This window comes from Cyprinus carpio, chromosome B12 (genome assembly GCF_018340385.1).
Source record: "Cyprinus carpio isolate SPL01 chromosome B12, ASM1834038v1, whole genome shotgun sequence".
NCBI classification, from domain to species: domain Eukaryota; kingdom Metazoa; phylum Chordata; class Actinopteri; order Cypriniformes; family Cyprinidae; genus Cyprinus; species Cyprinus carpio.
The window spans coordinates 10,703,332-10,845,717 of record NC_056608.1 but is presented as its reverse complement, the minus strand read 5'-3'; the positions used below and the strand labels follow the sequence as shown (position 1 = coordinate 10,845,717).

At 38.4% G+C, this 142,386-nt stretch overlaps 2 protein-coding genes across 5 annotated transcripts; one reads left to right on the top strand and one right to left on the bottom strand.

Annotated features, from left to right (window-relative positions):
• Positions 1–29,804: 29,804 nt before the first annotated feature.
• LOC109061734 (transformation/transcription domain-associated protein) lies at positions 29,805–111,077 on the bottom strand. The gene is made up of 72 exons (XM_042735307.1): positions 110,821–111,077; positions 110,148–110,328; positions 110,006–110,055; positions 109,813–109,923; positions 109,610–109,714; positions 109,018–109,101; positions 108,858–108,914; positions 108,632–108,757; positions 107,104–107,181; positions 105,469–105,557; positions 105,243–105,339; positions 104,998–105,136; positions 104,551–104,629; positions 101,607–101,841; positions 101,146–101,476; positions 100,868–100,965; positions 100,468–100,662; positions 100,172–100,363; positions 99,095–99,260; positions 98,551–98,807; positions 98,267–98,467; positions 95,037–95,188; positions 93,517–93,716; positions 92,152–92,369; positions 91,848–92,045; positions 91,502–91,762; positions 90,698–90,859; positions 90,496–90,592; positions 89,593–89,727; positions 89,040–89,173; positions 88,285–88,353; positions 86,782–86,802; positions 86,324–86,443; positions 85,648–85,767; positions 85,355–85,519; positions 85,068–85,249; positions 84,320–84,518; positions 79,989–80,117; positions 79,340–79,606; positions 77,355–77,561; positions 77,025–77,183; positions 76,762–76,896; positions 76,519–76,629; positions 76,229–76,375; positions 69,539–69,752; positions 69,047–69,172; positions 68,159–68,305; positions 65,971–66,173; positions 65,208–65,329; positions 64,604–64,817; positions 63,486–63,665; positions 62,816–62,962; positions 61,635–61,754; positions 60,639–60,926; positions 60,228–60,365; positions 59,746–59,849; positions 59,264–59,399; positions 56,393–56,584; positions 53,505–53,700; positions 53,151–53,416; positions 52,158–52,258; positions 49,498–49,699; positions 47,649–47,810; positions 44,749–44,839; positions 44,471–44,670; positions 43,372–43,633; positions 36,178–36,403; positions 35,264–35,481; positions 34,013–34,197; positions 33,554–33,757; positions 31,155–31,349; positions 29,805–31,056 (listed from the first exon to the last, which is right to left on the bottom strand). Exons 2-72 carry the CDS (start codon positions 110,245–110,247, stop codon positions 30,772–30,774), a joined length of 11,502 nt encoding a protein of 3,833 aa, XP_042591241.1. The 5' UTR covers positions 110,248–110,328; positions 110,821–111,077; the 3' UTR covers positions 29,805–30,771.
• Positions 111,078–117,046: 5,969 nt separating this feature from the next.
• Positions 117,047–122,365, top strand: LOC109086853 (neuronal pentraxin-2-like). Of its 4 annotated transcripts, none has more exons than XM_042735304.1 (5): positions 117,047–117,665; positions 118,485–118,698; positions 119,018–119,262; positions 119,992–120,171; positions 120,384–122,365. In XM_042735304.1, the coding sequence occupies exons 1-5, from the start codon at positions 117,249–117,251 to the stop codon at positions 120,633–120,635; spliced, it is 1,308 nt and encodes a 435-aa protein (XP_042591238.1). In that variant the 5' UTR covers positions 117,047–117,248; the 3' UTR covers positions 120,636–122,365. The 4 variants fall into 4 exon arrangements, with proteins under 4 accessions (XP_042591238.1, XP_042591240.1, XP_042591237.1 ...); XM_042735306.1 differs by having other exon boundaries at positions 117,052–117,665; positions 120,408–122,365; XM_042735303.1 differs by having other exon boundaries at positions 117,053–117,665; positions 118,479–118,698.
• The last annotated feature ends 20,021 nt before the right edge of the window (positions 122,366–142,386 follow it).

The following is a 142,386-nucleotide window of genomic DNA, read 5'->3' as shown; positions in this document are numbered from 1 at the left end:
ACTACAATCAAAATATGAAATAAGCCATCTATAGGTTACTCCACTTCCCTGCATCACCACACACCTGCAGGTTTGAAGTTTATTATTTGTACTGCACTAAAAGGTCAGTCTTGGCTATTAGTCATACATCTTCACATCATGCAAATTCACAGGTCAGAGTTCAGGTAACTTGAACTTTCAAGTGCAGAAAAATGCAAATTTCAGTGCATGCATAGACTCCTGTATTTGTATACATATGAATGGCAGTCAATGAAGCAAAAATTCTGTGACTGGTTTTATACTGGAAGTAAATAAATATCAGACTGCTGACAGCCATTAATGACCAATCAGAAGCAAGTAATTCCAGACAGTATATAATACAGTAGGTAATATAATAATATATTATAAATTATATAATGTAGTTTAGATATAGTCTAGCAATCCCTTTGAAGGCTGAACTGTAACTAGTAGAGTATCTTTAATATGATACTTATTTGATTTTGTTTGATTGAAGTGTGAGGATCACATTAAGACTTTAATAATAATAATTTAATAATTTGATAAGCATTTGTATGTCTGTCGAGTCAATGTGGAAATCACTTCACTATTACAGTTGAACGCAGAAGGCACTGTTTGTGCTGTTTTATTTTAACTCATGAAACATAGATATGACCCAGGGGTAATTACAAATACTGATATTATGTAAATGATATGGAAAAAAAATAAAATTAGTTCTGGGAATTATTTCCCTATTTACAAGACAATTGCTCACCAGACAAACTCGTGCCTCCATTATTGCAGGTCCAAAGAAGAGGGCCAGCAGCCTTTAATAACAAGAGCTTATTATTGTCCCTTATGATCTTGACACTCGAGAGCGCAACGTCTCTATAAAATGAGGGAATCTCTACAGTCAATATATCCTACAGAGTAAGGACAGTAGCTCATAAAAGCCGAGATCACACATGAAAGAACACCTCAGTCCTTTGTTGAAGACTGAAAGAATAATGCAGTCAGTGGATTTGTTTCATATGTAAAGAAGATGATCAGTCAGCCACTTTTTTTCCCCGGGTGTTTGATGTTTCCTCTTGAGGCTGATGGGAGTTCAAGGGCGAAATGTGGTGAGGAAGCGTAGGCCTTTGTGTCCGGTCTTCAGAGTTTACCTGTATCTGCTAGGGCTCTGCAGAGAAATGACTGTTTGATTCTATTACACTTTCATTACAGCTGTAGTTAATGGTTGTGTCACAGTCTATTAGCCGCATTCATCTTTCCTGTGATACACAGTGAGACACAAGCGCACAGAACAAAGACAAATGACTCTGACTCATGGGAACAGCATTACAATTCAAACATTATTTTCTATACAGCTAGCAACAGCCGACCGAGCCACGGTGTGCGCTAGCCGTCCAGGCAGTCATGTCGGTAATGGCGTGGAGAAATGCTTTTTCTAATCTAAACAACTCAATTATCTGTAGCCCCACCATCCTTGATCAAAAACATTACCATAACCATATTCAATTTAAAAACACAATATTGCAACCGAAGGGGACAGAAATAAATCCTGACTGCTCCAGTGCTGCTCTGCCTGTAATCTCTCAATGTGACTCTGGGGTTTGCAGTAAGCGCTCACTCATTTTAAAGTTCTTCCCCGCTTTAGCACTTTCCCACTTGCCAACAGTAATCGATTTAAAAATGCTTTTAACAACTTCATCATTGCGATATTCTTTCACAATTTATGAACACCTAATCAATAAACAATGGAGCATCCACATAGCGAATGGTAATCAGAAAACCGCTGGGAACTGACATCAAAAAAAGAATGCTGAGCCGTTCCTATGAAACGGATACCGCTTGTGAAACAGATGAAATAGATAGCACTCATGTGACTGCTGGAGCTCATTTCGAAATATAAAATTCATAAGAGCTATGAAAGCTGATATTTGGCGCTAGACTCTGGGCCATTAGCCCGTAGTAACACCATTTTTCGTACACAAACAGATTAGCCGGCGCTCGGAGAATGACATGCGGCCCCTTTCTGAACCTCAGAATACCCTAAAATGGGTAGTTGCTAGAAGTTTAATGAAGGCAAGTGCTAGAATGCTTTTTGATGTGATTTGATTAATATTTATTTCCTGTCAGCCCTCATTACAAACTATATTCAATTGTATCCGTTAATGAAGTGCTGCTGACATGGGACAGGAGCCTCTCACTGTAAACATATGGCAAACTACACGTGTTCAAGCAGTATTAACTAGTACAGTATATTTAGATTTAATACACAAGATTATAATTTTGTCTGCTAATTATGTTTCAGAAGTATCATGTGTACACATGACCATACGTCTCATCACTCTTTAACTGCGTTTTAATTTCCTCTTTGAGATGATGTCTTATTAGATTCACATATTGTAGCCCCTCTCCAACACAAGTATCGCAAAATACAAAGATTTTCAAGTAGGAAATGAGATGTGAACATGGCCGCATGAAACAAATTAAAAGCACAAAATGAATAACACTCCCGACAAAAGGCGTCAGTGTTTGTTATTTCAGACAATTAGACTGTCTCGGTTCCTTAGTTGATCGTGAAAGTCACTTTCATGTCATTGTTTCTCTACAGCCTGAAGCCAAACTGCAACTGAATCATTTTGTAAATATAAACCATATATCACGCCCAGTAGCCTGTTTAGTATTTTTGACAGCTCACTTCAACATAATTGAACATTTCCTAAGCTAACATGTTTTATTAAACCTCTCTGCATAAGCTTTCATCTCTTTGTAACTTGCTTTTTGAATTATTGCTAATAGCTCAATGTTTTAATTAGCGCCCCAGGCCTTGGGATCGGTGCAGTGAAGTGTTGTTATAAAATCAAGCTCATTACAATATTAGGCACTTTTACAGGGCACTGAGGCAAAGCTAATTCATTTGAAAATATCTAAAAAATCTATCAACATGCGTGCTGAAGTATTAATAACCATGGTCAGCGTGTCAAAGCACTGTACTTTTTTTTACATGGCTAAAACTTTTCAATGCCCTCACCATGCCTATATTTTTAATAACTTTTTTTACGACAACAACTAGACAGTAACTAATAAATTATTGATTATTAATTGCATTATCAATGATTATCAAATTATCCATTTGAAATAAAGCATTATTGTTAACACTATAAGAAACCACAACTGAAAAGCTGGTCGTTAGAACACCATTAGCATTAGCGCTAGCTCAACAGAATTACCTTTCAAGTAACCAAATTATATTTTTTGATGAGCTTGTTTGATCATTTTCTCTTTAACTGGCATCTTCTCCATCCTTAGACTTTTAGAAATTTGTTATTATGGTGTTATTATGCATTCCTGGCTCTACTTCAGTCATCAGAGAATACCATTGGCATTGACTGGCTTCAATTTGAAAGAATATTGTTATAGTCAACATAAATTTATTTAAAATAGTAGTTTAGACAAAAAAACTTAATAAAATAGAATAAAACTTAATTTAATTTAATACAATATAATATAATATAATATAATATAATATAATATAATATAATATAATAATTTGGTGAGTCTTACGCATAATGGCATCCTGTAAAAAAGTTAAAGACGATAACCTGATTTTCCATAATTATATAATTTAAGTTGTAAGGGTATATATATATATATATATATATTATATATATATATATATATATATATATATATATATATATATATATGTATATATATATATATATATATATATATATATATATATATATATATATATATATATATATATATATATATATATATATTATGGAATGAATGAATGAATGAATTAATTAATTAATTAATTAATGAACCCTAGTTTAAAAAGTAATGTATTTAAAATAGTATTAAAATGTATTAAAATTAATTAGTTTAAATCTATTAACATATTTACTGACTTTATTTACTACTTGTTCATAATAAACATCCATAGGCGGAAATCCCCCCATCTTCAGGTTGTCCCCCCAAAAAATATGATTAAAAATTTGTACTTTAAATAATTGTGTAAGTAGTAAAACAGCACAAATGGGTCACAAATGCATTTTAAGTTTAGAAACATTTTGAGTCTCGCCTCCCTTGCCTCTCAGTGCTTTAGTCACAAGTTCGGTGAGAGAGAACAAAGCCAATAGACAATGCTAAACCTGTATTAAGGACTGTAAAAAGATGGACTAATGAAGCAGAGCGGGATTTACAAGCCTGTTTCGACCTCACTGATTGGAGTGGTTTTGAAGCTGCTGCCACCAATCTGGACAAGCTCACAGAGACTGTAACTTCTTATATCAGTTTCTGTGAAGAAATGTGCATTTATCATTAATCATTTAACCTACAACAATGACAAACCATGGTTCACTGCAAAACTCAGACAGCTCAGTCAGGCCAAAGAAGATGCTTGCAGGAATGCTCGCAGACACCAGCCTGTCTGAAAACCTGCACTGAACTGCTAGCACCCATCTTCACACAGATCTTCAACAGATCACTGGAGCTGTGCAAAGTCCCCTTATGCTTCAAATGCTCCACCATCAGCCCCATCCCAAAGAAACCCAAAATTACTGGACTTAATGACTACAGACCTGTGGCTCTAACGTCTGTGGCCATGAAAAGTTTTGAAAGACTGGTTTTGGCTTATCTGAAGGAAACCTCCTCCTGCTCATATTAGCTCAGCTCTCTGTGCCCACCTCCGTCTGTCAGTGGATCACCAGCTTCCTGACAAACAGGCAGCAGCTAGTGAGGCTGGGAAAATTCTCATCCAGCACCCGTATGATCAGCACTGGCACCCCCCAGGGTTGTGTCCTCTCCCTACTGCTCTTCTCTCTCTATACCAGTGACTGCTACACCAAAGACCCCTTTGTCAAGCTCCTGAAGTTTGCAGACGACACCACACTTATCGGCCTCATTCAGGACGGTGAAGAGTCTGCTTACAGACAGGAGGTTAAAGAGCTCGCTGTCTAGTGCAGTCTTAACCTGGAGCTTAACACGCTCAAAACTGTGGAGCTGATCGTGGACTTCAGAAGAAACCCCCCTGCAATCTCCCAACTCACCATAAGGGTCAGCACTATAACGACAGTGGAGACATTCAGATTCCTGGGCACCACTATCTCTCAGGACCTGAAGTGGGACACTCACATTGAGTCCATTGTTAAAAAGGCCCAGCAGAGGCTGTACTTCCAGCCCAATCTCATGGCAATTCGTACATATTATACGAGGTGGCTAATTTGTATGAATTTGTACGACCACACTCGTACAAATTCATGAGATTTTTGCCAAATTGTACGTATTTTACGAGTTGCACAATTTGTATGAATTTGTACGAATGACATACACCTAATCCCGCCCCTAAATCTCCCCGACACTGGGGTTTAGACAAATCGTATAAAATCGTACGAGTGAAGTCGTATAAATTTGTACAAATTAGCCATCTCGTAAAATACATACAAATTGGTCGTGAGATAGCATTGGTACTTCCTTCGCCAGCTGAGGAAGTTCGACCTGCCATAGGAGCTGCTGAAACAGTTCTACTCTGTCATCACTGAATCTGTCCTCTGCACATCAGTAACTGTCTGGTTCAGCTCAGTTACCAAATCTGACCTCAGAAGACTACATCGGATAGTCCGGACTGCTGAGTGAATCACTGGTACAACCCTCCCCACTCTCCAAGAACTGTACTCATCCAGAGTGAGCAAAAGGGCTAGCAAAATCACTCTGGACCCCTCACATCGGGCACACTCCCTCTTTAAACTGTTGTCATCTGGTCAATGCTCTACAGCACTGAGCACCAGAACGGCCAGGCACAGGAACAGTTTCTTCCCTCAAGCAGTCCATCTCATGAACACTTAACAATAAATGTGGAACACACAATACTATTATACTCGTTTTCTCGATGCATCGATTACAAACTCTGATGATGCAATGCATTGATCTTGAAACATGGATTTTTGCATCGCAAATAGCCAATTTTGGAGAGTAATCGATTTAAAACGCTAAGAATCGAATGAATCCCGATTTCTATAGCGATTCGATGCTTTCAAAATATATACACATTAAATTAATACAAGCACGAATTAAGGATTAATGCTCGTGCTCCGTTCGTTTCACTGACACTTTTTTTGAGCAGCTGATGCGTGATCTCTCCTTAGGAGCCTACTCATGGCCAGTAAAGTGAAATAGTTTTGCTTTTCTGTAGTTTTTCAATGGCTCTCAGTCATAACGACGACATTACCTGCGCAAACGAAATAATGGCTGGAGCAAAAATTTAAGTGTCTAAAGCATACGCACCGTTCCATTGAATGATACATGTGTTTTAACAATGTCATTCAACCAAATGTACGAAGGAAACTTTTAAAATAACCACAGCATTAAAAACAACAAAAAAAAAAAAAAGAAGTTTCCACACTAAAGTTAAATACTATTATTAAATAGTATTTTATTTTATAAAAATTAGAAGTTTCCGCACTGAAAGAGAAGGGATCTCACACTTATAGAATTTAAGACATGTCAGGCTATATCTGCAGCTAAGCTGAATAAAAAACAGAATGAACTGAAACGTTAAAACAAGAAACACAATAAATAAAATATATGAATGATGCAGTGCTAATTGACATATCATTTATTACAGTACAGAAACTATAAAGAATATTTTCTACCTTATTCTGTGCAGAAAATTGAAATAATTGTTTGTAGTACAGTATATAAAACAATAATAAAATTGCCATTAGGAAATGAAAAAAAAAAAAAAGTGAAAGTGAAAGTGACATTCAGACAAGTATGGTGACCCATACTCAGAATTCATGCTCTGCATTTAACCCATCCGAAGTGCACGCACACAGAGCAGTGAACACACACACACACACTGTGAACACACACCCGGAGCAGTGGGCAGCCATTTTATGCTGCGGCGCCCGGGGAGCAGCTGGGGGTTCGATGCCTTGCTCAAGGGAACCTAAGTCATGGTATTGAAGGTGGAGAGAGAACTGTACATGCACTCCCCCCACCCACAATTCCTGCCGGCCCGAGACTTGAACTCACAACCTTTCGATTGGGAGTCCGACTCTCTAACCATTAGGCCACGACTTACCCAAAAAGTTGTTATATTCAACCAAGGAAATATAACTCAGAGAAAAGACTCTGAATGAGTTCAACGATTCAAGGCACATAATGATTACATTAAAACATAATCATCACAACCTGATGACTTTTACTCTTGGCTTATCTGTCTGTTATAACTAAATTAAAACAAACAAACAAAAAAAGAATGCCTTGAAAAATGATAGATTATAAATGATTGATTATTGTTCACTATCCAGCAGTGTATTTGATTTCTTATATCAAATTCAAAGTAATAGATAAGAAAATAATTCCTTGCTAAATAATAATAATAATAATAATAATAATAATAATAATAATAATAATAATAATAATAATAATAATAATGCATACATACCTACATACATAAAATTATTGTATTTGACATTTCTGTCACTTCTGAAATGATGGCTACGCCCCTGGTGTGACAAAATGTTAGCCTATACATAACTACTTTTAAAGCTCTATTTTTAAATATTGGCTTACATAAATTTCTACATATGCCACATCATGCCAAATCATCAAACTATCATCTAACAATGGACAAAAGTGTTTTTTTCTTTAACCTATGGTTCTCTTACCATAAAGGCTGCTGTGTAATTTGCCCCCTGACTAAGCATATAACGAATTTAGGGGAAGCATTTAAATAATCCTGTGAATGCTTTTAAAGAATGCAGAATCGAATCATTAATCGAATCGAATCTAATTTAATTGTGAATCGAATCGAATCTAATCGTTCTGAATTTGCAAAAATCGTTCTTGAATTGAAAAACTATTGACTCGTGAATTGAATCGAATTGCTGTCTACCCAAAGATTCACAACCCTAATAATTGTCTATATTATATATTGCTTCTATATGCTATTTTGTACATTGTCTATTTTGTATATTTGTATATTATTCTTTTTATTAACTGCGTCCTGTCTTGTCACTGTCATTCTGTTGCACTGTGGAGCTTCTGTCACTAAAACAAATTCCTTGTATGTGTAAACATACCTGGCAATAAAGCTAATTGTGATTCCGATAAAGTAGCCCAATTCCACGGAAAAACCGCAGACTTGGCAGCACTGTGATGGATTCAACGGACACAAGCGCTGTCTCGGCGCGATAACAACAGCTTGAAGTTGTCTAATTCGGCTCGGTTTCCCTGCTGCACTAATAGTAGTAAGGCTTTCCTCTTTGTATACATATCCTTACAAATACAATTTTAGTTGTATTATTTGTGTCCCCTTAAAAAATCGCTCTTGAGAAATTTTATGTTAATTGTCCCCCCCAACTGTTATACGAAATTTATGCCTCTGTGCAGTGTGCACATCTTCTAATATTAAGTCTTAAATGTTTTATTTTAATATTAATGAGAACTGTATGAGCTTTGAATAATATCAGTCTTTAAATTCAAGATATTTAAAGTGTACCTGAAGTGTACTTGCAATAGTTCCACTTTAGCAAAATCAAATATAATTTGGTATATCTTTAGTTGGACTTCAGCACTACTTTTGCACAAATAAAGTGCATTAAGTATTTTTATTAAGTTCATAAATATCTACATTAATACTAAATGTATTTGTAGAATATTTAGCATGAAATAAATGTATTTCTAATATTATTTATTACTAGGGAATAGATGAATGACCAGTAAACAAACACTGAAATAAATAAAATCTAAAAGGTTTGCATTGTTTCATATTAATTTGCCCAGAGTGGTTGTAATTTATGCAAATTTATGCAAAAATAAATAAAACCTCTTCTTGAGTTTCTTCCCCTTAATAATGTATGCACACTGAATACTATTAACACATTAAAATTATTTCTTCACATCAATTATTACAGTACACACCCATTACTGTGAGCTAGGTGTAGTATAGGGCTCATCCGTCAGGCATCCCGTTTCCCTGATGGTGTGCTCCTTTTCTCGCTTACACTGATGTAGACTGGGAGCCCATGACACTTTCTTGGCGTGATAGAGATGCTGTCTCTCAGCAAAACCTCATCACTCTTCCTGTTTAACACTAACCTGATACATCTGTATGTCTGGGACCAAGACAGCATGAGCAAACAGAGCGCCTCTGCTCAGCACCTTTCCAGCTGAGGTTTCTGACTGTAATGAAGCTGTGTGATAAAATAGGATAAAGATAATGAGCAAGCCATGTAATAAAGAGATAACGAGCAGACAATATAAAACACTGTAAAGAAGTAATTTCCACGCACAGCAGACAATCGCGTATATTTTTTCTTGCCAACGATGTTATGAAAGCAACTCTCATTTTTAATCCATGAAACATGACTCTTGTGAACAATTGAAGTGGGAGTCCAGTGTCCCAATCCCAATGATTGATTCTACCATTTAATGGCGCAACACACCTCTGAAGCTCTAATTCCAATTATCTGGTATCCTTCCAGATCCAATGAGACAAGGCGTATTCGCAAATAGCTGATTGAAAACAATCTGGGATTTAATCTACAGGGCTATCACTGCCGTGATCAGTAATTACTACTGGCTGTCAATTTACCACCCACTCGTGGAGGACCTGGGCAGAACAGTACTGAAACTCTCTCTGTCTGTACTCGTGCATTTCACAAACACACTTGCATACTTTCGACATTCGTGCCGTTCATTTGTCTCAATTGCCTGGGTGTGTCAAGTATGTTCATTTAAATGAGACACTGCAACAGCAGAAGCAGATGGAAAATTTATGGCTTACCTCGACAATTTCAGCCAAAAATGATGGTAACATCTTTTTTTTTTCTTTTTTTGCCAAATTTGCAGGGAGGAGAGTTTGGGATATTATCTCTGTTTTTGCTCTAAATGAAATTATACAGCAAACAGAGCAGCCTCTATGAATGCTAAACTTTTGCGGTATAGTAAAAAAAAAAAAAAGTATGAGAGAGTTTTTAGCCACAAACATCAAGGCTAAACTAAGGTCAGCCAAAACATGTGCTTACATGACCAAAAAAAACAGGATATTAAGCAATCAGTAAGATTTTTCCAGCTATTTCAGCTCAGGTTATGTTAAGGGCAGATCTACTATGAGGACTGCATGAAAAGATATGTTTACTACTGAAAGTCAGGGACAAAGCCATTCCTCTTGTTTCCCACAGAGAGGGAGAATTGATTTACTGACATTGACAACTGTATTACTGCTTTTAATTATAGCTACAGTAGAGAGTCCAGGAACGATCTACCAATCACAGACATGGCGAATAAGGCTATTTGTTCTTCCATAACCTGACACCCTGATTAATTTGACAATTGTTCCTAGTGTCTAGGAACTACAGTTCTAGGTAGATAAGAATGTTATTGTGGATGATTCTATGGCGCTGACCCTTTGAGGCAAGAGCATACTGTACATATTAAGAGCTTAAATCCCTCTTCTTCTCTTAATCTTCACTCCTCATCGCAATAAGACAGACGGAGTCCGACCTTTGTGAAGTACATGAAGAGCACATCCTTTAGGATATATGGGCAGGTATGATCACAGTGTGATGTAAAACATCTAGAACATTAGACAAATGTGCTTTGTTATCTATCTTGATGAATGTGTTTTGCCAAATATTTTGTATCTAAATATTTTGCCTAATGGATTTACACAGTTATTAAGGCATGTTCAAGGCAAGAAAACTTACACTCTTAAAAATAAAGGTGCTTAAAAGGTTATTCACAGCAATGCCATACAAGATCCATTTTTGGTTCCACAAAGAACCATTCAGTCAAAGATTCTTTAAAAACCATCTCTTTCTTACCTTTTTATAATCTGAAGAACCTTCTTTCACCACAAAGAATCTTTTGTGAAACAGAAAAGTTCTTCAGATGATAAAGGTTCTTTATGGAATCATTTAGACAAAAAGGTTCTTCTATAGCATCGTGAAGCACATTTATTTTTAAGAGTGTACTATATGATGATAACTGTAACAATAACTATGTTAGCATCTATACCTGTGCACAATAATATTCTGTTTATTATGAGTGGACGCTTTAATTACATCATCTGCCGCTTTAAATCCTCAAACTTTTTTAGGTCAGATGGATTCTATTAAATTTTTAGCATTCATCAGGTGAAAAAAAATATTTCATCATTTACAGTTTTTATCCTTTGTGTAAATAGCCCTTTAAAGACGCTAATTATGAAAATTTTCTCTGTTGGTCATTTAGAAAGTAGTGTCAGTATTGCAAATAAATAACTTTAAATCTGTTTCTTTCCACCAGCCTGAATCAGTGAAGTCATGTTTACTGTAGTGGTCACCATGGAAATCTACAAATAGTTAAACTATGGTCACTTTAGGAAAACCATGGTTCATTGTCATAAGTTATGTCATAAGGCTGTTGTATGCATAAAATGCAACCTCTTTATTTGGAGAGAGTGTATGATTTATATTAACAATACAGAATAGAAATGAGCAATATGAAGTTTTAACATTCAAATTTAAATAAATGTACTGCACAAACTAGGGTATAATTTCAATATGTTTATTGTGAAATAACTCAAACATACGTTTTTTATCTGAATTGAATCAATCTGCACTGCAATTAATTAAAACTGCAATGCTTTCTTATTATAGGCTACTCTTGGGAAACACAACTGTATTTAAATGCACTGTCAGAAGTGAGTGAACGCTCTCTGTAATTGATTGATTCTGCCTTGCAACATTTGCGTGTGTTCAGGTGAGCAGGAAAATCCCTCCCACACATTTATTTGCTAACATAGGTTATTTATCCAATTTAATGCATGTTGTACGCATAATTTTTTTGTTAAATAAATAAAATCACTGGTAAATGAAAACGCCTTAATGTTTTATTTGAGTATCAATATTTTCGACACTCGCATCAGTATCAATATATCGATACTTCAGGATCGATTCACCCATCCCTAATAGAAAGATTTGTTTGCGATCCGGACATCACTAGACGAGACAAAATCAAAACCCATTACAAACGAGGCATTTTTTGCATCCAGTGGGGACATAATTACTGATTATAATGACTTATACTGTCTTTTTACACATTGCGTTGCGTATCACACTGCGTAAACATAAAACTATGTCTGCATTTGTGATCTGAGAAACAACAAGCCTACTCTACTGCTCAAAACTCGCATTTGAATCATCATTGGCAAATTATTTGAATATAAAAAACGTACTTACAGGCTGTGAGTCAGAAACGCCAGACTGTCCTTGCAAAGTTTGAACTGTCCCACTTGATAGAAACAGCCATTGTGCCACAGACGCATTACATGCTACTGGTTCAGGAAACAGTCCTCATCCTCCATAAAATGCGCAGCACACATCTGAATATTTGGGTTGGACTGTTCTGGAACAGTGTTGAAATACAACTTAATCATTGATTTCTAGCCGTGTCCTCTTTTGGAAGGCCAAATAAAGTAGTTTCGCTTTCACAACGAAACACACAGCGACTCCATAACATGGCAGTGGTGGCAACAGAGAGAATAAAAGTTATGCCTTCTTTCTTTGTATGAACATTTGGGCGGCGTTATGCAAAATCTTTCCACATAGTGATGTAGACATGTGGAGGAGTGTTGGAATGAGCCGTTTTAGGGGGGCGTGGCTGACTCTTAACTTTTATAAAGAATATTTCTTTGGATTTGAGACTTTAGTCTTTGCAACTTTACAGATCTTCTTTATGCACCAAGAGCTTGTAACACTCCAAAGAGAAAGGAAAAACTGAAATCGCATCATATGACCCCTTTAAGACTCTTTGCATTTATCTTCATCTTCTTCATGCATTTATCTCACCTTAGCGTGACAGCAAAAAAAAAAAAAAAAAAAAAATGTGTGAAAAGATTACTTATAGTTTTAAATAAAAGCAGTTAATAAAACAGTAGGGATGTTTTACTGTCCCATTTTGTTTATATCTTTTGGAGATTTTCTTTTTAACAAGTACAGCTTACTATATTACTATATATTTTAGTATACTACATAATGCTTATACATTTTAATATATCACAATTGGCAAAAAATTGTAGTGTAGATGTACTAAGATACCTTTTCCATATATACTATAGTGTAACTAGGTTAGCTTTCAGTTTAACTTATAGAATAGTTTGTGGTTTCTATTACACCTCTTATTTTATTATATGTACAAATTGTGATGTTTGCTGAGAAAGCGCATATCTGGAACATAATGAATATGAATGGATTATGCTCAAATAGGCATCAGATCCTTCACATGCACTTTTGTTTAAATGTACAATTGGGATCCAGCATTATTCATCACTTTGCCTCTGATTTTCCTGTGCTTTACAGTCCGGCCCCGTGTGCTTTCCAATCAATGTGTAAATTATAGGATGTTGTCTCCACAGGGAACAGGACTGGTGAGGGTACAGTAGCCACAGTGAAAGATACAATAAGGGCCATTTAGTCCATTAATCATGATGCTGCAGACATTTACATGCTGTTGACCGTCTATGATAAATCCACACTGAAGGAAGCATTGACAAGTATCCTTAGATGAGAATTACTTTCTGTGCCTGGTAACAATTGGTGAGTTTTTCTTTTCATTCCTATGACAAAATAATACAGAACAGACTTGAATTACTTGCATGTTGATGAAAACTGAATGGCAAATTTCAGGCATAATCGTTTGTCTGCTCAGACTAAGACAAATCAGTCAGAACACAACTCAGATTGTGGTAATCACAGCTGATGAACTGAAAAGCGATTATACCAGCTAATTAGCATTAGAAGAGCACACTTAAAGGAAAAAAGTTTCAGAACAACCCATGTGAAAGAACACAGCAGACTTGATGGGGCTTCTTTATCTTTGAAGCATTTAGTTCTACCATTCTTCAAAGTGTCTGCCTCAACATAGAAGAGCAGTGTGGGACTGAGTTTGGTTCCATTCCTGATGTTAAAGGTATCGTTCAGCCAAAAATGAAATGCCTGTCATCATTTGTTCACCCTAAGGTCATTCCGAACCTGTATGATTTCATTTCCTCCATGGAAATGATGGGATAAGAAGGGGAGAATGATATAAAATAAAAGGATATTTTCCACCATTGTATTCTTTTATTTGGCTCCATACTACTCTACTATAATAATACTATATATATATATATATATATATGGTAACACTTAAGTTTAGGGACCAATTCTCACCATTAAGTAGTTGCATATTACTAACTAGTAACTAACTAGTAACTAATTAATTAGTAGCATATTGGCTGTTTATTGGTACTCATAAACCACATATTAATGCCTTATTCTGCATGACCACAGTATTTTATCCCATACCTGAACTTAACAACTATCTTCCTAACTATTAATAACCAGCAAATTATGAAAAAGTGAAAGTGACGTGACATACAGCCAAGTATGGTGACCCATACTCAGAATTCGTGCTCTGCATTTAACCCATCCAAAGTGCACACACACAGCAGTGAACACACACACACACCTTGAACACACACCCGGAGCAGTGGGCAGCCATTTATGCTGTGGTGCCCGGGGAGCAGTTGGGGGTTCAGTGTCTTGCTCAAGGGCACCTCAGTCGTGGTATTGCCAGCCCGAGACTCGAACCCACAACCTTAGGTTTAGGAGTCAAACTCTCTAACCACTAGGCCACTACTTCCCCGCCTATGAATTATGAGTTTATTGAGGCAAACGTAGTTGTTAATATTTCCCAAACTAAAGTCTTTTATTTTTTCCTGCTTCTTCTCATTGGAATCATAGTAAGTCTCAAAAATCTCATTGCTGTATGAGCTGTATGGCTGAAGGTGTTGGAACATGTGCCGTAATCACTTGGCCAAAGAGATAATTCAGGATTATGATCAGTCAGAATCCTATTACATTTGGAATTTGTCACTGGGATGCATCCGTCTTCTTGTTAATAGATGTCATGCTGCTGTAATGGACAACAAAGTTGAATTGTGTTGTTTGACTTTTCTCCAGGCGATTGGGTGGACAGACAGAAGAGAGAAATAGTGTGAATGAAAGGCCTCCTTTTCTCATAGCAGTGTGAAGGCTGAGCCCTGTTTGAAATGAGGGCCGCAGTTTGATGGCTATCAGTGAGATGGAAAAGCACCGCTGAGCTAGCTTCCCTCTGAGAGTATTAAGAAATAAATTGTGTCTGTCATGTCAATGGGGATAATATTAGTCATGACATTACATTAGCCTGCTGATGAAAATAGAAGCAGACGTACTTTCCCATTCAAACGGAGCACAGGAACGAGATTCGCCAATTTTTTTATGCATTCATGAATACTCTATTGTCCCCTCTGCACTATTGAACATAATAATCATATGTGCTAATCAATCACAAGGCAAATGGTTACAAAAATAATACAGAATTTGATATGACATTGTGTTCTGTAACAACAGAGGACTTTTTATTATCAATTTCACAGTTTAAGAATGTATAAACATTATTTCAAGATGCCTAAATTATTACCCCTTTTAAACCTTACATGAAATAATAGTCAAATTTTAATGGAACAGTATATATATATATAAAATAATATATATATATAAAATTTTAATGGAACAGTTTATTGAACACTTGTGTAAAATATATTACAAGAAACTAAATCTGTTTTATGGCATTTATTATATTTGATACATCATGCTTATAATATGATAAAGTGAGAATCTGGAGCTCAAATTTGTGCTTTATTCAGAGGCCCAAACTGATCTAAATATGCCGTTTGGTGCAAATGTTGTTATTTGTATTGACTAAGATTAAATTCTGGTAGATTGTAACGTAAATCAATTAATTTTTTATTACAGTATAGCAGACTACTTACATAAAATGCATATAAATATGTAGAAAACTTGTTTACTTCAGAATAAAAGAAAGAAAAGCGGCAACAGGAGTACGTGACAAGGCTTAAAATTGAAAACAAAATTCTCAGCACACTTTCAGAAAACAAAATAATTATTCTGTAACAAAGGTTACAACATCCTTCCACCCAATGAACTAGGTTCATGAATACTTATTTTAAGGATGTTTAATTTACACAATTCTAAGGAATATATAAGTTGCACAGGTCTTCTTGACACACTGCCTGATGTAGTATTGCATGAGCGCACCAGGCTATCTTGTCCTGAATTCAGTTTTTTAATTGTTCTCATTTTTCAAGTTTGACGAGGTACCTTGTCTTCTCCAATTAGGACAACATCACCTTCCTTCAGCATAGTAGCTATTATGAAAACACCTTTATGCGCTGACTTTAAGTCCAGGAAATAGTCCTTACACCATTGGTTCCAAAAGGTAGTCAGGAGTCTTTGTCTGTACTTCCATCGGTGAACAGTATGATCTTTGGTTAGATTTGAGGAAGCAGACTCTGAGACCACAGTTTTGGGTGGCAGAGAGGTTAGTCTTTTTCCTATCAAGAAATGTGAAGGTGTTAAAGGTTGGGGCTCATCTGCATCACTGTGTATGTATGAAAGTGATCTAGAATTCAAAACTGCTTCCACTTCTGTCAATATAGTAGACATCTCTTCAAAGTTTAGTGAGGCTTTTCCTTTTTCAGACAATTCTTTACTGATCTAACAAGTCTCTCCAAAAAGCCCCCCCACCAAGCAGCACGCTCCACAATAAATTTCCAAGTAATAAACCTTAAAGAAAAGAAATCTGTAAGCTCAGAGATTTTAAAGGACATCCAAAGTTCTTTCAAATCTTGATCTGCCCTTTTGAATGTTTTGTTGCGTTGTATATTATCGAGTATATTACTTTGCACAGACCTCTTCTTGCTATAAATCTTTTCAGAGCGAGGAGGAATTTCTCTGTGGATCTGATCTGACACTAATTCTAAATGCACCGCCCGAGTAACAGCTTGTGTAAAAAGTGCAATGTATGCCTTTTTTGATGTTTCGTTTGATTTTACATATAAAGGGCCAGCAAAATCCACGCCAGTAATTTCAAAGGGTGGCGCTTCAGTAACTCTGTCCCTTGGCAGAGGCGCAATAGTTTGTTGAGCTGGTTTTGGGGTTAATCTTTTACAAACATGACAGTGTCCTACAATTTGTTTCACAAGCTGTCGACCACGTAAAATCCAATATTTCTCTCTCACCTGAACCAGTATGTATCTTACCCCTGAAAGCATCACTGTTTCATTTAACTAGCAATTCAGAGTATCTTTGCTCTGTGGGGACTGTTGCAGTCGTCCTCCTACCATAATGAGTCCATCCTCATCTAAGAACAGTTTCAAATCCTTAATTTTAGAGTCCTTGTCGACCATTTGACCTAGTCTGAGCAAATTTATTTCCTTGCTGAAACTCTGCTCCTGAGTTATCCTTATCCAATATTTTTCAGCTGCAAGTAGCTCTTCTGTTGTGAGTTCACCTTGGATTTTGCATCTGGATTAAGCATTGATTATGAACCTCTTTATTCATGCTGTTATTCGCTGCACTGTTTTCAGTCTACTACAAACCCGATTCCCAAAAATTTGGGACACTGTACAAATTGTGAATAAAAACAGAATTCAATGATGTGGAAGTTTCAAATTTTAATATTTTATTCAGAATACAACATAGATGACATATCAAATGTTTAAACTGAGAAAATTTATAATTTTAAGGGAAAAATAAGTTGATTTTAAATTTCATGGCATCAACACATCTCAAAAAAGTTGGGACAAGGCCATGTTTACCACTGTGTGGCATCCCCTCTTATTTTTATAACAGTCTGCAAACGTCTGGGGACTGAGGAGACAAGTTTCTCAAGTTTAGGAATAGGAATGTTGTCCCATTCTTGTCTAATACAGGCTTCTAGTTGCTCAACTGTCTTAGGTCTTCTTTGTCGTCTTCTTTGGTCTTCCTCTTTATGATGCACCAAATGTTTTCTATGGGTGAAAGATCTGGACTGCAGGCTGGCCATTTCAGTACCCGGATCCTTCTTCTACGCAGCCATGTTGTTGTAATTGATGCAGTATCTGGTCTGGCATTGTCATGTTGGAAAATGCAAGGTCTTCCCTGAAAGGGACGATGTCTGGATGGGAGCATATGTTGTTCTAGAATTGGATATACTTTTCAGCATTGATGGTGCCTTTCCAGATGTGTAAGCTGCCCATGCCACACGCACTTATGCAACCCCATACCATCAGAGATGCAGGCTTCTGAACTGAGCGCTGATAACAACTTGGGTTGTCCTTGTCCTCTTTAGTCCGGATGACATGGCATCCCAGTTTTCCAAAAAGAACTTCAAATTTTGATTCGTCTGACCACAGAACAGTTTTCCACTTTGTCACAGTCCATTTTAAATGAGCCTTGTCCCAGAGAAAACGCCTGCGCTTCTGGATCATGTTTAGATATGGCTTCTTTTTTGACCTATAGAGTTTTAGCCAACAACGGCGAATGGCACGGTGGATTGTGTTCACCGACAATGTTTTCTGGAAGTATTCCTGAGCCCATGTTGTGATTTCCATTATAGTTGCATTCCTGTATGTGATGCAATGCCGTCTAAGGGCCCGAAGATCACGGGCATCCAGTATGGTTTTCTGGCCTTGACCCTTACGCACAGAGATTGTTCCAAATTCTCTGAATCTTTGGATGATATTATGCACTGTATGATGATAACTTTAAACTCTTTGCAATTTTTCTCTGAGAAACTGCTTTCTGATATTGCTCCACTATTTTTCGCCGCAGCATTGGGGGAATTGGTGATCCTCTGCCCATCTTGACTTCTGAGAGATACTGCCACTCTGAGAGGCTCTTTTTATACCCAATCATGTTGCCAATTGACCTAATAAGTTGCAAATTGGTCCTCCAGCTGTCCCTTATATGTACATTTAACTTTTCCGGCCTCTTATTGCTATCTGTCCCAACTTTTTTGAATGTGTAGCTCTCATGAAATCCAAAATGAGCCAATATTTGGCATGACATTTCAAAATGTCTCACTTTCAACATTTGATATGTTATCTATATTCTATTGTGAATAAAATATAAGTTTATGAGATAATGTAAATTATTCCATTCCTTTTTTACTCACAATTTGTACAGTGTCAGAACTTTTTTGGAATCGGGTTTGTATATTTCATTAAATTCAAAAGAAGTTCTGTTGGTGCAATGCTGCTAAACGGCACGGTGACCTGAAGTTTGGATCTTAACTCAATGTTCATTTCAGCAACGCAACTTTCTTCAGGCTCTTCCGAATGACCAGCAACTAACGATGATGGGCCATACCACCAGAGTTTACTGTGTATGAGTTTCTCTGCACTCTTTTCGCAGGTAGCTAAAGCTGCTGGATAGTTTTTTTCCACAATTCTGGATTTGTGAGATTCTGAATCTCAGCTACTCTATTAGCTACAAATGGTTTCCATTTTTGTGCAGAGCTCTGAATCCAATGTAAGACAATTACTGAATCTGTCCACATTTGAATTTGATGCTTTTCCATCTTCAAGGGACAAAGCAACTTATGTCCTATTCTAGCTCCGATTAAAGCTCCAATTAGCTCTAAAACGCAGTGAAGTGAGCTTCTTCAAAGGAGCAATCCTTGCTTTTGATACTACAAAACTGGTTACAGTTTCTTCACTTTCATTTTTTCCATGCATGTATGCAACTGCACTGTACGTCTTTTACTAGCATCACAAAACACATGCAGTTTGTGTGTTTAAATGTTAGGTTGGATCTCAATTTCATACCACCTAGGTATAGCTATCAAGTGAAGCTGGGGCACTTCGGAACACCACTGTTTCCACACACTTGTTAAATCTGGAGGTAACTGGTGATCCCAACTAAGTCCCCTTTCCCACATTTTCTGAAGAAGATATTTCACTCTAATAGTGAAGGGAGTCAAGAACCCAATAGGATCAAAAATGCGGGATGATGTTTGCAACACATTTCTCTTTGTGTTGCCCTTCCCCTTCAAAACACTCAAAAGTTGCTTGAAATCAAACTCAAAGTCATCACTTTCTGGTCTCCATACTGAACCTAATACTTTTAGCACATTTCCACTGCTATCCGATACCAGGTTTTGCTCCATTTCACTTCCTGCCCATCTTGCTCTCAGTTCTCAGGTCCATAGAGCAAGCAGTCGTTTAGTGATGGCCAACCCTCCTCGTGTGAGGATGCATCAAATTAGGGCTGTCACGATATTAAATTTTTCATATTACGGTTATTGTGGCCATAAGAATTCATGATGTCGATATATCATGATATCTATAAAAACCTTGGTGGGAAAAAGATATCAGTCAAAGTTTTTCTTTTTCACCCAACGAACATAAGGATACTGATAAACGTAGGGCACAAGACTCTGGCTTTCTCTGTCTTCTTTGAAGTTCCTATTAAATAACAAGAGAGAAAATACTGTCATTATTACACAATTTATAAATTTAAAAATAGAGTCGTTCATTGTTCATGTTAGTTCATAGTGCATTAATGTTTACAAACACAACTTGTGATTTTAATAATGCATTAGTAAATGCTGAAATTAACGAACTAAGATTAAAAAATGCTGTGGAAATATTGTTCATTATTAATGTTATTTATATATGTTAACTAATGTAATTAACTAATGTTAACTAATGAACCTTATTGAAGAATGGCCGCAGATGAGGCATTAAGTGCATGGCGGCACTGCGACCAACTTAACATTTTACAGAGTTTAATGTAGCAATGTGGTCGCTCAGTTTTTCAAGATCAGTTTTAATCATGTAACTGTTAATAGATTTGAACAATGAAATAAAGTATTACTACGCACAGGCTGTATTGATTGCAAATACAAAAATAAGACGAGTAAAGAAAACGTGGTACTTATTAAAATAATCACCCTTTACTTCAATATATGAACACAGAAAACCGCTGTTAACAGGTTAATATAACGTTTTCCATTCTATGACTAGTAAAATAATGGCAACTTACTCTAACAAACACGGCTCTCCTCGGAGTAGCTGCGAGCATTACGTCTTCTTCTTGTGACAGGTGTCAGCGTTAAGGCACAATACTGCCACCTGAGAGCTCAACCAGGTACTGGCGCTGGAGTATTTACATGTGGTGTTATAAGAGAACTGTTCATTTCAAATATTGCAGTTATCGCTAATACCGGTATATCGTCACACACTAAATTAACTCAATATCGATAATTGTTTCTTTGAATATCACGGTTATCATCAATACCGGTATATCGCGACACCCCTACATCAAATACCACCCTTAGTTCAGTTTTTGTTTTGTCATCTCTAAGCACAGCATGGTGTGGCAAATAGTATCTGTTTTTTTCTGCTTTCAAGTCAGTTACTGGAACATCTTCACAAATGCCTTGCTGTAAATAGTCTTGTATTACATCTCTGTATTCTGTAAAACGTTACGTCTGCTTTTAGTCTTTTCTGCAACTTTTCAAACCTTTTCTTAGCCACCCTGAAGTTGTTTGGTAGTTCTGGTTTATCTGGTTTCCAGGGTAACTCAACCTGATAACGTCTATCCTTAAAGGGACTGTTTGGATTAAAGTATTGTACAAATAATCTACTTCCCAAAAGGCATGCTATTGTTTTGAAATCTGTACATCTTCTAAACAAATTTGCATGGATGTTGTGTCTGTTACACTACACTACAATTGTTCCTTGTACAGCCCATCCAAAAATACTTTCCAGGGCTACAAGAGATTCAGTTAATCTCTCGACTTTTCCTCACACTACTTGCCAGGAATAATCTCGATCCACACACTGTTTAAGACGCGCCGCGCTGGAGCTCGCCGCCAGCTTACATTGAAAGTGAATGACTTCCGGCCACTTTGACTCTTACAGTGTGAACGCACAGTTACGGGGCGTTTCCATTGTAGCGAGCGGAGCGGAGAGAGCGTTTTCAATTGATTCCTATGGAAGTTGAGCGTAAATGCTCGCACGGTACATTATTGGATTGAAAGCGGAGCCAAGAAAGCGTTGAGAGTGGCCAAGAGCATCAAAAATGTTGGGCATCCCTCGACTTTATGCAAATATTACGTGAAAACGCCAGGCGACAACCAATCACCATTAAAAGAAGAAGAAACGCAAACAGGGTGTAAACATGGTTTTCAGAGGCATGCTCTGCCCTAGGGAAACACTTAACACTCAAATTTAGGGCAGAGCATGCCTCTAAATAACACCCTGTTTACATTTCATCTTTTTCTTTCACAAGACATTTGTATAAAGTCGAGGAATGTTCAATCTTTTTGATGCTCTCAACTGCTGTCAATGCTTTCTCCGCGCCGCTTTCAATCCCATAATACACAGAGCGAGTTTAATCTCAACTTCCATAGGAATAAATTGAAAACGCTCGCTCTGCTGCGCTTGATACGTGCCAGTGGAAACACACTGTTAGAGTGAGCCCTGAGACTGCATTTGCTGCTACATGAGCTAGGTACGTTTTCAAATAAGCAAATTTCTCCTTATACACAGTGCTGCGTTAGAAGGAACGGCGGCTTCATAGTGACCAAAACTCCTGCCATTTGCTTATTTATCCGGCAAAATTCTCAATAACTCATCTGGGTAACTTGACAGACTGGGTTTCTGGCAATCTTTCATGGTTTGCATTGACATTTCTTACACGTTTGTGGTGTCTCTCTATCAGTCTTGTTTCCACATAATAATGCAGTCCTGGTAATCCAGCGTGCTAGCTATCTCCCTCTCCAAATCATCTGTGGGAGTTTTGGTTTCGATGCCTCGGTCAAGATCCACTAAACTGTCCTCCTTCATCGATAATATTGAAAGCAATTCACGCAATTTATCACAGTTGGGTGATTCTTTACCAGTCTCCTATTCTAACTGCATCAGCAGCTTCATTGCTGAGCTGTGGATCGTTCTCCTCTTCTTTTTCCGCCATCTTCATTCAATTCACTTTCACTTCTAAGTTCCATCTAACTTCCAGATTTGCGACTATTCCGTGCCGCTGTCCCAGGTTTCGGCACCAAAAAATGTTAGTGGAAGTTCGAGGAATTGAGACGCTTAGAAGGAGGTTATGTAGAAAACTTGTTTACTTTAGAATAAAAGAAAGAAATGCAGCGACAAGAATTAAAATTTAAACCGTTCTCAGCACACTTAGTACTTCTATTCAGAAAACAAAATCATTATTCTGTAACAAAGGTCACAACAGTTGTCACTCTGCTGTATGTCTTAATAAGAAGATATTTAAATGCTGTAAATGAGTTTTATGGTCAAAGCACTGTAGTTTTTATTGTGGGCAGTGCTAGGTAGAATACAAATTTTAGTCCATTACTGATTCCAAAATACATGACAAAAATTGTAATCAGTAATGTAATCCATTACATTACACATTTAAGGAAATATAATCAGAGTAGTTTTGATTACTTTTATATTATTTTTCATCTAACTTGTTTATCACATTAATTTAAATAGGATAATATTGTACCAAAGTGAAATAGAAATACAAAAACAAAGAAAATATATTCCGTTCATTGTTATTAACAACATGAAGTGCATTAAACAAGTGCATCTCAAACTGGGGTTTCATGAAAGTACAGGGGGTTAGTTAATTAAATCATTAAAATGTAAAACTAAAATCAATCACTTTAAAATAACAACAATCAAAATAAAGAACTTACTAAAAAGGATTAAATATTTTGTTAACCTGCATATCATGTCACCATTAATTAACGTCAGAGAAATCTGATTATGCAAATGTCTTACTTAATATTAATTTATTACCTCAAAATCACAGGGAGACTTCAAGTAAAAATAATACATAGGTGAAAAAGGAAAACTTAAAAGATGAAAAAGAAGAATTAGGAAGAATCAATAAATTATTAACAATCAGTAAACAAGTAACTGTATTCTGATTACAAGTATTTTTAAATGTAATATAATCTAATTACATGTAATTTAAGGAATCTGATGATCTAATCCAGATTACATGTAATCAATTACTACCCAGCACTGATTGTACACGGTATAATACAAAACATACACAGTATAATACAACGATGATTGAGTTTTGATCATGGTGGTAATTTAGGGGCCTTAGAAATCCATGTATCAAATATAGTACAGTAAGCTTTAGGTTAAACTATATAACTCTATTATTTTTAGATGTTACAGTGTCTAAGACACATCTGAGACTGCTGAACTCATGATCCCATTACATACAAATGTTGGTAGTCAAGAGATGTGTCTTCTAGTTTGTAAAGAGCAGCCGGTGAAGAGGAGGATTTGCTTTGTAAACTAGATTTAGTTGATTTTCCTGTTGTTTGTTTTTCTCTCTAGGGAGAGATGCTTTGCTCATTAGCTTGAACACTTTGCTTGTAATGGAAGCTAATGGTTTATGCATATGGAGAAATCAGCAAGTTCTGCTATGATATAGTGTGATGTTTGTTTTATGGAAATCAAATAGTAGGATAAATCGAAGTCTTCATGCATAGACACCAACATTCAAGAGCACACAATACAGCTGTGCATTGTTCTATAATTTGAATCATTTCTCTGCATGACAAAATTGTTTATCCAGATAAAACTAGGCAAGCCTTTGAAATATTTTACTTAATTATATACAAAGAAAAATATATACCCAATCTGAACACTGAAGGTAACCATCCACACTGACCCAATGCATCTCTGGAATACTATAAATAACCTCACCAGAGCATATGCATAAACACCCAAAGAAAAACAAATCTACATGAATGGTCCTCAGTGAATTGAAGTATGAAATCTGTAATTAAATATTTAATCAGGAATTCCCAATGCGGAAATATCAGGTATTTTGATGAAGCTTGGCTAAAGCATTGGCTACATCATTAGCTTTTATTGTGCTTTCCTGATAGTGCCACAGCCCTGTTTAATAATCATTATAGGCCATAAAGAGAAATGGTGCAGGGAATGTTTCATTAAGACTGTAATCCCAGGATACAGAAGCGTCAGTCGGTCGGGTGAAGACATGCTGCTGTGCTGCTGATACAGCAGGATGTCAGAAAAGAGCCATTTGGCCCCATCCAGAGCTGCTCCAGTGTTTAGCATAAAACATTAAGAGAGAATAGACCAGGATTTCATCATAGCTTAACCAAATTAAATCACTTGTTTGGAAACAACATACAAAAGATCAGCCATTCTGAACAATATAAGAATTGAAGATGAACATCAAACTAAATTCATATAGCAAAAATTTAAAGCAGGCCAAGATGGCCTTTTTTTCACCACGGTTTGGGGGGTGTTGTTAAAATGTGTTTAATGAAGCTGAGAATACTACACTACTCAGTAGCTAAAATCAAATTTGACAAAAATAATCATTAATGTTTACTCTACAATATAAATTGACATTTTGACATTGAGGTTTTTAATAACGTGCATTCCGATTATAGAAATTAATACAGATTGGTAAAAATAAAAATATCTATCTTATGATTTTATTATGAATAAAATATTTAGAAATATAATGGAAAAGACTGAATATTCAACAACCATCAGCTGCATTCTCTGAAAACCATTTAAAAAAAATAAAGCAAATCTCCAAACTAAGTCCCCAAAAGGATCATGTCTATCTGCAGAGCACTGCGATTGGCTGAGATCAGCTATCCCCGAGGGCTACACCTCATTCACACACCTTAAGGAGCCGTCTCCCTTCACTGGAGGTGGAAATGAGCCGGACTTAAGATGCTCCTGGTGTCGGTCTCTCAGGACAACTAGGCTGAGAGTCTGGGAATAATGTCTGCAGTACTGCTGCACAAAAGAACATGATAGTGCACGGTTTAATGTACTTTAACTAATTAAGCCACCAGCTGGATATTATAATTTTATTCAGTCATTTCACGGTTTCATTTGCATGGCATAAATATGACAATAGTATAACGAAAAATTTGTGAACTAATTCTTGTTACCATTTGAGTTCACTGTGTTGCTTTGTCCTTGTGTTATATATGCTTTATATGCTAGTGTACTCCAAAACATTGTCTTTCTCCTCCATGAAAACACACCATGAATATTGATGACTCATCCTGCACTACACAGATTTTCATCCAATCAAATGCTCTCTTGAATGAGAATGTCATTTCCCTAATACCATGGATAGCAAGTAGAAAATCATGATTCATAGCTGTGATGTAACTTGAGCCTGTTAGCCATTTAAAAAATCAAAAAAGACAAGCCCCTCGATATGTCCAAACTTCCTTTTTGAATAGGATATATAAACACAAAAAATAAACTGTGTATCATTTGGGCTTTTAGTGACACCAAACAGCTTTTAAAAGAGAATGATTATTTTCAATAAGTAGCTGAATACTCTCATTTGCTATTGGTCAATCTAGCTGATAGCCCCGCCCCATAATCACACCATTGGTTGTGTCAGTGTTGCTGGGCTGGTCAGGATGCTCAAATAAACAGCGCCACTATTTACACTTTCTGGGGAAATAAAACTTCCAACGAATCATTTTTTTTTATTATTATTATTATGTTTATTACATTTTAAGTTGGGACAGGAGAAAGTATTTAAATGAAAAATACACACATTAACTTTAAATACTCCTCATTATGAAAATTCCCACAAGAATCCATTAACGTCAGTCAAAGTTACATGATCTATGATGAAGCTTAAAGGACCTGACGGGCTGGAATCAACTCAAGTAATGCTCACTGACATTTGGACAGAGTTGATTATCTTCTTGAGCTGTACAGTCAGCATTCCTCCATCTAAACATATTTATGGAGGAGAAAGTGAGAGAAGTAAAACACAGTAGATTACTTCACCAATGGACAGATGGACAGGAATATGGTATGTATTGGACAATTTAGGGAAAGTTCACTGGTCAACCACCAAAATGAGCTAGAGATTTACAAAGTGTCTTTATATTCCTCCCTACATAGGTTTACTGCTTCATGATGTTGTCTCATGAATCCTTACAATGGAGGCAGAATGATTGGTGTGTGGTCCTTTCAGATATCTCTGCAGGCAATCCCCAGTCCACTCAGCCAGCTGTCAAGGTGAGACAGTTTTACATGTTGAAGCTCCAATGCCCTTGTCCAATTTCACTTTGCAGTGAATCTTGGCTGAACATGCCAATCCTCATATTACCAAACAAATTAAATCACCGAACTGGGAGGAGAAGCGGGGGGAGATCCTGTCAGACGCACAACAGCCTCTCCTTCCAGTCTGCCAGGAGATCAGGGCACTCGGAGAAGAGCTTGGTTAATTGGTTTAGGACGTGAAGTGTTTCTGACAAGCACCCGAAGACAGAGGAACTGCAGAGAATGATCTCAGGAGGAGCGCTGGGAAAGTTCAGGTAATGAAGCTAATACTTCAGCAGAGGTTCAATTCAGAGCTTTGCAGTGCTTATGTACCTCTCCTAGCAGCTGGTCAGCGAAACCAAACTGTGGTTCTTGGTTCAAGAAGAATGAATGCTACTGCCATGAACTTGAATCTCAAATACTAACATCTTAACTCTACATAAGCTCTAAGGACAAAATTACAGACCATACTAATGGGGCAAAATGTCCAGGGCCTCCGATATCTGGAAACAAGCTAATTGAGATGTAAGATATATAATATATAAGAAACTACCTGAGGAGCTCTTGTCTACAGCATATCAAGGTTATCCCAGTCCTGCTCCTGGAAGGCTGCCTTCCTGAAGAGTTTAGTTCGAACACTAATTAAACATCTAAAACCAGCTAATCTAGGTCTTTATGGTTACAGGGTTAAAGCTGAACTCTGCAGGAAAGTGGCCCTTCAGGAGCAGGTTTGGACAACCTTACTACAGACAGAGCCGAGTTTCTTACGAATCTCCTTGTATTTACAACTTTTTGTCTTGATTTTTGGGTATCTTTCAAGAGGGGTCCTCCAAATGGGTTGGTGCCCAAAGGCATCACAGGACTGTGTCCCATTCTCGATCAGCTCAACTGTTCCTGGTACTAGCACGTGGCGCTCCTTCAAATGACTTTTACCTGGTAATGCGCCACAGAGCATCACCTTGAAAACTTTTGCCATTAATTTGCAACAGCAGAATATAGCGGTTGCTCAACTGTATGAGAATTCTGCTATTCAGCAAAAACAATCCCAATTCAAATCCTGTGTAGAGGCGTTAAATGACATTTTCTTCGGTTCAAGGCACACTCGTTTAGATCGAGGATAAGACTCTCACAGGATGCTGTAATTTGTCTAGGGTGTGAAAAAAAAGAGGTAATGTTTGTGGTTTATAGGTGACACATCCTCCGGACACATTTGCTCATGTCAGCTTAGTGTTTAGTACCCATATATTTTATCGTAAGCTTGCAGCTGTCAGCTCATAATAGGAAGCAAGGTCACAATCTCTAAGACCCTTCAAAATTCATTTATTTGGATATTGTGATTTCACACCAATGACTGAAAGGGATCTGTAACTGTCTGGTTGAATTAAAAAATAATTGGACTTGTCAAGTAACCTTGGGTAAAATCAACTCCAACTGGATTTTGCTGGAATTATATCTGACACCCTATAGCTTGAATGATTAAATTGTCACAAAAAAAAAAAAAAAAAAAAAAAAAAAAAATCACAGACATACTTCCATTCTAAAATTTGGCCAAATTAGTCCAAATATATTATTAAATGATTTTCATACACAACAGCAAATTTTACATAATTTAAATAATATTTTCTTACTAAAATTACAATAACTCAATTTTCCAGTAAAACAACAAACTTCTCTCTGGTGATTTATGCTGAACTTCTCCAATTACTTAGTCTGTTTAAACCACATCCTTACTCTATCTAATTAACAACCGATGGATTGAAGTCTCTGCCCTGCATTTTTTTTCGATAACCAGATTCTGTCGAATGTACGTCACAATACAGAAGAAAAGATTTGTTGCTAATTCATATCTTCAAGATGATACATTTTTTAACTTTTAAATGCCGGCAATGACGGGCCACTAAAACTGTGTAGTTTGAAAACACCACAGTTTACATTAAAATAGTCTTCAGAAAGAGTTACTTATAGTAACTGCAAATTTAACTAAAACAAAAAACAAAAAAAAAAACATACCATCTAAACACTTCAGCTTTAAGGTTTACTTACCTGAAAACTTAAATTAAATAATATTACTCAATATAAATTTTTTACTCATGAACATCAATCAAAATTTTAGCAGATAGATGAGTTCATCAAGGAAGATTTTCTTCACACCATCAATGTTCTGGCAGAAGAAACGGTGGTTTGTTTGTCCTCCACGTGTCTGCCAATCACAGCTCTCCCTGAGGGGTTCCGTGAATCAGTTTGCCCACATCCTCCTACTATCAGTCTAGACATCAACGGGCAATGAGGCAGCGGGCGGAGGCTTCCGAGCCACAGCAAGAACCTGACACATCTCTCACATTCAGAGTTAAATATCGCAGCCCTTTCATGTTCAGACAGTGCAGTTGTACATCAGCCCCCAGGACTGCTTGGTGGCAAAGGACCTTAAAAGGAGGACAAAGATGGGAGCGTACGGTCCCTGACTGATGTTAGAAAGGGGCTGGAGAGAGATCAGAGAAAGGAGGATAAGCACCTGTGCTGTGCAAGCGTACAGGGTGAAGCGATGCTTTATGGGATTGAATCCAGCGCTGACAGCATGTGTAACTCAGAGAAGACAGCTCTCGGTGAGATATACTGACGGGGTGTAATAAAGAAGGAAAAGCAGACTGAGATCTGACCTGCCCAAATGGCTCCACGGCATGCTCTCACTCAGGTCCTCTCTTGTACTTCAGACAATAAGCAAGAGACAATGTTAATCTTTCTGAAAGAGATCTACAATCAACCACCCACAAGGAGACGCATCACATTTAACCATGCAGGGCAACCATTCTTATGAAAACAACACCATTTTTTTCTTGAAAAAGAGCATTTTATTAAAACAAAATGCATATTTACATTGCAGAGGTAACTATCCATAGGTTGGCATAATATTATGTACCTTTACAAAAGAGGGGAATTTATACAAAAATGCTTTTAGGTGTATCAGTGAGATACAAATGCTTTGGGACACTCCTAAAAAGTTGAAAAATTGAGCTTAACAACTGTATGTGCTATGATTAACTAAAACTGAGCTAAATATAGAGCTACCCATGTCTTAAGGCTCACAGGTCTTTGCCTGTCCAGAGTATTTTGCGAAAAAAAATTATAAAAAAAAAATCTATAGTTGACAGTAACGCATTTAAATTGCACAAACCTGTAGTACACAGCAATTAAGAGATGCAATGCCATTTTTACATGATGTACAAGGGTTAAAAAAAAAAATATGCCCACATATAACTTTAAATAATGGCATACTGACACGTAACAACATGCTGAACATTGCCGAGTGTTGATTCATGTAAATTAGATTACTAAATTTAAAAGGCTGCCGTCAGTCAGAGAGAATGGCGGAGGTGTAAAAGGAGAGCTTGATGGGAGTTGCATAAAATCTGCTGGGACAGCTGCTGCGCCCTCTTCCAGTGTGGAGCCAAAAAAGGCTGTGGAAACAGTATTTTCTTAAAGGCTGTCTTGTACCGTCACACTTTAGCAAACACGACAGTCTCAACAAAAGCACTTTACTAAGCTCATCAGTTTAACAATAGCTCCTCTCCAACCAAACAAAGCTGCTTTTAATTGCTGCATGTATCTCTTACCAGTGAATAACAGTGAATACTAAAGATCTTAAGTATTATTCTGTTGTTTTTTAAATTACAGTTTGTGCATTATTATATAACCCCTTCCAACTGTTAACTCAACATGTGATGTTTTTAAACTCATGGGACAAATTCATCAACTCTGACATTCACTTTCACAGTATTGCATTTCTCAGTGATCTGTCAGAGTTTGTTTCTATACATGCCTGTCTACAACCAAGGGTGCCAGGCGGGGTCCATGCGGCACAGGTTGTCCAAGCTGTTGGCAGCTGCCACTAGTGTGTTTACTTTACTCTCACCACCCTCAAACTGGGCCAAGTTGTGGAGGCGGGTCATGATGGCGGTCACAGCTTTCTGGACCAGAGACACCAGCTGTTGGCTGTCCATGTTCTCAGGTTGTCCAGCTGGGGATAGAGGCATGGACGTGTCCTCCTGCGTCTTCTTATGCCATGCGATGATCTCATCCCTAAGAACAGCTTTCAAGATGCCATCGACCTGATTGAGAGGGGACACAGATTGAGAGTGGGTCAAGAGCCCTGGAGACTGATAGTGCAGTCTCATTAGTCATTATTCTCATTCCTCATAAAGCATACCTTGAAGTTAGGCTGAGCAAAGCAGCGTGCTACCGCTATCATAGAAGCCGTGAGGGGTCCGGATACGCCGATTGTGGTCAGGAACTCTGAGATGTTGGGCGTCAGCCTGAACGGGACAGGCCGGTTGGCATCCAAATCACCAGTGGCATCATTAATATCAAAGCGGAAGTATGATACATTGAGCTTTCCAGTGTCCTGTTGGGGGAACAGCACATCAGGATGTTGTTAACTAAATCAACTTTGAAAATCTGACCTTGTCATCCAGAAACTACAGTATGCAGACGTATCAAACTTTGAGAGAGGGAGTATCATGTGGCGCCAAGTTGTTAGTTTCCATTCAGAGAAACAAAGCAAAACCAAATTTGGGAAAGGAGCCTGTTTGCTCATGTGGGACTCAAGTGGGACCAACATCAGACAACAGCTAATCTATAGCACTCTGGGAAAACTGGATAGCGTTGTAGACATCCGGCCACAAAAATGTGAGGATGTATTGATCCTACACCCACTGTGGTCTGTGTCAGCATTTCAGCATATGAACAAATATAATCTTCCAATTGCCTTCTGATGCCCTTGATGTAGGGCGTCGTTTTTTTTTACCAATGAAGTATTTCAAATAACAATAATGTTTTCAAGATTACCATTTCCAGTAGGGGTGTATGGTACACAAACATGACGGTTCGGGACATACCTTCTTTTTGACTTCACGGTTCAGTAAGGTTTTTACTGAACAAATTGTTCTTTCTTGAAATAAAATCAATTGTAATTCAAATTTTCTTAGGGATAAAAAAAAAAAAAATATTCCTAAACTATAGGGAGCCCTATTACATTACTATAGGTTACAATTAACAACAGAGCCTGAACTTAAATTTAATTACTATTAATTTTTAAACACAATAATCAACACTGAACATTAAAAAAATATTGTATGCAAACATGTTAATTTAACATAATGCAGTTTTAAATTAACTTCTAAATTTTAAAATTTCTATTTGTTGTTGAAATACATTCATTTATACAGTGGCTGTCATACTTGTTTCATAATGTTTTTTTTAAACATATATTAATAAAGATGTCACTAACAGGTTAAGTAAAATATGAGTATATAGTCTAATATTTCACCAAATGTTTTTCTCTAGACTTCATTTCTCTAGCGAAGTAACAAACTGTGGACACTGATGGCCTGAGGTAAATGAAATGCTATGTGACATTTTGTTTTGACATCTTTCCGTGGTTGAAACACAGACTGAGCAATTACATGAGGCATGAGATGTTCATTTATGTTTATTTCGCATTAAAACTAGTAGTAAAGAAGAATTGATTGCTCTGAGGTGTCATTTGAGGCGTTTAAACAGCGATCTGTCACACCACATCAAAGAGCATCAAAACTGCAGTTTTTGGCTTTGTCCACATTAATATGTTTTCGTTTAAAAATGCATATTTTTCTCTCCGTTTTGGCCTTCCGTCCACATGGAGACAGTGTTTTTAGGTAATGAAAACATATCTTTTTGAAAACGCTCTCCAAAGTGGATAAATTTGAAAACAGCGTTTTTGCGTCACAGTGTGGACTGTGAAAACGGAGGCTTTCAAAAACGATGATGCATTTTTAGTCATGTGACCAATTCAGCTAAAATGGTGGACGACATTGTACAGCAGTTGTTTTGGATGCTCTCCGTTACTGTTCTTTGAAGCAGTCCAATATTTCACCGTATTTGTTTTGGCACATACCAAATTTTTGGTACGAATATGTGTACTGTTACACCCTCTAGTGTTTTGGGTGAGATCAGGGATTCTGTAGTTGTCTACAAGATTTTTATTAGTTTAATAATGATGAAATGTCACTCAAATATTGTTAAGCTCCTCCAAGCACAATAACAGTGTTAAAACAGGATTCAAGCTCAATATTTAGAGCCTGCACAGGACCAAACTCGAAATCTGAAGTCAAACGGACTAAAAGTGATACACCAGGGAAATGCATGATGGTTTGTGAGTGCGTTATTGAGAGAGAGAGACAAAGACAGCACATATCTGCTTGTCCGCTCTGCCTGCCGTGGTAATCTCCTAGTGCCTAATGAGATCTGTAGAGTGGAACCGGCAGCAAGGGGGCTTACTATACCCACTTAGCCGCCCATTCCTCTGCCTGTCAGAAAACTGCTGATTAGAATAACTGGACGAGTAACTCGTTTGACAATCACTTCTAATAAAAGACTCTATGGACCTGCACATACCCGATACTGTACTAGAGGACAAAGAATAATAAAGACAGCTGAAGAGTGGCCATCAAAAACTGAAACATGTGATAACCCAACAAACTGCTTTGGACTTGGATACATGTTTATTTGATAAAAGAGGGCTAGTATCAGGTATGACAGTAATTCCATGATGTCAAGTCATTCAGGTACCTGTGCGATCTGCAGCATCTCCGGGTTGAGACGGTTCAGGTGCAGCATGAACTCAGCCAGGCCAATTAGAGCAAGCTGGATGGTGAACATTTTGCGGAAGGTCCAGTAGTCTGTGGCGTTGGGGAAGGTGTGCAGCGCCCACTCCTTCAACATGCTACGAGGAACCATGTTGCCCTGAACTTCCTTCAGAATGTCTCGCAGGACTTAAAGCATGGACAAAAATATATTATAGTTCAAATGAAAGAAAAACTATTTTATTGGTTAATATACTCTACTGCATATTAGGGTAAATGCCGAGTTAATTTTCCCCCAAAATTAAAAGCAAAAATAAGATAAAAAATATGGAGAAAACAAATAACAAAAGTATAAAAAAAAAATTCACCTGGGCCATTTCATGAGATCCCATTTTTGTAAAATACATTTTTCTTGATATGCTTTCTCATTTTATTTCCAGCATACCTGATGGCTGGCTTGGGTTCCTCTAGCCTGAACAGTCGCAAGTCGGTCATAATAGCGGGAAATAGGGTTATCATGCTCAATGCCCTTCTTAGCACAACGCTGCTTGTAGATTTCCACCAGAGACAGAGACGACGGATTGTCCTCCACTAACCGCATTTGAGGAGACACCGCCACCACCCTTGGGACTGAGAAGAGAACATATTTAGAGAGTTTGTAGTCTACTGGCATATAAAGCAATTCAAATCCCACTGGCTGTTTCAGCTGATATTCTAACAATTCTCTTTGAAAAGTATTTTATAGATTCTGTTTGACTTTGATAAAGGGCTGTTAACCTGAAATACCACCTCATCATCACCTAAAATACTATCCCTGTTTATACAATCATATTATTTACATAGTCATTTTTAAACAAGGCACATTAACATCTGACAGAGGCCCCAAAACACCTGTGAGGGAGTAAAAAGAAAAGCATGTCACACGACCACTGGGAGCCTCTCATACACATCTAATAAATAACTTCAGTGAAAGGCATTAATGAATGATAAAAATAGAATACGCACACAAACATCCCTAATGTTACTTAATGATTATTAATTGCACTGCAGCATAAAATCAGCCTCTTTTTTTTGCAGTAAAAAAGAAATCAAAAAAGGGAACAGACAAAATGTTTCAGCGAAAGCTAAAATGTGGCACCCTTGACCTCTGAACTGATAGGGTTTCATCTTTAATGCGTCTATCACAAGAAAGACAATTTAGATCTTCCTCCCTCAGTCTCCACAGGGAGAAGAGCAACCTCATTTTTATTCATTCTGCTCCAGTCCCCTCTCTTTCTTCTTCTGTTACCACTACACAGCTTTTCTGGTACTTTTCACCTCAATCTTCCCTCTTTTTCTTCTCCTCTATTCTCCATCTCCCCCAATCTGTCTGAGAGCAACTAGGCCATTGAATCCAGCACTCAGAGCAAATGGACAGCATTCAAATGGGGCAGCTCGGAACACATGCATGCCACAATTAAAAATAGACTAAACTAGAGAATGGAAAGACTTTTTTAAATTATGTATTGATATTTTATTCTTTATAATGTTTTACAAATATTATACAAAATTTTACTTTTTTTTTTAGAAATGACTTGAAAATTTATTGGTCATGAAAATGGAAGGTCTTGTCCAAAAGACTGACATAAATAGATGTAGTCAGTGCTATTTCAGGGGGACGTGAACATTTCTGTGTGATCTGGGGTTGCTGCAGTACCTGTGAAAAAGAGGTGTCTCTTGGTGGTCTCTTTCCTCTTCTCCAGGCAGGGGTTGAGTAGCCGTAAGAGTTGCAACACACGCTCCTCTCTGCGGGACTCTGTTAGACATGCGTCATTCATCACCAAGTACGGATAGATCTTGCCGTTGTGCCCGCGGATGTAGAGGCGTCGAGCAGCTGTGTTGTGCTTTTGAACAATCTCCACCCTAGGCATGAACTTAGGAGGTAGAGTAAGAGGGGGTGAGGGAGAGAATCATGGGTAAGTGATGAAGTAATCACTGTGAATTAAGGTCTCAGCTGGAGTCTAGCTTAGAACTCCAAGGGGAGAATAAAAAAAAAAAAAAAAAGTTCAATCATAAATGACCTACAGTATGTGTTCAAGTGTATGTGTTAGGGACATCAAGCTACATATTTAAGATTGAGCTGTGGGCACAGTTTTAAGGAAATCCTCATCAATAATAAAATTAGTTTTGGTTTTGAACCAAAAAAAAAAAAAAAAAAGAATTAATAAAAATACACATAGAAATCAAATATAATCCAGTAACTTGTCAGACAACTAGATTAGTGGGGCTGACTAGTTTTTTTTTTTTTTAGATTTAGAGTTTGTTATATTTTGGCAAAATGTGTCAGATCAAACTGATAAAACTAAACTAATTATTCATGATGACTTCTTTAAGATGGAGCAACTAGTCAGTTGTTGAATGACTAGATGATTATTAAGGATGACTAATTTGACTGATTTAATTTTTTTACTTTAAGTTTTAGTTTTGATATTTTAGCAGCAAAATGTGTCAAGTATAACCAAAACTTAATTATTCATGCCTTCAGTGAGACAGATTGACTAGTCAGTTACTAGATCACTAGACGATCAGTCGACCAGAGCAACTCCATCCCTAGTGTGTATTGATTGTTACCTGGCAATCTTGATGTAATAGTGTGTGGGCTTAGGCATGAGGAATTCTCCCGGGATCTCAACTTCAGCAGTCTGGGCCGAGAAGTTGCTAAGGAAACGGCATTTCTCCTCAATCAGGAAGAACTTTGGCATTTGCTTCGTCTTGGCTTCCAGAATCTTGATCCACTTCTTCAGCTTTGAAATGAGATTGTGCAGCTTCATGGAGCCGGGAACGCTGAAGTCAAAATCTGCGAACGGAAAGAGTGACAGGGCAAGGTAAACCAGAGAAACAGATAGGTAGCTGAGAAAAAAAAAAGAAAGAAAAAAACAACACTGCAAAAAAACAGGTGGAAAAGACTCCGGATGTGTGAAAGAGGTAGACGTGGTGTAAAACTGACAGAGATAGTGTGAAAGAGACTGAGAGAGGAGATGTTATCTTTGGATCAGGGAAACAGAAGCGGTGCACTTCCTCCCAGGTCTCCCTTGCGATGTGAAGGTGCTGATAACATCAAGGTTCATAAGGAGGGAAAAAAGGATTAACTGCTCAATGCAACTTCTAAATGACATTGTGCATTAAGTTAGAGTGCAGACACAAAAGGTATGGTCGGAATGCAAGCCACGTTCCCAATTTTAGAGACAACCTCCGGGCCAGAACGTCTTTATCAAATAGGGTAAAAGCTGCTCCACTTTCATTCTTCTGTTGTGCTACATTAATAATAACACATGCCGCAGATACAGAAATGGCTTGGCATTTAATTTGATACATTTAAGAGGAAAACCACCCTTGAGAAAAAAATCTCTTCGTATAATTAAGGCTTTTGCAGAAGAGGCTTTAATTCAAAAGCAACTTGCAATGAGCTGCCACTCATGTCAAAGCCAGTGAGATGTGGCCGCCACACATAATGAAAGGCCATTTAAGGAACTCTCGCTGCTTGCATGACACTCACAATATCGTCAATGTCCCGTATGACATTTTGATTAGAAGTGAACTGCCCTGAGCAATGGATCTCCCACCCATTTCCACGCCCCGAATTAGACGATGTCTTCTAAAATCAGACACGCTCTGTAATCTCAGCCAATCCGACTCTCTCTGAAAGACTTTAAGACTGTTTAGGTGTTTAATGATCAGTGAGCATTAAAAAAAGAGATCTGACTTGAAAAGCATGGCTACGCACAGTGGTCGACTTGGTGTAATCAATTTAGAAAAAAATGAACAGACAATCCCCTGTAGCGGCGGTGCCCTGAAGCGAGGGGTTTTTCAGATAACGGTGCCTCCCGGGCAACACGGTTGCTGTATCTCTGATAAATGTAACACCTTTGTCGGTTCGAATATGGATGGGTAGTACGGTGTGCTCAGTTTCAGCTGTCTCACTGACCCAGGATCAGCTCAACTCTAGAGGGATTTGAGCTCCCCGCTGCTGTGGAAAACAAAGTCTCTTCTCTCTGACCTGTGAATGAGATACACCGACGGCAGAAGTTTTCTGCACCTAATAATGCTTGGGCAGTGGAGGTGGCCAAGCGCTAAAAATACACCCCCCCATCGGCCGTCTGCCCGCGCCGCTCACTGTGCAGCAGTCTCCGGTGAATTCTCTACTTTAAATTCCATCACTGAAATGCCTGAGTGAACACATTGTACAGCACAACAGGAGCCCTGAAACAGCCTCGGCCCCGCAGACACGCTCCCGCTTTAGATCAATGCAGACAGCAATGCTTGAGAACAGCATAACCCTGCAACGCTAAAACACACGTTTCAAAAATATTAACACCACTAGTACTATCTCACAGTACTATTACTAGTATTATTTCCCAGTACTATATTCCACACAAACAAAAAATTTAGACAATTTAAGCAAATTTATTTGTGACTTTTTTTTTTTAAATAAAATAAAAAACACATAAAAAAAAACAAAAAACATAAAAATAAGAAAAGAAATGGCATCTGTGTTTTGAATCAAAAATTGCTAAGACTCATATGGAGCTATGAAAAAAAAAGTTTGTGCTTGTTTTACTTATAGTCTCAGCTTTCACAGTTGCATAACATTGTGCTGCAACAGCTGAATGCTTACATTCATTTGTACTGTTGTTGGAAGTAGTGCAAAGGTGTGGAGCACATCGGAAATAGAATAAGAGATAGGGTCAATGTTGGTGTCCCATGTCGGCACTGACAGCCCTGTGGGTAGCGCGCTGACATGTAGCGCTGTCATGCTGTGGCCATCCCGAGTTCGAATCCCAACTCATGGATGGGACTACTTGCACAGTGTGTACTTGATTTATCCCAAAAGTTCCCAAGGATTTGTAAAGAGAAATTCCAATTTTAAATAATGGCTCGTCCCTGGTCATTGTTGCCAATCAATGACATAATATCTGCACTATCCTCAGTTGCCAGTAGAAACTATGGCAACACATGAACACAAATGCTGCTGTACAGTTAAACTAAATCCATTATGGCTGTCATGAATAAAATGAAATATGTTGACTGCAGCATTAAACGTAGATCTGTTCAATGTTGCTCCATGATTTTTTTTATGCGTTTTTACAGTGTTGCGCATTATAACCAATCCCACATGAGTCTGTTGAGCTTATGAATGGAATGGCCAATCAGAGGCATTCAGATGAGTTTTTTTGTTTACTGTACGAACTTGCTGACTGAATTCAACTCTCACCTGAATTCTCTCATCATAAACAACAAAGTGCAGATGTACATATGATGTAAGAGATTCATCAAACTGTGTATAGACAGCTTTACTGATTATAAGGAGAGTTTTTTGAGAGTGCTTAAACTCGTCCTAGACTGAAGTCAGTCAATGTTCTTTGATGATGTAAATGTCTTTTCTTGCTTTCTCTGTATAATTTATCCACTGTTTGAATAACTGTGAAAGGTACAGGTAATAAAAAATAATTCATTACCTCATCCGTGAACATTCTCCTTCATAGTGTCATCAAGCTTTGCCTTTGCTACGGTTTTGAAAAACCTCTAGCAGTGAAAACTTACATATTGTGCCTTTAAATTAATCTTAATGTGGTCAAATAACCTTTAGAGAGTGTAAAACCATGTATTTGGGCAGGTCACATTTGATAAAAAGGGTCATATAATACTGCTAAAAAGAACATTATTTTGTGTAATTGGTGTAATGCAATGTGTTTATACAGTTTAAGGTTCAAAAAACACATTATTTTCCATATAATGTACATTATAGTTTCTCCTTTATGCCCCGCCTTCTGAAACGCGTCAATTTTTACAAAGCTCATCGGTCTGAAAAGCGAGGTGTGCTCTGATTGGCCAGCTATTCAGTGCATTGTGATTGGCCGAATACCTCAAGCATGTGACGGAAATGTTACGCCCCTTAACATACGCTTTCTCCAACCACCCCACTCAATCAAATCCCATCATCAACTTAATAATCATACACATCCCATCATCGCTTTCTTTTAGCAGTTCAGTCAATGTACTGTAACGAATAAATAAACAAAAACATAAAACTATGTCTGCATTTGTATATACATAAACATAAAACTATGTCTGCATTTGTAATTTGTGGAGTAGTGCGTACTGGAGATGCAAACCGTTTCAAACGATTCAGATAGATTTGGTGAACTGGTTCGACTGGTTCACTAAGAAGATCCAGTTAAAAAAGATTTGTTTGCGATCCGGACATCACTAGACGAGACTAAACAAATAAAACCCATACCCATTACAATCGAGGAATTTGTTGCATCCAGTGGGGACATAATTACTGATTATAATGACTTATACTGTCTTTTTACGCGTTGCGTACAAATTATTTAAATATAAAAAACTATGTCTGCATTTGTAATCTGAGAAACAACAAGCATACTCTACTGCTCGAAACTCGCGTTTGAATCATCATTGGCAAATTATTTAAATATAAAAAATGTACCTACAAGCTGTGAGTCAGAAGCACCAGACTGTCCTTGCAAAGTTTGAACTGCCCAACTTTATAGAAAAAGCCATAGTGCCACAGACGCATTGCAGGCTACTGGTTCAGGAAACAGTCCTCATCCTCCATAAAATGCGCAGCACACATCTGAATATTTGGCTTGAACTGTTCTGGAAGAGTATTGAAATACAACTTAACCACTGATTTCTAGTCATGTCCTCTTTTGGAAGGCCAAACAAAGTTTAACTTCAACGAAACACACAGCGATTTCACAACATGGCAGCTGCGGCAACAGAAAGAAGAAAAGTTACGCCTTCTTTCTTTGTGTGAACATTTGGGTGGCATTTTGCAAATCTTCCCACATAGTGATGTAGAGATGTGAGGGCATGTTAGAACGAGCCGTTTTAGGGGGGCTTGGTTGACCCTTAACTTTTATAAAGAATATCTCTTTGGATTTGAGACTTTAGTCTTTGCAACTTTACAGATCTTCTTTATGCAGCAAGAGCTTGTAACACTCCAAAGAGTACGGAAAAATTGAAATCGCATCATATGACCCCTTTGAAAAACAATAATATTTGCTAGGGCTGCACAATTAATCTAAATTAAATCGCAAAGGCAATAAATCATGATTAGGCAGAAGCTGCGATTGTCATGTGTATCGGTGATGCACAGTTCTGTGATCAGTAGTAAATCTTCATCCAAAGTCCAGAGGGTGCTCTCGCGCTGAAAATCCAAATATGCCACAATGAACTGCTTTCATTGATTCAACGTGACTAATAAACATACGACTACAGCAATATATGGTTTATATGAGTTCATAAAAAAGTAAATCTATAATGAAATGCTAATCGACATAGCCATTATCACTGCTTAGAATACAATGAAATATTGTGTGCCTTAATTATTGTTTAAGAAGCCACATCAACTCACAGAAGGATTTATGTTTAAACACTCGACTGGCGTTATGAAGTGAGTTTGGATTAAAAACATGTTATTAAATGTGGTATTTTCACGTGCTCTCAGATGGAGCAGCATTTACTAATGTTACACAGAGCCGTAGTTCACCGAGAAGATATGCAAACAGCTGTCATTATCGCAAACGATTTAGTCGATTTCATAATCCTATGATTATATCGTCTGCGATTATAAACGCGATTTTGCATAGTTTGCCAGAGAACTACGACTCTGTGTAGTAAATGCTGCTCCACCTGAAAGCAGGTGATGGAGATTTACTACAAATCACAGAACCGGCTTTACTAACAAAATGTGCATGACAATCGTGATTAATCGTTCATCCCTAATATTTGCTCATGGCTTGATTGTGATTGGATTAAAAGATTCTTGACAAATGGTGCCGGAGTATTTGTCTGTTTGGACATGTGCGTTGGAATGGAGAGCTTGGGAGGAGAAACCCCAAAGGAAGGGGAAAGAAGGATACAGGGACGAAGTGGGCTTTGTGCTTTGCTGGTTCCCCTCCCTCTGGTTCCCCGATGGCTACGCCTCACTGCCCAGAGACAGCTGGCACCACAACATCTGTTTTACACCCTTACAACCTTAACAGTTCTCTAAGGCCATGAACACACACACACAGGCCTCTGGATAGAGCTTCATATGAAGCAAACGAGAGCACTAGCTCCTGGATTCAAAGTTTACTGAGGTGTAGAGACTGTAGGCGGACAGGGAAGGGAAGTATAAACATATTCTGCTCTCCTGAGCAGAGGACAGCTTAGGGGGAGTTTGTTTTAACATACGCCTCGACTCACACATGCTCTGCTTTCTGAGAGCCAGGTCTACACCGGGGGTACTGGAAGGTTATTGTCGGGCAATGTGTACAAAACTGGCCTCAGGAAAGAGCCGTGCCAAGTTCTCCCGGACTCAGAGGGATTTAAACAAACATCTAGGGGGTGAAGGACATTTGGGATTTAAAGGGTAAAGTCACAGAAAAAAAAAAATACAGCATGCAGTTCCCTTCTTTAAAAAAAACAAATGACTATGATTTAAAGGTACATACATAAAAATGTGCCAAACAACTGTGAAACACTGGAAAAATAGTTTGGAATGCAGGAAGACAGGTGGAGCATATGGGCACAAATGTTTTCAATTTCGCCTGGTACCAGAAGTAAACGAAATTACACACTTCCCCTTTTTACTTGATTAAACTAATAATAATAATAATAATAATAATAATAATAATAATAATAATAATAAATCAAATACAAAATTTTGCCTAATTTTTTTTTTAAACCAATCTACACAATAGGCATGTGTAGTGTTTTTTGGTAAACATGTTTACCTAAAGCTGTGTCATTTCTTTACAGTCAACAGCACCTTGATATACGCACACATGGTTCTGCCCATAGTCATCTTCCCATTAAATCTAATCACATGGTTCAGAGAGCCAATTATTCTCTGAGTTGGTCTGGTGGAGAGGCCTGTGGTTAACTCTAAGCAGAAGTAGTTATGCAGAACAGAGACGAGAGTAAGAGCATGTGTAATTGTGCACAGGGGATATGATCCTTCAAGTGCACTGGCTGCAAGTTAGACTTCTGTTGACACTTCTGAGCAGTCCACGTGTGACAGTTCATTCTCAGTTCACTTGAATTATTTTATCTGTGCTTTTTTGTTAAATAAAATTGAACTACATTTGAAGACAACAGTAAAGGGCATTCACAATTAACTAAACTTTTATAATGTGACATTTCAGAGTTAAAAAAGAAATGTAGGGTTTGATTTTGAGATTTGATTGGATCATCAAAATCCAGCTATGATGAGGATTCCCATAATTTAACCAATTATTTCCATGCTTTTTCATAGGAGGATTTTTTTTTGTAATAATTTCATAGAGATCAGAATGACGAGACAAATTTATATTGACTAATGTTATTAAACTAAAAAAAAAAAAAAAAAAATTCTGATATATTCTGCTAAAAAAAAATTATGAAAAACTTGTTGCCACGACAAAGAACTGAAATAAGTTCAAGTTAATTTGCTAAAATAAATAAATAAACAAAGCTATATAGAAATATTTACATTTAAATTAAAGCACAAGCTAAAATAAAATGAAAAAGCATAAACACTAATTAAATTAAAAAAAAATAATTGACTACAGAAATGTACACTTTTTATAAAAAAAATATCTGATAATTCTAGGTTTTGTGTAACTATTGGAAAACACAGTAAGAGAATTTCAGCTTATTATGTTAGCTTCAGATGTGGAGAAAGCAGCATTTCAATAAACTACAGGTGCAAAAATATCATTTAACCAAAAGACATTTTCCACGTAGAACAATGTGCACAGGAATTGTGAATGCTCTGACCTGTGGTGAACTGGCCCTTCATCTTCTGGAACACAGGATCTTGAGCGGTGGCTTGAGCTCGCCGGGCCAGGGACTCTGAGGCAGCACTTGAGAACATAGTGGACACATTAGAGACATTCTCCAGGCCCACGCCGAACGTGCTGACCAGCTTTTTTACGAAGTTGAGTGTATGTGGAGTGATTTTAGCATCAGATACAGCTCCGCTCTTTTCGAATGCCACCGAGTAGCATTTTGCCAGCCCTTGCTGTAGCTGCCGCAGAACCTGTGAAAGGAAATGAGGGAAAAATGAGAAACCATGAGATGAGGATGAATGGTTAACGAGTCTTTATCAATTTACCATGAAGGATAACACCATTCCCACATATTCAATCCAATTTGCCATTTTGATTATTCCAAAAATCCTTCAGAGGCGAAGATGTTCACCAGAGAGATCTGTAAAAGCCCGCCTCTACCTCTACTGCTGCAGAGATTAAGCTTAGACTTCAAGAGAAGAAGATCGCCATTATCAGACTAATTTAGACTGGGACTACACTTCATCAATGTCTGGAAAATTAAACCCACGTTTTACTTCACTGAGCTCTCTCAATGCCAATTTCTTTCATCCTCCAGTTCTCCTTGCTAAACTTTCTTTCCTCGCCCTTTCCTGTCCTCCTCTTCTGCTGTTTCTCACCGAGTGTCCCACAGGAATGGGGCTCTTGCTTCCCTGTCCAGTCTCGACGCATCACTGCATCAGCCCTGTCACGGCAATCCAATCTCCCCACGTTCGGTCTACATTCCCCTCACCCATCAATCACGGCGAGCCCCTCGCCAAAGCCCGATTAGCACTGGAGCGCCAATGTCCACCTGCGCTGCAAAACCACTTTTCAGCCTCACTGAACCCCAATCGTTCCCCTCTGTCAGCTTTCATCTGCTCAGCCGGCCCTCTGAAAACCGCTACGTGTACGAGAGGATGCAACGTTAGACTAAAGAACGCAAGCAAACCAGACAGAAAACGCATTCATGTCATGTTTAACTTGCACTAAGGGCTGATGTGGTTTAAGAGGTAGCCGCTCGCTTCTGGAATACAAAAACACTCGCTTTAACACATAAAACCGCTCACCTCCTCGTGCCAGTTCTCTCTGAACCAGACCATCTGGTCCACGATGCCCTCCAGAGAAGAGAGCAGGGTGGGGTGGAGCTCACGCTGCATGTGCATGATCCGGCTGCAGCGCCACATGGGAGCAGTGGCACGGATGGGACCCGGGTCGGACGCTGAGTGGGTCTGGGCAGCTGCCGAACTGGGCTGCTGCTGGCCAGAATCTGGGGGAAACAAAAATGACCGCACATGAAAGAAAAGTTGATTTTTGTAGGACTTTGTGTGAAAAACTCCAGTCATACCGCTCTTGTAGCGCTCCCTCTGCTCGATTTTCAGCGTCAGGTACAGGGTTCGGATCGGAAAGTACACCGCTTGAGGGTAGACACGTCCCACCTAAGAGAAACAGTCGCAGATTACATTTCAGATCATCCCTGTGGGTTTGGGTCAGAGCGAGAGAGAGAAACGTAGTGCTGACATGTTTTGAAACTTCTCTGTGATAGTGCAGGCTTTTGAAAATGAAACCGTAGTGGGAAAGCAATGAGATGGACAAACATCAAGGGCAGATTAAAACCATGGCTCAATATGACACCCGCTAAAAGCTTGTCAAGCCCTAGTGTACACTTTCTCCCTTTCAGAGATCTGTTGTGTCCTTGAACAGCATCACAAAGAGAAGGTTCAGGCTGTTTAATGATTTAGCCCATAAACTCGTGTATTTATCAAAACGGCACTGATGCGTTGGCACTATGGACAAATGTCTTTTTTTAATTAACAGTAGTGTAAGGTTGTATGATAACAGTAACAGCACAGTAACAGTATATTGATATGAGACACACTTTTGCCAGAATACAAAACCCAAAATGTTTTGTGTTACATAACCATGCAGCACATGGCTATTTTTGATAATGCAGTAACTTAATTACTTAAAATAATTAATTTTATTTGTATGCCAATTGGAATCAAGTGAGGGAACCTAATAAATTGGCTATATGACGGTAAGAAACGATAGCTCTCCAGGGCAAAAAGTGTAGTTTTTAAAGTTTTTAAAGGTCTTTAAAGTTGTGTTTTGGGCCATTATGCATTGGCACAGTATCTGTCAAATGAAATAAAACCGAAAGCACAATATGACTTAATCCCTTAAAGTCTTTTTTTGCTGTGCGTTTCAAAGTGAAGCACGCACTTCATTCAGACGATCAGCTCGTGATCCAGAGTTTTCCGTGCCTCAGAATGGCTCTGTGAATTCGTTTATTGTATGTGCTGAGAGTTTAGCACACGTTTGGGAATGCAATGGCCACTGGTTATGCTTTATTTTCACGGCAGATGATTACAGCATTTCACTAAATTTGTAAACAATAATTTGTAAACAACCATGGTTAGATCAAATAATCGCAATTAGACGGTTATTTAATTATCGCGAAAGGCCTAATAGACAGTCAACACAACTACCACTTTGATGCATCAAAATGTTCATAAAGAGATCATAAAACTAACCCATAGCAGTTTACTCCAACTTTTCTGAAGACATTTGATTGCTTTATATGACCAGGTGAGTGTGTGACATGAGGGTGAGTAAATGATGACAGAAGTTTCATTTTTGGGTGAACTATTCCTTTAACCAATGGCATGATTTTGGGCAGTACTATGTGTTTGAACTAGCTGATAAACTGTTCAAAAACAGCACTTATTTTTGCGATTCAATTTAATGCTGCAGATATTGCACACCGCTTATTTAAGCTGCAGTCAAAGAACCGAGTTGTGAGGCCTATTTCACATCTTTTGAAGAAAAATGCCCCCAGTCTTTATAGTTTAAATCTAACAGACAGCAAAGTCTGACTCATAACCCAATCTTTGGATCCTCTTATTGTTATGTAATAGTCCCAAAAACATGCATATCAAAACCTGTTCCTCTCCTCTTTCTCCCCTGGCACTGCGATATCCGTGAGGGGTGTGAATGTTGTCCGCATCAGTGTGTGGGGGGGATGAAGACAAATATGGAGGCGGCAGACAGCGCTCCTTCTCAAACCGCCCGCAGCCCCTCTCAGGTCTCACAGCACCCAGCTCAAGCAGTCCATTAGAAAGGAAACACGATCTTCGTCAAACAGACGGCAGAAAGCATGCTGGCCTTTAGGTGTAAAGAGACACCTCGGAGTCCAGATGGGCTTTTACATGAAAAGCAGCCATGGCCAAGACCTTCTGTTAAGAGCTTGTTAAGTATCGCATTAAAAATGAATGAGGCAACGGGGGACAGATCATCCCTAAAATTGGAGAGAAGTCTCATCATATTTTAGAGTGTGTGCGTGCATGTGATGGGTGTCTGTGTGCATAAAGGTGTTGAGTTTTTCTCGCCTCTGTTTCATCTCAAGGCACCCCACAGCTCACCTTCATCAATATTTCACCAAACGTTTTTAAAACATCCCGCCAACTGGAGCACAGCTAAATAATTCAGAGCCTGAGATAAAGGTGCTCCACCCGCTGGAGATTTCACTTGAAAATCATGAGTTTTACAAAACGTCTACCTTTCACTCGTCATCGCTGCCTTAGAACAGACCCAAAAGATCCTTCAACAAGGAGACTTGTCATCCTTAAAACAGCCTTGACAACTCCATTAATTGAGATTATGATGTGCAAACATATCTATTTCATTGGGTGCTTATCAGGGACTCAAGTGTACTTAATCTCAAAGTGAAGCATTTCCACTGCACGGGTGCGTCAGTGCTGAAATGGAGAGATTAGAAGTCGCTGGTCTGGCAAGTGTACGTGAGAAAAGAGGTGGTCGAGCTGCATGCAAAACCCGTTTGGACCAAGTCAGTGAATAAGAGGGGGATTTTGCCGTCTTTTTACGTGGGTTAAGTACACAGAACTCTCTCTGTCTCTCCTTTGTTCTCCCTCTCTCTTTGGGCCCCTGGAGCAGCTGTTTTCTCTTTGAAGTTCAGGAGCTTTTTAAATGGCTTGGAAATAATACTCCATCAAGGAGGGCAAATTAGTCTCTTGTTTAATTGGTGGTTCTGTTCCCACAGTTGGAGAGTGTTTGATATTAGCCCAATAACAATGCTTTGCATAAATAAATAAAAAGGGAACCGGTAAAACTATGAATTTGACAAAGAGGGTCTTGACTGCAGACTGTCTCTTGCAAATGAAATTAATCTCGATTAGATGGAAGCATGAATGTACTGCTATAAAAAGGTAATGTTATGAGCAATCCAACCTGGCTGATGAGGTTGAGGAGAGGTTTCCCCTCTGAGCCAACTAGACACGTGAGAAGCTGAGGGATCCAGGCCAGCCATTGGATGGGCGGCACTCCAATGCAGTATTTGTCCACAGCGTCGGCCAATGTGTTCTTATCATCAAAACTCAACAGCCACAGCACCTGAAGAAGAACAGAGACAGCCTTTTTTGGCAACAGTTCTGATTTTATAAACCCTGCTGCAGGACAAAATTTCATCTACAAATTTTCTTTGAAATAGCCAGAACTTGTGTACAATAAAGACATATGACATTGACGTTTTTTATTTAAAGCAAAAATCATTTTATATTTAATGCAATGGACATTAAAAAAAAAAAAATGTTGACATTTTAAAATATTTATTATACACATTAGCCATGTCTGCAAAGGCATAATTTATATATTTAAAAAACAGCCTACTTCCTGCAAATGTTGAATTTATCTTCCTTCTTCTTTGTGTTATAGTGCATGATATCTCTTCATGCACATGTGCAGTTGTTTACAAACCTCTTAATTTGGAAAGTCAAGTTTTCATCAAGTCAGCATTCATAAATAGTCAGCTTGGATAAAATGTGAATGTCAACCTATGTGAATGACCAGGTAACGTTTTCATTTGAAACTAAATCTATATGTCAGCGACTGAAGATGAGGCCCCAGCTCCATGAAATAGCTACTCCAGGGCTTAATGGCTTGAAAAAAATCATCTCGGCCACCTTACTCCCACCAGTCAGCTGCTGTCATCTTTTGCAATTGTTGGTGGGGCTCTGCTATGGTGGCTGGTGGGATGGTAAAAGATGAACCTTCATCTCTGCTGAGGCCTGATGGAGACATTAAGCACTAGACAGCCTGGGCTACACGGCTTACGGATAATTACTGATAATCAGCGAGCAGCTATTCTCATTAATCACATGTAAACTACGCCACCGTCTATAAAGCTTCAGTGGCCAGCAGCAGTCCAGACACACTCTAAAGTGCTCGTCGCAGTCAATCCCACGCTGGGAAAAAAGAAAAAAGCCAAATGGAGCTGTTTGATCTAGCGTACAGTACTCGACAGAGAGCAGACTGCCATGTATATAGTATCCATACAAAACCCATCATCAGGTCTAATAATATAATTACATCCATCATTGGAGGTTCATCAGTCTGAATGCAGTGAGTCCCCCCTGCCGCAGCTGCATTAATTCAGAAATGGCACACGGTGACAGATATGCCCCCATTTAACAAAGCCATCAGAGCAGAATGGGTTTACTGGACCACAAATGAGCACTGAGTTTGCCTGTGTGTTATGGTAAATGGGTTTAATGGTAAAACTAATTACAGGCCTGTCAAAAAAGATGCTATCCCATTATGACATGCTCTGTGCATCTCTGCCAACAATTTTTGCCTGTTATTGACAGAGAAAAACACTAAGAAGGCCTACATGTTGCCCTCTAGATTACACAGTACAATCAGTAGTTCTTGCTTCCATACTTTCATTAGTCACAACCCGATGGCAGTCTCAGTGTTACAAAGGTCAGCCTATAAGTGTTATCATCATTAACAAACTAAAAAACATATTTTTTATTATCTAAAAATAAACTATTAACTTGATGTCATAAGAAAATTATGTAAATAACAGAAAATAAGTGTAGAAAATGAATAATATTGTACATTATATTAATTTGGAGGCTAATTTTTTTATACCATAAATGCATAAAACATTCAATAAAAAATGCCACAAGACAGAAATAACACAAGACTTTTTTACGTTTTACGCACATTTCTAAATTATACCATTTGGCTCATTCACTCAGTAAGGTCAGCAGGAGAGAAAAGAGAGAAGAGGTCGTACCTTGGCAAGGTATTTCCGTGACTTGCTCTCGTTCTGATGGCGGCAGGCGTGTAAGTAACAGGTAATGGCTGAGACACCAAGGTGGGGCTGGCGGTCTTTGACAAAGATGTTCTCCAAGTAGTCGCCCCACATAGCCCAGGCTTTCACCAGAACATCATGCATCTGCACTGCAGCAGAGAATGCCTTATTTGCCTCCTCTGACCTGGAAGAAGAGACAATTCAAATGAGAAGGGAATTTGTCACTTCTGACAATTACAATCTTGAAATCTCAAAAAATGCAAAATAATATGAGCAATTTGGTGGATTAAGCTTGAGTCAGTAAAATGTCTGCCAGTGGTGCACTGGTAAACAAGATCATAATTATATATCCGCTTCTTATTGGCATTTCACTATAAATCTGAGAAGCATCTGACAGAAAAAAATAATAAAAAAAAAAACCTGATGGGAAACACTATTCTAAAAGCTATCCAGTATTTCAGCACCTAACTGAAATTAGCTGGCTGGGTCCAATATTTGAGTCATCAGCCATTTTAGAGCTTTGAGAATTTGTCCCCTGAGTGTATCTTTTCTAGGGCCCTTTATAGCAGTTTAAGAATAGAAGTTGAGAAAAGCTCATAAAGGGCTTTATAAGGGACTGAAAACACTGGATGGGATACAATCTGTGCTTGAAGCCTCTGCCCTTACCATCACCATCTCTAAATGCTACTCTATGACACACCTACTAAACCAATCACATTCACATATAATGGAAACTTTTAATGAGTATGTGGCAAGCAACAAAATTACACTTGATTGCAATGGGAGTCTGGGGAGCCCAAATCCACTGAAGCGTCAAGTCATTCGTGGACATGTATAATATGTTTTTGCTCATGGCCTTTGCCGAGAGTCGGGCAAAGTCCCCACGCCCAGTCGAGTGTCAAACATCTTCCTCCGACAGCACTACTGCTTTATCAAATCCCTACATTAATATTCATAGAGAGTGAAAATGTAATGATTACATTAGGCTCTGCTGAGGCTGGGGGAAACTTCTGCTGATCACAGAGATTTCACAAATTGCCATTGAGTTAATTATTCAGCATGTGTATTTAATAAGCTATTGCAATCTAGCACCGGGCTCAGGGTTCGCCATCAATTCAACCATGATGAGGAAAAGAGGAAGGCCTATATACAGCTATGGTGTTGCAAAAGTGGGTAGTTATCTGTTTATTTTTGAATGACACGATTCTCTGTTTTGTTCTGGATATGTTAATATATTAACAGGGTCATCGGATGCCCATTTGATATAAGCTGATATGATTCTTTAGGGTCTTAATGAAAAGTCAATAACATACTTTGGTTAAAATTTCTTAATGGTAGTGTGAAAAACACCTTTTTTACTCTGTCGAAATGAGCTCTGTTTTTAGCAAGCCATTCTAGTCCATATTGCTAATGAGCTCTGCTGACCCCGCCCCCTCTCTTTTGTGGGGTGACTTTAGCAGCGCAACTTGCTTACTAGCACATATTAGGAAAGGCGATTTTCAAAGATTCATAAAAAACCCTTATACTCACTTCTTCCCTTCAAAATGAAAGAAACATTAAAGAATTTGCCACTGATGATTCAAATGCCAGTTTTGAGCAGTGTAGAGTAGCGCTTATTGTTTGTCGTTTCTCCGATCACAAATGCAGACATGGTTTTACGTTTACGCAGCATGATACGCAACGCAACGCAACGCGTAAAAAGACAGCATATGTCATTAGAATCAGTAATTATGTACCTACTGGATGCAACAAATGCCTTGTTTGTAATGGGTTTTATTGGTTTTGTCTCGTTGCGCCGGGAGACAGCATCACAGTATGTTAAGAGGCGTAACATTTCCATCACACACTTGAGGTATTTGGCCAATCACAATGCACTGGATAGCTGGCCAATCAGAGCACACCTCGCTTTTCAGAAAGATGAGCTTTGTAAAAATCAACTCGTTTCAGAAAGGCGAGGCATAGAGGAGCAACAATAATGTACAGTATGTGGAAAATAATTTTTTTTTTTTTTTACCTTAAACTGCATAAACACATCGCATTACACCAAATACACAATATAATGTTCTTTTTAGCAATGTCATATGACCCCTTTAAATATCTCGTAGATGGTTAAAACACCTGACCTGATTGCACTACAAATTAATCTAAAGGATTCTGAGATGTATACCAATTACATGACAGATTCTCACCAGGAAATGCTGATTGACTCGTTAAATGCCAGTCAATAGAAGTATGACAGGAGATAATCACTCATCATGAGTTCAGTGTCATTATCCTCTGCTGAAGTCATGCTATATAAGGTTAATTACTCATCATACTCTCATATTGACTGTTAACGACTGTTCTGACCTCATTATTGGCCTAAAGTTTTAGAAGTGATTATTAGAGGCACAAACACACAGATGTTTATCTTTCCTTTCCATAATGAGTCTTTGTTGAAATTGTTCATTTTAAAAAGTGAGCTCTTAATGATCTTGGTTTCCGATTCTTCATGTCAGTGCGAAGACTTGCGCACAAAATGAAAGATAATGAAGGTAGCATCAATTAAAGACAGAGAGAGCGAATGAGGGTGATAAGGAGAAGACTCAAAGTGACAGGTATAAAAGGAGAGAAGATGAACAAAGCCGGGGATCAACTCTTACTTATTGATCTGGGCTAAGAACATGCCCTTGAGAGCGTAGAACTCAGCGGTCATCTCCTTGGTGAAGTACTTCAGGTTAGTGGACTCAATCACCTCCAGACCCTGACAACACAATAACAATGATTGCATTTGAAATTCCTCAATGTATATTTCATATTTATGAGTTTTTCATTTTCTCATGAAGAATGATTCTACATCCCTCAAAATGGATGGGCCAGACTCAGCCTATGTGTAGTTTTCTGACCTAGAATTCCTATACATCAAAAGTCAACACCACTGACAACAGAGTATATCTGCTGTAGACATCTCTGTAGCTCAATCTAAGACTCCCAGGTGAGAGCCAGTGGCTTAGAGTGTGCCAGAGAAATGATAAAGGGAACAGAACAGGTCCAAGTGATAGGTGAGAGCAAGAGAGAGAGAGAGACTTATTAAATCCAATGGTACTTTAATGACTTGAGCTCAGTTGAGGCAGCTCCATTAATCAGGCTTAAGCGAATGCTGCAGCTAGCAGCCCATTCCTTACACTGTTTGGAATGCATTCCTTACTGTGACAGCACTGCAGTCATTCTCACCGTAATGAGAGCAGCGTTATTTGGATTAAGAGAGTCCGGCTAACAGCAAAATCAGCAGGTGTGTCGGCAAAGCAAACTAGATTTGGTATTGAACTTCCCTCCCCCTCACAGCATCATCTCATCTCTGATGACATGTGCACAGACTGCACACGTGTAGTAATAAGCAAGCAAAAATGATCCATTTAAAAATCTAGCCCTGTCCTACATTTTTTCCTCATACGACAATGAATTTCACCCATGAAAGACCTCTGTCTAGCTGCATTAGAATACAGAATGCTCTAAGAGATGCATCAGATCTGGGTCTGACCCCAGCCACAGTAATTACACAGGTTATCCTTAAGATAGATTTGATGACTAGTCATTTAAGAAACCTAATGACTAATTGATTTTAAAATGATGCAGTCATGCTATAGTTCACTCACCTGCATGCATTCATTCTTGCCCATTACTCCAGCCAACTGCAAGTAGCATTTAACCTGCTGACGGATCTTCTGAAAGCAGTCTACTATAGGCACAGTAGGGATGGTGTGGATGCGACTCAGGATGTCCAAAGCTACGTTGACCAGACCTTGCTTCCGTGCGATCTTCCCATACTGAATAATGGCTGATGCGGAGGCGTGCACTCCAAGCATGGCATTGTTAGTGTTTGGATCATGTTGCGTGTTGTTTTCATAAGAGGTCACAATGGCTGCAAGAAAAAAATAATTAAATTGTATCAAAAGTGCTAAAATAATAATTATTTTGTCACTGGAATTTATCTCCATATCTTGGCATACCCTGATAGTGGTGCTGCCGCCACATAAAGATGCTGCTCCAATGGGAGAGGTCATCTGAGACAATCGGAAGCCTGTTTCTCCAGGTCTTCACCACGGTCTTCATGTCATGGAGGCTGGTGTTGCGGCCCAGGTTGGCGGGCTGGAGGCCTGCATTAATCTGAGCAGCTTCTTGTAGCTCAATAATCTGTTGTGCTGCCTGAATAAGAATAATCCAGGAATAAACAGATGAGAATCTCAATGTAGTTAGTAAACATCCACAAGCTCTCTTTAAAGCGCCTGCTCAGTTTAATTCTGAGGGCTACAGTCATCCAAGAATCCACATATCACACACAGAGAGCTCTCCAAAATCCATTACTGAGACAGTATTACAGGCTTATGATTCCTATTGAGAAAAAAAAAGAAATAGAGAAACGAAGTCTCGAGGTGGCTGAACGAATGGATGGATGGATCAAAGTCTCTTAAAAGCCATTCACTCAGAGAACGGGCAGAGAGAGGGAAGCGCACAACTGAAGCATCTATTCCCTTAATGCCTAATCACGCTCTCAGATGACACTTAGACCACACCAGCAAAGGACCTCGGCCACGGTGACCCAAAAAAACGCTACCCATTCCTCACAAACTACCGATGCATGACCTTAACATATCAGCCAGTAAACACACACCGCACTCTTACCGAAATGCCACATGGATCTTTAATCTCCTGTGCGAATTGGAAAAGAAAGACGTGAGGGAGGGAGTCTGGCACTTACAAGGTGATTAACAACATGAGGGTTTACCATGAGTAGCTTGAGCCGTGATAATGAATTATGCCATACACACATCCAAAAACAATCCGATCAATAGTAATGCCTGCTTTACAAGATAAATGCCTCAAATCAGTCTATGGACTTGCCAAATCAAATCCCCCCAAAACAAAATAAATTAAGCAATACAATATTTTTCACAATTATCTGGTAATATCAGCTGATGGCACATTATAACCTTCATTCTGAGTGCCCATTCATCATGTAAATTTAATTTTCTTGCAGGTATTTAATCAAACACTATCTGATGGGGAAAAGTAATTACTAGCCATTTTAAACTTGGTGGCGTTCTCACTCTCTGTCTCACGGCTCCTGTCTGCCTCTCACGTCCCTTCCAATCACTCTTATTGGACTTCTTTTTTCGGTATTGTTGCATTAAGGAGTGCAGGTGTAAACAGATTCAATTATCAGCAAATTCAATTATGAAGTCAGTGGCTCTGGGGCAAAGACTGAATTTCTGAAGGCACGGCTAAAGCAGCCAACAAAGTGTGGCCAAAAATGCATTTTAAGAGGAGCTAGTTCTTTAACTACATTATTTATGTACTTCTCTGACTGCTTAAACGAACTGACTTAATTCACTTTGTGGTTATATATAACTTAATAAACTCTACAATTTTGAATGACCAAAACATAACTGTCAGTGATGACATTACATTTGGATACTGAATTGTGATTAGCATTCTATTGTACTTTCTCCATATTGAATCATATTTACCATATCACAAGCGGAGAAAAAAATATAGGGAAAAAAAAAAAAAAACAAGCATGAGGCATATCTTCCTACATCTTTTGTATGTTTTTGCATTGAAATGTAGAGAATTAATTAATTTACAAAAAAATTTTTTAAATTTGAATATAAAATTGCTGGATATAACGCAAGATCATCTTTCAGCATAATTGTCGATTATTCCCTTGAAATTGTAATTGCGATTATTAATTACGATTATCACAATTTACATTGAATGATGTTTATACCATTGTTTGATACAACTGCATGCCGTATTTTTTTATGAAAATAAACAAGCTCAAAACAGTAACTCAAAAACTTTTAGTACTTTTCTATAGTATTAAGCCTCAAATGTCAACTATACATCAGATTGGTTTCTTGTGTAAATTAAAAAAAAGTAAAAATATGAATGGTTTCATAATGTTGTACTAAAACTAAAATGAAAACAATGGAAAAACCCTTAAAATAACATGTAGAAAGAAAAAACAGCTTAAGCACACAGAATAACTTAAGTAGACTCTGAACGATTAATTGCTGCTTTGAACGATTAGGTAATTGTGGAATCCGTAATTGTAATCGCGATTAGAAATTTGATTAATTGTGCAGCCCTAGTTTGTGGCCACAGAACCATCAGTCATTCCCCATAACATAGTGTGTGGTGTAATCACAATCTCCAACAACAACGTCTCATTTCCTCAGTTTGGCTGTCATATTTGCCATCACACCACAGCCGAGCTCAAGAGAGTCTCTAACAGTCCCCAGAGGATGTGGTGTGTGGACAGCTCTCACACATTACCCTAATCTACAGGCACACATCACCTCCGCTCCGTCCCATTGTGTGCTCTGCCTGATTATGCGTGTGGCAGTCAGAAGGCTGTTCTTTCCGCTGAATATTAATACAAGCTGCCTATTGAGCACCACAATGGTGCAGTCAACACTATCTCAGCCATTTTAGAAAGGGCTAAAGGGCCAAAAAGAGGGAGGGGGGAAGAAAGGACCAGGTCTGATAAAGAAAGAAGAGATATTGTGCAAAAATGCAGAGCGAAAAAAGCAATTATAAGCAAAGTGTCAGCTTTAACCACTCTCTCTGCAAGAAGGGTTTGTATGAAGTCACATACTCGCAAATGAAATGAGATTGCCCGAGTCTCATGCTCGTAAGCCTAGGTATCTAAACAGATGTTCTGCTTTTGAGATATCATTACTTAAAATTGACAATCAATTTAGATTAGATCGCTAGTGGTGCTCTGATTGAGTTGCCCTGCTTGAAAAAGTGAAAAACACCATCAAGAATATAAAATTACAGCTGGAGAACGTCCAGTTAAAGGGTGTTTGTCAGCTCACACGCTGACAGTCCTCACCTGCAGCAGAGGTGTGTGCACGTGAGAGACAATGTGTGGCAGTCTCCTCCATTCTCTGATGGCCAGACTGCTGGCCATCTCCACTAGCCGCTCAATGAAGTTGAGCTGCTGCTCCTCGGGGTGACAGATGGCCAGGTAACCGCGATGCATATTCACCTTCCAGGCCATCTCCTTTGGACAGCTCAGCTCCACCTGATGCACACAGAAACGCAGCTGTATCAGCATACACTACACTCACTTGATTACTTTCATGTTTGTAAAAATAAGTATTTTATGCTCACTAAGGTTGCATTTATTTGATCAAAAACAGAAATACTGAAAATAATTGTATAATTTAAAACAACTGTTTGCTATTTTACTATATTATAAAAATCTAATTTATTTTTCGTGATGGCAAAGCAGAACTTTCAACAACCATTACTTTAGTCTTCAGCATCACATGATCATTACGAAATTCATTCTAATAAGCTGATATAGCACTCAAGAAACATTTCTTATTATTATTAATGCTGACAATAGTTGGACTGCTTAATATTTTTGTGGAAACTAGGGGTGCGCAATATACCGATAGAAATTTGTCAACCAGTAGAGATTTTGGACTATTGTCTCTATTGTGGTTACTGTTTCTAAGCGCTGTCAGAGAGGCACGTAAACTTGATGGCGGTGCTCAGAGCGTGGGACTACTGATCTGAGTTATTATTGCCACTATATAGGCCTTGAAGAGTTAAACACACACACACTTGTATTTGTCAAAAAGTATCCTCATAAACACAGTAATTTAGGTATTAAGTGCAAGCAAACAGCTGAGAAGGAAAACACATGTAGCAGTATATTGGATCTAGGCAGCTCTTAAAGTGATAGCAGTCTAAAATTCCTGCTTTCTGTCATTCATGTTAATCAAACAACAAGTGAGAAAACATCTCACTGCTCTTGACTAAATCACTTTTGTAACTTTAATAAGCAGAAATATACATTTAATTTACTCAGTAAAGAATATGGACTGTTTTTATTCATTTGATTTGTCTATATAATGTATATAGCATTTCTTATTTATTTGTTCTACAGTAGTTTTTTTTACCTATCGCTTGTATTTAGTTTTTTTAATCGCTGATGGTTTACTTGACTTCAGTGAGCTTGAGTATTTTATTTTTTAGGCTAGTATTAGTTTTTTGTGATGTTGACACTGGTGACAAGTTTTATGAAATTTCTATGGCATCAAAAATGTTGATATCGTCACCATGAAATAAAATGACGCATATCATGATATAAGATTGTGGTCATATCACCCATCCCTAGTGGAAACCTTAACAATTTTTCAGAATCCTTTGATTAATAGAAGTTCAAAAGAACAGAATTTATTTGAAATAAATACTGTATATACACACACTGACCCCAACTTTTGAACTGTATTGGACACTAATCTTAGCTCAAGTTTGATTGCTATAAATAATTATTTTAAACTAAAATCCCTATGATTTGAACAGCACATGTGCCTCAGTTTTTTGCTCATGGTCATCTGGTCATCTTATTCCATAGTGGGTGCTGCACACTGCAATTCGAGCTAAATAGGTGGTCGTAGGGAGAATAATAAGTCGGTACAGGTTGCTGGCATTGTACAGTATGATGATGTGAAGGGATTTACTCTCTTTGGTCAGTGCACGCTTATCACGACTGACATTTGATAAATAACCCTGCGTCAGGGCTGGCCTTATCCACCCGCCTTTAATTGAAAGAGGGGACATTTAAACTTCCTGAGAGCAACTGCTGCTGCCAAGCAGCCTGCCCTGGAACGGAGAAAACAAATCACTTCCCAGCAGATGTTTGAGCAATTATTCAAGCACGTATCCGTAAATATTAGATGCATAGCGAACGGAGAGGGAAGAGGGGGAAGAGGAGGAGGAGGAGGAGTGGGAGGGCTGCTGGGCTGGACAATTTAATTAGGTGTCACCTTAGGACAGAAACCTGAATGGATTCGTTCCAAGTCTCCTTGAACAAGAGCCAAGAGTATTTATAATGTGTCCAGCCCCTATCACACACATTTTCTACTTTGTTTTAGAAGTGAAGCCCATAAATTACCCAGCGACGACAAGGCTACAATTCTGAACAGTCATAAACAATTTGGCAAGCACAGTTAGAGTGTGACTTTATGCATAATAAAAGTGGTGCGCTTTCATGTTCTACAATACGGTGAAACTCCAATAATGATTTGATGTGCTACAGTGAAGTCATAACTATAGTTTTAGGTTATCTGACTGGGCTGGAAGTATATGTTCAAATTTTACTCAAATAAAATCCAGTATCTTCCCAAAAAACATACTTTGGGTACCTTTTTTTTAATTTTTATGAATATATACGTATGAATATATTACATTACAAAAATCCGTTTTAAATAAATGCTGTTCTTTTGAACTTTCTATTTAAAGAATTCTGAGAAAGAAAATATGAGTTTCCACAAAACTATTTTTGAACAATTTCACATTTTCTTTAAACTTGATAATAATAAGAAAATCAGCATATTGGAACAATTTTTGAATGATCATGTGACACTAAAGAGTAATGGCTGCTGAAAATTCAGCTTTGCATCACAGAAATAAAATTGCATTTCAAAATACAGTTTTTTAAAATTGTAATGTAAACTAACTTTTTCTGTATTTCTGATCAATTAATTGCCTTGGTGAGCATTGGAGATTACTTTAAACACATTATCTTACTGCCTCCAAACTTTTTAATGGTAGTGCATATATCTATAGACTGATTGAGAACTTCACAAGTATTTAGAACAAGTACACAGTTCCTCAAATAAAACATGTACAATTACTCATGAGCTTTAAATCCCTGTCTTTGCTGAATGGAGTGTGGTACTGAGTTTACCTGCACTAGAGCCTCTTTCATTGCAGCCCAGTTGGACACCCTCCAGGCACACTCCAGCACCAGGTATGGGTTATTATGGCCTTTAGATTGCCCATACTCTGTCAGAGGCTCCCACTGGTTCAGCTCTTTAGAACAACTGGAAGTCAACGTAACATTTTATTAAATGTATGTGGGATGGGGGTGGGGACAGCCGACCTCTTCCATGTGTGACACAATTAATTAACTTACACTACAGTTTTTGTCCTAAGCAATGCAAAACAAAACTTTGAGAGTGTAATTTTGGTCAGCCTCTATTAGTCAATTTGGTTCTATTTGCACAAAGTCTTGGTTGATCCACACAGCTGTATCTTAAAAATAATGGTGTATTATTGGCAGTGATTTTGTTGCCCTGGTGCAATATATTCTTAGAAGTACTGCTTGGCAAACTCACTTATCAGTGTACGTCTCAAGTGTTGAATCAGAACTGTGGACATTCAACGTACCGTATCCAGTGATCCTCCCACAGCTGGTACTCTGGAAAGATGGCTGGTGAGACATTGTGCTCTTTGCGAGCTTTCTCCATTGCCTTCTCGTAGGTTTCTTGAGCCTAATGATGATGGACTCAGCATTATTATTATACACAGGGCCCTGAGAAATGTTTGAGGTCTTCCCAGATTCTGTGCTTTCCAAATAAATTCAGCATTTTCTATATTAATTTTACATTGTTCTAATGGTTTGATTACATTTTACTAATGTATAATGTCTAAAGAAGAATTTAATAATGTAATTAAAATATAAATATATTTAAAACATGACAATTATAAAGTGTAATCACATAATATTTTAACAGCCTTTTTGCAGATTAATATTTACAGACACTAGTCCATATCATTATTTTATTAAGTGTGCAGCCCTTCTTTTTGATTTATTCATTCAAATTTTGCCAAATACATGCATGGACGATACAATCTGTTCAGTCTCTCACCTGTTCAAAGAAGCCATGCTGCTCGTATGCAATGGCTGTGCTCGTCTCGGGGAACTTGCATCTCTTCTGCCAAAGCCCCGCCCACATGTCCTCTTCCTGCAGTAGGGAATAGAGCTCCGCCAGTGAGTCGAGGATCTCCTGAGGGAATACAGGAACACATCTTCAAAGAATATAGGGGACAAACACATCCATATTCAGAGGTGTCCCAATGAGACGACTGCTTAGCATAAGCAGCTTGAATGCTGGGATACTTCAAACTGAACTCACTGACAGGTCAAAACAAAGCCAATTGGAAATTCAGCACACAAGCTCATTTTGAGTGACACCGGGGAACCTTCAGAACACACACCTTCCTCTGCCAAGAATATCAATGGCAACAAAGACAAAAGAAGGGCTCATGCATCACTGTACCTGCTGTGGAGGAGTGATGCTTTCCTGCTCATAGAACTCTGTGCTCTGTTTGGGTTTGATGTGCAAGCTAAGGCCTTTCTCAAAAGCTTGCTGCTCCAGCATCAGGGTGGAGCGTAACCATAGATTGTGGGTCTTTCCTAAATACTTCAGCACGCAGGGCCTGATGGGTATGGGTGGCACGCACTGAGACATGGCCTCCACAAAGCAGTTTAGAGCACTGGGCTGGCAATCTCTCTGAGCTTGATGACTACCGCTACACAGGAAAGGACCCATCTCGCCTGAAAGCGCCTGCAAAAAGGGATACATAAGACCAAAATTAGAGATGCATAATATATTTAAAAAATAATATTCATTCAATTATATTTAGATTTAGTTTTCCATTATTTTTAGATTTAGTTTATCTTTGCCAACACCTAATCACATAAAAAAGCAATAATGCCATTACATGTAATCTTCACCAAATCTCAAAATGAATATTCATACCATAAATTTGTAAAAGTAAAAATAATTTGCAAATAATTTGTAATAATAATAATAAAACAGGGTGATTTCTATTTTAAATGTGTGTTGTAATAATCTTAAATAATCTCAGTCACTCCAAATTAAAGCCCTTTAATAAGAATTCTAATACTTAAGACATCTGGTCCATTAAACTCCGATATTTGCATAAAAGGTTTAATTTCTGCTCATTAGCAAATGCTGCCTGTTTAAGTTCATCGGCAGGGGCAGAAAGACAGCCCGCCAGACCCCCCCACCAATGCAAAGGTCTCCAAGATGAGAGGATAGGCACAACCTCCGACACCATTAACACACATTTTGCATGCTGATTCTGCAGTGATATGCATTATTAGTAGTAAAACAGGCCGTCTACACTTTAAACCACAACAAAGGTCAAGTTAAAATGAGCAGCAGTCATACTCTGCATCTACACAGAAATTTTTTTATAGGAAAATGGTCAACGGTTAGCTCAGCTCTTTGGAGAACTGAAGTACTTACATGCTGCTGGCGGTCTGACAGAATCTTCCACAGGCGGGGGAAGAGCTGGACCCAGGTCTTCTCAGCCAATGGGGTGGAGATGTGGCACAACTGAACCAGTGCATTCAGCAGTGCTCCCGTCTGATTACACACACAAGAGACTCATTTAAAGATAGGCAATATATCGTCCATTAATCAACAGACATTTAGCCACTTGAGATTATCGCATTGGCTGATAACAGTGCCAAGCTCAGGCGATTAACAGAAGTGCGCCTTGTCTCAGTTCCAAAGTCTACCAGGAAACATTTGTTAATGAACGTCTATAAGTTTTTATTCTTAACTATGTATATATACACTTTGTTTTAGTTTGTTATTTTAGGACATAAAGCTAACCTATATGAAAATGAGATATAAAATAAATTATGTTTTGTATATACAGTATAATCTATACAATTGAACATTTCTTTCAAGTAACAAAATATTATGGTTTTGGTTTATCTATAAAACACGCTTAACACACTCTATTCTTTATACTTGCTTCCTAAACGTATCATGTCATGTTTGCAGCAAAAAAAAGATTTAATCTTCACTCACGACACTAGACGTTCAAGGACAAAAGTGTCTATTCCTTTTCATAAAGGATCACTGTACGTTTATATGCATGACTGGTCATCACCTCTTGACACTGAATAATTCTTAGGGCATAACTGCACGTAAAGGTTTGGACTTCTGACCACAAGAGGAATGGAGAAGTTAGCATAAGCCAGAACTCAAATGTTCCTGACAGCAGCTCCGGTGGGCAATGCAGCCAGGTCAGGGCTTTGAACTCCTCACTTCATCATTTATCTAAAGCCAGCTTGAGAGGTGCATATAAAGCAGCACCGTGTCTAGGATTAAATAGAAATCAATGACGCTGTGACCTCAAAGTGCTCGGAGACAGAATCCCATGTTGCCCTGATCAAACTCTCTTTAACAGAGACGCTTATGAGAGAGCAGCCAAATGAGGAAGAGCAGGTTAGAGATGAAAGAAGCCACAACCAAAAGCGCATATTAAACTACACAGTTCAAAAGCCTGTATGACTTCTGCATGTGACTCATTCCTACATATGTCCTTTATGTAACTTGTGTCTTTTTTTCCTTTTTTTTTTCTAATGCCTGAGGTTGCACTCGTGAGGGCGGCATATGTTGAGGTGATGGCTCACCTTAACCTCTCTCAGGGAGTCCAGGAACTTGTCATGGCGGTTGGTGAGCATGTGCAGCTGGTTGCCTGCGTCTCGCTCTGCCTGCTCCTTGGTCTTAGGGAGGCTGGTCTGGTCTCCAGGTGCCAGTTCAATGTCTATTTCCACATCCTACAGATGAAAAAGGTCACAAAAACACAAAATATGGGAAAAAAAATTAACTTGCTACACTTACAACAGGCCCCTATAAACACATTCGAAAACACATTTTAATTCTAGAATTTGAATCGAGGGCAGATACAGGATACAGGAAATATGAATTTAAGGAAGTACAGTTTAAATAGAAATTCAGTGTTTTTAATAATACATTTCAAGTAAGACAATGACATGTTGACATGGTTATAAACTAGTATTTTTAGAAACATAAGTTGATATTAATATCCATTTTTATGTATTTGGCATTTCAGATGATTATTAGAGTATGTATTTAATATATAGTATATATTTAATTTTCATGTTACTATTTTACTTTTACATTTTCAGCACCAGTTTTTTTTTTTTTTTTACAATTTTTGTGATAACAGAACTTTCTCTATATATCAGAATGTGATACTAGAGTCAGCTAAATTAGGCAATAAAGGCACAAACAAGCTTTTTGTACAGATGTTTGTATACACTGAATGGCACAGCTGACCTCCTCCTTGGTCTCGCTGTTTTCTCTCTCACGGGGTTCCTGTTTGATATGCGTTGCCATGGCGAAGGCAGCACGGTCATGGCTGTCAGCCAGGTTGATGACGTTGGTGATGGAGGGGAGCATGGAGCCCTGGCAGCTGGTGCCAATGGTGGTGTTCCTCTCACAGACTGCCAGCAGCAGCTGTGAAGCAGAGACGACAGAATCAAACTCTGAACTGCCACGATTCCTAAAACACGCAAGCAAGCAGCTGCTCCTTCGGTGAAGATCACAACATTTGGAAGAAAGTAGCTAACATTCACACATAAATGACACCTGCATGAGCCAGCATTGTTTAACAGCTGCCATTTTTAACCACTTGCAAATATATATCTAAATGCTTGACACTGGCTGCAGAGCTCCAACAATGAATATTCTTCTAGTCTATCACGGCAAACTGATTCGCGCACACAGCCGCGCAATGTGTAGGACAGCGTTAATAATTCAAGAGCCAGAGTAGCATTGATTGTGGCCGAGATGGATGGATTGTGACCTGACTTGAGCGGGAGCAGCCAAATACCAGAGCTGTTACATCATGGTGAATGTATTAACAACAAAAGAATAATTCGCTAAAATCCAGCTGAAATTTTGATAAAATCATCAAGAGGAAAACTGTGACGTTAAAATTATACAGTATGCATGCAACTGCTATGCAAGGTGCAATTAGCTTCTATGTAATTTAAGCATGTGCATAATTATGAAATATTATCCACTCTGCACAGAGCTTACAACATGATTGAAGATGTACAATACATCGGCATTTATTTTTTTAATTAAAATCTGTAGACATATCCTGCGGTGTGATATGCAATGTTATATCATAGAAATTATAAATGAAACCATTGCTTTAAATTCCATTACATTACAATTTAAATATAATACACTCATTTGCTTACTTAAATCAATCAACATTTTCGGTTTTATTTATTTTATTTAATATTATATTTTCTTATTTATTTACTTTTTTGATATTAACATACATTGCTTTACTTGAAAAATGCCTCTATTGGTGCATCTCTAACTATGACTTTACTGAATTCACGTTCATCTTTCATGTGTTTTTCAATAAAATATGTCTGTACCTCAATGCATTGTTTGATCCAGAAGTGGCTGCCCATGGCCTCCCAGTTCTGCGAGCAGCAAATATACAGAAGCCTCTCATAGACTCGTCGCTTCATTGATGCATCAAACACCTCGAAAAATTTTGCTCTGATCAGCGGCTGGGTGCAGCGTAGCCCTGACAAGAATGCTGGCTCTAGCTTGGATGTGATGTCACTTCCTGAGAGGTTCTCATCTCTGAAAAAAAACAAGTACCAAAGTGCTTAAGACAAACGCTGCGAGACTGTTCTTGTGTTTACCTTCTGATACAGCATGAAATGCAGCGTGACAATAAACAACATGGTGGGTCTTTAGCTAACAACAGCTATTAAGGACTGCATGTATTCCAGCGTAGATACAACTAGAGCCTATGGGCTCTCACCAGGATGAATTGCTCCTGACGCTGGAGAAATTCTCTCTTGCCCAGGGTGACGGTAACCCCTAATGCCTCCTGCCCCTCAGCTGCCAAACACCACCAGCCCCAACTTCAGCAATCAAAATGGGGCCTACCACCCACCAGCCACAGTCTTGTTGCTAATGGCAATAGATGGAAGGCCAGCGGACCCTGTGATTAATCGGTGTAATTACCTGTAGACGTAATTAACGAGGTCCAGGAACTGGGCATTCAATTCAAGGTCATCAGGAAAGCGCTTCTCAATGTAGGTCATCATTTTCACCAGCAGAATGGACTTCTCTCTTGGATTAGGCACCTAGGAAAGAGAAACGGAGACAAAGAGAGCCTAAGACGGTAGAAAAGAAGGAGAGCTGAGGAGGAGAAGGGGGTAACGGATTGATACAGTCCATTTATCTTTCATCTATCAGGAGAGCTGTGCAGCACCTTTGCTCGGCTCCTTTTTCTCCCTGTCTGCACTCTCGCCTTGGGCTAAAAGAACAGACACCTGGGTTCAGCTGTCCGGGCCACGGCGCACTGAATACACAATGCCTCATTTACAGCAGGATAGGCTTTGAGCTCAAATGTTTAACACTGCTGTATTCAGAGTATTCAACCAGAGGGTCAGGCACAAGAAGGAGGAGAAGCAAAATTCTGGGGTAGCCCAACAACTCTTAGTTATTTAAATTTTGTTATCTTAATAATCTTAATTAAAATTCTAAAAAGAAAAAAAAACACTAAAAATAAAGATGTACAACATTAAACTGAACTTGCATTGGAGTTAGTTTGTTTTTATTACAATTTATTGTTTTCTAATCACCCATGAATCATTGACATGTAAATGTCATCTTTGCTTACTTTTTGGAACACTTAAGTATGTTAAGACCAAAGAAAATTCCTAAAATGTCACCAGGTGTTAAAAGAATTTTTATTGTGAGGCAGCAGGCGGTGAGATTTTACCTGGTTGGTAGCCATGGTGTTGCCAGAGTTCTTGACCCATTCCTCCACAATCTTCACCACAGCTCGAAGAATCTTAGGGTCAGGAGATTTTTCGATGAGGGAGGTTAGGATGACTTGGATGAAGTTCTTCCTCATTTCCATGTTCATGACTGACAGCCTCTCCTTTACAAGATCCAAACTAAGCATGACCAACTCGCTCGTCACTACAGTCAAACATAGAAGAACACGATTACATGACAGCAATACTATTTCCATTTCGTTGAGGTTCACAGGCCTTCTATGATTTTCCAAACTTACCAAAGAGGAAAACCTACACAGGCTCACACACACACAGCAAAATGTTACATAAATCTCAAAGGCTACCATCGAACATACATCACAAATTGTAAAAGACACCTGAGGATATGAACCATAAAATACGAAATTCTACCTGCTGAAAACGGGGGAAACGTGATTGAGTTTTAGCATGGAGAGCTGTAGCAGAAAGGAGACGGGTTATGAGTTTAGTCTGGCCTCTGAATGTATTTTCTGCTTGATTTGCTCAAGGTAAAATGTGATTGTTCTGATGAGTCAAACCCTTGGGGGAGAATATGTTAGAGGCTGATTTCCAGTTCGCCACTGACTCACGCTGTGAGGGGGTCTTGGGCGACGCTGTCAGGGTGACATTGCAGCGTGAGGCCTTCAGACAGCACAGGACAGGCAGGGCCGAAACTGTGCAAATGTGTGTGCGTGTCTGTTCAGTCCCATCTCCATGTACCATTTAAAAACCATAATAGCATCTAGAAGGCACTGAGCAGATGGGATTGTCTGGATTTTATATTCCGATGGACACAGTGGGAACTGTTTGACTTCAATCACAGAAGATGTTTCTCAGTATGGATGGATTTGTGGGCCGGTCTCCGAACATTTGATTGGCCCTCCTGCAGCACCCAGTGGTCAAATATGGACAGCACATGCTGGAGTCGAATGGTTCTCTCTCACACTCTGCTCCAAGTTGACAACGTGTCTTTTTGTCTTTCTGCCCACTTTTTAAACTCCTCCAGATGACTGCAGACAACAGCATTAAAGCTGTCCCAGTAAGAGCGTATATTTTTCCATCATACTGTCAACAGCCTTTAAGACAATCTGTCAGTTCTGGGCCAAGAGGAAGAGGACCATTAGACTAACTACAAAAATGAGTGAAGATATTTTGAGAAAATTTTAAGGAAAATGGTTGAAAACCCATGAATACTATCACTTGTAATGTGATATTTGCTTATTACTTTTGATCAATAGTTGATGGCACTGAAACCAAATTTGGTCTCACCACAAATCTGGTGTGGTCAGTATTGGGTGACAACGCCACAGACAAAGTTTGGAATCAATGCATCAAAGCTTTGCAGAGATACAGCCTCAGATGCAGTCTGGCTTCATGCCATAAAATTCGCTGATGTGGAAAATGAAAATGGTTTTGTCTATTGACAAGAAGTCCATAAGATTTTACTGGCATGGTCTGAAGAAGAGGAGTTAAGTTAGGTGAAAATCAGTCTAGGAGGGGTTTACAAAGTAGGTAAAATAAAATAAAAATGATGGGCCAGGATGTTTGGCTGATTACGGCCAAACGTTTCAGAATTTATAAGCAAAAAAAAAAAGTGTTATATCTCCTGACCACTAGGTGGTACTGTGCCAAAATTCTGAAGGTAGCCTCAGTTCATGGTTGCCGCAAAACATACTATGTTCTCAATGCGCTGTTACAGCATTGTAGAGATATAGCCTCACATTCATTTTAGTGTGATTGTCAAATTTTTTGCACATTATTTGAGAACAGTTTAATTAATCAACTTGAATTCCCTAAATTTTTGTTGCCATGGTCTGAAGATGTAAAAAGTACATTTTTACAGAAAATTCAAAAAGGCAAAATTTTCATGACAGAAAATTATGTCAGAGGATACAATCAAACCATACATGTAGAAAATCCAAATTTGTTATGTATTACTGTTCAGACTATCCTTTATCTGTGTGCCAAATTTCATAACCTTACTGCAAGCAGTTCTATGGGCTGCCTTAGACAAAAGAGCGAAAAAAAAAAAAAAAAAGACTAACCGGTGCTTCGCCCCTAATAATAATAATAATGAACTATTCCAACTATTTAAATTAAAATACATTTTTAATGTATCTTTGGTGGAAAAACAGTCTAAAGAATGGTCACCTGTGCTGGTTTCAGCAGCTCCGGGGTTGGGTTGTGGGCTCAGGTGCTCTCTCACCATCTTCTGCAGGGAGCGCATAAAGACGGAAATGAGACGGTCGATGTAGCTGGAGTTGTTGCTGCAGGCCGACTTTAGGATCATCAGCGTTCCTGGAAGCAAAGAGGAGAGAGAAGCTGGTAACATGACGCCCCGCTGCCCTCATGACACTGTCAGGGACAGCAAGCGACATGTGCCTGCTAATGACTTTGGGTGCAGCTCCTTTGTCCCTGTTGTTGTATTACAAGGACGTTTCTGGAGAAATCTAACCGAGTTACCGGGTAAGGATGGAGACAAAAAAATAGCATGAGTAATGCATTTCTTAGATCACAGCTCTGGGGAGGAAAGATAAATGTAAAAAGTCACCCTCGATGGAGACACATACAGCACATCAGTGGTAAATGTAACTCTAGAGCACTGCCAGAGCGGAATCAGGAGGCATTTATTGACCAATGGTGCCATTTTGGGCTGAAATGAAACACTGGTAACTTTAGAATGTTATCCAATAGAGTTTAATCTCTTTTGTTTTCAATTATGAAATATAATTAAAGATGAACTCTAAATTGTGAAACAACTAAGTGGTTCATTATAAAAAAAAATATATCTTATCTAAAATGGATCCACACCAAGACTGCATTTATTTGATCAAAAATACATTAAAAACAGTAATCTTGTGAAATTTAATGCATGCTTGCTGCATAAGAGTGGTAACTATATAAATATATGAATTACATTTTGTAAGTATATAACTAAAAAAAAAAAAAACCTTTTTGAAAACCATATCATCTATTTTGTGTTGGGGAAGATTGCATGACTCCCATTGGTCATGTAGTAGATCTATTACATTTTCTCACCGAACAATTGAGTTGGGTTAGCGCTGCTGGCTTTCTCGTAGTTTGTGAGGCCTTCATAAATGACCTTCCCTACGGCAGCGTACAAACACTCCAGCTCCTCATACTTGGAAGCCACTGAGGATGTGCCTAAAGAAAAAAACAAAATATTAGAAAAAAGTGTTTTAACGTAAATAAACATCACAGTTTAATTGAAAAACTAGCACAACCTGGACAATTTTATAAAGAGGTTACTGATTACAGAAATTGGGCTTTAACATACACTGTTGTCGACAATCACTAGAGCGTCTAAAGTTATTATTTCACAACCTCTGTGGAGATTCAAAGAATTGATGTGTTTGTTAACAGCTGCTGACCATAATACTGGCCTTTAGACTGCATCTTGCACTAGAGAAAATCAAATGATGCAATTATTGTTCACCGTACATATCCGTAGCTTCGCCCAAATGGGGTCTCTAGGTGAAGATGATATCAATCACAGCTTGATCTACTCACTAGGTTCTGTGGGAAAGGTGCTCGTGAGTCTGGATAGGAGGGAGTGGACTGCCCTCAACACTTTGGTGTTTCCACAGGTCATGCAAGCTGCAATGCCACGCTGCAGAGGCTTGAAGTGCGAGAGGATGGCTGGAGGCTGCAGCACTGAAAGAAGGAAGCTGAGAATCTCCAGCCCTGTGCAGATGTTGGAGAAGTTCGCCTGGTTTGGCTGCTCCTGAAAAACAGAGAAGGATATGCTAAGTGATGAGGTTCAGAGGAACAGACACTAGTTCAAAAGTTTGAGGTTAGTAAGAGGTACAGTGAGGGAAAAAAATATTTGATCCCCTGCTGATTTTGTACATTTGCCCAATGACAAGGAAATTATCAGTCTATAATTTTAATGGTAGGTTTATTTTAACAGTGAGAGACAGAAGAACAACAAAATCCAGAAAAAATATTTTGCATTTTAATCAGTGAAATAAGTATATGATCCCCTATCAATCAGCAAGATTTCTGTCTCTCAGGTGTCTTTTATACAGGTAATGAGCTGAGATTAGGAGCAATCTCTTAAAATCCTAATCTCATCTTTTTACCTGTATAAAAGACACCTGTCCACAGGTCCTGTCCTGTCCACCTGTCAATCAATCAATCAATTAATCAGATTCCAAACTCTCCACCATGGCCAAGACCAAAGAGCTGTCCAAGGATGTCAGGGATAAGATTGTAGACCTCCACAAGGCTGAAATGAGCTACAAGACCATCGCTAAGCAGCTTGGTGAGAAGTTGACAACAGTTGGTGCAATTATTCGCAAATGGAAGAAACACAAAATAACTGTCAATCTCCCTCTGTCTGGGGCTCCATGCAAGATCTCACTTCTTGGAGTTTCAAAGATCATGAGAACGGTGAGGAATCAGCCCAGAACTACACGGGAGGATCTTGTCAATGATCTCAAGGCAGCTGGGACCATAGTCACCAAGAAAACAACTGATAACACACTTCTCCATGAAGGAATGAAATCCTGCAGTGCCCGCAAGTCCCCCTTCTCAAGAAAGCATATGTACAGGCCTGTCTGAAGTTTTCCAATGAACATCTGAATAATTCAGAGGAGATCTGGGTGAAAGAGATGTGGTCAGATGAGACCAAAATCGAGCTCTTTGGCATCAACTCAACTCACTGTGTTTGGAGGAGGAAGAATGCTGCCTTTGACTCCAAGAACACCATCCACACCATCAAACACCAAGATGGTGGCAGGCATAGATGCAGCGGCTTCTACGGCTCCAGCTAACAGTGCTACTTTCTATGTAAATGTTTGTCATAGTAACTGTAATCGAGGCTTCAGCTCAGTTAGTGTCTCTCACTGTTACAACCGTGGAACCCTTATGGCTCTGGGCTCAAAGAACAATGTAGGAATACCAGATTCAATAAGAGAATTACTACATAGCCTATTGGACAAAAGAACATCGTTCTGTGCGGACAGGATCACTGAGACCTCTGGTAAGGGCTGAGGTGGCGGTTTATATAAACAATGACTAGTGTGTTAATACCTCAGCAATTGCTACCCACCGCTCGCCACAGATAGAGTTTTTGGTGGTGAAATGCCAGCCGTTCTATCTACCACGGGAATTCACAGCTATTATCATAATAGCAGTGTACATAATATCAACCAATAAGATTCTATGTACGATGTCGTGTTTTCATTGGTCAGCCGTTGAAGCCTATTTCTGATTGGTTGTTGCCGTTTTGACAGCGTTTATGCCAAGAGCAAAGAGAAAGAAATCGAAGAAAAGAGTACTTGGCCATGCGCGAATGCACGGGGACACAGTCTAAGCACATACACGCTTACTTTAAGCGAAGAGGAGAGATTCGCGATTGCAGGTATACTCTCTGAGCGAGCCCAGAGAAAATTCTTACAAGAGCAACGTGTATCTGAGAGCGCGCGCCCAGTTCCCGCACGCGAGCAGAGAGATTCGCGCTCCGCACATCATATTACGCGCGCGAGCAGAGAGATTCGCGCTCACGCATTATATTAATGTACTTTCGCGCTACAATAATGCGCTCTCGACATTTGACAGGGAAATAATGCCATAATTATCGCCCTGTGGCACTGACTCCCATCACAATGAAGTGCTTTGAACGCCTGGTCAAAAAAACACATCCACTCCACTTTGCCCCCTTCACTAGACCCTCTACAATTTGCATATTGCCCCAACCGCTGAACAGATGATGCTATCTCCTATACACTGCACTCCGTCTTATCACATCTGGACACAAAAGACTCATGTGTCAGAATGATGTTCATTGACTTTAGCTCAGCATTCAATACAATCATACTACAGCAACTATAGAGTAAACTCTCTCTACTGGGTCTCAACACACCACTCTGCAACTGGATTCTAGGCCTCATCAGCAACGATAACGAAACACCACACAGAGAGGAGGTGGAACAACTGGTGAGCTGGTGCTACAGCAACAATCTGTCTCTCAATGTGGACAAGACAAAAGAGATCGCTGTGGATTTCCGGAGTCCAACTGATGAACTTCCCCTGCTAATCAGAGAAACAGAGAGAGTCAGGAGCACCAAATTTCTTGGTGTGCACATTTCTGACGACCTCACCAGATCCATCAGCACCAACTCCACTGTGAAGAAGATGCAAACGTCGTCTTCACTTCCTGCGGAAGCTGAAGAGAGCCAGCCTCCCACCACCCATCCTCACCATCTTCTACAGAGGAACTGTGGAGAACGTCCTTGCCAGCTGCATTTTTTCGAAACTGCAACTTTTTTGAATTGTGTTTTTTGGATATTTTTGTTAGCAGTCCTTCCTCCTTCTGGAGGTCGCAGCTCTGTCTCATCACCACAACAGCCTGGCCAAACAGCCGGCTCTAATCTAAGGGAGCATGGAGAAAATCCAATTTCTCTCTGTCCCAAATGCTCGAGAGACTTTGCCACAACGACCTCTCACCCGCAGTGAGGTGCGAAGATTGAGATCCATTATGATGCAGATCTCTTCCCAGACCGCCGGGTTCAGATTATCAGTGTCTAGCTGCGTACCCAGCTCCTCCAGTAATTTGGCTTGATAGGCCATCAACAATGAAGTGACGTTCAGTGCCCTCACCGCTAGTGCCGAAGACTTATAAATTTTCCGGTACATGGAAGCGCTGAAGCATTCAATTTTCCCAGGGAGGGAGGGGCTAGCCGATGAGAGATTGGTCCGCCTGTTCGGATGCAGGTGGTGAGCCACTGACTGTTCGACCTTGGGAGGGTTAGAGAGCCCAAGCCCCTCCATCTCACACACATCAAGACACAAGTAACCCTTGATGGGCACATGATGAGAAAAGGGTTGATCCCATGACCGCTTCATCTCTGCTATACACGCCGGCACAGCAGGAAGCAGTTGTTTCACTGAGGGAAGTGAGCCTTTTCCCATCATAGATATCCTGTTTAACTCCCGGATGGAGTAACAGGCCAAGTGATGCCAAGCTTTGCTGCAGCGTATTTACAGACCTTAACTAGGTCGCAATCCACCACCGTCGATGCCACATCACCACTCTGCACACTCACCGGCCTGGACGCTTGGACTGCAGACAGGATAGCATCATCGTCCTCATTGTCTGGCTCAGCTCGGAGGAGACGAGCTAGCATTTGCTCATGCTGGTCGAAAAGCTCAACAATCTCAAAGCACTATGAAACCAACTGCTGGTCGAAAAGCGGTGCAAACTCAGGGGACTCTGAATCAATAATATCCCCCCATAATGAAAGATCATGGGGAGGAGAGGGTTGGGAATCTTTGATCTTCTTTGGAAGATGCTGCCACTTAAAGCCTTCGCTCTGCAAACCTGTCCAGCATTACACTACAGTGCGAGCAACTTTCCGCATCTACCAGGCATCCTTCCCTTTCTCCAAGGCGACCTTTGACACTGAAAATTGTCAGTCAAATATCCCCTTAACTTAGCTCACCTTCACATGTTAGCTAGTATAGGAAACACTAATAACAGTGAAGCAAAGAAGCTCAATAACGAGCAGAAAATCCGCAACAGATTTTCTCCTTGACTACACTGCGTTCGGAAACATCAACTTTGATGGCATGCCTACGAAGGAAATTCTTCACGGAGAAGAGAACAAAAATGCCATTTCGGGGATCACAGCTGTATATATAGGGAGGGGGTGGGCTCCTTGTCATGAGCTGTGATTGGTCCGTCACTCGGACAGACATGGTGTAATTGGTGCTTCCATAGTCTATCACGCCTGGGGGGCATTCCCATAGTGAGACACCAAGCGATTGTTTGAAAGAGAACAAGTGATTCCAGATTCTCCATATGTACACATCATCGTAGGGAAAAAGTCTCGGCCATTTGTGACTATCTCTGCCCTATTAGACAGCCCAGAGTGAGATGCAGCAGTCCGCCATTACTGTTTTCTTCCAGTTGCTGCTTATCAGCACCAAAGAGGCATTAGTAGTGTTGTGTTTTGGGATGCACGAATGAACATAGGAGTCTCCATAGACTCCCTCCATCTGAGCTGCTGAGGACACTGTGGTTAATTTTCTTTTTCAAAGGAAATGTCCTGAAAAAAAAAATTCTGTAAATTCTTATGTGATTGTGCCAATCATTTTATGTCTAACTGCCTCACAAATGAAGTTCATTTCAACACTGGAATTTCGCAAAAATTGATTCTGAAAGAGGGATCAATACCAATGCATCATGCGTGATCATATTTTGTTTTCCAACTTGCTGTTCTGGTGAGTTTTAAGGTGAGTTTTGGCTCATATCCTAAAAGTGGAAACTTTTAACAAGCTATAAAAAAAAATTATCTGTGTGGTATTATGAGCTAAAACTTCACATACATACTATGGGGACATCTGAGACTTATTTTACATCTTGTAAAAAGGGCCATAGAATGTCATAAAAGAAATCATTACGTCACTTTTGATCAATTTGTTGCATTCATGCTAAAAAAAAAAATTAATTAAAAACATCCTGACCCCAAACTTTTGAACGGTAGTGTTTTTTTATTTTTTATTTAAATTTAACAAAAAATGGTAGTGTTTTTTTTTTTTTTTTTTTTTTTGAGTACCTCGAGCACTGTTTACTTCATTTGTATGTTTGATTTATTGTTTTTGATTAACCAACTGTTTACTTGATTGATTACCTGAAGCAATGCTTACATAATTTTACTAAACACTTTTAAATAAAGCATAAAAAAAAATAACATACCCCCATCATCATGCCCTTAAATCAATTACAATTACACATAACTATACCACAAAAACCCCTCATGCCACTGCAGCCTGTCCTTTAATCACTGACAAGCCGACACAATGAGATGATAAAAGCCCCTTGGATTTGCAGCACTGGCCATTAGTTTGTATAAGAGAGCTGAAAAGAGCACCTCACTTCCTCAACAGGGCTCTGGGGCACAGAATATGAGTGACCTGTTTGTCAAACCCATGTTGAAAATAAAGATGTAAGATATGGTAGAATGGTAATCGTCAGCTTTTCTGGCTGTTTGAAAAGAGGGCACAAGAGAGACCGCATGTGTCATATGTACAGAACATCAATTTTTCCAAAGCATTAATTGCTCTGTATACTTCCTAGGAGGACAAGAAAGCATGATCTAAACTTTGGATGAGCAAAGGACAAATTAAAAGTCCTTTGTCAAAGTCTCCAAGGTACAGACAGCCTCCTCTCTGCCATATCAGAGCATTTCAATCACAGGGCTACATGAGCAGAGGGAGCTGCATAACTGTCAGGCCCTGAAAAGAATCGATAGAGTGGTGTGTCCGAACGACAGGAAGCCCATTGCCTGATAACAGGTGGAATGAGAGAGGAAGTGAGAGAGCGATGGGAGGTTGCAGTGATTATAGTGCAGGTGGAGGACGCTCACTAACTGAGAGCTGTTCTCTCAGATGACAGCTGAGTTAGTCACACCACTGAACTCCAAAGAAAGAAAAATCATTCATAAGAGTCAGGATATCGATTTGGCTGGAATAAAAACTACTTGGAAAGGCATTGGAAATAATGAAGAGGGAAATGAGATGAACAGGATATGGCGATCTTCTCCAAGATCTTCAATAACGGTTTAATCTGAATGAACGGTTGTTAATGTGTTTGTTCAGAATCACACAAACATCTGCATGTCGTTAATTTTTTCCATTGCACTGTGAAAAAAAACTAGCTAACCAATTCTTGCTGTTCGTCACATGGCCAGAGACACTGCTGTTACATAAAATAACATCTTGGTAGCGCTCACAAAGTAGTTTATTTAGATTGAGTGAATAGCAGAGGAAGAAACCCAGAACTGGCTCTCTTGTTTCTGCACACTTTTATTTGGTGTTATTAGATTAACACCATAGCGAACACAAAAATCTAAACTGCTGTTTGAAAACATGCAAACACTGTTCGTCTTCCTGTCTTCTCTGTGACAAATGAGTGTCAAAAACAGAAATTAATGAAACACTTTGTGTCACAGAGTAACCAGCGTATTTCTGCTTTTCTAAAAGCACCACCTACTGTCAGAGAGTGAATCTGCTGTTTTTTTTTTCACATTAGTCTAGATATTTCTTCATTTACTTTTGATAAAGAACCAAGAACTCACAAATCTCATATCCAGCCTCAAATTGATATAATTTATTATACGATAGAAACGTCTGCTAAATGATTAAATATAAATGTAAATGAATAAAAGAAGTGTTCCCACAAGTGTTCAGACTTACCACAGTCATAAGGAGTTTGTCAAACCACTGCAGTTTAAGTTCGGCACGGGGCCACATGTCGGGTCTGAGGGCAGTCTTCATGAGGTTCACACAGCGACGGGACAGCAGTTCACCAGGGGAGCCTGCCACATTAGTGCTATCATTTACCTGCAGACACAGAGTTGGATTTAGCTTGTGTAAGTATTAGTAGACACTCCGGTAAGATTCACTAAGCAGGTATGAGAATGTTTGCTTGTTTGTTTGTGTTTAACGCCATGCCAGCTTCTGTGGCTACTTTCATGGGCAACTACCTGGCAGGCAATGCGGATGAGGAAGTTGACCACAGTATCTATGTGCTGTTTCTCCACAGGTTTGTTAAGTAGAGCCTCTGTGCCTGGCATCGACTGACTGCGGCCAAAGACCTGCACATACAAACACAAACACAATACAGCCAATGTACTCAAACATGGCACAGTCCATCAGGATACAGAGCGTGAGAGACTGATTACAGTGGTCACACTCAGGCTGCGGCGAGCCGTTTAAGGTTTCCTCACCGTGCCAACAGCACCAGCTGCAGTGCGAAATCTCTTTACATCTTGTGCCGAGTCAATGGACATTCCTCTCTTCATAGCACCAGAGGCTCCACTCGTACCCTCACCCACACTTCCTGGATCAGCTTCCGATTCAGGCTGAGGAAAGTGAAAATTCATACACAATTAATTGCCAGGAATGTACAATAAATTTTAATTGCATGAAAAAAAAAAAATCACAGAAGACCTAAAAACTGATTTTGCCATCTTAACTCCTGCTAACAAACCTGTTGGTCTTTGATTCTCTGGAGCTCCCATTTGATGACCACCTCGGCTAAGTCCACTGCCAACTTCCTCTGCTCGATAGTCACACTAGGGGTGAAGCCCAATCGCTGCATAGCACTGATCATGTGCTGAACCAGGTGATGTCTCACTGGGTAATATACCTGTAGGCAGAGAAACATACACTCAAGCAAACTCTACAAAAAACTAAATGTTATATGACCTACTAAATAAACTAATACCTAAGGCTGTGCAATAAAAAAATAAATAATGTGAATACTGTATTATTAAATTATCTGCAGCATAACTAGTGAGAGTTAGGTGATTTTACTTACTCTGAAGTGCTGTACAATGAGGTGAAGTATGTGGACAAGCTGAGGAACTGTATGGCCTTCCTCCACAATAATCTTGCGGGTCCAGTGTGTGAGCATCTGATGACCGTCCTCCATCCGAGCAGGTACTGCAGGTGTGAGAATTGCCATGGCTTGCCGAACAATGGCACGTGCTTCCATAGTATGAGCCTTTAGCAGACTGTGGAAAACCTGCAGAGAACCAATACAGACACTTTTAACAGCATTTCACAGAAGGAAGAAGTTGAATATTGAAATGAGTTCCAAAAGACTAAATTTTGAATAGCAAAAGCTCAAATCTATTTTTTTTAAATGTTGAGGTAAGTGAAGTATTTGGGTTTGAGAAATTGTATCTGCCAAAGAGCTGATATGTCATGTTATTTCATTAATTAAAAAGAAAAAGCCACTAAAGATTTGGTCTGTTGAATACATTTTAATTCCATCATGGCCCAAGCCAAAAAAATTTAGAAAAAAAAAGCAGAAAATGAATCCCCTAAATGTAGTCTTTTAAATCACAGCAATATATAGGCTCTAATGATTTTTAAATGGCTTAGATAAAATTAGAAAATAGAAAAAAAAATATTGTATTACTTTACCAGTGTAATATTGATTTGATTTTTTAAAGAAATTAATACTTTTATTCAGCAAGGCTGCATTCAGTTTTTCAAACTGATATATGCAGAGACATAATTTCTAAATTAGAGAAATATATAAAGCGTTCTATTACAAATCAATTATGTTCTTTTAAACTTGCTATTCAAAGAATTCTGAAAACAAGTATAAAGATTCCCAAAAAAATATTATCTAGCCAAACTTTTTTCAACATAAGTAATAATAAGAACCATTATTAATTGAGCACCAATAATAATTAACAGTAACTGAGAACAAAAACAGCATATTACAATTAGTGGTCGACCGATATATCGCCAAGGCCGATAAGCTTTTCTGCTTGGCCAATGTGTTCGAGGCGGACTTTTATTTTGACGGCGCTGAGAATGGCAGCGCCTGAGCACACAGTGCTCATGTTCTACCCCTTGTTTACTGTCATTGTTAACAATTCTGTCTAATACGGATAGAAGTCGGTCTAATAATCAGATAGAACGGTTGAACAAAGGAATTAATGTATACAGAAAGTATTACAACGATTGTTTTTATATTATTAGTAATAGGCAAACATAATAATGCTTTCTCGTTTGCAGTCAGCATTCAGTAAATACGCATTTATATCATTTAAACAACTCTTTGAATGACTAATGAACATTTAATTTCACAAACCTCGCAAACTTAGTCTAATTCAGCTGTGAGATCTGGTGAAGTGTGCTTTATTATCCAGCATGACCGCGTGTTCTCTGTGTGACGGTCGGTCCGTGTGAATTGAATGCTTTAAACTTTAAACTCGTGATTTCAAATTATACTGTGCTTTATGCATTTGCCCACTGTCATATTCATGTCATTTTTACTGTGTGCTGTATGTAAAATGAGTGTTACCCTGGTTTTATTTGAAAAATATGATTCCCAATGCACACAAACTTCCCAGAATACTGAATGCCCTGTTAGTTACAGTGTTTACTTCCTTTAATTATATTTTTATTAAATATTTATCTATTTGTGAAAAATACTTTGTCATCTAAAGTATGTTTATTTTATACATTTATTTTTTAATCCATTGTCAAATGATTTCAAATTTCTTAAATAATATAATTTTTTTTTTTATATATATCGGCTTTATATCAGCAATCGGGCCCCCCTGCTTTCCAAGATATCGCCAGTCAAAAAAACAATATCGGTCGACCATTAATTACAATGATTCCTTTGTAATCATGTGACACTGAAGACTGAAGTAATGGCTGCTGAAAATTTTGCCTTAACAGGAATAAAAATTTTAAATATTTAAATTGTTGTCCAAACAAAATCGGGAAAAAAATTATTTCATAGTATTCTTGGAAACTGAAATTTTGGTGCATGCCTACCTGTAACACAATCTTTTTGTGAATGGCGAACTTGGCGATAATGTGAGCCAGCAAGAGGTGGCCGCTGTATTTGCAGGCCGGATCCACGCAGGTTTTGGGGAGCAGGCAAGGCCATGCGAAGGTCATGAGACGCCTCAGCTTGCTGTTCCTGCTCTTGTTGTTGTCATGGATGTGATGAGGAGCATGCTCTACCAGCAGAGTTGAGAACTGAAGCAAGTAGATCCTCAATGAGTCGGCCAGATCTGCCTGCTTCTCAGGATCAAGAACCTATAATAACGGGAAAAATGTGTTACAAGACACTAAACGATGCATTCTTTTTAGGGGTGTGAGGCATATAGCAGACTTAAAAGTCTGTTTAAATTTGAACAGCTTCCTTTCCTGCTGGAGGTGTTGAAAACAAACCTGGGGAACAAACGGGCTGTTTGGTTTGCTCTTTGCTATGATTACCAGCAGGGGAGAGACAATCAATTTAAGCGTGAAATAAATGAAGGCTATTAACCTTCATTGATTGGAAAACAAACACTATGACCTTTATTGTGGCCTTGACATTTCTGCTGGTGAAATAACAGCCAGAGGTCATCCTAGATAAACTGGTGACTCGATAAAAGACAGTGAAAGCATTGCTTAAGGTGCTGCTGGAGAGGGTAACCTTGGTGATGAAGACACTAGTGATGCTCTCAGGGTTGTCCCCCTCTGGATTGGGCGGCCCCAATAGTTGCTCGCCTTCTCCTTTCTCAAAGCTATATAGGAAGGCTGGGTTCAGGATGTGCTGCAACACCTGGAAAGTGGACACAAATAACATGTAAGTTACATTTATGTATTATGTTTACTTGTGAAGGCACCACAAATCATATTGCACTACTTGCTTCTTAACCTTAAACACCTTTTTTGCATAATATCATGCACAGTTATTATGTAAAGTACTTGTATAGTCTGTCTTAGGTTATGTGTATGTATAGTCAACTATTTATAGTATATGTATAGTTAAATTACCGCTTCAGAAAGTTATCTATGAAGGTTTAAAAACTGTTCTTACATCTTGTGTTGAACATTTATATTTATTTATGTAGCACCGTGGTCCTGCCCACCGTGGAGACACGACATTCCGTTCCACACATGTAGTGGAATGACAATAAAGCTCGACTTGACTGAACTAGAAAGGTGTCTGGGAAGCATTACAATTCTTTGAGAAAAATTATTTTGTTGCCTGTTGTTCATCCCATAGGTCTTGGACTCCAAACTTGACATCATGGCATAGATATATGATGTTGTTATAGCTTATATAAATAAACTGTATAAAATTAAATGACAAAAATGTAATTGTTTATTATCATCATCATCATCACTAATAATTATAATAATAGAAAGACATCTCAGAATAGCTGCCCCCTATGATGGGTAACCTGCTTCATGTATAACAAGAACTAATGGCCACTGGAGTCTTCACGTGAGTGTATATTTAATCATATGCCAACAATTCTGCTTAATGCTCGGTGTTAACTTTAATGGAAAAGGTTCATGGTGAGTGAATCTTTATAGTTTTTAGGCATGTTGTAATTTGCTTAAATGATCAAAACCATGGCTGCTTTGGCAGCGCTGTCATAGATAGAACCATTAAAAAGTGTGATGATGACAGAACAGAGAGAAAAGCACAACGTAGCACCTCAGATTTGGTTAATTTGTAAGTTAGCTGATATTAATCACCCTGAACATCATTATATTACTTTCACTGACAAGTTGTGGCCATGTTTTTAGATGCTCAAAACCCCTAATTCCTTCAAGCCCTGACTTCCCATACATTAACTCTTATGTGTTACATGATTAGCAACTTTTAACACTAATGGCTTTGTTTCTGCTCTACATTATTAATTTGAAAGAAATATCAGAGATTAACTAGTATGTCATCCACGTACCACTTGGTAATTTAAGATACTGGATAATACTAATACTAGCTTTGTACAAGACAATAGTTTGTCTAGTCAGACACAATGGTTGTGTTGTTTGCTAGCTGAAGTGTGCATCAGCATGTGGATTTATTTAAACATGGGGGCCATGGGGCTGCAGGTGTTCCTTCATTATCCCTCGTCCTAATGAGCCCCTCTACCGTTCGCATGAGTGATGGATCACAACAAATACTTTTCTACACGATCCATCACAGCCCAAACCGCTGCGGCTCCAGCTGCCTGAAAACATCACCTTAAACGTGTATTCTGTTAAGAATGCGCAGCTGCTGAGCTCTCCTAGGGAATGTTTGGGATGCAACGTCTGTTTGGCTGTGAAGGGTGATTTAGCAGCGCAAGAGCAGCCTCAGCCATCAAAGCTGTGAAGACTACCTGCCGATACATGGCTACCGTTTCTCAATGTCTTCGTAGGGGGTGGCAATTTGAGGAGTACCTCCAGTTCATTTTAATAAACTGGGATTTGATCTCTTATTCAAACTTGATGGAATTATTTCACATGAATACAAATGAAGCGGGAACAGGGTAAAGAAAACAAATCAACAGTAAATTAACTAACATAACAAAAACATAAAAAACGTAAACATTACATTATTTTAATAATACACCAATTATTGGAAAGGAAAGTTTATGGAAATTTACCTGAAATTTTCCACCCCTTTGCAATCCTAATTGGGAATAAGAAACACAGCCTTGAATATCCCAATTGACCTGTTTAATTCCCTGAAAACTGCAGTTGTTAAGCCCCCCCTGAAAAAGATGGTGATAACACCATTTTGAGCAATTATAGACCAATATCAATTCTTCCTTTTATAGGCAAAATTATAGAAAAGGTAGTTTTTAAATCAGCTGAACAAATACTTAAACTCAAATGGATACCTGGACAATGTTCAATCTGTTTTCCAAACACATCACAGCAAAGAGACAGCGCTCATTAAGATAATAAATGATATTCGCTTAAATTCTGATTCTGGCAAAATATCAGTGTCGGTATTACTAGATCTCAGTGCTGTGTTTGACACTGTTGATCATAACATACTACTAAAGAGACCGGAAAACTGGGTCGCGCTTTCTGGAATGGTACTCAAATGGTTCAAATTATACTTAGAAGGGAGAGGTTATTATGTGAGTATAGGAGAGCATAAGTCTAAGTAGACGTCCATGACATGTGTAGTCCCACAAGGCTCAATTCTTGCACCGCTCTTATTTAGCCTGTATATGCTCGCACTAAGTCAAATAATGAGAAAGAACCAAATTGCCTATCACAGCTATGCTGATGATACCCAGATTTACCTAGCATTATCTCCAAATGACTACAGCCCCACTGACTCCCTCTGTCAATGTAATGATGAAATTAATAGTTGGATGTGCCAGAACTTTCTTCAGTTAAACAAGGAAAAAAACTGAAGTCATTGCATTTGGAAACAAAGATGAAGTTTTCAAGGTAAATGCAAACCTTGACTCTAGGGGTCTAACAACTAAAAATCAAGTCAGGAATCTTGGTGTGATTCTGGAGACAGACCTTAGTTTCAGTAGTCATGTCAAAGCAGTAACTAAATCAGCATATTATCATCTAAAAAACATTGCAAGAAATAGATGTTTTGTTTCCAGCCAAGACTTGGAGAAACTTGTTCATGCCTTTATCACCAGCAGGGTGGACTATTGTAATGGTCTCTTCACCAGCCTTCCCAAAAAGACCATTAGACAGCTGCAGCTCATCTAGAACGCTGCTGCCAGAATTCTGACCAGAACCAGAAAATCTGAGCATATCACACCAGTCCTCAGGTCCTTACACCGGCTTCCAGTTATATTTAGGATTGATTTTAAAGTACTTTTACTCGTTTATAAATCACTCAATGACCTAGGATCGAAATACATTGCTGATATGCTCACTGAATATAAACCTAACAGACCATTCAGATCAGTAGGATCGAGTCAGTTCGAAATACCAAGGATTCACATAAAACAAGGGAAGTCCGCTTTTAGTTATGCCACCACCCGCAGTTGGAATCAGCTTCCAGAAGAGACATTAGCCAGTTTTAAATCTAGACTCAAAACTCATTTAATTAAATTTAAAAGTTTTTAAATTCCTTGTTTTACTTTTCACTGTATTTTACGTAAAATCATTTTCTATTTTTAACTGTTTTAAATTCATTTTAAATCAATGTTTAATTAATTTTCAAAGTTTTTAAATTCCTTGTTTTACTTTTGTGATTTTTTTTTCCATGATTATTTTACTTTATTTAATGTAAAGCACTTTGAATTACCATTGTGTATGAAATGTGCTATATAAATAAACTTGCCTTGCCTTGCCTTACCAGTGGGTCCATGTATTCCAGGTAGTGCTTACCCACTATAAACACCCATTTACAGGTGTTTGTTCAAAAGAATCAACAAAGAAGGGAACATTGCCAAAAATGCAACATTAATCTATGTGATATGTTATCATTTAAACCAACTGCACATTTTTTTTTTCATTTTGCCTCAGTGACAGTGAAAATGTCACCCAAAAGAACTAATCTAAACTACTGATGCATTCGAGCTAGCAGAAAACATTCTTTGTGTTGAGCCCTGCTAAATCATCTAAGTTACCCATCTTCTTCTCCAGGGCTGATTAAAGGCAAAGCCTCAACGTATGAGCAATGGCTATTAGAGTAATCTGCAGATAAATATTCATTAGCTTCTTCAAAGACTTCGGTTGACTGTGAAGACGTGCTTTTGAGAACCAAGTGCGTCATGCACGACCAGTCCTTGTCGCCCTCCCCTCCTGAGCATACATATTCAGCAGGGGCTGGTTGTTAGCCGCATTAGATGGTCAGTGTTAAGAGAGCGTGATGCCGGCCACTCTCAACAGAAATGTGGAATTTATTATGCTGACCATGGAGGCCCATTTCATGGCATCAGTTACACTCGTGGTAGCTCTTAATCAAAAATGAGCGGTCACCACAAAGGCAAAATCCATGGGAGTTTCTTCTTAACATGTTAATACTCATACACAGATGTACAAATTGTATAACCTCACCTTTGCCTTGAGCTCATCATTGAAGTGTGGGTCATTGAACTCCACAAAGCGGAAGAAGAGCGCTCGTTTGTGTGTGATGCTGTAGTTCTTTGGTATCTCCTCCTCCATGTATTCCTTCAGAAAGGTCATGTTGCACAGGAAGCGACCAGTGAAGGCTCTCAGAAGCTGAAAGAGTAGCTCAATCTCAGAGTAGTTGCGTCTGAAAGAAAATTCAGTGAAAAACACTCAAGGTAAAAACATTACCATTTTCCAAGCTATTTACAACATTTAAAGTGCCCCTATTATGGATTTTTGAAATGAGTCATTTTTAAAACGAATACCAAGACCGTGTTGGTCTTGTCGCATTGGTCTGAATGAAAATGCAAATTCGTTCTTTGCCATTATGAGCGATAAAAATAGCGGTTTCCCTGGTAACGCTGTACAAAAAGCAGCACTGCACTCACAAACACTGCTTTATCAGAAATTACAGACAAGATGAAATGAAAATAAGACGAACCGGACCAATCCCCGCAGATTATCATTATGCAAAGGAGGGGTTTGGAAAAATGAATCGTTTGGGAGTCGTTGAGCAAGTGAGGTACAAATAATTGCATATTATAAGACAATGAAAGTGTTTTTTAACTTTGCATGCATGTCAAATATTGTTGGGGACTTCTAAAACCAAAATATGAACCTTTTATTACCCATAATAGGGGCACTTTAACTTGTGAATTGTTTAATGTCTGACCATCAAACAGAAAACACTTACTTGCAGTAGCTAAGCAGACAGTATGCTAGTAGTTTGGGCTCTTTCCAGTTGGTTGCAGCCATGTTGTCTTTGCGATGGCGTTCCTGGAAAGCCTCGCTGACCCACACGCGCCTGAGCTGACTCACTAAAGAGTGCTGACCCGCCAACCAGCCTTCATCATTTTTCACAATGATGCTTATGATCTGAGGGAGTTTATTAATGCTCATTAATAGTCAGGCTCTACAAACAAGCACATAATACAAAAAATCAAACCGTAAATGGTGCAGTTAAGAGAGTGTTTGGACCACCTTGATGGACTGGAACTGCAGATCAAGGCGGGCAGTGCTGGTGGAAGGAGACCCAGGTCTCACAGTTGTTGCAGACCCAGCTGGAACCAACAGAGGGACAAATCGATTTGGGTTAGAGGCTAAGACATCTCGAAGTGGCTTGGCATCTTTGTGCTTAAGGAAACTCTGCAAATGAGAAAAATAAAAAAAGGTTGAAGAAAAAAGCAACATTCATAAGATATAATGGCAAGGAATTTTTAAACAAAGACACAATACAGCATGAGGTATGGACAAGAATGAAAAAACAAACAAACCATGAACATGCGACTCCACTGTGGGTCATTGAGAGTGGCCTCCATCATGAAAAGCTCCACCGTTTGAGATGGATGACGCGTCAGGAACTTGATCAGTGGCTCTCTAAAGGGACTGCCAGCCTGTGGAGTAACAACATGCAAACTGTATAAAACCACAATATTCCAATACTAAAAAATTAAACTAAACATTAACACACATAAAAAATTAACTGATTCCTGTGCAAAGTCAAATTTTGAGCAGCCATTACTCAAGTCTTCAATGTCACATGATCCTTCAGAAATCATTTGCTAATTTGCTGATTTGGTTCTCAACAAACAATCTGTATTATTGTCAATGTTGAAAACATTTTTCAAACAAGCGTCTTTTTGATCATTTAATGCATGCTTGCTGAATAAAAGTTCGCAAAAATATATAGTGATCCCAATCTTTTTAACAGTAGTTTTTCTGTGTGTGTGTGTGTAATATATATATGTGTGTGTGTGTGTGTGTGTGTGTGTGTGTATGGTCTAATTTGTGTAATATAAATGTGTGTGTGTGTGTGTATGGTCTAATTTACAAATCTGCCAAATTAGTGTTATTATCTTGATTTCAATGCGGACTGAAATAAATACTAATAGGTATTTATATTCAATTTCATTTGACACCTCTATGTTTTTTTGCATGCCAATCTTGTACCTCTATGAGCATCGCCCTCTCCGTTTTCATGACCACTTCCAGCAGAGGTTTCACCAGTGTCTGTGGAGCAGCTGGTATCAGGTGGAAGAGATTTATAATGGCTGAACAGATCGTCATTTCCTGCAGAAGTGCATGAAGGAATGCATCACAGTGACTGTTAGTGAAAACCAGTTGTGAAAAAGTGTACCTCCTGTAATATATAATCAACAGTGACAATTTGAGGAACATCTGTGGAAATTGGGAAAGTCAGAGTGGCAGGTTGGTTCTTGAAAACATCATAGATCCGCGGGACATCATTTGGTTGCAGGATTGAGAGGGACCACCTCAGAAATGTGAAACTTAGATGTCAAACACAACACCACAGACACAGAGATACGGTTACAAACACTAGCACAGAGTAACCACGAGCACAATGAGAGCGGAGCCAGTGAAGACCCCACAGCAGGCCGCCATCTCACCTCTACACCCTCCATGGCAGGCTGCGCCAGAACAGGAGACAACAAATAATCAGCAAAGCAGTGAGGGTAATGACTGCTGTATGGATTGAGGAGATGGGTTCATGTGAAAGGCGGTGCATGTGTTATTCTGTGCAAAGCAATCTTTCTTCTAGGTTGCGCACTTGTTGCAAAGGCCAAAAATGTGAGGTAAAAAAAAAGCTTTTTTGAATTGAAATTGGCAGCATTTCAGCAATACTGAATACACAATACTTATTAATTAGTATTAGGATTTAGTAATTAGGATTTTAGTATTAGTAATTAGGACATACAAAAATATGGCCGTTAGGACCATAGCGCTAAATGACGCATAACTTCAAAACCGTGATTGTTACTAAACATTTAAATGCAATATTTTAATAATTATCTTGACAAACAAGTAATGCACACAATTTAATAATGTTCAAAGGTAACCTAAATAATCAGAGCATTTTAATGAGAATGAGTACAGTATTTGGCCCGATAATTATGCCAGTATCAATAACAGTGCATCCCTAACTACATCAAAACTTGCATTAATTTTAATAATTAAATTAACATTACATCAAATGTCATACATATCACAAATCCAACATTTTAGTATTCCTAAAAGCATATATTTGTAAGATTTGTTTTTCCAGGGGTAAAACATGAACATAACTAATTTTTGTGATAAATCTGAAAAAAAAAAAATCCCTTTGCACAGAATGGCACAGAAAACAAGGCACAGTCTTCATAATCGCTGACTGCATCTTTTGCACTATATTTGGGACACTGTCAAGATATTTTTACACTGAGAAAACATTGAAATTCAAGCACTGAAGAACAAACCCAGTACAGAAGCAGCACCCCAGCATGGGATTATCTGAGTATATGCTTTCATAAGGATAAATCTGTACGCTCTCCCTGAACTGACCTTCTTTTTCTCTGTATGACTAAACTAATCTTCTGGAACTAGTATTCTGAATGCCCCCCACCCTTCCAACCCTGAACCCGACTGACCCCACCTCATTGTCATGTATGGCTGGTCATTCTGTCATTGTTGTAAGAATATTAAGAACTGCAGGAACAGAGGGCCAATTTGCATGTAATTATAATACATTTTAGAGAAAGGCAGGGCGTGAACAAGACAGAAAGAATGGCAGCTCGTTTTGAAACGTGGAAACGGAATGGCTTTCTCCACTTCTCACCTCTTCTTACTCTACAAGGTTATCTGTCCAACAAGATAACAAGGATCCAGAACTCTGAGGCTCGTTACTTAGGCGGACTGGGGGTGGATGGCGCCTAATTAATCATTGATTGTAATATGGCCACTCACAGAGTCTGAGTGGGGCGATCTGGGCTGGAGGAGGGAGTCCAGTCCAGAGAGCTCATCTCAGCTCTCTGTATCTACAGACCCCTTCCGCACATTGATATATAACGAGGCTGCCGCCCTTGTGAAGTACAACAAATAATTCAACAGAGATATTAAAACAAGCTTATACTCACACTGCCATCACTACGCTGGCCTCCTTTATGTGTGATCACCACCACCTCCATCCATTTACGCAGATGTTGCTGCAAGAGCAGAAGAAACATTGAGTCTGTGCTCATGGTCACATGGTCATATATATCTATATATATATATATATATATATATATATATATATATATATATATATATATATATATATATATATATATATATATATATAACAAAAGTGATAAATATATTTACAATGTTACAAAAGATTTCCATTTCAGATAAATTCTATTCTTTTGAACTTTCTATTCATCAAAAAAACCTGTTTTCAACATAATAATAAAAATTAATGTTTTTGAGCAGCAAATATGAACATAAGAATGATTTCTGAAGGACTGGATTAATGAAGCTAAAAATTCAGCTTTGAAATCACAGGAATAAATTACATTTTAAAATATAATCAAATAGAAAACAGTTATTTTAAATAGTCAAAAATATTTCTTTTTTTTCCTGTACTTTGGATCAAATAAATGAAGACTAGGTGAGCAAAAGAGACTTAAAAAAAAAACACATTAAATATCTTACTGTTCAACAATGTTTGACTGGTAGTGTATACATAAAATAAAATAGTTTTTTTCTCCATTTAATTTTATTAAACTTAAATACATAGCAGCCATTAATCCAGTCTTCTGTGTTTACATCATTCTTCAGAAATCTAATAATCTGATTTGGTGTTTAATTAAGAAAAACATTCTTATTATCAATGGTGACTTGTCCTTACCATCATTTGGTCACAGAATTTGTCATTGAAGGAGTTGGGGAAGAGACGAGTGACAGATGTCAGTCTGTTGACCACATTGAGTGTCAGACTGCGATAGTCTCCGAGCATCATCAGCAGGGGCCGCATGTGAGTATAAACCCAAACACACACAGACAGAGACACAGGCAGACACACACAAACACACACAAACACAAAAACACACTCAGACTTCAAAGCATATATATAGCCATTAAACAGCCCATGAGAGCTTAATAGAGCTTTTACATGCCCTACAAGGAAGACTACAAGATAATAGCATCTTAAAACCCTGTTTTTCGCTACTGTCCTGTCAATTCACAGGAGCAGAAAAACTCTAAAACCAGTGCAAAAAGAAAGGCCACGCCAGCCTTCCGCAATGAGACGATGCATCACGGCCAAATTCATTTTCCTCTCAGCTTGTTTCACTCCATCCTGTATTGATCTTTTCAGGCAGGACTCATTAGAGGCAGCAGGGCAGAGGAAGAGTGTGCGGAAGAGACTGAGAGAAAGGAGAAAGGAAATGAGGCTTGTGGAGGAAGAGGGCTAACCTTTCTCATGCAGGCCTCTCCGGCCTCCTGGAGCTCACTGTTAGTGGAGTTGAGGGCCTTGAAGAGGGCAGCAATGATCTTCTCTCGGGATTGGGGAAGGTAGTTACAGGCCGCCAGGGCGTCTGAACAGACACACACGGAAGGGTAAAATAGAAAAATTATAAAGACGGACACATTTTTAATTTTCTTCCAGTTATGTGGCAGACACCAAAAACATTTACATTTATCAGTATGTGACAGTGTCAAACAACAGGTCACTGTTCTAAAACCTAGTGAGCTGCCTATGTAGGCAGCATGTTAAGGCATCCCAGGCACACTACAAACAGAAAAGTAAGAAGTATGATATTGTTGCATTCTAAGATATCAAACCTTGAAGGCAGCACTGAATATATCCTCAGCAGAAAATGCAATGTCCATTACAATATGAAGCAGTACAACTTTTTCATCAATAAGAATGTTTCTTGAGGACCAAATCAGCATATTAGTATAATTTCTGAAGGATCATGTGGAGTAATGTGCTGTAAGTTCAGCTTTGCCATCACAGGTAAAAAAAAAAATAAAAAATAGTTTTTACTGTATCTTTGAGTCAAATGAATGCAGCCTTGGTAAAGTTAAATCTAATTAAACAAGGAGTACTTTACCTTAGCACCATGCTAACAACAAATTTGCAATCAACTGTGTGTGGAGGTTTATTTGTATATATATAGAGCTGCTGCCTATGTAAATTCTTCCAAATCAATCACTTATCAGGATCCATTTCAGTTAGCATGCTGCCTTAGAAGAAAGGTACCTGCCTGTGTAGGCAAAAATCAGCCAGGCAGCTCACTAGATTTTAGAAGAGACCTATATATAGTTTCTTGTATATGTATGAATAAAAAAGTAGCACATACTGAGAGCAGCAATGCGCAGCGGCACCAGTGAAGGAAGGCTTTTATAACAGGGCAGCTTCATCAAAGCAGCATCCTCAGCTTCACACAGGTTCAGCAACTGTGTCAAATCAGAGATACCAGAGCTCAGAGAGGAAGCACACAGAGCATCAACACACTGGTGATTTCATATTACCAACTTATAAGCAGAACCTTTCATACTGACCTCTGTGTAAAAGACTTTGTGCTCCACCACATTGAGGTCCATGGTGAAGAGGCGGGGCTGTAGGGTGGTGCAAAAGGTGTTGCCCTCCATAAGGCCGATCTGAGCATTGGCGGGCTGATGTCGCAGAAGGTGTTTCTTTGGAGGAACCATGTCCTGCAGAACCTAGAGGAAAAAAGGAGAGTTTTAAACTTTCCCTGAATAGAGGAAGGAAGCTGACTGGCCTAATGTTCCTTCCTTGCAAGAGTTAACAATAAGAATTGTGTGATAGCCCTGGGCTCGTGTTGATAGAATTGATGGAACAGTCACTTGTCCAGTGTAGCATTATCTAAACTTACAAAATATAAGTGTGTTATATAACTGTGAAATATTGTGGCCATGAATTGTGCTGATTTAAGTCAACATAATATTAAACTGACAGATTATGTTTTGCAAAAAATGCTTGTCAAATTGGAGTGGTATATTCATTCTTGCAAAGCCTAGTTATTTAAATATAAAAATGTAAAACAAATGAAAATACTGATATTGCAAATAGTTTTTATAGTAGCAAAGAAAACTTAAAAATAAATATAAATGTAATATTAATTTTAAATAACTGTAATAAAATTTTAGTTGTAAATGGTTTCTTTATTAGAAAATAAAACATAAATGAAATATAATTAATAAAAAGTTCATTATAAATGTATCAATATAAATGTATTATTTTAAATAGTGGGGCCAGGAAAAATTTTGGGAGGGCAAAAGAAAGGAGTCAGCAAAGAAAGTCCTGCCACAGTCTTTATTATCGCATCAAAAAATACCACTCACTTCTTTATGAGGCTCCATAATGATGGTGACGCTCTTGCCTGTGACTTGGGCCAGCACCTGCAAGGAGTGCATGGCCTGCTTGCGGACAGTGGAATTGGGAGAGGTGACCTCCCGTACCAGGTCATGAGTCACCAGATGGAAAGATTTATCCTGGGCAGACAGAAGCTCCTCAGTCTTCTCCTCATCCTTCAGAGGAGTGGCACAGCGTATCAACAACTGTTCCAGCGTGGTCTTTGCCATTGCAACTGCGCCATTAGACACCTGTGAGAGCAATTATGGGATACACAAGTTCATGCAGGGAACCCAAACATCAATGATTTCTAATGACATTACAAAATGTTTCTACCTCTCCTGTGAGGTCCATCATTACGAACAGCAGAGCTTTGAGGAAAGTCAGCTGGTTTTGCAACACCCAGATCAGAGGAAGCCTCTCCATCAGGAACTTAATGGACACCACTCCACCCAGCTTAGCATACCAGGCCTGCTCATAGCAGCATGCGCATAGCCGCTCCACAATGTAGGAGAACAACGGCAGCTGGCACGCCTGAACATAGAACCAGATTAAATTTCAGAAGAAGACCTTTCACGTGGAATCTATTAATTAAAGAAAAAAAGTTTACAGGAAGACAAATTTCAAGAGAAGTCCTCACCCTTTCCTTGGAGCCCAGGATAATGCTGGCAACATCGAAGATGACAGCAAGTGCCACTTCCCCAATCTTGCACAGCTCCTTCTCCTCGTAGGCCATGCAGATGGCGATGGCGTCGATCAGCACGAGGGGGTCCATGCCTTTGGAGCCGTTCTCTTCACTGTGAAACATAGCCGTGCTGGGCTGGCTGCCTGACTGGTAGCATGGCAGCAAGAAGGGACCTAGGGCAGAATATTGAGTTATGTGATGATCTGAGTGCACTTTGGATGTTTTACACACACAGACAGAAGATAAAAACTTACATTGTTGCTGCTAAGCAATAACTCATGAAATTATTTTAAAATAGGATGTGCTAAAAGGCAAGCAATGGCTCTTGTTTTGTATGTCTCTGCTGCCAATAGAACGTTACTCTTAAATGGTGTTGGGACAATTAGGTATGTTTCACTAGCTAAAATAATTATAATTTTTTTTATGGTACAATAGTAATACTACTAAAAAAAAATAACCTTTTTATTTATTTATTTATTATTTCAATGAATATTGCATCCTTATGCAGACTCGAATGTAGAAGAAAGATTTCTAAGTCGTAGGTAAAGGAACGGACAGCTAAAGTCAATCCTCACATCCCCACATTATTTTCCCTACAACTGAGAAATCAGAAAATCAGTCCTGATTAAAATTTGTGGGGATAAGGACTTAATATTGGGACAGGTTGGACATTGAGTTCTGGTCCAGAAGGAATATTAATAACCATTTTGTATGATCAAAACGCCAAGCATTTCTTTCCACAAGGTCATAAATTATATTCATTCAAGAAAATGAGTGAAAAAAAAAAAATAACAGTAATGCAGTGGTTCTAGATATCTTACTAATATTAAATAACTACCAATCTTTGCACAATTAAAGGGTTAGTTCACCCACGCTGTGGTACTCTAGTGAACACTCATCAAAGAGTGACACGGAAGAGAAGAAATTGTTGAAAAAAGTGTTTCCTTTGCACATAATTTTTTTTTTCGTAGCTTCATAAAACTGCGGTTGAACCACTGATGCCACATGGACTATTTTATTAATGTCCTCACTACCTATCTGGGCCTTGAATGTGGTAGTTCCGTTGCTGTCTATACAGGGTCAAAAAGCTCTCGGATTTCATCAAAAATATCTTAATTTGTGTTCCGAAGATGAACGAAGGTCTTACGGATTTGGAACGACATGATGGTGAGCAATTAGTGACAGAATTTTTACTTTTGGGTGAACAATCCCTTTAACCTTAATCCCTCTCTAAACATTGCGTGGGTAAACACTTCAAGTCACGTTAAGACAGAACTTCAATACAGATGACATTAGCACAGAGGCAGAAAAATGCCTCACCACACTGCTGAGCCACTGCCACCATAGTGTAATGGCGGATCAAGCTGGCGACGAAAGGAAGAGCGCTGGGCCTGAGATCCTTGATGACCGCGGACATGAATGCCCCCGTCAGGGCCTGCTCGAACGTCCTGCGCGCCGGGGTGTCCTGGGCTTTGTACCGGTGGGAGATGATCACGTTAGGGATCCACTTCTCTGTGAAGCTGTTGAAAACCAGCAAAGGGATTTAGCTCATAATTCTCATCGCATCCATGAACTCGCTCCATTACATGTGCCTGAGGTTGAATAACCCAATCAAGCGATTTGATTTGATTACCGAGTATAAAAGGCTTTTTGTGTTTGGACAGCTGAGCCCCATGGGAGTCTGGCTTTGTGTCTGGCTGACATTTTGTCTCATGTTTGGTTATTTATCCCAGCTGATAGCAGCACAGTGATGGAGTGAGTGTTTTATCCTTCCTCAAGCCTGTGTTCTATAATGCCAAGCCGGTAGCAGTGGTGATGGATCGCTCCATTTCATTATCGCTATTTAAAAGGCTTGGCTTAGGGAGAGGACTGAGCCGAAGAGAGCGGTCAGATCAATTCAAATTCATAACGCTGCCACTTGAATGGAACTCAATTATCCAGCCTGGCATTTGCGATATTAAGAGGGCATTCCGCCTTCTGAAAAAGGCCCCTTTCATGATGACCAGCGCAGTGTGCCACACTGAAAGAGGGAGAGAGTATGTCATGAATCAAGACATCTGACAGCGGCAGCAGCTCTCCTCCCATATAACTGACACTCAGTTATTTCGGAAGGGGCCCGTATGACTAGCTTTTGGGGTAAACAGATAAAGTACAGTCAATTAGCCTCAGTGTGGAGATCAATGACTATGTTATGTGACCCTCCTGCCCAGCCAGTAGAAACGGCTCGGAGTAATTAGCCCTTTGAACACTGTAGACAGTGGCGGCCAGGCTGGATGAGGCCCAGAGGAGCTGCAAACATAGCAAAAACAGTAAAATATGCAGAAGCAGGTTTCAGCCTCACAAAGCACAGGAACAGTGCTGCAACTAATAGTTATTTCGATAAACGAATTAACTGTCAATTATTTCCCCTATTAATAAGGTTTTTAAAAATCCAAATGGATTTTCTGTATTTTTAATATGTATAAATTAAGGTCTTTTAAAATACCTTGTGGATGCATCTATGTATGCTATGCTGTACACAATATTAAGTGCAAAAAAGGAAACATTCTAAAACTGCTTTAAAAGTTTTAAATAAAATCACTAAATAGGAAAACTAAGTAGTTTTCAACATTCTACTGTTTTAGATAACTTTCAAGCACTTTTCCCACTGCAGCTCAGGCTGTGTCCTCTTCTGTATTTCAGACTTTTCTGTGTATAATGCGCATATAATGCGACTGATCGATAATCAGATTTGTCATGCCTTTCACACCAAATGTAAACAATTGGCCTGAGATTTCTGATAGGAATATTGAGCTATTTACACAAGTGCCAGTGCATGACCCATTAAGTGGATGTCTTACTTGGGATGGGCGAGGAGCTGGTAAAGGGCGTGCTTGTTGTCCTCCAGGCTGGTCATGGCAACCAGGAAGCATTTGATCACCTCCCAGGCCTGTCGTCTGTAATACGGCTCAGTATTGGCACTCTTCAGGCAATCCAGTGCAGTCTCTATAGCCTAGATACATAACGAGAACAACGCTAAACGTTACTTGACCAAATGAACACATACAAAATAAAATTAAACAGCTTTAAAGCCTCACATTAACAACCCAAAAATGAGTTAACAAAAACCTCATCACAAAATTGCATATGATTGCATGCCTCACACATCATTTTTATTCAAGTTATGTTGTATATGACACTAATCTCCCCCGCTTGAGTGAAATTTTCTGTGATGACACTTAAAGAACCATCATACATTAAAACATTCTGCAGTGATTAGATGCCTCTTAAACCCTAAATTATAAAGAGACAAGCTAAAGTGGCAAGACACGTCGAGGGAGAAGATGAGCTAATTAGTAAGATTCAAGGATAGAGAAGGCAGCTCGCCACAGAAAGGGCTGTCTGAATGAATTATTGCCGAAGACAGCGTGACCACTGACAGCCACGCAGGTCATTTCAAGAGAGAAAACCCAAAACTGGCTCTTAATACTTATATGCTCTTGGAAAAGGTGAAATAAATGGCACACGGGCTGAGGAAAAAAAGGGTCGTAACTGGCAGTACAGCGCTGTTTTACTATTCCTGAGGGTCTTGAGCTGTTCCTGCCTTGTTGAGACATTATTATAAATGTCACATAACCTTGTACACATGTTCTATTCCCAAGAGGTCCCTCCACACAAACCATGTCATTTTTCAAAAGCTCAACAGCCTCTACAGTGGAGGCCTGGCCCCTAAAAATGTGTGTGTTCCATATAAAAGCGTGAGTTTTTCTTTAAAACTCTTTGGGAGTTTTTCACTCATGTTAAATTGATTAGTGTTGAAAATGAATCTAGGGACCACTGGTGATGGACTCTGACACCGTCTGAATGTTTCAACTTCGTTTAATACCATGATGCTTGTAAATCTGACAAATATAGGCAAAATTAATCAAGCAAGAGAGACCATCAGCTCTGAAAGGAGAAGAACTTTCTTGAACTATGCTGCATTAGCTCTCATTTACAACCATCTGGGTTCCTGGAGAGAAGGAACGAAGACCTGCTTCTTATTAAACGAGAAGACAGTTCAGTTTGGCTGGTGTCCAAATCAAACCGTGCTTGAAAATTTCTACACATATTGAAACAAGTGTGCATGCTTTGAGAGTGAAGGCCGGTCCTATGAGGGACAGAATGAGTTGTTGTCTGTCTCAAACCAAACACATCACTGGGCTCAGGGCGGCTGCAAACAGCAGCTGCCGCCTGCGGCAACCACAGGGCGCATGCAAATGAAATTAAGCAGCGACGGTACAATGGCGGTAGCATCCATCTTTGTGGAGTGAACACAATTACAGGAATGACAGTTTGCGTTTTCCCAAGCAGCGACGAGCAGCAGGAAGGGCCATTAGCTGGAGTAAATAATCCCGTCTGCACAGCAGGGAGAGATTGATTAGAGGGGGGGTGGGCAGGAGGGAAGAGATGAGCACAGCTTACAGCCTGATGATCTATTTAATTACCTGGGGAAGACGATGTCTTTCTGCACACTCTACACTTTGACAAGGATTCATTACATGACGAGAATCCCTCTTCTAACCTCTCAACCTCCCCACCCCCTTTCACGCACACATATAAAGGGCAAATTGACATATTGAAGGAAGTGGATTCATTACGGTTTATTGAGATTTCTCTCATGCAAGCCAGAAAGCAGCGTTTCCGTAGTGTTTCTAAAAACATGACACAAACTCTAATGGCTCTCTGAGAGTCCTTAAAGACAACAAACACAAGTGGATTCATCTCAAATCAACCTCAAACTCAACCTGTATCTTTTAACAGCACTGAAAAGACACTATTAAATATAAATAGAGTTAGCAATTTCCTATTAACAAAATAATTGAAACATAAAATGAAAATGTCATTTGAAGCCCAAAGGACAAAATGCTGAAGAATATACTAACTACTTTTTTCCTTAAAATGAAGTAAAACTGGTGACAAGTCTTCTGAAGCCACACTTGAACTTTGATCAGTTGTATGGTTTTGGAATACTCGTATGGACCTTTTCTGGTGCTTTTATTGACATATCAAAACTTGACAGTACTTTAATTTATTATTTAGAAAAAAATTGGCCAGCACATGCTTCAATGTGTCATTTTTGTGTTCCACAGAAGAAAAAAAAAATTCTTATTGGTTTGGAACATGAAGATGAGTATATGACGACAACTCCTTTAAAGCTGACAAGGTATATAGCAATATGAAAAATATACATGAATTTTCAGTTTGGTTGGAGTGATTTTGCATCTGCAGAGAAAACTAAAATTATTTTCAAATGGCTGAAAAATGCCAAAAACCTTTAATTCTAAAGTCTTTAACTTTTTTTTTTTAATTCTTTCTGCCTGAATTTTTTATGTAACAAACATTTTATATACATTTATATACACATATATATATATATATATATATATATATATATATATATATATATATATATCGTATATTCATATATACATATATATATATATATATATATATATATATATATATATATATATATATATATATATATATATATATATATATATATATATATATATATATATATATACACATATATATATATATATATATATATATATATATATATATATATATATATAGATTGATAAGTTTGGGCTGGAATTTGTATTTTCATAAAATAGATAATGTTTTTTGTGATTATTACAAGTGAACAAAATAAGAAATGACAATGCTAAAATAAGAATGTAATAATGCTATTATAAACTACATTGTAAAATAATTTTACTTCATAGTATAAATGTAAAAATATAGTACTAATGTTTACATTTATATATTTCATTTCAAATATTAACTATCAAGCTTTTTTTTAATCAAATAAATGCTGGTCTCACAGTGAAGGATGGCACGGTGTTCACTTATACATGCAAATGTCATGTAATTTACACACATAAATGAACACAGTGCCACCATTCACTCTGAAACCTGCAGAGAATATATTTAACTATACTGCAATATTGGTTTTATTCCAATATATTGTGCAGTCCTACAAGGTATCATGCATTGACAACACAATAAGATGCTGCTTGTATGAGAATGATCTAAGCATTACCTTTTCCATGGGAAGCTGAATGGAGGCTTTGCAGTCTGTGAACTCTGCCTTGATGCTGGGGCCTTGAACCTCGGTCACCACATACTGCAGCTTCTGTGACTCCTTCAACATTTTCCGGTTACTTCCTCCAAACTTGCCCAGTACCCGGTAAGCAACATGGGAGATGGTCTCTGCAGGGTTACGAAGTGTTCTCCACAATGCCTGTTTATAAATGCATTATGAAAAACATTTGAATCATCCATCAGGCCTCAGTCAGGTCTAAGGTTAAAGGTCAGAGGTTTTACCTGCATCAGTTCAGCTCGGACTGGCTGGATATGGTCATATAGGAAGTCAGGCTGTAGGTTGTCTACACAGAGTTCCAGTGTGCGCAGGCCCTGGCTGACCAGAGTCTGGGAACCGTTGAGTGCAGACACCAGTGGGTCCATGAGCATGGGCAGATAGGGCAAAAGAGAGCTCAGCCGCACAGGGACAGTGAGACACAGCTCCACAAACAGATCCTTCATGTGCTGCTTATGGAGGCCGCTCTGCAGCATGTTCAAACCTAAGAGAGGACACAAAAGATCAATACTCAAGGTGTTTTCATGGTGACAGACATCACAGTTCTTTATTTTTTAAACTGCTTTTGGTTTGGTATTAACAACAGAAAATATGAGAAGAGCCGACACTCATTTATTTTGCTACCCCCACAATGCATCATATAGTTAGCTGGATCCAATTTGTTATTATATTTACCTACGCTATGACGCGTTTAGAATTGACCTTGTTGTGACCCACCCAAGAGGTCATGGCTGCCGCCCCCAATTAAAACCCATTAATGATCTCACTCACCTTGCAGCAAATTAGGCAGCAAAGGCAGAAACTCCTGGTACAAGAGGTCATGGCTGCCGCCCCCTATTGAGCGGAACAGGGCTCTCAGCAACAGGAAGTAGTTATAGGGCTCCTTAGCAGACTGAGCCAGCTCCATGGAACTGTTCACTATTTTATGAAGGTGAGGCTAAAAAAAAAAAAAAGAGAGAGATTCAATACATCCTTGAGAATAAAAATATAACTTTTATTCTTCACTGTAATGTAAGAAACACTGAATAAGTGAGCAAAAGCCATATACTGATATATAAGCCTGGCTGCTTGATTGGCATATATTCAGACATTTGGAGAATTTTATAAAAAATACATGGATATAGCAAGTGTGATGAGATCCTTTAGAAATCATTTTAATGTGCTGATTTGGTGTTCAAGAAATATTTTTTGTGCTGCTTAATTTTTTGTGGATACCAGGATAAAAAATATTTTTCAGGATTCTTTGATGAATAAATTGTTCAAAAGAACAGCATTTATTTAAAATAGAAATCCTTTATAAAAATTTAAAAGTCTTTAACTGTCCCTTTTGATCGATTTATTGCATCCTTGCTAAATAAGTATTAAGCAAAAAGTATCAATTTTAAACTTCTGAATGGTAGTGTATGTGTGTAAGTAAACTGCAACCATTAACTAAAAAAAAAAAAAAAAAAGACTATTTCAAAACAGTGACACTGAATATAAGAGGATAATTTCAGCGGGCAACAGGATCGATGGGAAGTGAGATACAGAAACCTCTTCCTTGCCACAATTTCAACAGTGACCTTCACTTTGGTCTTTCCTGTCAATCTGAGGCACAAGTGTCATTTCTCATCAGAGGAGCTGACAGAACGCATTAAAATTAATGCAGCACGGTTACTGGCACTGAGGCGTTAGACAGCACAGTGTCATCAGAGCTTGGAGGGTGTGAGCGATCCCTCCATCCAATCGCTCTGAAAAAATTGCGAATTATCTTCTCAATACTCTAAATAAGCACCTTAGCCAACTTAAAGACAAAAAAGGCCACAATTTGCTTCATAAACCTGCATGTGCATAACACACAAGACTCACCTTGAGCATCTGCTCATTTTCAGCAGCGAAGAGAGACACTGAACCAAAGACCAGTTTGAAGAGCTTGAGATAAAGGTTTGACAACTCTACATTGGAGCCCATTTCAGGCAGACGCTCCAACAGATACTCCACCAAAATGGTGGCAAACAGTGCAGAGGTGCTCAGGTTGGCCAGGAAGGAATTTGCAACAATCTGTTAAAGGATTGAACAGCCATGCATTATCAACAGTCAATAATTTTGAAGAAAAAGAAATTCAATGTCAAGTCAGTTCTTTTGTAAACAAAAACTGCTAGTACCTGTAGGGCATAGTTTTTGGATATGCGTTCCACCATGTATGGAACAGTGGTCTGGAAGATCTCTTTAAAAGTGAGAGGGTTCATCATGGTGAAGACTCCCGCGAAGTGTTCTAAAACCTCCTTCTCCTCCTTCATCCGCACCGTCTGACAGTTAGCCACACGAATGTAAGTCTGCCCATTGCCAGCAATCTGTACCTAGCCAAAAAGGGGTTGGCTCTGTCATAAGCAGTAAACTTCAGCTCTCGGTATCAAGTGCGCTCGAATAAACCAACTTTATTATGTTCTCAACATAATGTGACTTTCAGATTTAAACACCTCAGCTATTCTACCAGAAAGTTTTAAGTTACTTTGTGTAATGATTTTGTTGTGGTAATCTGCATTAATCAGTGGACGGTCGTACCTGGTAGATGTCCAAAGCCTGCATGGCATATTTGACCAGCTTGATGTAGATCTGTGTTTCTTTGGGCTGGAGTTGCTTGTTGGGAATGAACTGTGCCTCTATAACACATCAATACTAAGGTGAGAATATTCAAATGGGAATGCTGAGCAGAACTAGCCCTTCAATGACTTTGAGACGCTCCACAAACTTCAACAGTCCAGACAAAGAAAATGTTAAACAGAGCCAATATTTAATGACTTGGCACAATCTAAAGCCATGTAAAAGTTCATCCATCTCACCTCCAGGAGCTTTACAAGAAGTGATGCCCCATGTGATAGTTTTCACTCCACATACAAGAGTCTTAACCAGACTGCGACAGTCGGACACCTGGAAGGTCTGCTTGTCCTCCTTGTCCCCAGGTCGATCAAAAGATGTGGCCGGAGGTGGTGCGGGGGTGACGGGTGTTGGGGGTGCAGGTGGAGGTAAGGCGGGTGTAGTTACAGTAGGGGTGGCTGGGACTCCTGGTAACGCCCCTGTGTCCACCACACCAATCTCTGATTGGGGCTTGCACTTCTTAAAGATAGATACCAGCTGGTACCGTGCAATGGTGTGGAACTTCAACACAAAAACCTGAGAATAGAAAAGTCATGTCCGTATTTTTTGGGCTTTATAAATGCATTTACATGTGGCCAGTCTTGTATCCTATTGTAATTACAATCACAGCGTAGTTTACACAGGCTAATGTGCCAGTCTATCTCACCTCCAGCATTCTCATGAGAATGTCTCTGCCATTTCCATTCTCCTGTTCGCTCTTTGATCGGATGCAGTCTACGAGGTTTAGCAACAACTTGCAGGACATGGTTTGGATACTGCTTGGTAGGGACTCATCGTCAATATTCTTAGCAAACAGTTGCACAGCCAGAGAGAGGTCCGTCAATGGGAGGTTCTGTCTAACATGGTGCACCAGGTCTGCTAGCGTGCTGTATGCCAAGGGCCTGAAACATCAAGATACTCCATGTTAGACAACAGAATCTAAGCTTTCTAGAGGATTTCTGTTAGGGTTGTGGCAAAACTAAAACTTCTCAGTAGCAATTTCGATACCATGGCAATGTTCACTATTGGCCAGTGTGTTTCCATTAGACACATGTAACTGTGTTTAACCCTTCATCACGTTTAATCGCATTTGCTCATGCAAAGTCTCTAATGGTCTCCAAGGCTGCATCTATATGATCAACACTACAGTAAAATCAGTAATATTTCAAAACAATTAATTTTTTTAAAATGTACGTTTTCCATTTTAATTTAAAAAATGTAATTTATTCCTGAAGATTCTTATTTTTATGAACAAAGTGGTAACACTTTATTTTAAGGTGTCCTTGTTACATGTTACTTACTATTATAATAACAATTAATTATGCATAATTACGTGCAAGTAACCCTAAGCCAGACCCTAATCCTAACCCTAACCATATAGTAAGTAAATGTAGTTAATTAATATTACTCAGCTCTTAAATGTATAATTACACTATAACAAAGACAAATGTTAAATAAAATAGCGTAACCAACAAAGTTCAAAAGAACATTTAAAAAAAACAGAAATCTTCTGTAACAATATAAATGTCTTTACTGATACTTTTGATCAATTCAATGCATCCTTGCTTAATAAAAGTATTAGTTTAAATAAAAACTCATTCACCCCAAACTTTTAAACAGTAGTGTAGCTACATTTTATTTTAATTTTATAGTGCTATTGACTTGTTACAGATATCCATACTCCTGTAATGTGGAACCTCCAGCCTGAAATTGATCAAAATCAACCCTCAAAGAACAAATAGCTCTCAACTTGGCTAGTACTATCTTGGGTCGATACTTGGGGGATTTCAGGCAAAGTTTCAGAATAAACGACACTAATGGCTTTGACAGATTTTGAGTCCTGCCAAATTTGCCTGCTGAAGGCTGATGGAAGCAGTGGATGAAAGAGGGGTGGCGTTGGCAGGCATATGACATCTGGGGCAGGGAGACAGACAGTGGGCAATGCCAGGACAGCCTGGCACATGAAGATGGGCACCTGGATCTGTTCTGCCCAGTGGGGCAACTCAGCTCAGTCACGCACCATTAACAATCAATTCTGATATGCTGCACAATGAAATCTAACTTTTCTTTTTTCCCAAAAGCAACTTGGGAGGAAAAGGATTGTGGCCTCTAGCCACACTGAAGAAATGACAATAAAATGAACATTTATTATTATTATTATGGCTCCAATCCAAAATCTAGTCAGCTACCTTGTTGTTTACATAGTCACGATTCATTTATTTTGAATAAATCTTTAATATGACTCAGAGAGTGATTTATTCATTCTATGTTGACCGTGCATGCGCAACATCCTATAGGTTCTGTGCAGGAAACAGAAATGATTAGTTCATCTCCCGAGCCTTCATTGCTGTTTCACGTGATGTCTCATCATGAACAAATGACTCAAACTAATTAATTCTATTTTCTGTACAGACTACATAGCGTTAACCTATGGGGATGAGGTGTGACATAAGAACAAACGACTCCGGCCCGGGAGGTGAGGTGAACTAACAGACTGCATAGCCTGCAGACCCAGCTAAGCACTGAAATAATCATTTCTGTTACATAGAATTTGGCCTTGCTACATTATAGTTTTGACTTATTCAACATGTGCTCAGTGTTTGTGTATGTAAATGTGTTGAGGAATTTGGCTATTAACTGGTAGCGAAATGACTTGATGAAAGATTCAGAGATTCAACAGAGTCAGTAAAATGATCCGAACTTCCCCTCACTAATGCAAGATGTGTCCGTATCACCATTGATTACCAAGTGTTACTGGATTATTTTTAGTTATATTGGATGATAATGGAAATTGAATTTGTGTATGCTCATACTCTCTGCTGTTACATTTAGATGCCATATAACCTTACCTATGCCAACAACTTAAACTCAGAACAACAACAGCAGCAGCAGTATGGTGTAACATATGTATTTGGTACTTGCTACCTTATGTTTCTCTATGTCATTTTTTGCATAACTATGGCTTTGGAAAACTTCATTCAAAACTTGCATCTGATGTTTCTCTATGTCATTTTTTGCATAACTCCGGGTCATCAATACCAAGCTTCCTTGCAATTTCTTTCTAGGAATTAAATGCTTTCTCTGAATCTTTAACGTCTCACCGCGAGCGATCGTACAGGTGCAAATATACTTGTGGCAGCTCAGCTATTCGACACAGTGTATTTATGTTAGTGACTTGGAGAGGCTGTTCTCCTGCCTGACCTATGTTGAATGAGAAACGAACTGAGAAAAAATAAAAAATAAAAAATTTGCACATCAAAGAGGTTGGAGTTCCAGAACACACCCACCAATTGCGTAATCGCCACGGACCAATGGTAGATCAAAGATGTTTAGGAGCCAAAACGAATTCAACCAGAAAGTTCGCTTTGTTGAGCTGTTTCGAACTGCTAAAACGAACTTTGTTCTGGCCTGATTTTGTTCGAAATTACGTCATTTCAGTTCATTCTTCGATTTCGTTTGAAGTATATTGGGGCCTTTAAGTGGATCTGCAATGCCTTTTGCAGCGATGCCTAACTAAGCTTTGGAGGTTAAATGTGTGCCCTGCAAATTGCACAGACTGCTTATACATGAAACATAATACTGGTTTAGAGGGGGTTAATCTGCATTCTCACCTTAACGTCTCTCTCGCAGTATATCCTGAGCCAATGAGTATTGACTCATCGAAAAGCTTGTCCATGCATGGAATAAATTCTGCAACACAAACAGACTTTATCAGATGCCATCGCAGGCTCTGAAGCCCACCGAAACAGCTCAGGGGCCCATGAACCATGAGATACATCAATGCCAGAGCTCAACAGTCAGAGTTTCTCATCGATTCATTTCACTTCTCTACAGGATTAATGATTTAGAAGAGTGTATCAGATTCCTCTCTCAAATGCTATTGATTGAGAGGTGAAGCTCAGAGAACGCAGCCGTTACATATGAAAGCGGTACCCCATGAAGCTCAGCGGTGTAATTAACACCAGATGCGAGCGCTCCTACAATAGCGAGCTCTTTGCATATCTTATTTGGGAATATCTGCCAACAATCTGCAAAGTGTTTGGTGGTGGATGACTCACGGCTGCGTAGATCTGTGGTGAGGATGTGCTTGGCAGCGATCAGCAGCTCTTTCCGCAGGTGAGCCGTCTCAGGGGGGCAGTTAGACAGCAGCTGCAACATCCCCTTCACCATCTGCTGGGAGTACTTCCCAACCAAGTCCTGACACACACACACACACGTTTCCCATCGCCACATTAGTCACTGCTTGAGTATTAAAACAAGTTTAGAAAAGTTTAATAAACAGGTGGTTGGGCTATGTTTCTACCTGATAGATCCGGATAATGTAAGCCAGGAATGACAGGGTCTTGATCTGTGCGGCAATAAAATCTGCATAAAGCTCCTTGTTGAATAGCTTGTGTTGCCTGTCACGGACAGAAACCAGGAAATGCTTTAAATGTCACTATGTGTTAAATTGCACCTATGAAATCCTTTCCTGTGCATTAGTGGTGATGTAACACCACATGCTCAACAAGACACAAGAGGTCACTGACCGAGCCTGTGGAGACACCTGCAGCATGATGGTGTTCATGATAAGAGGCACAAACTCTGACACAACGTTGTGAATGTTCAGTTTGTACAGCTAGGAAAAAAGTGTCACACAGAAAAGTAATTAATGCATCAAATAACAGCAGGGCGATAGACAGAAAGTAGACCTGAGCTTGAAACATTGTTGCGTAAAATGTTACACCATTTATAAGATTCATGCATTCAAAACATAAAATTTAGAGTCGGACTCATAAGCAAACTCCACCAATACGTCAAAGCATTTTAAAAAAACGAATCATAAAACCTGAAGATTTAAGACCCTACACCATGTAATATGTAGAACATTTTGAAAGCAGTGAAACCGGTTTCATTTTACAAAAGGTTCCAAATTTCAAAGAACCGGGTATTCGATAAGACGCGTGCATTTCGATTCTGCTTAACGATTCCTGCGTTCGCATTTCAGTTTGATTAAAAACTATTAAGTGCAGGAACGGAAAGAACTTGCGCATGTTTGTGTGCAGCGCACATGGAGCGCAAGCGCGTACACAGAGAGCAGCGGTCGGCGGTCACGCTGCGGGTTCCCGGTTTGTGTCTGTTCTCGGACTGTGCATTTCCACTGTAGAAAAGGTTGTTCCGAGCTGAAACTGACATCTTTCATATTTGTTGACCAATATACAGAAAACTGCATCAGTATATCATCATAAACACAGCCGTTTTTTAAAAAGACAACAGCCTAATAAATGTGCTGCCTGTCAATGTTAATCAAAGAACAAAAGAAAATCATTCACTAATCTTGACTGAATATATTTAATAACTTTAATTGATTAATCTTTATTTTATTTATAAAAAGAAAACTATGCAGTGTTTTTAAACTTTTAATTACAGTTTCTGTACCTGAAATTTTGTTTAGTTGTATTTATTTATGATATTGCTAATTGATTTGTTTGTTCCTCTCTTATTACTGACTGTTTACTTGTCTTTAACACTTTAATATTTGAAATTTATATTAATTTTTTTTAATTTGCTGTTTTTTTTTTTTTTTTTTTTTAAAGCACAGGCTAAATTCCTCTTGCAGTGTTTTGTAGGCTGCTGATTTTTGCCCATGTTATTCAGCTGCAACAGAATGCTTTGTAAAAAGACAGAATACATGTTTGACATCTAAATGTTTGACTTAATTTTTTTTTATATTGGATTTTTTATCTTATTGGAATAGAAACTAGGAATCGATAAGAATCGGAATCGATAAACAGAATCAGAATCGATAAAATTCAAACGATACCCAACCCTAGTCAAATGTATGATGATAACATGCAGAGAAGGTGAAATAAAAGCTGTGTTTTGATTGATCGTAGCTTCCTAACAGCTGTGGGCTGTCATTTTCTGCTATAAAACATCAAAACTGATTTCCTTTACAATTAAAGCTCATAACAACAAAGGCAAAAACATCTAATCACAGCAATCATTTTGATAAGAGTGGCAGGTTTGAGATAATAATGGATTTAGCTATAAAGTATGGGTTTCAGATGATTGACAGCACCTTTTATAAACAAGCCAAATGTCTAAATGAGAGACGTGTCCTTTTAAAAAGAGGATGGCTGGCATAAAGTCAATACTGAATGAGTGTTTTTATGGGCTCTCACCTGATACATGAGGACAACGATGATGGGCAGCTCTGCCAACACTTTGAGTGACAGCGATCCCCGGGGGATTATGGTATGCTGGAGGACAAAGAGGAGATGGATGAGGCCACTGAGAGACTGAACCAGTTGTCACCATAAAACTTATTTTTTAGCACTCATATTGATCTGCTTTTTGTGTAAAGAAAATAAAAAAAAACATTTAAAAAGCAACTGCATTCCAGCGCCTCTTCAGCAGAAAAAGCAAAAGCAGGAATTCAATGCCCTCTAGTGTCTACATACAGTAAATATTGTTTGCGTTATAATACTCTGTGCAACTGAACAGTCCACAAAGACCCTGCTTACACATTTGTGTCAGCTGATTTGATCACAAGCGTTCAGCACAATATACATGTGTAATCAGGATTCAAAACATTTTGTGACTGAATGCACATATTGTGGAGGTCACAAATGCATGAGATCGAATTGTTTTTGTAGTATTAAAGGGGTAAGTTCACCCAAAAATTAAAATTTGATGTTTATCTGCTTAACCCCAGGGCATCCAAGATGTAGGTGACGTTGTTTCTTCAGTAGAACACAAACAAAGATTTTTAACTCAAACCGTTGCAGTCTATCAGACTTATAATGTAAGTGGATGGGAATCACGGTATTGAGAGACAGATAAGACATTGCGGTAAAAATCAGAGGTAAAAAACGATATAAATACTGTTCAGTTTCTTGCACAGACCAATCGTTTTGTGTCTTTACACATCAATGTATTGTCATGAGCCACAGGGTTTAATTTGGTTTTGTTTGTGTATGTTTTATGACTCTCAAAGCCGTGATTCCCATCCACTTACATTATAAATCTGCATCGGTTTAAGTTAAAAATCTTCATTTGTGTTCTACTGAAGAAACAAAGTCACCTACATCTTGGATGCCCTGGGGGTAAGCAGATAAACATCAAATTTTCATTTTTGGGTGAACTATCCCTTTAACTAACCATCTTGATGCATCCAAGACGGCAGTGAAAAACCATTTACTTGCCTGTCAATCACTGCACAAAAATAGTGTTTTGCCATTTCTGAGTAGCATTTTTAAAAACAAGTAACCATCCAATTGAATAAATTGGGAAATAAATTTTATTTTCTGCTTTAGTGTTACTACCAGGTGTAAATCGGCTGATCAGCTGTGATCAGATCACGCAATGCAGGTGTTCCTGCATAGATATGTTAACAAGATCAAACAATTATACCATAATGATATTAGGTTACTACTACTACTAGAACACTGCCAGACTTTGTTCATTAAGAGAAAAACAGATCTGCATTTGAACACTCAGATCTTATCAGTTTTACTTTCAGCGTCCAGTCTTATTGGTACGTTACAGTTCACTCACACACAAACACACATGCAGACACACAATCTTACACACAGTACCATTCTCTGGACTAAAGCACATCGCTCTCATCATTGTGTTCTGCTGATCATGTTTGTCAAAACTATTCAGCTAATGAGGATTTTGTACAGGTCTGCTGGAGTTTGTACTGACCGTTCGGGTCTCGCTGTCCTCACGCTCCGGTGCTGTCTTCACTAATACTGAGGTGATCATGCCCACCATTTCTGGAGAAGGCACTGTGTTTTCTGCAATAACCTGAGGATTCTCAAAGTACCTCGCCTGACAGACAGATACACAAGTTCAGAAAACACATACTTTAACACAAGCATACTTAAAACGCTTTTTTTTTTTTTTTTTTAAAAAAAAAAAAAAACCTTACCACTACTTTTGGCAGTTCTTTGTAAATTTGCTTTACAAAGTCCAAGAAATGATGAATCTGTAAGAGTTGGCAGGAAGATGTTATTTTTATAACATTTACTGAAACACAGGAAATGCAAATGCTAGTTAACATCACAGAGTGCCAGAAGGCTGTATCTTACCTCTTGCGAGATCGGCGGGCGAAACTGTTTGTGCAATTCAATGATGATGCGTAAACAAATGAGCACATTCTCCTCACTTTCAATCTAAATGATGAAACACAGAGGCAAAAACTAATCAGAGCCATTTTTTATATAAAACATACACACACTCATGCACGCACACACACACAAGATGATGCATTACATATGTAAAATAAATTATATTTAATATTCCTTTGTAAGAGAACTGTTTTTTTTTTTCATGTAGTTTGAAATGTAATTTATTCCCATTATATGACTATGATATTAGTGTTTTTGCTTATTTTTTCATTAAGACAAAACAATCAAGTCAGAATTCAGACAGATCTGCATTTGGACACTCAGCTCTTATCAGTTTTGCTTTCAGCGCCCAGGCTCTTTGGTACTTTACAGTTCTCACACACACAGAGTACCATTCCCTGGACTAAAGTACATCGCTCTCATCATTGTTTCTCTGCTGTCCCTCTCACATGCAGTTACATATACAAATATTTGTCCAAAAATGCTCTACAGCTTTTATTTTATAGGCTCTTTAAATTAGAATAAGCCTGACATTCAGATAAAGAAAGCTGACCTCAAGGAAGCGGAACATGACAGAAAGGACATTCTTGGCATGAGGCCGCAGATGTTCATTAGTTGGGATTCGGTGGATGATCTCCAGGACAAGTTTCCTTAATTGCTAGAACAAGAGTCAAAGAAACCTCACGTTTACGTAAATGTCAGGAATGAGTCCTCAATAAAGACAATATGCAAAATGATTTTGACTAAAAAGCACACCTGCGTTGGTTTCTCTTGAAGGAACTGCACTTCTCCATCCTGCAGAAAGGTTAGGAAACGAGGGATGATGTGCTCCAAGAAAGTAGAATACTGTGGCGAGGATGTGACATTCTGTGGACGAGGATTAACATGAATTAAAATGAGGAAGCGTCTTTTATTTCAAGCTTTTTATAAACAAAATATAAGGGCTCACCTCAAAATTCTCACTAACTTCCTGCATCATTTTCAGTTTGGTCTCATCCGCTGATGTATAAATGAAAGAGAAACACAGTGGTAAGCAAAGACAACGCTTTCAACTAACATTGCAACTTTTTAGTTGAATGGAGTACACTCACGTGTGTTGTTGTCAGTGAGCGCCGCCACGAACTGCAGGTATTTCTTCATAAGGGTGGTCTGATCCACCACAGTGGGGCTTGGGGTGGGCACGAAAGACATGGTGGCGGCCGGGACAGACAGGATTACGCTGAATAAAGGCAGACTAATGTCTGCGCTCGTCTCAGTAGAAATTCATGTCATCTGTAGGAGAGAAACCATACAGGGAACGTCAATATTAGCGTCAGCCTTGCACAAACAGGTACAGTATCGTATCAGATGGTACTATCATGGTATTTTGACAGATGCAGCCGGTACTGAACCATTACCATATTTGCATAACATGGTATTTACGTGATATTAAAGGTCAAAATGCATGGTAGTAACGTTACCATCTAAACACACACACAGACACAAAGATACATTATTGCCATTTGACTTTGAACTGACTGACTGAAAACTATAAACATATATATAGATAAATTTGAGGTGAATAATAATGACACTATATTGTCTGGTTTATAACTGAACTTGAAAATAGAACTGAATTTTGCAACCAAGACGTTTCCCTGTTCATTATTGTAAGGCTGATTTTAAAGCGATTTGTTTTGCGTACTTGCCATTGCATTTATATCAGTTGCTCACAACAAAAACAATGGCAAGTAAATCAAAATCTCATCCAGCACAATTACGTACAAAGTGTTTTATGCAGACTAGTTTATAAGATGACCTCTAGTTTAGGGAAGCGGTTGGCGCGCCAAACTGCAACAACACGCCTACTGCAGTCACGCTCACTGACATATGATGCGCTCGAGCTAAAGTGCTAATATTAAAACCTAAATGAACCCCTCTAACACAAATCTACCATTAACACAGAGACTTTCGCTTCTCTGAAAGGATTTACATGTGTTTATAATTGTACTGCGTAAGCTAGCAGCACACCAGGCCAATCACAGAAGAAAGAGAATACTGTCGCTAACTGACTAGCCGGCTGCTAACCCACATTATGTCATCATTCACATGCAGAACTCAGGCTTTGCGCTTTTTACCTCAATTAGTGCAAATATCGAAGGCGGTTGTCTTTAACATAAACGCTAATAAAGAACTTATCCACTCATTATGCAAATAAATTACAAAATCACTCCCAAAAACAGCAACAACTTACCAGCAAGGAGACCGGAAGGAGTTGTAAAATAACTTCCGCTACACCATATGAAATTTGGTGGAAGGGCTGAAATCAATCCGCCGTTGTTTTGTTTGCTAGTTGTGTGAATTGTTATACAGTGTAAACTGTAACGTGCGAATTTTATGCTTTTGTACTAGTCTTTCTCAAGTGGAATTAGGTGCCCCAGTTGTGTCCTAAGTATTGAATTTCAAAATTTAGACACCAATATAGTTCTACGCGGAAGGATACACAGAGAACGCAGGCGTGCGAAGACCATCGAAAACGATGGTCTTTCCAGTTTTCATTTAAATTGGTATATAAAGCGTTTAATGTAACTTTATCACACACCAGTATACAACATATTATTTTAATAATCGATTCAGCGCGATTTATAAGTACTAAATTTGTTTATAAAAATGTGTTATCGACACGATTGTGTTGAATCAGGTTTATACGGTACACTACTGCATAAAACGGCATTAAAATGCTTCATCAGCTGCAGTGATGTGCGCTTTTTATTTGATCCAATCATGATTGTGATGATAATAATAATAAGGATGTTGAGTAAATATATCTAAATGACAAATAACATGCAAGTACATATGTGACCGCTTGGGGGAGTTTTAGTGGAAGTAGGCGACAGAAAAACTGGATTCTCAACATTAATCCCAAAAAGACAACACATGAAAACATCAGAATTTCGTGGAGGAGATAACGAAATATCAAACAAACGATGGATGCTACATTTCAGAGCTGTCTTTATTCTTATTTTTTTCTATCTTAATTTGCCATGTTTGTGATTGTTTTGATTTTGACAACTGTTCTTAAGATTTTAGTGGATGTACTGTATGTTCACACAAAAGTGTGCTATCATGCTTTCATTTTGATAAATGCCACTTGGTCTTACATTTTCTCATGTAATGACATTGACTGTTAAGACTTATGATTTGAGATGATTAATGTAAAACTTTTATTATTATTATTATTATTATTATTATTATTATTATTATTATTATTATTATTATTATTTAAAGTTTCATATTATCTTGTAAACTATTACATTCATACTACATCCATTCCATTCGTACAATCACAGCAGTGGTATCAGATGTAATCCTGGTGGAGCTTCAACAGCCCAGATGGTGAAAGGTTACATTATCATTTCAATGGGCCCTCTGCTGGGCTGGGAGCATAAAAGAAGGAACAGATTCCTGTCTCCCACTGATCATGCAAACTGATTAATTTGATAGTTTTACATGAATTAGAAAAAAAAGCTGTAATGCAATAAATTAATGCAAATGAACCCTTTTTACATTTCTGGGGTTCTCGGGGTTGGTCAGAAAAATGAAATGTGTCAAATTTGTTGTCACTCCCTCAGCCATTGAATAAGAAACACTCTCACACCAGCATTAACCAGTTTTCTGTAATTTAATGCCAAAGTAATAAAACACAAAGTGCAGTGTTATAATGTGGCATTTAATTAAAAAAAAAATATATATATATATATATAAAAAACTGTGTAAAAATGTCATCATAGTTTGTGAATAGGGCCATTTCCATTCTTACACACTGTTTAGAAAAAATGGAACCTAGGACTGATTGTTTTCTACACCATTCTAAATATTAAAGTCATGATAATGATTGATCTTTTTTGACGTATCTGAGTGAAATCATCTGAGAGACATTTTGATTAAAAATTATGAGGTCAAAACAAATATTTAAAAAATCAAACATGCATTGATTAATCACTCACTAAGAGATAACTTGCATTTAAAAAAACTGATTTTTATTTCACTTTAAAAATGACTATGTATCATAATGGTACGATTCTGATGTAAAGAAATAGATTCAAACTAGAAAAAAAAAATAGAAATCTAAAGAATATTCAGCTGTGAGGGCACAGAGATGTTCACTGAACACCTGATGACTCACATTCTGTTGTAAAGAGGGTCACTGGTTCACAACACAAATGCGTTTCTGCTGTAAACAGAGCTCTCATCTTTTCAGTTTAATGAGCGTAAGGTTTCAGGCTCATAGTGTAATATCTGGATAACATTTTCTCTGCAGTGTGCATCAGCTCATTTAGATATGTTTTGTGAAGGCTTTGTTTATTCACTGGCTTTTACATCTCTCATAAACACGCTTGTATAAGATGTTATTAGTCATGTATGTGATCTATTCATGGGCAAGGACTAATGTGCCGCTTCTTTGAAATTTGTATCTTCAGCTGTATTTTTGTACAGTGTATCCATGTGATATCAGGCTACTTTTTAATAAATCATCTAGAGCATTGATCCTGTGGACAGCTCTCAGCACTGCATATTTTGGATGTGTATCTTATTTGATAAGTCCAGTTTACTTCATGAGCACTTTGCTAATGACCTGATGAGTTGAAATGTAGAAAACTTCCCAAAGATTTCCAAACCTTTTCATTGATGAATCACCTAGCGAGGTCAAAACAATCTTGGGACCCACCAAAAACTTGAAGTATGAAAAATGCATTTGTTCTTTTTTAGTTATGAAATAAGCTTAAACAAAGACATGACTGTGAATAGGTCTCATTTAGGCCAATTGTTATATACAAGTAAAGAAAAAATATATTGTATTCTTGGTGGCACAGTATGCAGCCTTGGATATATTAAAGAAATGATTATAATGTAACTTGCAGTTAGTCATTGATTGATTTATTATCTGTTCTGATGCATTCTGTGAGTTCATTCAGTGAATAACCTGTTTCAAGGAACCGGAATGGTTGTGCTGTAGTTGCAGCTCACGTGTAGCAATGCAAAGTGCTGAGTAACACTGCTGTAATCTGTGCCATGTGGTGCATCATGTCAGAAAAGTCATACCCTACCTGCAATCAGCATATTTTCAGTTTAAAATCAGTTGCACTAAAGGCCAAAGAAGGCCGTAGTTTATTTTTTATGCATTATGGTATGTGTGCAGCGTGTTTTTCATAAATTTGGTCATCAGCTTTTTTTTTTTTTTTTTCATCCAAAGAAAAGCTGTACAGGATCCAGGGCCAGGATTTTATATGTTGAAAATCTGACAAAATTAAGTGTAAGAGATAAAATAATAGGGATATTTTACAAATCTCACTGAATTCAGGGTAGTATACATTGTATCTGTTAATAAAATCCTGAAATTAGAACTTGGCATTGCTAGTGTCAAGCTGATGTTTAATTAAAGTCTTGACCATGCCTATTGGCCCATTATACCTAACATAAGAAACTGCACAGATGATCTCAATATTAATAACTAATTCTCTTTTTTGACTTTTATTTTATTTCCATAATATGCCACTTAAGAAGGTCTCTACAATTTTAATTGTAAAAGACTGTAAAAATGCTATATAAGATCCATTAGGTTAACAATAAATAAAATACTGTACAGTTTTTGGAATTGAAAGAGAGCAAGTAATTTACAGTAAAGAAAAAAAAAACTATATTTATTGCTTCATAGGGTTTGGTTATCAGTTACATTCAGGGTTTATGTTACATTGGTAACAATAAACAAAAAAACTAACAACAAACAATACATAATATATAACATTTTTAAATTATTAAAAATATTCACTGCTAGTTTGTGTCAGCTCAGGTCCATTTATATTAGTAGACACAACTTTTGATCTGAATAATGCATTAGTAAATTTTTGGTGGTTGTCAGTGTAGCCTTTTATTACGGAGCCCCGCACATGACATGCAAGAAAAAATAAATAAATCGTGTGCACGATCTACTAATTCGTTCCCTCTGATGTACTAAAACGTGCACACTATTACTATTTCGTTCCCTCGATTTGCTAAATCGTGCGCACAATTTATAAATTGAGGGAACGAAATAGTAAATTGTGCACACGATTTAGCCTACTATTTTTTATAGTATATATTTTATATACAGTTATATTTTATAGTTTATATTTTAAAGGTTGTTATGACCTTAACATATGCTATGCATCTGTGAACTATTTTTATTGTATGTTTTTTTTTCTCTCTGCTCTGCTAAAAACAGATTTTAGTATTTTAGTCTTTTTTGTCATATTTAGTCATTTTAGTACTTCAGTAGGTTGGTTACTGTAAATATAAATTCAATCCTAAAATATATAATTATAAATTCAATCCTAAAAGCTAAATATATATATATATATATATTACTGTAAATATAAATTCAATCCTAAAAGCTAACCTTTTGTATTTTTACTGTAAATTTCTAGCATAACTGCCAAATTTCACTTCTTAAAAAAAAAGTGTGATTGTCAAGTTATGAACATTAGTATCCATTTAAATTAGACACATTCTAGTATTAATTGTGCTTTGTCCCTTTGACAGGATGTTCTCACCAGCAGCAGGGAGGTGTCAAAGTTCTGCCAGGCTCAGCAATACACTTCTGCTGCTCCCTGCGTCAGTTTTCTCTGCAGTGGCTCTGGTAGCCACATTCTGGTCATGATCCTGTTAAACCTCTGCTCCTCAGTCCAAAGGCACACCACGTTGAGTTACATTAATCAGCATTGATATTTTTCTTCTACTTATATTTTTTTATATTCATAGTATTCTAGGTCCGTTTCTTCTATTTGTTTTTAAAAATCTGAAGCTATAAGACATTTTAAATTAAAAGTTAAAAATGAACATGACCATTGATTAACCTGCTTAAAACTATCTAAAGAATATTGTTGACTGTGAAGATTACTAAGCCTAAAATGCGGCACTGGCTGTTTTGATTTCCATTTTACTGCAGATGACACGTGACCTCTCACAGTGACCTGTAAAACTAATCTAAATCTCATTTAACTTCATCTTGTCCACTTACGTAGTTACAGAACAGACGTAAGCTGTAGAGTACACCAGAGAGTGTTCAGTTTAAAATCCTTTTAACCATTTAGAACTGAGCAGGCATGCAATCATATATGACCTCAAAAACCCTCCTGACCAGACAGTATTAGCTGTATCTAAATAAATAAATAAATAAATAAATAAATAATTTAAAAATTAATAATTTACAGTTCAAAAAAACTAATTTTGAGGTAAGAAAGTCAAATTTGATTTGTAATTTGCAACATAATTTTATATAATATCCACAAAAGCTGAATGAAAAGATTAAATCCACTTTAATCGAAATGTTAAAGTGAATAGAAATATCATGTTTAAGCATATGCAGAGGGTTTGTAACACTACTTTCCAATGTGAGACTATGTTTCTAATGTACTGTACTTCAAATGTGAAAATGACTAAACAACACACACTCACACTCTCTCTTATGTAGTTTAGAGCCTATGTTTTATGTATTGCTTTAGTTTCCAGTGGGGGTGGTAGATATTTGAGGATGGTAATCATGTTAACGATTTTATTACTGCAGTTAATTCACATACACAATTTTTGAATGCCCATTTTTATTAGTGTTACCATGGGTTGTGGTCGTTGGAGAACAATGATATTTTTTGTCATTGAAAAAAAAAATACAGTTCAAGAATCTTAAGAAGTCTTAAAATTGAACTAATTTAGCTATAGCAAATTTACATGAGCATGTTATCTCAATGAATATAGCCACTGAAACAAAATGTGCCACCTGCTATAAATAAAATCCCATAATCACAGACCCAGAGCACTAGGTGTTAAAATACTCGCTAACGTGTTGGATTAAGGCTACTTGTTTTTTTGTTTGTTTTTTTAGGAACTTTATTTTATAGCTACTCTAAGGCCCAGTGACGTTAATACTACATCCAATCAGATTCATCCAATCACTGAAGTTCATTTGTTGACTGTGTCGCTCTTCTTTTAAGCAGCACTACTAGCGCGAGAAGCGCAGGGTCAGGTGTTCAAGGGCAGGGTATGATAACTAACATACACGGATGAAAATGATTTACTCGCTATGTGTAGTTTAAGATCATTTTTGCCATTCAAAACAGGATAACTTTGGCATACATATTATTGAACCTCTCCGTGCGCCTTTATTACATCGCTCCAAAATGCTTAATCTGCTCGCCGGACTCATATGCATCTATGCACTGACATGTGTTAAAGTTGTCTATGGACAGAATGAAAAGGGTGAGCGCTTTCTATGCACTGCAGTCCCCATTGACAAGGATACAAGTTGCCCCGTGCAGTCTCTGCCTGTTCAAAGCGCATCGGTCCAGGAGGAGGAACTGAGAAACACCGTCATGCAACTTCGCGAGACCATCTTACAACAGAAGGAGACCATTGTCAATCATTTGGGAACGATTAAAGAGCTGACGTCTAAACTGTCACGGTGTGAGTCTGACTCCGAAGCATTTAGGAAAATGAATAAGGACACAATGGATGATGTGCCTAAAGATCCAAATGACACCATTGACGTTCTTGGAAAAACCATGCAGAGTCTGAAAGATCGACTGGAAAATCTAGAGGTAAGATTATATATATATATTTTTATATATATATATATATATAGCTGTAAAGGTTTTGTCATGTTCTACATGAATAAATAGGCAGATTAAATGACTAAAATCACATTTGTGCTGGAAGTTTCTGTACCACGACTATTTTGGTAATTATGTGGAGGCGTTGAAGATTTAGAGGGATTATCTAATTAGTTAGTACGTCTCTATCCCTTAACCACAAATGCCAAAGTTACTTATGATGCCCCAAGCGACAAAATGTCTGGAACGTGTCAGTGCCGCTTAAATGTCAGGTGTTAATCTGAATGTGTGAAATGATGGAGCGAACGCTAACTCTAATACTATATATATATATATATATATATATATATCTATATATATATATATATATATATATATATATATATATATATATATATATATATATATATGGCCGTATTTATTTGTTTGTTTGTGTATTCCATTTCCATTAATTATCAACAATTGAATTTTTAAAAATATTTGTATTTACTTACCTATGTCATTCAAAAACATTAGAGACCTAGCAATTTATTTTGTCCCTAACAGGAATGTATGTAATTTATTTATTTATTTTTATTTGTATTTATACTGCATGGTGTAGTATAAATAGTAGTTTTAAATTAAAAATGAAAAATAAACATGCATACAAAAGAAACTAACTGCATTACAAATGAACTTCTTTGAGGTGTTCTCAGAATAGAATGGGTCCTATAAGGCAAAGAAAATAATATGTACAATTCTGTCAGCTACATATAGGAATCTTTGAAAGGTAACCTTTTTTTGTTGTTTAACCTTTCAAAGCAACAGCAAATGCGAGCCAATATCTCTGGTGCCTCTTTTCCTAATGAGCTGAGAAATCTACTTCAGCGTAGACTGGAGGACTTGGAAAATCAACTGCTCAAGAAGGTCAATGAGCTTGAAGAAGAGAAGTCCCAGCTATATAATGAGACTGTCGCTCATCACCAGCGCACTGACAGTACTCTCAACTCTCTCATGAACAGGATCTCTGAACTGGAGAAAGGTCTGCACAAAGCACTCTTATGTTCTCTAGTCATTCTTCTTTCTCAAGTACAGGAGACTAGGCAGTGTTGTAACACATTTGATTTCCATGTTTTTAACTATTTAGCACTATGTGCTTCATGATAGTGTTACAGTTCACCTCTTGGTTTCCTCTACTTTTGATCATAGCTGTCCACATTATTTTTCTTAATGTTTAATTTCAAAGGGACTTCATTACCCTCCAGTGCCGAGGGGGTAATCAGGTTGTTTTGTGGTCGGTCAGCATATTTCTGTATTCTTCCAGAGATGGCACAATAATAAATCACACTTTTTGACTTTAGGAGGAGCTGGATTTAAATCACCAGAGAATTTCAAGATCTCTCTTCCTCTTCGCACAAATTACCTTTTTGGACAAGTAAAGAAAAGCCTGCCAGAAATGTACGCCTTCACTATCTGCATGTGGCTCAAGTCAGGTTCGAGCCCCGGTATTGGAACCCCGTTTTCCTATGGAGTGCCTGGACAGGCAAATGAGATTGTACTGATCGAATGGGGCCATAACCCTATAGAACTGCTCATCAATGACAAGGTAACAAACCTGCGTATTAAGAAATGTAAATTTGGCATTCAGTGTTATGAGGACACTGATGATGATTATTATTACTATTATGACTATTATTGCTATTACACTGCAGATTAATAATCATCATTTATTGAAAAGCAGCATAAAAGTATCAGAGTTGTTAATACCGTCTAGAAAAACATCACGCAAGGATTGACGTCATTGACGGCTAATGCCACTGGGTTAATGTGACCTGGAAATGTAACATGGAAAGTTTAAAAAACATGACTGCAAATGAGATTTGAGAGTGTAAATGAAGCTCAGCAGTTTACAGTGAGTTAAAAGGATAGTTCACCCTCCAAAAAAATCAAATTCTGTCATCATTTACTCACCCTCATGTCATTCCAACCCTGTATGACTTTCTTATTGTTGTTTTTTTTTCCCCACACAATAGAAGCCAGTGGTAACCAAAACAGTTTGGTTACCATCATTCTTTAAAATTTCTTTAAGTTTTACAGATTTGGAATGACATGAGGATGAATAAATGATAAGAAAATGTATATTTTTTGGGTGAACTATACCTTAAATAGAACAGAGATATTACATCTTGGCAGTATAATTCCTGGTATGAAAAAAAAAAAACTTAAGATCTCACTTTGTGCTTCAAGAAAAAAAGAAAATACTAATATATATATATATATATATATATATATAAAATATTATTAAAATATTGTAATACCTACTGTTGTCAAATAGGTGGCACAACTACCTCTATCACTGAGCGATGGGAGGTGGCACCATATCTGCATCACTTGGACAACCAGGGATGGGCTTTGGGAAGCCTACCAGGATGGCCAAAGATTGGGATCAGGAGAAAATCTGGCCCCCTGGCATCCTATCAAGCAGGGAGGAGTCCTCATCCTGGGCCAAGAGCAGGTGAGTACATAAGCAGAGCTGATACAGCCATTTTTGCTGCACAGTCACACTGTATCTGTAATTTTATGCCATCCCTGCACAAACATTGTTACTGACTCATGAACTTTACACTTTAAATAAAACTTGACCTCAGGCATTAAACAATGTCATAGAGTTAGCTTGCACATCCTCTAAGAGAGAATAAAAGGGGTTATTGTTGTTGTCTTAACGAGGCCTGTCGTTTATGGCCTCAACAGGATGTAGTAGGGGGGCGCTTTGATGCAACCCAGGCCTTTGTGGGGGAACTGAGCCACTTTAACATCTGGGATCGGGTCCTGCGCTCCACGGATATCATTGCCATGTCAAACTGCTCATCCTACATTCCTGGAAATGTGGTGGCCTGGACTGACAGTAACATTGAGGTGTTTGGTGGAGCATCAAAGTGGCCGCTGGAGCTATGCGAAGATCGGCTATTTGACAATTAAAGGTGTTTGCAGATATTAGTGAATGATATTAAAGGGATAGTTCACCCAAAAATGAAAATTACCCAATTATTTACTCACGCTCAAGCCATCATAGGTGTATATGAAGTTCTTCTTTCAGAATACAATCAGAGTTTTTGTCCGAAAGAAGAAAGTTATATACACCTAGGATGGCTTGAGGATGAATACATTTCATTTTTTGGGTGAACTATCCCTTTAAATCCTTTTTATCCTGAAAAAAGATTCATCACTTAAACAAAAAGTAGCAAATAGTTTAGAAAAATCAGTTAAAATCAACTATAACAATGATATATTTTAATATTCTTGGATAGATTACAAAAAGCAAGTATATGTAACATTTCAGTTGATATGTTTAGTTGACATATTTGTGGCTAAAGGAAATTGCCATTATAAAACGCACTGTATCAGATGGTACTACCATGGTACTCTGATAAATACCATATTACTGAATGATTATCATTTATGTACAGTGCATTTACATTATACTCCATGGTACATTATCATGTCACCTTTTTAGTGCACATAATATTACACATGCGTATCCTTACCCTTTTAGCTGCGTTCACGGCATGTTAGAATTAACAGAATTATGAGATTTGTAAAAAGCGTTCATGTCCTCGTAGAACTCGTAATTGCAACTTTTTTTAACCTCGTCGTGTGGAAACACTAAAAATGGCAGCAGCTTCAGAAGTAAAAGGTAGTTGAACAGTTATTTTGTAATATTTCAGCTTAATAATTCTGTTTATTTTTGAATAATGCAAGAATAATTGGTAAATAAAAATAATTTTAATGTAGCTAGCACAGAGTTAGCACAGAACAACTTTCTAATGCCCCACTGAATAAACTATAAGATTATTAATAAGGCATTTTCATTACCTTTTATATTGTGGTTTCATCTATTGATTACTCAAATTACACAGATTAATTTAGCTGTTAAGTGTTGCTAGAGAGACTCATAATTACAATTCTGAGAACATGAACAGCTCTAAGTAGGACATCCTTGGTTGTCATCTATAAATGTTTATCAATCATTCACAACATCGCGTGAACGCAGCAAAAGTTTTTAGATAAAAAAAAAGGGTGTACTCATGGCTTTCCGTGTCCTCGTTGAGTGTGCATTGTTGCCCTGTGGTCTTGTAACATTCTAATATTTCATTACAAACTGTTTTTATTTAAGAACAAGATCATACATTATATAAGAGGAACACTTTTGTATCTTGTGTTGTAAGACAGTCTAAATAAATTTAGACTTTGGTGAGGGAAATCACTAATGAGCTCATAATATGGTTAAAACACCATACATCTTTCTTTCTAAAATCTGTCATACATTCTTATAAACAGATATTAATTTAAAAATATTTAGAATCAACTCTTTTTAGAGTCTAAAGCCCATCTCCCTTTACATTGACTGAATTACCCATTGAAGATTATGAATGTTTTAACACTGTCAGATATTTTGGAAACAATTAATGAACTGTGAATTATGTTGCAAGGTCTGTTTCTTGAAATATGATATCATATTTTTATACCCTGTTTTTAAAAATGAAGCATTTTTCAGATGTGTAATCTAGTTTTGTTTTGTTTGCTTTGGAATGTCAAGATACCCATATGTTGTTTAAAAGCCTTTTTTGTTTACCGTGCCAATTATTCAGGGATTGCTTGACACTGCTAACCTGTGATTGCCAATGAAAAATAAAGTTTGCTTAGAAGTCTTTTTATTTGTCTTCATTTTTTTCTGCTGCTATATTTTCCTTTGTGGTGTAGTGTTTTCTTAACACATATAAATAAATAAATATATGCAGTATATTTTGGTAGATTTGGAGAAAAAAATCACCACCACTGCAAACAAGGAAGGTCAATGAACAATGTCTGCTGTAAGAAATATTGCTTTCTATATTGTAATAGAAAGCAATATTTCTTACAGCAGACATTGTTCATTGACCTTCCTTGTTTGCAGTGGTGGTGATTTTTTTCTCCAAATCTACCAAAATATACTGCACTGTAGAAAGAAAGTACTGTAATGACGTAGAAGTGTTTTCTGAATGTCACCTCTGCAGGTATAAATGTGGTTGAGGTCAAAAAATGGAAGGAGAGCATGTAATCACACTGCTCTGACAGACAGGTGGCTCTGAGGGCATTAGCCTGTCTTAAGGGGATGAGATCAGTCCCAAGCCAAAGCTCGTGTCACAGAGGGACATTTCCCAAGACTGGACAAACAAACTATTAAAAAAAATTAAATGACCTTTAGAGAGGTGGAAGTGATGATAAAAAGCTCATAGTTGGTGGCACATACAGTATTTAGTTTGGAAAGTTGGGAAGGTCTTTAGGGTTCTAGAAAGAAAACAGCTGCATCTCTGTGACCTTCACCTACAGGGGGAGAAAATCTCCAGCTTCCTCACAGCTCACATCCTTGAGATGATTAACACTTTAAAGAATTGTGTTTACTCATGCTCTGCCAAATGCATTTCAGTCACACATCAACATTATGAGCTTTAAAGTGAAGTAGATATCGGATTGAATTACTGAATGATGTGTGAAGTCCAGAAAGCAGAGTTAATCTGAATAAGGAAGATTATGCTTACTAATAATGCTTAAGGATAATGATTATTAATAGTTAGTAAGGTAAACGTACAGGTATGGGTAGAATTAAGAGTGTCTTATATCAGAATAAGGGATTAAGATTAATATGCTTTATTAGTACTAATAATCAGTCAATGTTCTATTAATATGCATACTAATAAGCAACTAGCGAGAATTGATCCCTAAACTAAAGTGTCACCAAAAAGTTTGTGGTTGTTTGTATCTCAAAGATCTCAAAGGAGTGTAATACTATAATAAAGTATAAACAATACAAATATTTAAAGTACAGTTCAGATGTATGGGGTCAGAGAGGGTTTTAAAAAAAAATTGTTTGTTAATATTTAATAGTTTTATTAAGATGAATGCATTATAAGGATTAAATTAAATTTATCAAAAGTGCAACATTAAAAACATTTATAATGTAACAAAAGATTTATAAAGTATTTCAAATAAATTTTGTTCTTTTTAATAATTCTAATTATCAAAGAATCCTAAGGTTTGTGTGTGTGTATGTGTGTCTGTACACTACCAGTCAAAATGTTTTGAACAGTAAGATATTTTATGTTTTTTAAATAATTCTCTTTTGCTCACCAAGCCTGCATTTATTTGATCCAAATTACAGCAAAAGCAGTAATGTTGTGAAATATTTGTACTATTTAAAATACCTGCTTTCTATTTGAATATATTTTAAAATGTAATTTATTCCTGTTTCAAAGGTGAATTTTTTAAATCATTAATTTACATTACATTAAATCATTTTTTAAATCCCCCCAAAAAAGTTATACTGACTCCAAGCTTTTGAATGATATAGTGTATAACGTTACAAAAGTTTTTTATTTCAGATAAATGCTAATCTTTGGATCTTTCTATTCATCAAATGTAAAATATTGATAATAAATAAATAAAGCTTTTGTGAACACAAACCACAAACTTTTGAACAGTAGCATAAGTAATTACACATTTTACTAATTAGATGATTGGAAAAAAATATTTGCTTAACTTTTGTAAAGAAACAAATTCAAGTCTTTTCACATACATATGACTCCTGCTACACTTTCAAGGGCAAGAATAATGCCTCAGCTACTTTTGAGTTGAAGGGCACAGTTATTACTAGACGTATGATGCATTGCTCATCTGTAGCCTTTAACCTAGAGAGGTATTTTGCAGTCCCTTGTGGAGCTGTAATTCTTGTCTTCCTGGTACCTCACAGTGCAGATGGCAAATGTCATTGATCATCACAGCAGGAAAATACAGGTCAGACTCATTCATTCCAGGAGAAAGAGCTCTATGAAGCTCTCGCTCATAATCAACCGCAAAGAAATATGATCGTTCTGCATAGCGGTGCATTTTGTACATTTGGGTCAATATTCCAAGGCACGCTTGTTGAACTGCATGCAATCACTCTAACCTCATGTACTTTAATACTTTTACAGATTCATCACCAGTGTCAACATCCATTAGGATCTCAAGGAGGTTTGCATTAACAAATGGAACCTTTGTGAAGTAAACCTTGAAACCCACTCAAGTACAAACAAAAAGAGCAGAGAAAGCATTAGTGAATTCACATTGAAAGAGAAGAGTGAATCAGATGAGCAAAAAGCTTTCAGTGCTCTTGTATTGTGTTGATTCACAGGGTGTTGAGTCAAGACCTACCTTTTTCCATCTTAGTTTTAGTTGTAAATAGATAGACAACGTGACAAAAGAATTCAGTGAAAGATTGATTTTAATGTAGACTGGGCAATCAGTGTTGGGTGCTGGAGGAAGTCTCCGGCTGATGAAGAAGCGACTGGGCTTCATTTGTTTTACCCTGTAAGGTGACAGATGCATCTTTGGCACACAGCTCAATTTCTGTGAAGGAGAGATAATTCATATCTGCCATCTGAAGACACACAAAAAGAGAAAATGGACATTTATTATAATTGGCAATGACACCTAAATACATATTCTCGTATATCAGATTATATATAAACTGATACAATAATCTTAAAATTACACTTCAAACTGTCACTCCGCTGTTTTAAGACAGATGTGCTGACCTTTTTTTCCATTTCCTTCATAAACAGAAACCTTTACTAGAAAACTAGTACATGGGAATAAATTGAAGACGACATATGATTCTAATGAAAATTAGTATTTATGAAAAGTGCAAATTAGATTTTTCCAGGAGGATGGCTAGTTACATAAACATAACCACTATGCTGAAGTTCACCCAAAAACGAAAACTGTGACTCACCCTCAAGACATTCACAATGTAGATGAGTTTGTTTTTCATCGTAACAGATTTGGAGAAATTTGTCACTACATTACAGTGAATGGATCCCATTAGAATGAGCATATAAAACCAGTTGATAAAGTCATCAATATTCCACAAGTACCCACACGATTTCAGTCATTCAGTTAATGCCTCGTGAAGCAAAAAGCTGTGCTTTTAATTAACAAATCTATCACTGAGATGTTTAAAATACAAGTCCTCTATTCATAATGCTGCTTTCATCAGTTCTCTCATCTGAATCAGAAGAGATCTTGAAGATTGTGATTTGCAGATCAAGCAAAAACAGTCCCAAATCATTCTATACACAATATTTTGATGGATTTTGATGTGAGAGGACAACATAGATTAAAGTTTCCACTGGAGGAAACATTATTATTATGGACTTGTATTTGTCCAAAAATTATGGTTTTAATTGAAAACATCTTAATGATGCATTTGTTTCTTATAAATGTGTAACTTTTCAATTCACAAGACGTCAAATGGAGCCATGTTGTGGATAACTGTGTTTTTATCAGCTGTTCTCATTCTGATGGCACTTTTTCACTACAGTGGGTCCATTGTTGAGCAAGTGATATAATGCTAAATTTCTCCAAATCTGTTCCGATCTGTTCCCAATCTTGGATGACCTGAGAGTGAGCAAAGGTTCAGCAAATTTTCATTTTTGGGTGAGCTATTCCTTTAAGACTGTGTCTTAAGAATTAGTCTGACCAACTAGCAAGAAGTCAATTTGTCTAGATATTCTGTAAAATATAATATTTCAACACATTTTTCAGCAAATTAGGATAAGGTAATAAAAACAACATTAAAAACTATTTAATCTATATTTTAAGACTACATTGGTTAAAAAAACAACAACAACACAAGAAAACCTTTAAAATCATCTTATAGGGGACAGAAATGGTTTCATAACTGCATCACCTCTAATAAAGTATTTAACTCATAACTTATGTTCAGGAGAAGAGTTATACAACTTCACAACCACAAAAGAAAGAAAGAAACACTGACTCATTGCATGAATAACAATTTTAGAGAATACAGATTAATAAAAATAATCTTCTAACAAAGGTTGTGTCATTAAATAGCCTACTTTCTGGTCTATGTCCACCTCTAGTGGACAAACCAGTATGGTACACTAAATTAAAAGCATTTCTGCAAAATGCTTAAATACATATGCATGTTCACATTATGTTCTTGTTCTCTTTTCTGATCTGATCACTCACCAGAGCCTTAGATATGAGGGATTGCTGCCGTGGACGACACACTGATGCAGAGAGGAATATGAGAGCAGCAACTATCACTGCAACACAGGGCAAAATGAAGATGAGACTCACAGCTAGGGGAAAATATACATGTGAGAGTGAATGTATAACACGAAAAAGAGATTAAACAAAGATTAATGGGAAATGGCACTGCATAATCATGTCACAACCTAATATCTGATGTGATATTTATTTCACTGTACATAAGCAGGAGCACTTGTGCTTTTAGGGGACACACATTTATCTTAACCAATTTTTTCGGATTATTGGAAGTAATTTTGCAAGGTGATGAATCATCATGCAATCATGTAGGTGACTGACAAGTATGCTTATCTTTATGGCAAGGTACATATGGAGTACTTTCTTTTGCTCAGAGTTTAATGGGTATTGCACAATAAATAAAATTTTTCATCACTACCACCACAGAACACACCTCACATTACATTTCTGAGCAACACGCTGGTGCATTGTTTAGTTCCTGTATGAATCAGTATTTTGAACGAATCTGACAGATGTAGTATAAAAGACACTAAAGAAAAACATAAAACTAACACAGTCTGTCTAAAATGTGCAAACACTGAAAAGCCGAGTGCAAACAGTGAAAAGACCCAGTGCTGTTGGACTGTCTCTACACTTCTGGAATGCAGCTTGACCAATTAAATTTGAGGACTGGAACTAGTATGTTGTTTGAAGGAGTTTATGTTGTCTCTAATGTTTTGTTTATTTGTTTTTTTTTTGTTTTTTTTTTAGAATGACCTAATTAATATTTTACACCTCTTTTGCAACCTGTGAGAGCCTATAATGTTTCTTAAAAATCTAGAAGTCAAAATGATATACTGTTGGGTAATTCAGACTTCTCTGCTGAGGCTGAATGAATCACGAATGAACAATCAGTTCATCTTTCCATGCATCACTACATATGTCCCCATACATATGTCCACATTCACTTTTATCACTTTCATTGAATGCAAAGGAACAGCTTTTGAAATTATGCTAAATATCACACTTTGAGTTCCACAAAAAAAAAGTAATTGGAACAACATGACAGTGAGTAAATTATGACATAATTTTCATTTTTTGTGCCATTATAGTTTCCAATTAACATGAAGAATATGATACTTTATAGGGTAAACAAGGATTTCCACTTAATACAGGAAACACTTCAAAGTTACTCTTCCAGTGGACTGAAGAAAGATAAATTGTTTGAGATAAAGTATTATACTCACGGCTACTCTGCACATACAGTAGATGTTGTAGGATATCTGGAGGTTGCTGATATTGTTTCTCACACTCAGTTCTAAGCAATGCATTCCTACTGAATTGAAGGTGTAGTTCAGATTGACACATGCAATAGAAAAAATAATAAAAAGTTAAGTCTGTTGACTTTTTACAGAATGTTGGAGAATAAATCTATATGATAAATATAATAGACTTCCCAAGTCCCAAATATTTTTTTTTTTTACTTTCTTGAAATTCATTTACCTTCCTCCAACATGAAAGGACAGACTGCTGCTCTGATCGACATTATAAAGTAAAGGTCCTCTCCATTCAATGGTCTTTCTGGCATCTACAAAACAAAAGAATCTTTGAAATGTTAACACCACTGGTACTATAAAGAGTCAGTTAAGAGAGATAATGATTCTGCATCGACCTAACACAGTCAGATCTACAGAGTACAGGCCAGTCAATCTGGAATGTTGGGGGGTATTGGCTCAGTTGAAATATGTAGTTTCCTGAGGAAGTATAGTGACATTTCACAAAAGGCAATGGGCCTTTATGCACTTCCCTAAAAAACAATGTCAACTGTAAAGAAAAGCTTTTTAAAGATAAACATTAAGTTGATTGAAATGGATGTATTTGTTCACATAAAAATCACTCAATGCCTAAGTCCCATGTGTATGTGAAAGTGACAGAGCGCAGGGTTTGTCTCGGGTCAAAGTGCTCAAATGAAACCACGGTGGGTATGAAAGATGCCAACTTCCCACTATCCCGCAAAAATCAAAATCAAAAGACAAATGAGGACTAGACAGCTTACTAGATAACTGATGGGATAAGTCATCGGGTATCCCAAAAGCAAGAGAGGAAACCAGTGAAAGAATGAGAACACTCCAGATCCTGATGGAAATCAATTTGCAGCTTGGCATATAAACATTCAACATGAATATAAAAGCTGAAGACCAAACAATTAGTCATAATAGAAAAACATATGTTTATATCTATTAATTAGAACTATACACACCCGTTCATGTGGACTTGTCAGAATTGATTTCTAAATGTGTACAGACGACAGATTGTGACTTGTGAAAGTATGTCTGTATGAGTCAAGCTTTTATGTCTTTCACACTGGTTTGTAAAGGCTTGAAATCATATCCACACATTGAATCCTTATGCTCATCTGAATAATGATTTGTGTTGTGATGCTGTAGAAAGCATAATTCACGCAGAAACATAACTAATTCACAAGCTCATTCCTTGATAGATTTCTGGAAAGGTTTTACTTTTAAAATACGTTGATTTGTGCTAGTCACACTTTAGGGATAGTTCACCCAAAAATCAAAATTATGTCATTAATGACTCACCCTCATGTCGTTCCAAACCCGTAAGACCTCCGTTCATCTTCGGAACACAGTTTTAAGATATTTTAGATTTAATCCGAGAGCATTCAGTCCCTCCATTGAGAATGTATGTACGGTATACTGTCCACGTCCAGAAAGGTAATAAAAACATCTTCAAAGTAGTCCATGTGACATCAGAGGGTCAGTTAGAATTTTTTGAAGCATCGAAAATACATTTTGGTCCAAAAATATCAAAAACTACGACTTTATTCAGCATTGACTTCTCTCCCGGGTCTGTTATGAGTGCGTTCACAGCACATCCGGTTCGCGAACGAATCACTCGATGTAACCGGATATTCTTGAACCAGTTCGCCAAATCGAACTGAATCGTTTGAAACGGTTCGCGTCAACAATAAGCATTAATCCACAAATGACTTAAGCTGTTAACTTTTTTAACATGGCTGACACTCCCTCTGAGTTCAAATAATCCAATATCCCGGAGTAATTCATTTACTCAAACAGTACACTGACGGAACCGAGCCAGATAACGAACGAAACAGTGACTCGTTCTCGAGTCAAGAACCGTTTCTGTCGGACGCGTCCGATTCGAGAACCGATAAGCAAAAGAAACCTCACAGTCTAAGTTCAGACTGACACACAGCACGTCTGAACTGAACTGGTTCTTTTGTTGATTGATTCTGAACTGATTCTGTGCTTATGAGCGCGGGTAAACCGAAGGCTTGAATCAAGGGCAATCATCGCCAATGAAGTCATTACGTCGAGCGCAAAAGAACTGTTGAACTATTTTCGGCAACCAGTTTATTGAATCAAACTGTCCGAAAGAACCAGTTCGCGGAGAAGGACAGAACTTCCCATCACTACCGGTGATCCGAAAACCGATGCAACCGGTTCTTGACTCGAGAACGAGTCAATGTTTCGTTCGTTATCTGGCTCGGTCATCAGTTCAGTCAGTGTACTGTTTGAGTAAATGAATTACTCCGGGATATTGGTTTATTTGAACTCAGAGGGAGTGTCAGCCATGTTAAAAAAGTTAACAGCTTAAGTCATTTGTGGATTAATGCTTATTGTTGACGCAAACCGTTTCAAACGATTCAGTTCGATTTGGTGAACTGGTTAAAGAAGATCCGGTTACATCGAGTGATTCGTTCGCGAACCGGATGTGCTGTGAACGCGCTCATAACAGACCCGGGAGAGAAGTCAATGCTAAATAAAGTCGTAGTTTTTGATATTTTTGTGGACCAAAATGTATTTTCGATGCTTCAAAAAATTCTAACTGACCCTCTGATGTCACATGGACTACTTTGAAGATGTTTTTATTACCTTTCTGGACCTGGACAGTATACCGTACATACATTTTCAATGGAGAGACTGAAAGCTCTCGGACTAAATCTAAAATATCTTATATTGTGGTCCGAAGATGAACGGAGGTCTCACGGGTTTTGCAAGTCAAACTTTTCTAGCCACACTATTAATTCAACAACAAAAACTAACCATATAACGCTTAAGCTTTTAAAATACGTTGATTTGTGCTAGTCACACTTTTTTTGCTACAGTATTAATTTACCAACTAACTCTATCAATAGGAGGGTGAATTCGGGTAATCTGGGACACCTAAGCAAACAAAATTTAGTCAACAGGACTTTTACTATAATTTTAGCATGGATGTCATGTGATTGAAATCACGTGACTTCGTGGGGGTGATTCCACAGAAAGGGTCAGTGCACTTGTCAATCAAATGGAACACTTCCGGTGCATTCCAAACAGGATATATCACATTCCAAAGAGCACTTCGGAGTGAAAACAATCATTGCCGCCATATTGAAGGGTCATTCCCAACTGAAGTGCTCAATACTGGCCACTTTAAAGGGCCCTTCGGAATGAAGGATTTCGAAGGGTACAACTAATGGACACTTCGGGCTCCCATGATCCTTTGTGCAGATTCTTTGAATGATGATGGCACCTTTGTGTGGGCACGTGATGATGACACAGCAGGGCACTTCAAGGAACAGTTGTTTGGTCCCCTACACCCTTCAACCCTTTGAAGCTCTCACTCCGGAGGGTTAACCCTTTAAAGGGATTAGGTCATAGTGCTGAGCCCTTCCGAATGGAACGCAGGGTTCATGTGCACTTTTGGTCTTGCAGATTTACAATGGCCATCGTGTGCGTGTGTTCGTTAAATCCACGAGACTGTAGGGTGTCCCATTCTTCATTTTAGCGTTCAAAAGGGTGCTCACAGATTAATGATAAGGTCATAAATCTGTCATAAATAAGGCAAGGTTCCTAATTGTCAAATTATGTTTATGATCTATTCAAGCAACAAAGTGTATTAAAGTGTTGAAAATGTGTTTTAGCTTCTTTTTTTTTTTAACATTTTTGTTGTCCCACATTATCAAACATGAGATATGGGGTACGCAGGGATTGGCTGGGGAATGAGCCTGACCGATCTATGACATTTTATTTTTGCCCCCATTTTCCATGAGCTGAACTCAAAGATATAAGACTTTTTCTATGTACACAAAAGGCCTATTTCTCTCAAATACTGTTTACAAATCTGTCTAAATCTATGTTAGTGAGCACTTCTCCTTTGCCGAGATAATCCATCCACCTCACAGGTGTGGCATATTGTCACAGAGAGCGAGTCCGAAACTCCCTCTTTGGGCCATCAGAGGGCTCCAGCACCGGAGTTTTGATAATTCTCTCTGCACTACATTTCACATGAGCCGCGTACCTGGCACTGATCACCTCTGACCCCTGTACCATATTAACCCAGCTATTTACTTGTTTTGAGTGTTTGTTTATAGTATCTTTGGACTTCCTTCTGTTATTACCCTGCCTGCCTTCGATACCGACCCTTTGCTGCCTGCCCCTTGGACTGTGTACTTCGCGTGCCTGCCCCGACCTTGAGTTTGGTAACTGTTTATGGTTCTGTCTGATCTGCTCTACTGCCTTACCTGTGCACTGACCACTGCTTGTACGACCACATTTACTAATAAAGCTGCAAATGCATTCCAGTCATTGTGATGAATCATTACAGAAGACTTCGCCAATACACGATCCAGCAGTGATATACCATATCTCGACGGAACTGTCAGTGCAGGCAACTCAGCTAGCTGCTCACCAATGCCAGCTGCAGAAACTCACCACTCTCATTAGTCTCCTCACCTGAGCCTTCCAATCCTCCTACAAACATCCCTGTCATGGCGGCGGCAGCACCCAGTGCCAGCGTGAGACCTCGTTTAGCATTTCCTGAGAAATATGACGGAGATCCAGCTCAGTGCAAGGGGTTTTTACTTCAGTGTACCATGTTTGTCAATCAACAACCAGCCCTGTACGCCACTGAGGAGGGGAGGATTTTCTTTGTCTGTTCGTTACTCAGGGGACGGGCTCACCACGGATCATCCTGAGCCCATGCAAGTAGATACTTACCACATCTCCACGGAGGAGCGAGAACGATGCCTCAACTTGAAGTTGTGCCTCTACTATGGTGAACCCAGTCACATGATATCAACCTGTCCATCCCGTAGACGCCAAGATCCTGCAGCCTGGGCGAGCGTATCCATTTTAGCCCTTAATGCTGTAAATTGTGTTACTGTCCCTGTAACAATTACTCTCCCCACGAGGGCAGTGTCAGTAGCGGCTATGTTGGATTCTGGGGATGGAGGAAATTTTATGTCTTTGGAGTTTGCTATGGAACAGTGTATCTCCCTAATTAAGTGTGTGTCTCCTTTGGCAGTGGAGGTGGTAGATGGACGACCTCTGGGCAGCAGGAACATAACTCACCTTACCACAGCACTCATCATGAAGTCCGGATCTCTACATCAAGAGATCATCCAATTCTATATCATCTCAACATCTCATGCACCAATCATCCTCGGACTGCCCTGGCTGTGCAAGCACGACCCCACTATCTCTTGGCATGAGGCTCAGATAATCCATTGGAATAAGGTCTGTTTTCCCCGCTGTATTCCTGCTATCACCCCACTTCCTCTCTGAACAGTTTCCATTCAGGAGACAGACATCCCAGGGCTGCCTCCTGTCTACCAGGATCTGTATGAGGCTTTTAGCAAAACCAGGGCCTCCGAATTACCCCCGCACCGACCTCCTGATTGTGCCATTGATCTTTTGCCCGATGCCGTCCCTCCTAAGGCCTGTATATTCCCTCTGTCACCACCTGAATCCAGGGCCATGGATGAGTATATCAAAGAAGAACTGTCTAAGGGCTTCATTCGGGCCTCTGCCTCCCCAGCTTCAGCAGGGCTTCTTCTTCGTGAAGAAGAAGGATGGAGGCCTCCGCCCCTGCATTGATTATTGAGGTCTCTGTGATTATCTGAGGGAGACGTGTAGAAGACGGCCTTCTCCAGTTCTGGCCACTATGAATACCAGGTCATGCCCTTCGGCCTGGTCAACAGTCCATCCGTATTCCAGTTATTCATTAATTACATATTCAGAGACATGCTCAATAGGTTCCTTATCGTCTACATTGATGACATTTTAATTTATTCTAGAACCTAACACCTAACACCTAACATCCATCTCTTTCCTAGGATATGTAATCAGTCAGGAGGGGGTTGCCATGGATGAGAGTAAAGTTAATGTTGTTCTGAATTGGCCACTACCTGTCACCATCAAAGATTTCCAACGCTTGCTGGGGTTTGCCAATTTCTATTGCAGATTTATCAGAAACTTCAGTTCAGTAGCCACTCCACTCAGTAATATGACTAAGAGGGGTTCAAGTCATCTTCATTGGTCAAGTCCTGCTTGTGAGGCTTTCGAGGAACTCAAGCTTCGATTAACCACTGCATCCATCCTGCACCACCCAGACCCTGAGGTACCATTCCTAGTTGAGACGGATGCCTCCAACATTGGGAAAGGGGCCGTACTGTCTCAACATCAGGGCTCTCCAGCCAAGATGTACCCCTGCGCTTTCAACTCACGCAAATTGAATGCTGCAGAGAGGAAATATGACGTTGGAGATAGGGAGATCTTGGCCGTGAAAGTGGCATTCGAGGAGTGGCGTCACTGGTTGGAGGGAGCAGAAGACCCATTCACCATCTTTTTTTTTTTTTTTAATTAAATAAAGGTTTATTCTGTTACAAAACATAAAACATAAGACAAATTATATATACAACCAATTCAATACAAACAAAGGAGTTAACCGAAAAGGTGTAGGCTGAAGCCGAGACTTGTTTCGCCTACCCTATTTACAGAACAAAAACAACATCTACCCATCAGAAATTAGGCATAAACAGTAAACATGTATAAGCATCTATATACATACAGTATATAAAAATTTTTCTTACAATTTCTTACAATTTTTTTTTTTTTTTATCCCTACATTTTTTTTTACACTTTTATTTATAGTTTTAAATTTTTTTTTATTTTTTTTTTACAAAAAAAAAAAAACAGAAAAAAAAAAAAACCCTCTCTCCACAAAGCAAAATATTAAATAATCATAAAGATAAAGATAAACAGTAATAAACATAGATTTACATCTAGTCTGTGGTCATGTCAAGTTGGGTCAGAATGTTCAGAAAAGGAGCCCAAATCAGTTCAAAGTCATCTAGTTTTCCTCGAATAGAATGTAGAATTTTTTCTGGTGTGCAATACGACAGGAGTTCATTAGCCCAATGTTTTTGGCTGGGGGGAGTGACATTCTTCCAATCTTTCAGGATACAGTTCTTGGCAGCCGTTGCTGCTAGTAACACAAAATGCTTCATATTTGAGTTCACCTTCAGTAAGGTTACATCCCCCAGTAACCAAATCCTAGGGTCGGCGTCCAGAACCTGTCCACAAACCCGAGAGGTTACTGCGATAATATGAGTCCAGTATGGCTTCAAACAAGTACAACTCCATAGCATGTGCACAAGAGTACCGACAGAGATGGTGCATCTTTGACATTGATCAGATATGTCATTTCCTAATTTACTTAACCTATATGGCGTAAAATATGTTCTATGGAAAATATTGAATTGAATTTGTCTGTGTATATAAGACACCAATTTTGTTTGTGCCAATTCCAATAATCTGTTCCAATTCTCTTCTGTGTAAGTACACCCAAGCTCAGACTCCCACCTTGTTTTATTTGTATATCTGGCATAAGCCGGTAAGTTGTCATTTATGGTTTTATACACTGTAGATATTAAACCTTTAATTCTATTACATTTGGAGTTGAAAATGCATTTTTCAAGTAGAGATTCCTCGGGTCTGTGTGGAAAACTATCTTTAGTTTGACTCTTGATCCAGCTTCTAATTTGTAAATATTTAAAAAAAAGTTACTTTTATCTGTATCATAAATTTCTAACATTTGGCTGAAACTTAAAAAGACATTATTAGTATAAAGGTCACTAACAATTTTTACTCCTTTTCTCACCCAGTTTTGTAAAATTCCATCCGCTAAGGCTGCTGGGATATTGGGATTGTTTGTGAGAGGTGAATTTACCAATAATTTTAGGTTTTGTCCAACAGATACGTGTAATTGCTGCCAGGCGTTAAATGTAGCAGAAATTATTGGGTTTTGAGTGATTGTTTTTAGTTTCTTTTTAGATTCCAAAAATGGTACGATTGTTAATGGGTTGTCCTGTAATTCATGTTGTTCGATTGACATCCATTTTACTTCATCTGCTCTGCAGTGAAACCACATCCACAGAGCGCGAAGTTGTGCAGCCATATAATACAATTTAAAATTTGGGAGATTCAAGCCACCTTTGGAATAGGGTGCCTGTAATGTAAGGAGTTTGACTCTCGGTGTTTTGTTGTGCCACAGGAAGGAAGTAAGTGATTTATCTAATTCCTTAAAAAAGGATATAGGAACCTTCAGTGGTATACACTGGAATAAATAAATACATTTGGGTAATAGATTCATTTTTATTGTATTAATCCTGCCAATCAGTGATAAAGGGAGGTCCATCCATCTCAGTAACTCCTTTTTAGATTTAGTAAGCAAAGAGACGTAATTTTCTTCATATATTTCATCACAGGTGCTACAGATAGTGATTCCCAGGTATTTGAAGCCCTCCGTACACCATTTAAATTGAACTGGAAGCAGACTTATATAATGGTTCGTCATGTTGATTGGGAAAGCTTCACTTTTAGAGTAATTAATTTTATATCCCGATACAGCACTGTATTTTTTAAGATTAGTCAATAACGAGGGAAATGATGTGATAGGTTGGGATATAAATACTAATAAGTCATCTGCATAGAGTGCGAGTTTATGCTCTTCCGTTCCAATTTTTATGCCGGTGATGGATATATCTGATCGCAGGGCTATAGCCAGTGGCTCTATTGCAATTGAAAAGAGCGCGGGAGAGGAAGGACAGCCCTGACGACAGCCACGCGATAAGGAAAAGGCACCCGACAGAACCCCATTTGTTAGAATCTGCGATCTGGGGGCATCGAATAGGGTCCTGATGAAACACAGAAAATTTTCACCAAAATTCATGGCCCTCATGGTCTCAAGAAGAAAGTTTGGTTCTATCCTGTCGAACGCCTTCTCGGCGTCCATAGAGACGATTACGGCAGGGTGGTCATGTTTTTTTGTGTGCTCTATAATATGAAATAGTCGCCTAACATTATCTGCGCCTTGTCTGTTCTTAATAAAACCCGTTTGGTCTGTATTAATAATTTTTGGAACTACTTTCTCTAAGCGTTGTGCAATAATTTTCGATAAAATTTTATAATCAGAGTTAAGGAGGCTAAGGGGTCTATAATTGATGCACTTTTGTGAATCCTTTCCAGGTTTTGGAAGTAGCGTAATAGTTGCCAACTCCAATGTTTTCGGGAGTGTTTCTTTTTGGAATGCTTCTCTAATCATGTTTGTTAGCGGCGTTAATATTTTTTCTGAGAAAGTTTTGAAGTATTCAATTGGGTACCCATCAGGTCCTGGGGCTCTATTATTTTGCAGGGACTTAATCGCTCGGTGAACCTCTTCTTCTGATATCGCTTCATCTAATAGATTCCTGTCTGTGACTGTAAGTTTAGGAATTGCTAATTTGTTAAGAAAGTCTTTGATTTCAGTTTCCGTTGACTGCTCTGTTTTATATAACGTTTCATAATATTTTTTGAATTCCAAGTTTATGTCCTTAGAGTCTTCTAAGTACTGATCATCATCAGTTTTTATGCATTGTATGTATTTCCCTGTATCTTCTTGCTTTAGCTGCCAGGCAAGCAACTTGCTAGTTTTGTTACCAAACTCATAGTAATGATATTTAGTTCTCGTCATGGCTGCTTCAGCTTTACTAGTACAAAGATTGTCATACAGAGTCCGTTTTTGTTTTAATGAACTAAGGGTTTTGGATTGTTTGGTTTGGGCATGTTGGGTTTCAAGTATTTTTATTTCATGTTCTAGTTGCAATAATTGGTCTCTCCTTTTGTTTATTTTTATGGGATAAATATGAGATAATGTTACCTCTCATATATGCCTTAAGTGTTTCCCAAACAACTGAGTGAGAAGCAGTATTTAAGTTAGTCTCCAAATATATATCTAACTTGTCGTTCATATAATTTACAAAATCAGGATCTTTAAGTAAGAATGTTTTAAATCTCCATCTATGGGCGGTAGGGCCTTCCTGTGGCATAGACACTTCCATCATTAGCGCATTGTGGTCTGATAAGGTTGCATCCAAATAAAGACATGTTTTAATGTGAGGCAGTAATGTTTGTGAGGTCAAAAAAAAGTCAATTCTAGAGTATGTATTGTGAACATTAGAGTAGAAAGAAAATTCCTTTTTACCCGGATTTTGCAGTCTCCACACATCTTTTAACCCAAGTTCATTCATGCCTTGATGCAATGCTGTTGCTGATTTTGACAAAGTAGTGTTCTTGGGGGCTGAGCGGTCTAATAATGGGTTTAACACAAGATTGAAATCTCCACCCAGAATACATTGACCCTCTGCGGATGCCAGTTTCATGATTAATTTATTAAAGAAAATTGGATCATCTATATTAGGGCCGTATATTGATGCCAGTGTCAACCTGTTCCTGTTAATTGTACAGTCAACTAATATATAATATATCCTTTTGTACTGTATTTAATTGAAATCTAAGGTTTTTGTTTATGAGCAACGCTACCCCTCTAGCAAATTAGCCGGAGTCACGGAACAGATTGAGAAATTGGAAGCGTCTGTGACAAAGACTATGGATAAAAAAATAGCTGATGTAACGCAAATGACTGAAACAAGATTGGCCTCTGTGCTGGAAGCTGTTACCGACCGAGGCACTGAGATACAGGCCCTGACTGCGAGAATGGATACCGTGGACAAACAAATGGAAACCATAGACCAGACTGTAGCTGCATCCGAAGTCAAAATCTTAACTCTGGAAAAACCATTCACCATCTTAACAGATCACCGGAATCTAGAGTACCTGAAAATGGCCAAGCGAGGTGCCACCAGAATGTCCTCAGGACAAGCTATTCGTTCCTGGTAATCTTCTAGAAAGAACAATATCTCAGGTAGACACTTCACTCAGTTCAGACCACCCAGGAATCAATGCCACCGTTCAGCTCCTACAGAATCGTTTCTGGTGGCCATCTCCAACCTGCCCCGCTCCAATGACCATACTACCATCCTAATGGTTATAGACCGTTTCTCCAAGGCCTGTCATCTCATTCCCCTACCCAATGATTGGATTCAGAGGAGCGAGGACACATGGAACCAAGCTCATCATCATCTTCAGTGTGCAGTAAGATGACAAAAGGAGCAGGCCGACCGGCTCCACCGCTCCAGCCCGGAATACACCCCTGGCCAATGGGTATGGTTATCCACCCATGACCTCCGTCTCCACCTGCCATGTCGCAAACTCAGTCCCAGGTAGGTGGTCCCTTTTAAGATAATTCAACAAATAACTCCTGTATCCTTTGAATTGGCATTACCTAACCATTACCATGTGTCTCCTACTTTTCATGTATCCCTGCTGAAGCCCACTGCTGGTCCCAGTGAGCGGGGAGAGGAGGCGCCACAGGACCAGGGTCCCCTGCCCACCTTAGTGGAAGGCGAGGAGGCCTATCAGGTTCGAGAGTTGCTCGACTCCAGGCGCCAGGAAAGAATTCTCCAATATCTGGTCGATTGGGAGGAAAGGTCTTGGGACAATGCGGATGACATTCTGGACCCCAATCTGGTGGAGGAATTCCACAGTGTCCATCCAGATAGGGCGGCCCCCAGATGCAGTGGAAGACCCCAGCGTCGACCGCCTCCTCACTTCCAGGAGCTGCTCACAGGGAGAGGGCTCTGTCACAGAGCGTGTTTCTGAAACTCCCTCTTTGGGCCATCAGAGGGCTCCATCACCGGAGTTTTGATAATTCTCTCTGCACTACATTTCCCATGAGCCCCGTACCTGGCACTGATCACCTCTGACACCTGTACCTCATTAACCCAGCTATTTATAGCAGGCCCATGCTCAGGCTTTCTGCGAAGTCTTGCTTTGCCTTGGTGAACATTTCTGAGCGTTTGTTTCTATTATCTTTGGACTGCCTTCTGTTATTACCCTCCCTGCCTTTGTTACCGACCCTTTGCTGCCTGCCCCTTGGACTGTGTACTTCATATTGGATTATCGTTGTTGTTTGATTGCCGCCTGCCCCGACCTTGAGCTTGGTAACTGTTTATGGTTCTGTTTGATCTGCTCTACTGCCTTACTTGTGCATTGACCACTGCTTGTACGACCACGTTTACTAATAAAGCTGCAAATGGATTCCAATCATTGTGATGAATCATTACACATATCAAGATGCTGATTAAACAGCATTAATATTGCACAGGTGTGCCTTAGGCTGGCCACAATAAAATGCCCTCTAAAATGTGCAGTTTTATCACACAGCACAATGCCACAGCTGTCGCAAGTTTTGAGGGTTTGCATAACCAAAGAATTTCTGCACAAACTGTCAGAAACCATCTCAGGGAAGCTCATCTGCATGCTTGTCATCCTCATCGAGTTTCACAATTTGAGTTGAATTACTGAAATAAACTTTTCTACGACATTCTAATTTATTGAGATGCACCTGTATAGTGTTGAGTTAATAGGTGAATGACCAACAGCTGATGATAATCAGTAACAAAAAGACTGGGCAAAGAACTATGGGAAATTGAGTTCATGACATGAAACAGTGGAAGGGGAGAGTGCCATCCAGTAGCCAGTCTAGAGCACCACCACTAGACACTGTGACACTACAACCACTGGACTGGAGCAGGCTCTGGAGTGAATTCAGAGGGCACCTGAACTGGAGGGGATTCTAGAGTGGACTGAGGGCTCCTGGACTGGAGCAGGCTCTGGAGTGGACTGAAGGCTCCCAGACTGAAGCAGGCTTTGTGACAGGCTCCTGGGCCATGGTAGCAGAAAGCTTAAGTGGGGCCGGCAAGGCAAAATGTTTGGTTGGTGCTGGCAAAGCAAGGAGCCTGGGTGGAGACGGCAGGGCAAGGATCATGGGTGCAAAGTATGTGAGCAGAGCGGAGCGAGGAGTGGAGCCGCATGACTTCACCTGGAGCTAGGAGCAGAGGTTTTCACTCGCTCTGCTACCGCTCTGTCATGAGCACAAAATTATGCCAATTCATGCATTAAACAATTAGTTAGCTTGACAGATATGTGGATCACATACGAATGTTAAAATGGCGATAGACGAGTGTGGGAGGTTAAAGCATGTTGTAAGTTGTACAGTTTGTTAATCTCCACTTAAAACGAATGTGCTGGACATGGACAGAGCACACAGGCTCGCACATAACATACAGATCGCGCACATACATTTAGGAATGAAGAAACGTGAAGAACGAAGAGAAGTTACAGCATATTCTTTCTGTTTCTGAAGTAACTACCCTCAGCTTCGCCATAGTAGAGAGAGATGTTGCAAGCTAGTTAAGCAGTCATTTAGTATGAACTTTTTTTATTGGAACACTACTATTAGCCCATGTTAAAACTATTCTTCTAGTATTATGCATTTATTTTGTGTTTAATATAATTTCTGAACAGAACTTGATCTTTCAAGCATAGCGAAAAAAATGTGAGTGAAGGCAGAGCAGTGTGTCTGATCAGTGGAGCGAGAAGCGGGAAATGGTGAACCTGGAGCAGAGCGTAGGGATTATTGAATGCTTGGAGTCGAGTCAAGTCAAGTCAAGTCATCTTTATTTATAGATGACTTGAGCATGGAGGGGAAATTGTTGCTGCTACACTCTGCTCGCATACTCTGCATGGGTGAGACAAAAAGAGTGGGCTGCCCAGTAACTTCTGGGACCACCAGAGTCAGGACCTCCAAGACCACCTTACTTGGGACCACTGGAGTCTTTGTTGCCCTCCTTCTTGACCTCCTCTTGAGCATGGGAATCAATGAAGGATCCTGGGCTTGATTAAATGAAGGAGGTGGGGATTGAACAACCCCTACAGGTGGACTCTGGTGGTGGTGAATTACCTTTCCCTTCTTTTCAGAGCTGCAGGTACCTGGAGAAGTTCCTGAAATCTGAAGGATTCAACCACGCAGGTGATTAAAATGTATTTAATGTCCTCCCCCTGACAACCAAGCCTCTCCACCCTTGTCCAGAACTTCAGGGCAAAGGCCTGCACCTTTATCCCCTTTTGTTGAAGTTTCTCCAGACCTTGAAGATGGATTTGGTTTTCCAGGAGCAGATCTTTGTCCCTCATGTTGCTGGATCCGTAATGGCTGCACTATTCTGTCACAGAATCTCAAAAACAGAAGAGTAGATCTAAGTGCAGCTTTATTCCTTGTCACACCAAGATCCAAAAACAAGGCACAAGGTAGTCCACAAAGCAAACACCAAGAAAACAATGAAACAGAAAACAAAACCTAACAAGTTCAATAGTGCAGCAACAAAAGTCAAAGTGAGCATGGTATATATAGTGATGAGTTAAAGGGTCATGAAACCCCCTGTTTCAGCACGGGTTAGTACACACCACAGTTTAAAAAAAAGGCTAAAAAAGTGGGCGTGGTGCGCAGCGGCTGTGAAGGAAGTCAACGACGGCAGACGTACTGGATAAACTATTGAACACCCTCCTCTCGGGCTGAGAGCTGATGCACTCCAGCATGTAAGTCACATGTGAACGCACTG

What these genes read in the sequence shown, in the direction of transcription:
- LOC109061734 (XM_042735307.1), bottom strand. Translation starts at nt 110,247, where the DNA reads ATGTCTTTCGTGCCCACCCCAAGCCCCACTGTGGTGGATCAGACCACC. An exon ending in TTCAAGAGAAACCAACGCAG is followed by an intron (nt 109,715 to 109,812) that starts GTGTGCTTTTTA and finishes CTCTTGTTCTAG; the next exon opens with CAATTAAGGAAACTTGTCCT. An exon ending in TGCAGTTCCAGTCCATCAAG is followed by an intron (nt 85,250 to 85,354) that starts GTGGTCCAAACA and finishes AAACTCCCTCAG; the next exon opens with ATCATAAGCATCATTGTGAA.
- LOC109086853 (XM_042735303.1), top strand. Translation starts at nt 117,249, where the DNA reads ATGCTTAATCTGCTCGCCGGACTCATATGCATCTATGCACTGACATGT. An exon ending in GATCTCTGAACTGGAGAAAG is followed by an intron (nt 118,699 to 119,017) that starts GTCTGCACAAAG and finishes TTTTGACTTTAG; the next exon opens with GAGGAGCTGGATTTAAATCA. An exon ending in TCATCCTGGGCCAAGAGCAG is followed by an intron (nt 120,172 to 120,383) that starts GTGAGTACATAA and finishes TGTCTTAACGAG; the next exon opens with GCCTGTCGTTTATGGCCTCA.